Source organism: Canis lupus, chromosome 21 (genome assembly GCF_048164855.1).
Source record: "Canis lupus baileyi chromosome 21, mCanLup2.hap1, whole genome shotgun sequence".
NCBI classification, from domain to species: domain Eukaryota; kingdom Metazoa; phylum Chordata; class Mammalia; order Carnivora; family Canidae; genus Canis; species Canis lupus.
Window position 1 is genome coordinate 51,942,318 of NC_132858.1, and position 144,179 is coordinate 52,086,496.

Consider the following 144,179-nt stretch of genomic DNA (forward strand, 5'->3'; position numbering starts at 1 on the left):
TACTTTAAACTTCCTCTTTTCTGGGAAGGGAGAAGAAATGTGTGGGAAATATCAGAAAAGGAGACAGAACATAAAGACTCCTAACTCTGGGAAACGAACTAGGGGTGGTGGAAGGGGAGGAGGGTGGGGGGTGGGGGTGAATGGGTGACGGGCACTGAGGGGGGCACTTGACGGGATGAGCACTGGGTGTTATTCTGTATGTTGGCAAATTGAGCACCAATAAAAAATAAATTTATTATAAAAAATAAAAAAATAAACTTCCTCTTTTCTTCCATTTTTAGAACCTCTGTTCCAAGGTTTCCCTCCACTGCTCACCTTTGTTCTTCTTGGAGAGCTCCTTTACTTCCTCCAAGTTACATATTTATATTTCCAAGACTTAGGTCTTAACCCATTTTTTTCTTCAATTATTTGTAATATCTTATGTCATTTATTCTCATGACTTCACTTTCCTCATACAATGAGGATGTTTTACAGATGAAATTTCTCTTCATAGCTTCAGGCCTTATCACCTTCCCAATAAACATCTCAAAAAAACAAAATACTGTACTTTTTCTGCTAATCTTAGCCCTTGTCACAGGTTGGCTTTTCTGGGAAGCACACGCCATGGCAGTTTAGTGTACAAGATGTTTACGTGGGGGTGCCTTTGGAATTAGTACTTCAGAAAGAATGAAAGGAGCCAATTAGCCAGGATGAGGGCAGGTGTTGATCTGTGACACAGGCCTGAAGCAGTGCTGGTCAATCTAGGGACAATGGCAAGTTCAGGAGCTCAATGACTTATCAGAGTTGTCCAGAGTTGGGTCAAGATGGTCAGGTCTTTATTTTTTTTTTTATTTTTATTTTTTTTAATTTTTTTTTATTTATTTATGATAGTCACACAGAGAAAGAGAGAGAGAGAGAGAGAGAGAGGCAGAGACATAGGCAGAGGGAGAAGCAGGCTCCATGCACCGGGAACCTGACATGGGATTTGATCCCAGGTCTCCAGGATCGCGCCCTGGGCCAAAGGCAGGCGCCAAACCGCTGCGCCACCCAGGGATCCCAAGATGGTCAGGTCTTTAAAATCCAAATCAGTCATTGCATTGACTTGAAGGGGCAGTTGTATAAATAGGAAAATTATAAATCGATCACATATTGCTTATATCCAGCTTTGCAAGAAATCTCCTGTCTTCTCAAAGTGGCTGTGCATATTGCATTTCAACAGTAATGAAGGAGTTTCTATCACTCTGCATTTTGTTTGTGAATAGTATTGTTAGGGTTTGGATTTTAGCTATTTTGAAACCTAATGATATTTCATGATTTATTTTTAGAATACCCTAATGACAAGTTTAATATTATTCCATATGCTTATGTGTGATATATATCTTCAGTGAGATCTGTTCAGTATTTGTCCCTGTTTCTAAATGCCTTGCTGTCCTATTGTTGACTTTGAAAAGTTCTACCGTATATTTTAGATTTAATTCCTTGATCACTAATGTGTTTTGCAAATACTTGCTCTCAGTCTGTGGCATATCTCTTACCAGTATCTTTTGCACTGCAAAAGTTTTCAATTGTAACCAATACAACTTTAAAAAATATATTTTATGAATGTTTTTCATAAAACTCATTACTAAATGCAAAGTCTCACATATGCTTCCTATGTTTTCTTTAAGTTGTATATTTTTTATTTTTTTTAATTTGTTTTGGTGATCTAGTTTTAGTTAATTTTTCTGAGTGTGCAATTGTCCTAGTACCCTTTCCTGAAAATGCTATTCTTTTTCTAGTCGATACTGCACATTTGTCACAAATCATCTGACTCAATTTGTGTAGTTCTATTTCCAGGCTCTCTATTTTGTTCCATAGATCTATTTGTCGGTTTTGTCAGTAAGACCGTTCTGTGTTTAGTAATATAGCTTTATAGCAAGTCTTAAAATAGGGAAGAAATCCAGCTTTTTTTTTTTTTTTCACTATGGTGTTGGCTAATCTAGGACATTTGCTGCTCCATAACATTTTAGAATTAGTTTGTTAATATGCATAAAATAGCTATCCACAAATAGCTTTTGTTTTAAATTTCCTTGAATTTATAGATCAAGTTGCAAGAAATAGCATCTTAATACTGAATCTTTGAATTCATGATCATATATTACATCCCTGTTTATTTAGATCTCTTTTGATGTCATCATCAGAATTTGTAATTTTCTGCATCTAGATGCTATAAACAAAATATTACATTTGTATCCACTTATATAATTTCTAATTTGGTGATAGAGTGATTAATACTGTATTTTAGTTTGAAATTTCAGTTGTTAATTGTTAGTATATATGACAGCAATTTTGTGTGTCTGTGCACGTATGTGTGTGCGCACTAATCTTATGTCATTAAACCCTGATGAAATTGCTCATTAGTTTTATGAATTTTTTTGGATGATTATTTGGTATTTTCTCACTTTCATGGCAACTGCAAAAAATATGATTTAGTCTTTCCTCCCCAATATATATATATATATAGCTTTGATTTCCTTTTCTTGTCTTAATGCACTTAGGATATTTAATAGACACAAGAGGGGGCATCATTACAGGAAAGGTTGGAACAAGCTCTTCTTTTGTTACATCCCCTAAATTTTTATATGTCATGCTTTTGTTTTAAATTATACCTAAATATTTTAAATAAGCTCTTGTGATTTTCAGCTTGAACCAATGGATATTTAGTAATGTGTGTGTTAGTTTCCACTATTTTTTAATTTCCCAAATTTTATTTTGTTGACCTTTTATGCTATCTCATTCTATTGTGGCAAGATACATATTTTGCAAAATTATAATCCTGTTCAATTTATAGAAACATATTTTATGGCCTAATATATGGTTTGTCCAGCCATGGTCTATGTGTGCTTATGAAGAATATATATCCTGCTGTCCTTGAGTAAGTGTTTCCTGGAAATCTCAGGTCTAGTTGGTCTGGTGTTATTAGTCAAGTCTTCTATTACTTTACTGATAATTTTACCTAGTTTTTTTTTTTTAAGATTTTATTTATTTGAGAGAGAGTGAGCACAAGCAGGGGGAGGGCAGAAGCAGAGACCCCTTGAGGAAGGACCCCAACATGGGGCTTAATACCTGGACCTCTGGATCATATCCTGAGCTGAAGGCAGATGCTTAACTGACTGAACCAATCAGGTGGCCCTTACCTAGTTTTTCTAGCCATTATTGAAAGTTAGCTATTTATTTATTCAATATTATTGTTTTACTGTATATTTCTCCCTTAACTTGTCAATTTTTGCTACATGTATTTTAAAACTCTGTTAGGTACCTTTTGCTTACACTTACTATTTTTCCTTGATGGGTTATTTTTCATTATTATAAAATGTTTTTTTTTTCTTGCTAATAACATTTGTCTTAAACTTTATTTTGTCCAATATTTAGTATAGACATGTGGCTACTTTTAGTTACTGTTAGGATAGTATACATTTCTTGTTTTTTTAAAATTTCAACCAATTTTTCTTTGAATTTAACAGCATACTATTGTATCATATTGTTTAATCCACTCTGATAATCTCTGTCTTTTGGTTGGAGTGTTTAATCCATATACATTATTTTTATTGTTATAAAATACATATAAAATTCACCATTTTGATTGTTTTGAAGTATACATCTCAAGGGTATTTATAAGATTAATAGCTACTTAGTTCCATAATGTTGTTATCACCAAAGAAAGGAAATTCATGCCCATTAAGTAGTTACTCACCATTCATTCCTCCATAGGTGCTGCCAACCATTATTTGCTTTCTATCTTCCTTGATTTGACTATTCTTAGTATTTCATGTAAATGGAGTCTTACAATACATGATTTTTTTTCCACTTAACAGATGTTTTCAATTTTCATCTATGCTATTTTTTAAAAGCTAGCACATAGCAATGGATCATTCTTATTTTTGGGTTGAATACATTGTACATCCATTGTGTGGATGTACCACATTTATTTATTCATTCATCTGGTGATGGACATTTGGTTATTTCCACTTTAAATTATTGTTAATAGTGCTACTGTGAACACTCACGCATTAGTTTATGTTAGGATATATGATTTTAATTCTCCTGAGTTTAATTGGAAGTATAATTGGTTGATCACGTGGAAATTCTATTTAAGTTTTTCAGGAACCTATAAATTGTTTCCCACAGTGGCTATATTACTTTACATTCCCATCAATAATGAATGTGGATTCTAAATTCCCTGCATCCTTACCAACACATGTTGTTTTCCTTTTTTTTTTTCTTTTTCAATTATAGCCTTAGTGGTAGATATAAAGTGGCATCTCATTGCGGTTGAATTTATTTTCATTTAATTTAATTACTGACAAGGGAGGACTTATATCTGCCACTTGCAATTTATTTTTATTATGTCATCTCTTTCTATATACTTCGTACTCTACTACTCCCTGTTTTTGTGTTAAATAGGTATTTTCTACTGTACATTTTAATTCCTTTTTTGCTTCTTTTTCTATACTTTTAACATATTTTTTTAGTGTGACCATTGGGATTATAATCAACATTTTAAACTAAACCAGTATAATTCAGATTAATACCAATTTAATTTCAAAAGTATAAGAGAATATTTCTTCAGTATAATAGCTTTCTTCCTACCCCTTTTCTTTCTGACAATATCCTCACACTCTCACTTCTTTATATATCATAAGCTCACAAACACAAAGCCATTATTGTATTATACAGCTTTTAAAATTTAGATAGAAGAAAACAATCACAAATAAGTACACACTATGTCTTTTATATTTAACTATGTACTTATGATTACCAGTGATTTTTATTTTGTCCATGTGGATTTGAGTTTTTGTACAGAATGGATTAAATACAATGTACTTTCATTGAGAACTGAAGGACTCTTCCATATTTCTTATAAGGTATGTCTACTAGCAATTGATTTTTTTTAGTTAACATCTTAATTCACCTTCATTTTTGAAGGATATTTTACTGGATATACAATTCCTTGACAGTCTTTAATTTTAGCCATTTGAATATATCTTCCCACAAATTTTGGGAATAATTACTGATTACATAACTCAGCTAATATTCTTACTGAGTATCCTTCACTCTTTTTGCTTAAATATTCTTAGTCTTTGGCTCTAAGTAGTTTTATTATGTTTCTAGGCATGAATCTCGGGATTCCCCTATTTAGAGTATGTTGAGTTTCAAGGATAGATTGCTATTTTTCATTAACTTAGAAAATTATTTATTTAAATATTATTTCTGTCCTCTTTCTTTATCCTCTCTGGGACACCAATTTTAAGCAAGTTATTATGCCTTATCATTTCTCATGAGTTTTTAAGGGTCTATTAATATTTCTTGATTTTTTCCTCATTTTCAGACTACATAATTTCAACTCACCCATCTTCAAGTTTGTCGATTCTTCTATTATTTCAAATCTATTTATCTCGTATAGTGATCTAAAAAAGTTTTGTTCTTCCCAACTCAAGAATATTCTTTGATGATTTTTATAATTTTTGAATCATTATCCATACTTTATTTAGAGATATTTCATTTTCAAACTTTCCTTTAGTTCTTTAGACATGGTTTCCTTTAGTTTTGAGCATACTTATTCTAATATATGATTAATATATGATTAAAAACCTTTGGTTGGCAATTCTGATCTTTGGGTTTCTTCATGAACAGTTTTTATTAACTGTTTTTCCCTCTTTTTATGGGTCATAATTTTCCTGTTTTTTCACAAATTCTCATATTTTTGTTGTTCATACATTGAAAACTGGACAATAAAACAGTACAAAATGGCAATTTTGGAACAAGATCCCTGCCATCCCCACAGCATTCATTGTTGTCGCTGTTCTTTCTCTTAATGCTTTGGAGTTTTATGTTGTAGTAGTTGTTTTATAGTGAGTTTGCTGATATAATTCTGTAAATTTTGTACTCTTTTTAAATATACTGTCACCACCTCCTCTTCTTGCTTAGCATACTGGTCAGTTAATGATTGGATAGAGTTTTCCTAAATGTCTGAAACCAGTAAGTCTCCCAGTGTGTGCCAAGGAGCTGGGCATGTCTGGGACACATCTTTAATGCTTCTGTAGGCATTTCTTACTCTACCTGAACTTTACTTCCTGTTTGTAGTGAGCCCCAGCATCAGTCAAATGTCCAGGCCAAGTCTTCTCTGTTCATGCACAAATCCTTGTATGTGTTAGAAGTCTTCTATAGTCCCACAATATTTCAGAGGTTCTCAAAATCTAATCATTCTTGTTCTTTGTTCTTTCTATGTTCTTTGAATCAAAGACTCTAACTTTAGCTTTTATTTATTTTTGTTTGTTTGTTTAAACTAGCATCATGTTTACCCCAACTTCTATCATCTCCTGAGATAGCTGTCATGTTGGACAATTGCAACTGAGTTTTTGAACAAATACCCCGAGATAAAGGTAGTTCACTTTCAAGGACCTGAGGGTCAAGTTGAGTAAAGGTAATGTCTGAGAAAAGAGTTTTTGGGCAACCGTCAGGTGAAATGGTGAAAATTATTTGCAAATAGGCTTTTCAGTGCCTCCAAATCCATTCCATCCATCCAGTGGTTGCTAAGTGGTTGGCTTTTTTACTACCGTGTTGGTTCTCAAAGCTACAACACAACTGGGAAAGATAGGAGGCAATAAGATAACATCACAAAACTCATCTTTCTTGCCAAGAGAGCCATTTTTTTCTTGAATACACACTTCTTGGACTGATACAAGCTTTTGGTTAATTTCAAGAGTTTTAAAATTTTGATTCTGACAGTGCTTGCCAGTGTTTTCATTGCCTTTATGGAGGAATGGATTTTGAATGTCCTTATTAAATGGCTCTAGAAATGGCTCCTGTGAGGGTATTTTTTGTAGTCCCTTTGCTTCTGTCAATTGCATTTTTTATTTCTTAAATATATTAAAATATATTTTGTATGATATCAAATAGGTAAAGTATGATTTGACTCATTCCATTATTTTATGCTATATAAGCTACATATTAATTTTTGCTTTGTTGGCATTCTTTTTATTTAATTTCTAGGTGTGATATATATTTTATTTTTAATATCTTTGAGAAATTATATATACCTATATTCATCTAAGAATATATATTATGCTTAAGGTAACATCTTTTTTTCTTTTCATGTAGTATATTGTACATAAATTCTATATTATGCAATGTTTTGTTAAATATTCAGTTCTAATAATAAAGTATTATCTATAGATTCTCTTACTTTATGTTAACCAATTTAAGATTTTCTTTTATTATCCTCTAATCAATTATATTGTAGGCTCTGCATCTATGTATACCTCATTTTTTTTGTAATCATTCACAGAAAAAGCCACTTGGATAAGACTAAAATTATTGGTTAACAATTTAATTCACTTTAATGAATTCAGCTGATAATTAGTAGTCTAGTGTATAACTGATTTTGTTTTTAGCATTGACAACCTAAATATTATGAAATGTAATAGAAATAATACTAGTTATCATTTACTGAGTTCTTACTTTACAAAACTAGACATTGTGTTGTTATTTATTGATAGACATTAGTCCTTACTGTGTTCACTAGAAGTAAGGGTCATCCTAGAGGACATGAGACAATGAAGGCTGACAAGAGATTACAAATTTTTGTGATTTAGTGCAGATAGCAAGTGTGGAAGTTAGGATTTACTCTTCAAAGTTTATGTTTTAATAGTGCCCCATACCTCCAGTGTTAATGACTTCTACTTCCCAAAAAAGAAAAGCTTGTGACATGAAAGAATATTGATTTTTGCTCTTTTGATTGTACTTGCGTGTTAGCATGACACCATGTAAAGAAATTTGAAGAATAGGGAAACCTCTAGTTCAATTTCACATCAACGTTGAATGATAGGAGTGAGATGAACAATGGAATAATTAAAACAAAATGCAATTTTAGTTTAGTCAGAAAAATAATTTTCTCCTGAATATATATCAGTAAAAATCAATGTTCAAATTATCCAGAATTGTCACATTTTCAAGGTGTTTACAGGTTCTTTTTTTTTTTTTTTTAATTTTCTTTTTATCCGAAGAACCATATTACTGGGTGGAACTTATAAAGGAATCAGCAGGCATCAGTGAGGATTTTGCTGATTAATTTTAGATAAGCTGCAATAACATTACTGGCTAATTAAGGGTTAGACTCCACATGAAGCATTTTAAAGATTTCTTAACTCTGTTGGTGTCTTACAAATCCCAGGAGTTATAATATGCATCTATCTCTGTCTCTTTCTCCATCTGTATATGACTGTATTGTGAAATTCAGTGATTGCCGTATTCAAAATTTTCAGTAAACCCAAATATAAATATATCATTTTATACTTCAATTCAGTAAACATATTACAGATGACCATCTTGGCATTACACTTAAAGCATAGTTTGAAATATGTTTTCTCCATTAGGTTTAAAAAAATGGTTTATCTTATTTATTCAAAATGTTTATAACATATAGTTTGAATCACAAATATATACATCATACTACCATCTTTCCTGTGCATATTTGCTGAGAAAGGGAAGAGAAAATCTACTATACTATGAACTAGCTATGTAATTCACAGCATGCCCTTCAATCTCATCAGTATCATCTGTGGTATTCAACTAATAATATTGCAATATTTTATTATGCTACTTGCATTTGGATAATACTTTATACTTTTTAAACACATTTTCAATAATAACCTCATAAGCACAGAAAAAAATATAAGGCAGATGCAACTATGTTCATCTCAAAAACTAAGAAATTAAAACTTAGATATTAATATATGTAAATAGATGTCAATGTTAGTACTAGAATTTAAGTCATAAGTTTTTCATATAATTTTTAAACAAGAATATAATATACATACACATATGTGTTTATGCACATGATTATCGTATACTTAATATAACAAAATATACACTCACCTATAAAATTAATATATACTCTCGCTTACTTTTAGCGTTGTTATTATTTAATAGATAATATAATATTTAAATTAATAATGCTACTTAGAATACATAGGATTAGGATATAAGAACCACGGAGGAATGAAATGAATACTAGAATAGATGTAGGTATGTTTGCAACCCACATATTGTATTACATTTTAGAAAGCTGCACCATTATAAGCTGAAGCTTTGTAATCAGATCCACTAAATTTATATTGGGAGAAAGGCACTTGATATAATCAGAGATTTAAAAGAACCAAATTAGAATCTTCAAGTAGGTTTTGTTATGCTAAAACAGGTAATTGTCATAACAACAACTGAGTCTATATAAGCCTCTGATTTGAAGACAATTTCACATGGAACCTTCATTATTAGCCCTATAGCCCTGGTTATGTACACCTATAGGCAAACTGTTCTAACATCTAGGTCATTTTTGTTTGTTTGTTTGATTAACTGGAACATCTACCTGATGGAAAATAGTGAAAGGAAGGACTTCCACAAGGCTGAACACTATGTATTCAACTAAAAATAGTATAATTTTGAATTGCCTTAATAATTTACTATAATTTAGTATTTTGGACTGTTATTCAAATAAAACTAACTCAGCATAAATAATCTCTTTGAAATTAACTGTAATGAGTTACAAGTCAACACATATTATACAGACATGCACACACACACACACACACACACACACAGAGATAAGACATAATTCCAGCTTCAAAGTAAAATTTTCCTATAGAGAAAAGGTGAATGGACTATTATCCAGGCCATCTGTACTATGAGATGGATACAATGAAAAGCCATTAAATATTTGGGACATCCAAGTATCTTGGCTTTGAAACGATTTTCAAAACACATTTTTCCGATGGGAGTGATTTTATAACCAGTTCTTACAGAAAATAATACAAACATAACACTGACTTCACATATATAGATTCCTAAGTCAGATTTTGATTGTTGTAAATCAACAAGTCTGTCATACTGATGTCAATCCCAGCTTCAGATGCATGCTAAAGAGTCATGTTAATAGCTTTGAAGACTCTGACTCTGATAATCTAGCATAAGCAAGAAGACGTGTTTGTTCAGAGCTAATATCCACAATCAGGGTTTCCCTTAGAGAACACCACCATCACCTCCATCTCTCTCCTTATATAGTTCCAAATCATTGCTTTTATCCTTTTTATTAAAGAAGTAATCATATTAAAAATAAAATCTTACACGTGACATAACACACTATCACTTAAATGAGATAGAAGAGGATGATGATAAAAGCTCATACTAAAACTTAGCATAAAATATATTTTGTTTTGCCAAAATATATAACTTGAATCTTATTTTGTTATGTATGACTAATGACAAATTTTATCGTTAAATTATATTGTACGAAAATTTATCATGATTATTTCTTTTGGAGAACTGCTATAGAAAAATCAAAATAAGTAATTTTAGAAATAAACCAGACATGAAGCAAATGAAGTAGCAAAATGGTATGGACAAAGATTTTATAATATTAGAATACATAAAATAAAAATAAAACTCTGATATAGACTTTAAAGTCATAGTTCTTTCTTTTTCTTTTCATTTTCTTTTTTTTTTTTTCTGTCATTGTTCTTAACAGCATTAGGGACTATTAGTATTTTGTTTAGAAAAAAATAATCTGAAATAATGACCTTACATGTTTACATGTTATAATTTAATCCTAGGCTCTGGTTCACTGTTTTCTTACTTTTCATTTATAGGGAAAAATAGGGACACCTGGGTGGCTCAGTGGTTGAGTGTCTTCCATTGGCTCAGATCATGATCCTAGGAATGATCTATGGATCATTGATCTAGGGATTCAGTCCTACATCAAGCTCCCTACAGGAAGCCTACTTTTCCCCCTGCCTATGTCTCTGCCTCTCTCTGTCTGTCATAAATAAATAAGCAAAAATCTTAAAAAAAAAATAAAATAAAGGGAAAATAAATTTTATGGATAGAAAAAATATATATCAATAGTGAAAGTCAATGATAATATGTCTGGAAAATAAATGCTAGCCCAGGAGATAACCAGAAGGGAGTTGTCTGATGCCCCCACTGAAATACAGTAATTAAGATTTTAGCAACTGGATGTAATGACTTAGGATCTGGGTGGAGGCCCATCAAGTGGGGTCTGTCTTAGAATCATAAATCTGTAGCTTCTGGACCTCTCTATGATAAGAAGCATATTTGGAGTGTGTTCATGATACAGAGTCTATCCTAGGAAGCAGATGATTAGTGATCATGGATTGGCCTCCAAGACGAACCCTAGACAATCAACTCAGAGAACCCATTACTAATATATTCATAATTTTTTTGAATGTGAATTTGGTAATTCACATTACCAAAATAGGTGAACAGGGGAAGTTTCTAATGTGATCATTATGAAATCATTCAGTGAATATGAATCCTGTCAGGCTCCTCATTCTCGGAATTTACCTTTTATTCAAGTCTTGATACGAGGATATGGGATTAACAACAAATACGGGAATAACTATTTAACAGGTAATGCAAGGGGTGCTTGAGCAGTTCAGTTGGTTAAGTGTCCAACTATTTCAGCTCAGGTCATGATCTCAGGGTCATGAGATCAAGCTTTGCATAGGGCTCCACGCTGGATATGGAGCATTTTAAGATTCTCTCTCCCTTTCCTCTGCCCCTTCCTGCTCCCACTCATGTGCTTGTGGTCTCTAAGAAATAATTTTTTTTTTAAAGTAGTAAGATATGTATCTCTAAGAGAACACATAATGATTATATTATTTTGCTACCAGTGACTCAATGACTTAAGCCAGAGAAATAGATTTTCTCAGGCTAGAAGCTCAAGATTATTCTCTGCTGAGACCTCTCTCCTTGGCTTGCAGATGGCCACCTTCATCTATTTTCTCGCACGGCTTTTCTTCTGTGTGGGCACATCACTGGTGTCTCTTCTTCCTCATATAAGGACACCAGTTACTCTGAATTTGTGTTCCACTCAAACCATTTTAACTTAATAACCTCATTAAAGGCTTTATATCTAAATATAGTCACATTCTGATGTAACAAATTTGCAAATTTCAACATATGAATTTAATTGGGACATAATTCAGCCTGTATCAATGATGTTAGAAATTATAAATGATCAATAGTCATGAGACATTTTTAAAGTTTCTAAAAATTTATCTCATGATTTCATTAGAATTGGAAGATACAGATAAGTTTTATGAAAATATTTAAGAGCTGAAAAAATAAAATATATTATAACTGATTTAGTGAAACAAGCTTGCTCTGAAACTAGAATATAATATATTAAAACAAAAACAAATAATGCAGTGATCCTTTTTCAGATACCCATTTTAAAAAATAACAAGCCTTTATTGAATCAGGGTTCCTATCAAAGGAATACCCATTTTTATTCTGTGGATTTGTCTAGTGTTATCCTTTTATAATCTCTAAGTGATTATTTTAAGTAGCAATAAAACATGTAAAAAGCTTTTATAGTTTAGGGCCAAATGAAAAGTTAATATACAAAAGCCAATAGCTTATCTATAACTGGCAAGATTAAGTAGAAATAGTAAGAAAATAAAAGAAAAAATACTTTTTATCACAGAGTGGAAAATTATCAGAAAGAAATTTAATAAGAAATGTGAAAGGCTTCTATATATAAATTTGGGGGGGTATCTGGGTGGCTCAGTGGTTGAGCATCTGCCTTTGGTTCAGGTGGTGATTCCAGGGTCCTGGGATGGAGTCTCACATCAGGCTCTGCCTATGTCTCTATGTGTCTCATGAATAAATAAATAAAATATTTACAGATTGGTTATTTTGTTTGATAATGCTATTCTGATAATGCAAGACTATTTGACATATCTTTATCTTTAAAATTATATACATATATATATGTGTGTGTGTGTATAATTGCTTTTTCGTTTTTTTTTTCTCTACTGTCTCTATGCATGGAGGTATAAAAAACATCTCTGTTGGAGCCTTTTTTTAAACAAAACAAAACAAAATATATATATATGTATATAATATATATATATTTATTTATTTATTCATGAGAGATACAGGAGAGAGAGGCAGAGACACAGGCAGAGGGAGAAGTAGGCTCACTGCAGGGAGCATGATGCGGGACTCCATCCCTCCCGGGATCACCAAAGGCAGACGCTCAACCCCTGAGCAGAGTCTTAATTCAAATATGTTTGAAGGTCTTTGTTTTACTTCGTTAGCAATGCTTTTATCTTTCTTTATACTGACAGTTGAATGTCCCTTCTCTTTTTGATGTTGCTCTTCCTTTACAGGGAATAAAAAGAAGCAAGTGTCTTGTGGAGGAGTAGATCAATCCCTCCCCTTGATAATGATACAGTTAACTGCTTTAATCTTTATAACAATGATAGAAGGCAGGTACTGTTAGTGTCCTAATTTTCAAAATGACATTGCTAGGTGTCCTGTTTTTACACAGTTGTCTAATCTAGAGAAGCAAATATGAATGTTTCTTGTGAATGTTCCCAGTGTGCCATTTTATGTCATTATACGTATAGTGAACCTGTACTGTGTACTCTTATGGAGTTAACATGTGATCTAAGATGCTCTGAATTAATTTTATCACAAAGAATAATACTTTCTTTCTGTAGGTGCAAGGAAAGTGAAAATATTACTACTACCTTTTTTTTTTTTTCTGTGATTCCAATTTAGAGGCAGCCCTTTGTGATCACTCCAAGTGGTGGCACAGAAAAACAATTAAAGACTGGTATAATAGCTCAAATGTTATAATTAGGGGAATGAAGAGGACAAAATATATTTTTAAATAAATGGTATATGAAGCATGAAATGTTCTTTATGTATGTTGCTAATGTTCTAAGGTTTCAGCAAAGCTAATCTCATCCTTCCCTCTCTCCCAAAAAAGGCCTGCATCTGTAAAAATACACTTTTTTTTTTTTTTTTTTTTTCTGGCCAATGGAATACCATGGTAGGTGTGAGCTATGAGTTTGGTAGCAAAAGATGGGTAGAAATGTTTCCCTGACTTCATTTATTAATATCTAATATTTATGTCCACTTCTTATATACAAAAAGTGTTTTGTTCAGGCTTCAAAGAAGCCCACTTTGTTTTCTGAGTAAAAGTCTCAAAATATAGAGTATTTTTGTGACCTTGTTATCTATGTTGATTATATCTTAGGAAATAAGGGAGAAGTAACAGCACAGAATTAGTAGATGATCAGAGCACACAATGGATTCTAATCCGTAGACACAGCAAAATATTTTTCTCTATATATTTAGGCAGGACTTCATATGAGTCTACATTTCTATAAGTTATCTCTTAAGACTCATCTTGCCTGTAACTGTTCTTTGTCATATTTCTAAAGTAATTTATATTTTTATAAATAATTTTAATTATTTGTTTTCTTGTTAATTAAAATTTACATTTGGTTAATTTCTTATTTATTGATTCATTTACATAAGCAGACAATATACTGAATTCCATAATACTATAATATAAATAAATCTGTGATTATAATTATATATATAATTAATACAGTATGTTTATACATACATAATTAATATGATACTTTATCAGTTCTTTTGTTTTTTCAGTAAGAATTTCAATGTGAGAAATTGATACTAACTCATAATATCTGATTTTTATTTCTCACCTTTTTTCTCAACTTATTCTATTTGAAGAATATCTGAATAAAGTTAATTAGTGTAGTGATAAAGAGCAGTCATGCCTGGATTTTAATGAGAATATATCAGATTTCTATCAATTAATATATTGCTTACCCAAATGCTTGTGAATTTGTCAAATGTCTGCTTTGTGTCAAACATTATATCAGATTCTGAGAATCATTAATTGGATCTTTCTTAGAAATTGTTATTTTTTATGGGATTGATGAAGGGCACTTCTATTTCTTATCTATCATGGATTTTTTTAATTAAAAATAGTGATTATTATGTTTGGGCATCAATAAGGATGATTCATGATGGATTATTTCCTTCAACTTAATTATGTAATTATACCAAATTAATATTAAATGTTGAAATATCCTCATGTTATTATTATTTGTCATATTACTGGAGTCTCTCTGCTTGATTTAAAATTAAATGACATATAGATATGTGAGGTTGTTTAGGTGTCCCATATTTGTATATACATTAGTTATATTAAATATGTATAATATGATATAAATATTGTGTAATGTTATATATGTGGATGTATATATGTATGGGTGTATTAATTCAAAGCCTACTAGAAATGATGGTTACTCTGAGGAGTAAAATTGTGGTTTACTTACTTAAAAATGCCTATATTTACTAAGATTATGCTTTATATGTTTGCTTTATATATTTGAATTTATATTTGTTTTCACAATTTTTTTTTGCTCTCTAAAAAGTCCAATGGCTGTAGCTACTATACACAGTATAATATAAATTAGAAATATAAATATATGGTAATATCTAACTTCATTGTTAACTCAGGAAATAAAAATGGATTAAAATGTAGTTTCGTGTTTCTAACTAGAGATTAAAATAATATTAAATGTAAGCAAGCATTTGGAGAAATTAAAAGCAGCATTGCCTTTGGCTTAGGAACACAGCAAGGAGACTCTCATTAATTATTTTCAATATCATGCTGGAAGTCCTAGTTAATGCAATAAGACAAGAAAAGGAAGTAAGAGGTACAAAGATGGGGTAGGATAAAAATAAAACTTTCTTTATAGATGATGTGAGAGTCTATACAAAAAATTCAAAAGAATTGACAATTTCCAGAACTAATAAGCAATTATAGCAAGGTTGCAGGATATGAAGTTAGTATTAAAAAACTCACTTTCCCATACTATAATGTACATAGAAAATCCTATATCCTATACGCATATATCCTATAACAAATGGAATTTGATATTGATATACCAATATCATTTACACTAGCATCCCCTAAATGAAAGACAGTTATAAATCTAGCAAAATATGTACAAGATCCTTTTGGGTAAAACTTTAAAACGCTAATGAAAGAACCAAATTAAAACTAAAATGAAGAATTATTCCATGTTCTTAAATAAGAAGACTCAATACAATGGAATATTACCGAACACAAAAAAAAGAATGAATTCTTGCCACTTGTAACAACATACATGGAGCTAGAGAGTATCCTGGTAAGCAACATAAGTCAATCAGAAGAAGATAAATATATGATTACACTCATATGTGAAATTTAAGAAAGAAAGCAAATGAGCAAAGAGAAAAAGAGAAAAGAGAAAGATCAAACCAAAAAGACTTAACTATAGATAATAAGCTGATGTTTAGTAGAAAGGAGGTGAGTAAGAGAACGGATTAAATAGGTAATGTGGATTAAGGGATGCATGTCTTGTGATGAGCACTGTATGTTGCATGGAAGTATTGAATCACTATATCATACACCTGAAACTAATATTACACTGTAGGCTAACTAACTGGAATTTAAATAAAGATATAGGGGCACCGAGGTGGCTCAGAGATTCAGCTTCTGATTCTTGGTTTTGTCTCAGGTCATGATCTCAGAGTTGTGAGACTGAGCTCCATGCTGGGCTCCATGCTCAACATGGAGTCTGCTTAATGTTCTCTCTCTTTTCCTCTCCCTCTCCCACCTTTTCTGTCCCTCCCTTTGCTTGTTATCACTCTTAAATAAGTAAATAAATTTTAAAAATAAATAAAAACATAAAAAAGAAGATTAAATATTGTCAAGATGTCAGTTTTTCCCAAATAGATCTATATATTTAATGCAATCCCAACCAAGGTCCATTATTGGGTGAATATACACAAACTTGTTCTCAAGTTTATATGGATAGGCAAAAACAAACAAACAAACAAACAAACAACAACAACAAAAAAACAGGGTATCCAACACAATAGTTGAAAACTGATACTATATTATTTCAAGATTTATTTTAAAGCTTTGGATATCAAAATAGTGTGGTATTGGTGAAAAAATGACAAATAGATCAATGGAACAGAATAGTGTCTAGGATAGTCCCATACAAATAGCCAACTGATCACTGACTAAAAAAGGTAATTTGGTGGACAACTGATAGCCTTTTCAACAAATGGTGGTGGAACAACTGGATATCCACATAGAAGTAAATGAATCCAGATACAGACTTTACACCCTTCACCAAAATTATTCAAATTTAACTCAAAATACAGTCATAAATGTAAAAGCAAACTATAAAAATCCAAGAATATCACATAAGAGAATATCTAAATAACCTTAGATTTGGTGATAATTTTTTAGGTATGATATCAAAAATACAATTCACAAAAATAAATAATTGATGTTTCAGTTCATTAAAATTAATACCTCCTGAAAAAGATACTTTCAAGAGCACAGAGAAATTATAGAGAAATTAGACTATTTTGAATAATATTATAATGATGGATACATGAGATTATACATTTGTCATGACCCACAGAATGAATATACAGCACCAAGAATAAACTCTAGTGTACATTTTGAACTTTGGGTGATATTTAAGTGTCAATATTGGCTCTTTAATTTTAACAAAAGTACCCCAATAGTGCAGGATGCTGACAGTGAGGAGAGTGTCAGGAACATGTATGGAGGCAGGAACATATTATAACTCTATAGTGTCTGGCTGAATTTTGCTGTGAACCTAAAACTGTTCTTCATATTAGAGTCTATATTAAAATAATTATTTAAAAACTACCATATCTGATTATATAAAAATTTGCAGAAAGATTTATATTATTAGCGTAACAATTTGATTCCTATGAATGCAGTTTTGAAGAGTGATCATCATATCTTTATTTATGATAGGGAAAACGAAAAAGTATGTGAGTGCTTTAAATAGAGCATTGGTTATTTCAATTACAATTATACACATAGAGCAAAATAATATTGACATTATAATTTAAAAACAGTTAAACTAGAAAATATTTGTTATATAATATATAAGGATGCCTAGGTGCCTCATGGTTGAACATCTGCCTTCGGCTCAGGTCATGATCCCAGGATCCTGGGATTGAGTCCCACATCGGGCTCCCTGCAGGGAACCTGCTTCTCCCTCTGCCTGGGTCTCTGCCTCTCTCTGTGTCTCTCATGAATAAACAAATAATATCTTTTAAAAAATAATAAAGTAACATATATTACCACGATTGATCAATTTATGGTTCTTATATATACTATTTACTTATTATTCATTGATGATAAATGCAGGAATGCTATTTTTCTTCTTTATATTTCTATGTTTCTTGAATTATTTATAATTAATCCATGCATTTTTTTCTTACTAGAACAGTTTCCTTTATAATTTTATCTTTCTGAGTTTTATCTCAATTCAGAATTGTCAGTCTTGTCAGTCTTTTTTTTTTTTCCTGCTAGTCTTATGCACATTTTGGAGTTCTTTTGGGTTTGCTATCTGTCTTCCCACTTTTATACATGATCAAATAAGATGGTGAGAGAATGTATGTGGGAGCAGGTGGTAAACTAAAGGCCATCATAATTTTAGCAGAATGACCTTTCAGTTCTGAATCATCCAAGTGCTTTTATGAAGTTAAATTGATTTTATTCAATGTTTCCTGCTTTCTTCTATCCTGGAATGATTCATGTTTGATGTCATAACTCCATTACTATTATTATTATTATTATTATTATTATTATTATTGAAATAATTCTGTGTAGATATATTTTAATAGTGTGTAATTAATATATAAAATACATATTTAAATATTTATTAATATAGAGTTTTTTAATAGAATAGATTCATGGAATCATAGATGAAATAATAGAATTCTATAGCTGAATGGATAGCCTTATGTATCCTAATGAGTAAACTACTGATCCTAAGAAAAATCATTTTTCAGGCTACTTATCTATAAGAATTATAACCTGGTATACATAGTTCTTTTAGATTTTTAATTAATTTTTAATATCATATGATTCAAAAGTATAAAAAGTATAAAGACAACGCATCTGTCATTCATCATTTTCCTTTTGCACAAATAAGCAGTTACAATTTATGTATTTATTTTTGCAGATCTATATCCTGCAAGTAATACCAAATTCACAGAGATAGCATTTTTTTTCTCCTTCTTACAAGTGATAGCATGCTATACACAATACTTTGCACTTTGCCTTTTTTTGTCAATGATTAACATTTTGGCTGTATTTTTATCAGTAATGAGATTCCTTATTTTGACTTAAACATAAAATATCATATATACTAATATTACTGAACTCCTGTTCAAAGACATTTGAGACCATAATTTTGTTATTATAAACAATGCTATAATGAATTACTTTTACAATAAATCATTTTACAAATGTGTATTATGTGTGCATGAAATAAATTTTAAAAATATAATTACTGCTATTTTTGTACCTTTTAACAAATAGTTCTCCACAGAAATTTTACCAAAGTATATTCCTACCAGGAACAGATAATGTTTACTCCACATCCTTTTTCCTGCACATCTCAATATAGTCTATTGCTAAGCTTTAGGGTCTCTGTCTACCTAATTGAAAAAAAAAAATACTATATCAGGATAACTTATTTTCCTAAATACCCATTTTTCAGATGGCCATTTTTAAAATTAATTTGAAGAAAAAAATTAATTTGCTGAAGCACACTGTGAACTAGAGAAGGCCATTCCTTCTCTGTAATAGGAATTGCCTATTTTTTCTGGATTAGCTTTTTATTTTTCTGCTTGCTTCATGATACTTTTCTTCATACAGATTTAATATTATAATGCAAGTTATTCAATCTTTCAATTATAGGTTTTTAGATATAATTGTAAAACTATTGCTCAATCTGAAGTTATAAAATAGTATTTTTATGGTTTTATTTTTATTTTAAAATATTCATTTTTTATTTTTTAAAACAAATATAGCTGAGTTTCATCAAGGTTTCTTGTCCTCAATTATTATTTCTTGTCCTCAATGATCCTCAATTATTCAAACATATTTGTATTAAAATTCATTATTTTTTGCATTGATTCAGATGCTACCTTTATTGAATTCTGTTTATATTTATTTCTGTTTATTTATGATCTTTTATCTTTGCCCATATGCAAGTACTATAATGACCTTCTTTAGTGTCTTCCTGAGCATGTTAAACTTTTCACAGCTCATTAAGTTTATATGTTGACATTTCATAATTATTTTATTTATATTATTATATAAATTTTCTTATGTAAATATTTCTCTTGTTAAAGATTTCACATGTTAGTGGTATATATAAATGGTATTAATTTTCATTAAGTTTTTAAATTGTTTTCTCATTTATTCATTCCTTAAAAAAATTCTTCAGGTTTCTTTCTCTTAGTTCTCCCAATAAACCATCATATCTTGTGTAAATAATCACACATTAACTTCTTTTTTCCTTTGTATATATTAATTTTATTGTTGTGTCCACTTGTTTGAGTAATACCTCTAGACAATGTTTGATAAGGATAATGAAAATGATTTAGTGTTTTTAACTATCACACAAAAGGACAGCTATTATGTCATTATACCTAATAATGGATTTTTGGCTGAGTATTATATTTTATCATGTTAAAATAACAAATAATTAGGGATGCTGGGTAGCTCAGCAGTTGAGCATCTGCTTTTGGCTCAGGGCATGATCCCGAGGTCCACATCGGGGTCCCTGCATGGAGCCTGCTTCTCCCTCTGCCTATGCTTCTGCCTCTGCCTCTCTCTCTCTGTGTCTCTCATGAATAAATAAATAAAATCTTTAAAAAATAATAATAATTACAATTATTTAATTTGATGCAGGGGAAGATTTCTTGTATTTACAAATAGTAGTGTTAAAGTAAAACACAACTCAATGGAAAAAATTAAGCTAGACACTTGATCTGACGCGTCAGGAAAGAGCATATCCACATGGCCAGAAAATATATGAAAATTAACCTAATCTCAACCATCAGGAAAATACAAGTCAAAACAACATAAAACTAATAGAATGGTTAAAATTTTATTGCACTATTGATGGTACCACACATTTGTACACTCCTGGAATAAATGGAACTCTCATAAAGTGTGATTGATTCAAAACACTTTGGAAAAATAGGTGAATATAAAGTGCTGGATGTATCTTTAAATAGACACACATCATTACTCAGCAATTGCATTTTTAATTAAATCTTTAAATAAATGGTATTTGTTCAACGGGAGATATGTACAGGAATGTTCAGACCTATTATGTTCACTTATAGTAGCATGTAATAAAAACTAACCAAATACTGCCAATGTTAAGGAGTGGATAAATAAATTACTATAGATTTATTGATATTGATATATTAATATTGTACAGTAATAAAAATTAATTTGAACACCTTATAACAATTAGTATGAGTCTCACTGTCATATTATTCAGATGAGGATGCCAGACTCACTATAATACATATATGCCATGTGAATCCATTTATATACTTTTTTTAAATAGGCAGAACTAAACTCAGGTATTACAATTAAAGTAAATGTTTTATTGGAGAGACAGAAAGGAGTTCAGGATTGGAAAGAGATCGAAGATACTGGCTGTATTTTGTTTCTCAGTCAGGGGATGATTTTGTAAGTGAAAACTCTTTGATAATTCATGAATCTGTATATTCATGTCTTTGGAAATTTTCTGTATCTGTTATACTTTTTTCAGGTAAGAATCTCAGCGTGCCCTAATCTAGGGCAGTTTTCACCACATATGTTGTGTCTTTCAATATATAAATTTGAATCTTTAATTTTTTAAAAAATCATGAATTATCTAAATATTTGTTCCATTTTTTCTTTTTTTTACAAATTCCAAAACGCCCCCTATGTTGTCTAATTTACTTGTCTTCCCTTTCTCCATGGACATTTTAGATTCCTAATTTAAAAAAAAAAAATGTTTTTCTCATGTCCATTCCTTACTATCTTTATTATTTCATAATGATTATTTTCATATATATTTTTCCTGAGTTCATTAAGTGATCAATTTCCCTATTCTTTTCTTAGTTCTACCACCTTATATTGTATATATACCTGTATTTTTACGATTGGTTTCCTAATAGCTTATCTGCTCTGCTTCTTATTTACGGATAAGATTGGTTCACCATTATGATACTTGAGACTCATTGTTTTAAATTTTCATCCATTGTAAAATCTTTCTTGACTATATTCTTAGTAGGTTTTCCTATATCTCTTTCCTGTCTCTTTTTTTTTTTGTGGTTTTGCTATATGCATGCTTTTCAAGAAATTTCTTTAAATAATAACCTATTTTTAAGGCACATGGATTTTTCCTGGTCCAGCTTTTTGGAGGATATCTATGAGGATGAGGACAAGGTCAGATTAGTACTGCAGATTGCCCATTTTTCACAAAGCAAACTCTCCCATTCTTTATTTTGTTTTGTGAAAATGTCATTTGACTCCCTTCAGTTGGAATAAAATGAATCCTGGTGCTAGTGTTCTATCAAGCCATGGACTTTTATTATTATTTACTTCTATTTTCATCCATGAACTTTGACAAATCATTTTGTAAGCAGACATTTCATCTTATTGGGTCTTGTAGCATCAAAGAATGTGTTTCTGCTGGTGCTGTTTCTTGGTATTCTCACCACCTATTTCTGACATGCATCCTCTCACCTCCTCAGGTACAGGGCATCACCTGTACACAGTTATGCCTCCTCTGATATGTAAGGAGTTTTAATTTCTCACATTTTCTAGAAGTAGAGCTGTTTCTTTTCTGCTTTGTTCTGAAAGAACTATCAGGACTTGGAAGAGGAAATGCTGAATCTAAGACACCATGTTCAAACCACAAATCTAAAGTATCTGTTTTATATTAGATAGGAGTTGCTTGTGAATTTTATATTATGAGCAAGTAATAACTATCACAAATGCTTACTTCAATTGTTTATCATATAAATAAATTACAGACATTAGAGATAATATGAGTACAGATATGTCTACGTCTGTATCTGCATCTATATCTGCATCTATATCTGTGCCTGTGTCTATGTACAGCTACATTATACCTATGTGCTATAGCATTTGTAAAAGATATCTCAGAGGGTGCCTAGATGGCACAGTCTTTTGAATTTCAGACTCTTGGTTTCAGCTCAGGTTGGGGTCATGAGATGGAGCTCCAAGTAGGGTTCTGTGCTCAGCTCCATCTGCTTGAAATTCTATCTCCCTCTCCATCTGTTCCTCCTACTTTTGCTCTCTCTCTCTCTCTCAGAATAAATAAATACATCTTTAAAAAAAGATATCTCATTGTATACCATTAATATCCTCATGTGTTTGTTGGAAAATTGTATTTCTCTCAAGAAGAGGATATTAAATAGGGGAGTGCATACCTTTAATTGATATTATTTTCTCTATTCTTATGTATTTACATTACATAATTGCGATGGGAATATCCAGCTGATATAACATGCTTATAACCAATGCAATAGAAGATTGAGATTATCAAATTTTTAAAGCATCACCCAGAGGACTCAGGGAACTTTGAATATCAGTGATATGCATTAATCTTATGAAAAAAGGAGAAGTAGATACAGTATATGATTTTATCTATAATGAGTTTTCTCTATTTTCCAGGCATATAGTCTGAAATCCATAAATTGATTTTCTTTGAAAATCAAGGATTGTAATATGAAAATACATTGGAGTAAGGTTATTAAGATAATGCCTTAGAGAAAAGAAAAAAAAAAAAAAAAACAAAACTTCTCCAGTCTCCAATGTATGTATATTAACTTTTGCAGACACCTTTGTCTGTGCCACTTTGTGTACTGATCCAATTTAATTAAGAGTGCTGTGTGTATGTGTGTGTGCACATGTTTTGAAAACATATCTGAATATAGCCCTCACATATTCCTGCTTCTTACATTGCTCCTCTTGGATGTAAAGATCATGTTACATGCTATTTATTGTTCTGTTGCTTATCTAGAATACTCCCTTGATACTGAGATTTTTCTTAAAACAAAACTATATTTTCCTTTTGGCTATTACATGCTTATTAGTTTTTATTTTTTATTTTTTTTTAATTTTTAAATTAAAAGACTGTTTTGTGTTATGGATTGAACTGTGCCTCCCTCTATCACATTTATACATTGAGGTCTTAACCTCAGGATCTTGGAATGTGACAGTATTTCAATATATAGTCTTTACAGAGGTAATTAAATTAAGATGAGGATACTAGAGTGATCCCCAGTCTGACTGGTGGCCCTATAAGAAGAGATTATATCACAGAAGGAAGACCACATGAAGACCTGGGGAAAAAAAGACAGCCTGAGAGGGGCTTCAGAAGAGTTGAAATTTGCCTACATCTTAACTCCAACTTCATGGTCTGAAACTGTGAGAAAATGAATTTCTGTGGTTTAGGTCACTCATAGTGCTGCTCTCTTATGCCAGCCTTAGCAAGCTAATATAGTTTGTAGGATATCTGGGAATATTGTTGTAGATCAAGAAAACTAGGGAATATATAGAGATGGTCAATTCAACTAAAGGAAAACAAACAAATGAATAAATAAATCTCTCCAGGAGTCTTAGTAGGAAGAGATAATATTCCTTTTTTCTAAGATATCACCATTAATCTGACATAATCTTTAACCTATTGTAACCAACATTCAACACCCCACGCCTGCCTCTGGTGTCTCCAAGTCCCTCTGGTGTCTGCAAGTCCATCTATGCCATCTGGAAGAGACATCTGAAGTCTGTTTTAGTTAAGGTTCTCACTGTGGAGGTGTTTACTAATGAGACTGTGTGCACATAAATATAATTTTAATTGACTTGGCCCAGCCATGGCCTTGGTGGAGTGGCTGCAAGCTTAACAACTACCCAAATCTCATCTACTCTGATAAAGTTTATAACCACTTCTTATAACTCTACTTCTTCACATAATGTGATAAAATATGTTTTCCACGTTTTTAAATTATTTCTTGCTCAGTCTGCTTAAAGTTAGAATATTATCTCATCTAATACACAGACTGCAATATTAAACCATTCTTTTATTGTTGGACATTTGGGCATTTTAAGGAATGCTATACCAGTTATTATTGCAATGAACAGATGGAGGGTCTTTTTATTGGTTTCAGGATGTGCCTGTTAATAATCCATAAGGCTTGCCACCCTGTGAGGCTGAGACCATTTCTCTTGCCTGTTTAACCATAATGCTATCAGCATGGCCACTCAACAGGAAATAGGGTCTTGATAAACCCTTTACCATATGTCCATTGGAAAGTGATCTCTAATCCTGCAGAATTAATTTAAATTTTTATGTGATATAATATATTTCTATTCTTACCAGAATAATAAGCATAAACAAGTAATTTCTACTCTTTAAAACAATAGCAAATACTCGTATATAAAATATGTTAGGCAACATGTAGCATACACTTCTATCTTTATCAGGAGAGTAAGAATAGAAAGTAATTTTTGGTTGCAAAAGTAAAACCAATATAAACTCATATTTTTGGTAGCTTCCTAGATCCTATAATAAATATATAAGAGATGTAAGAAAGGCAAAATATGTCTTATTTTTAAATGAGAATAAAAAATATCTTTACAGTCAAACAAAGTTTGGGTAGATATAAACTCAGACTTACTTCCTTGCTTCCAATTCTGAATAAATTCACCATTACTACACTTGTATTTTGATTAATCTAAATCTCCTCTTTGCCTTTATTGTTAGATTCCAGGTGTCAAGTCTTCTTGCTTATTTACACAAAATCTATCCATTACAATTGTTAAGTTAAAGACTTCTTACAACATAAATGTTTCTTGTCCATACATATATAAGGCAACTTTTTAAAAAATGTCCTCAAAAAATAGGTATAGAAGGAACTTACTTCAACATAATAAAGACCATGGATGAAGAGTCCACAGATAATACCATAATCAGTGAAGAAAAATTGAGAAGCTTCCTTTAACATCTAGCACAAGTCAAGGATACCCACTCTGACTAATTCTATTCACATAGTGTTAAAAATCCAGCAGAAGTAATCAGTCAACAAAAAGAAACAAAAGTCATCCAATTAGGAAAGGAAAAAATAAAATCTGTTTGCAGAAGACATTATTCTACATGTAGAAAAACTTAAATAGTCCACTAAAAATCTATTAGAATTAATAAATTAGTGAAGCTGTAGGATACAAAGTCAAAATTCAACATACAAAAATCAGTAGCATTTCTTTACACAAGCAATAATCTATCTGAAAAGGAAATCAAGAAAATGATCCCATTTAAAATATTATCAGGTAAAATAAGATACTTAGGAATAAAGTTAGCCAAGGAGCTGAAACATCTGCCCTGAAATGCAGTGCACTGAAAACTATAAAACAGTGATGAAAGAAATTGAAGAAGTCAAAAATAAGAAAAACAAAGAAGGGAAAGAAATAAGTGCAAATACACTAAAAACATTGCAGATTTTCTTGAATAAATGCTTAGCACTAACCCAAATTATGCATCTGATTTCTATAATAAATGATTATTTTATAATCATTTCTTAAGTTCTGATTTTATGATAAATAGTGGTTAGGTTTGGAAATATAGAAATATCATAATCAATATTCTTTTAGTGAAAATACAGTAGAGGATAAATATTTTTAGATAAATTATCATAATAGTGTGTAATTTTAATAATTGAATTATGTCCAAGATGATTCATTTGTCAGCATTCACTTTTAAAGATGGAAAGATTCATATCCATTATTTAGTTCCAGAAACATGTTTAGTCTCTGGGAAATTGATCTTTTTCACAATGAAATTTTGTCAAAAAATAAAAAAATTTTTGTCTTAGGAATGTTTATTTTATCATCTTAAATGATCAAGTAAAAAAGTTATTTCAGTAGTTAACAAACTACTTCTCTTGCTCACTATTTTCTGGTAATTAAAGTTGAAATACATTTTTTTTCCTTTCAGAAAATGTTTTGAAATCTTATGTTTTAAATCATATTCAATTATGTTTGAAAGTCGTATATATGTGTGTGCATGTGTGTCTTTGTGTGTATGGCCTGAATTATAAACTATAAGTTAAAGAAGTACATAAAATAAAAAGTTACAGAAGGTCAATTTTAAGCAAGTAAAATGTGAAGTGAGAATGATTTCCTTCACTGCCATAGCAGGCAGTATATACTATTTTACAGATAGCAAAGTAGAGAAGATATAGTTAAAATGGGTATTTTTTTTCCCCAAAATCCTTTTTGTGTTTTATCTGGAATACTTGAGCAGCCCAGGTGGCTCAGCGGTTTAGCGCCGCCTTCAGCCCAGGGCCTGATGCTGGAGCCCAGGGATCAAGTCCCACATCAGGCTCCCTGTGTGGAGCCTGCCTCTCCCTCTGCCTGTGTCTCTGCCTCTTTCTGTGTCTCTCATGAATAAATAAATAAAATCTTAAAAAAAAAATACTGTATTATTGCTTCTCCTTTTATTTTCCAAATGGTGCTATTTGCACTTCCTAGATAATCTTTTTGCAGTTCACCTTTATTTCACAGTCTACTGATAGACACCTTAGACTGATAGAGATTACATTTTAAGGTAATAGTGAAGTCCTTAACCCAAGAAACTAACTCAGGGTCTGTGTGATGAGTTAACTCAAAAGTAAAGTTCAGGAAGAAATCTCTGAATAAGAATTGGATGGTTCATGGGCCAGACTCTTACTTGTATTGCGTATCATATAAACATTCTTTTTGTAGTAGCACAAGCAAATTTTGAAATATGCACAGTTGAAATGATCAGGGCGCTAATATTTCCATATAAGTGTCTTTGAATTCATTATTTATAGAAACATAATTTTTTCATAATTGCTAAAAATGTGTTTATCTCCCAAAATTTCCATTATAAGATTGCTTTTAATTATTAGTGTCATTTAATGACTCGGTATTCCATTTTCTAAGAGTAAGTTAAAAATTATTTTTCTTATCTAACATAGCTAATTTAAAATAAAATAAGAAATAGCATTAGCTTCCATTCTAGCATATTGCTTCGATAATCAATTAATGTTTTTTATTTATCTCACCACTGTTTAAAATAACAATTATTTCAAGCTATACCTGAAATTGACACTAGAAGAATACTTATTTGAACAATTGCTCAAGGGAAGGGAGTTGCCCCTACAGCATCTCTTATAGTTTGTGCAGCCATTCTGCTTCTGTTCAAATGTCTTTGGAGATGGACAGTTTACCAATTTGCTTTACTGTTTGGCATTAGTAATTCTTAGATGGAGTTGCTTAAATGAAAGCTAAGTCTGACTAAGCTAAGGTAAATACTTTCTTGTATGGCGTGAAACATGTTCCAGAACCTTTCAATTCCTCCCTCTGTCGATGCTTCAAATTGGCTGAAGTCAAATGCAGTTGTTTTCCAGATGTTAGCTATAAGCTGTTAAGCAGCATCAAATATCATGAAAATAAAATAATAATGTTAGAGCATTGTGCACAGATGGTCAAAACAGTGTCCAAAGAAAAGCTTTGGATAAACACAAGTCAGTGGAACTACCCAGATGTTTTCCATGTAAAAAGGAAGCTTATGAAAATACTAAGTTATTGAGTATCTCTGATCAGATTAATTACAAAACCAAGAGTTTCCTAGAATAAATGTTTTCTATACAGTTTATTCCTTCAACTGTCGATTTCTTTGTTATCAGTCATATAAATCTAAATTTTGGATTTTGAGAGATAAATTAATAATTTTATACATATTATGGAAAAATGCCAGTGATGCTATCTATCTTATTTGTTGCATCTCTCAACAGAACCACTCTGACAGTTTCAGGATATCATAGCTATAAATTCTATCCCATGGAGATAAGAGAAGCCCCTCATCTTCCTAGCTGCCTTTAGGATAATCAGCACTGTGTTGAATCATTTATAAAGGGCATGTAGACATATTAGATCAATGACATTTTTTAGGCCGAATATTTTATGTCTATATATAAAGATTTTTTTAATTAATACATTTTAAAGAAAAGATATTGAGCAAAAAGATCTCTGTATATAGAATTTGTTATTATTGCTTTCCCCAAATTACGAAGCCAATCTCCATGCTGGTGACAAGTTTTGACACACTTAACTTCAATTCCTCGTGTATTATCATTTGTCATTTCTGCTTTTTCATTAAAATAGATGGGAAGCAATAAGAATGAGTTGCCAGACACATTACCATAATGCCCAGTAAAGTTTGTGATTGAGGTTAATATATATTCTGAAGAAAGTTTACATAGCCAAGTCACTTACACATGACATGTTTATAATATGAGCACAGAAGAACAAAGAAAATAGTTTTTACAAATTCTTAAGAAATAAAACATGGCAAGAAGAGGTTGATGGGCTTGCGGCATTCAGTATAGGTGCCCACATCCCATTTACTGATTTTCTTCCAGTGGTAACAATCATGCTAGAGCATTCACTGTCCTATAAAATGTCCTTTCTCCTTGAGATAAACTAACATGAGGGGAGCTTACAGAATATAAGTTGTGGTATCTTTTTGAGACAATATATCTCTTTATTTCACTTTCTTTTGGTTAAAACACTATTAGGCAAGCTAGTTATTATGGATTATTAATCAGGTGCATATAATCATTTAAAAGTCGAAAGGGGTTATGTAGCAGCGACATGCCAATATGTAAACAAAGACAGGAATTGAAATCCAAGCATTCTTCATTTTGAGAAGTTAATAAACCTCTAATACATTCAGTGTAGTGTTCAGATGGAGAGGAAGGTTATACAGAGAAGAAGCTCCACTATGGTTCATTGTCTACCTGTGAAGGCGACGGAGAACAGCATTCTTTCTCCTACTTTCTTTCTAGTACTTAGTAGCCCCCTTTCTTTCTAGTACTTAGAAAAGTGGGACTTGTTTCTTCCTTTTCCTTCCATACATTTAATTTTATTCAACATAGCTGCTAATTTTATTTTTACATACCTTTCTGATACAGTCTCCTCTTTTGGAATGACAGACAGCAAGGTCCACATCCACTCTCACTGGAATTACAACAGACTAATGAGCCTCAAAGTCTTTCTCTGCTCCATTCCAGTTTCACTTTGAAAACTAGAAGAGTTTCCAAAAACCACACTGGTGATCAAGGGCAGACTGCAGCTGAAAACCTTTCAGTGATATCTTATTTTCTGGTTGCATTCCTAACTCCTCTAATGACTCCATGAGGTTCTCCATGGTGTTTTGCTTTCTTAACTATCTAAGCTACATCTAACAACTCTGACCTTCAAAGCATATTTTTAATTAGGCGTTGGTTTTCAGTTCCTCTTTCTCTCCATGCTTTACTTTGTGTGAAACTTTATATATGGTGATTCATTTACTGGAACATTCCTATTTTACCTTATTCTTTCCCACTCTTCATTACTCCTTAACCTGGCTTACATATGACTTCTCAAGGAGAGCTATTGCTGTCCTCTTAAAGAGCTCAGCCTCCCTTAATGTATCTTTTCATAGTTTCCCTTTATATTCATTCCATCTACTTCTATTACTTCTCTTTTTAAGGACTTGTTTAATTTTTGTTGTTATTCTCCCATCAGATGTTAGCCTTGTAAGGGCAAATCTTTATCCACCATGTTCACCATAGTCGTCATCAAGCCTAGGTCAGTTAATACCAAGAAGCTATTGTATAATAATTAATAATTTAAAAAATGATATTCATCCTGAGTTTTTTGGAGGGAGATTAAGCTCTTACATTGCCAAAGTTGTAGGAGTGTCTTTGTTGTTAATGGTAGGTGAAATACACCTGAATTTATGCTTAGGCAATGACTCAAGATGGGGGCTGATCATGCCAGAAAGACTAATTGTGTGCTTATAGGTTTGAAACTCTGAATCACACAATATTGGCCTAACCTCCTGAGAAGAGAAGGGTCTAAGATTGAGTTCACTCATGGGGCTAAAGATTCAATCTATCATGCCTACAAAATGAAACTCAAATTTAAAACATCAAGGCTTATGTGAACTTCCTGGTTGATGACACATACATATGCTAGGAGAATGATGTGCCTTGATCCCAATGGAAAGAGGACTCAAGAACTCCAGGGTGAGATCTTCCCAGACCTTGCCCTATGTATCTCATTGTTTGGTCCTGATTGGTATCCTTTATAATAAAATTGTGATAATAAATATAGTGTTTTCCCATGTTCTGTCATTCTAACAATTTTTCAAACCTAATGTAGTCATGAACTCCCAGAATTTGTAGCCTGTTGTCAGGAAAGAAGGTGGCCTAGAGATCCCCAAAATGTGGCTAGTGTTTATAGTGAGTGCAGCCTTGTTGGTGACTGTGCTGTTAATCTGTGGAGTCTGTGCTAATTCTAGGTAGTTAATGTCAGAATTGCACTGTAGTATTGCAGAGACACTTTAAAGTTGTTGCTGAAGAAATGAATGGATTGAAAAGCAGAGCCTCTATGGGGAATGAAAATCTTTAAAGAAACTCCCTCCCTCTTTATATATATTTAATTTTATTTTGGGAATATATTTTTAAATTATTTTTATTGGAGTTCAATTTGCCAATATATAGCATATCACCCAGTGCTCATCCTGACAAGTGCTCCCCTCAGTGCCCATCACCCAGTCACCCCCACCCCCCACCCACCTCCCTTTCCACCATCCCTTGTTCGTTTCCCAGAGTTATGGGTCTCTCATGTGCTATCACCCTCACTGATATTTCCCACTCATTTTCTCTCCTTCCCCCTTTATTCCCTTTCACTATTTTTTATATTCCCCAAATAAATGAGACCATATAATGTTTGTCCTTCTCCGATTGACTTAGTTCACTTAGCATAATACCCTCCAGTTCCATCCACGTTGAAGCAAACGGTGGGTATTTGTCATTTCTAATGGCTCAGTTAGTTTAGCATCTTTTTTTTTTAATTTTATTTCATTTTAATTTATTTATGATAGACAGAGAGAGAGAGAGAGAGGCAGAGACACAGGCAGAGGGAGAAGCAGGCTCCATGCACCAGGAGCCTGATGTGGGACTCGATCCCAGGACTCCAGGATGGCACCCTGAGCCAAAGGCAGGCGCTAAACCGCTGAGCCACCCAGGGATCCACTAGTTTAGCATCTGACTTGATTTTGGGTCAGGTCATGCATGATCTCAGGGTCATGAGATCAACCCCTGTGTCAGGCTCCATGCTTAGTGCCAATTCTGCTTGAAATTCTCTCTCCTTCTCCTGCTGCCCCTCCCCTCTCTCTTTCTCACAAATAAATAAATAAAACCTTTAAATTATTTTATTTTATATGTATTTAATTTTAATATGCACTTATATTTTATGTAATTTTTATTCATTTTACTTTTATTTTAGCATACATATATTAAATATATTATTTTTGTTTTCTTGTGGTAGGCAGATTTCTAAGGTGGTCACCAAGATTTCAGTCCACTAGTGTATGTGTCATCCACTTTGAGTGTGGTAAGACTGCATGTAGGACAAGATAGCTCCTTTGATTAGAAAAGGTGATGGGATAGTTACTCCCATTATATAGCATAAGACTGCATTTAGCAGAATAGAGTGGGGCATTCCTGTTGACTTTCAAGAAGTAAGCTGACCTGAGGGGAGCCTCTAGGAGGTAGTTTAGGCAGCAAGAAAACAAAAATCTCATTTCTACAACTTCAAGGAACTGAGTTTTTCCCACAACTTGACTGAACCAAGAAATGGCCATCATGCTCCCAATGAGAACACAGGCTGGCAGACACCTTGCTTTCAAACTTTTGAAATCCTAACCACACTATGCCTGGCTTCAGACCTACAGAAACTATTAGATAATAAATGGGTGTTTTACCAATCAACTTTGTAGTAATTTGTTACACAACAATAGAAAACTAGCATGCTTCTCCTCTTCCATTTATCCTGAAAGAAAAACACAAGTGTTAGCAACTTTGATATTCCCTTTTATAAAAAAGATTAGAAAGCAATTATTTTATGTTACCAGTTAAAGGGAGTTCTGTATTTTGATATTCAGCCAAGCATTGGAAAAGTTAGGTAACTTCTTAGGAAAATTAAAAATGTTATTTTCACTGTGACATCTTAAAATAGGTGGCTCAAAACTGAACACTCATGTAGGGAGAAATTTAAATACGGAGAGGAATATATAGGAAAATAAGGAGCCCTAGAGGCAGACTTTATTTCAAGGGTCTACTGTTAGAAATGCTTATCTACAAAACAACCAAACTTAACAAGAGAACAGTTGCATTTACTTAAAAATCATGCTCTCAGGGCACTGAATTAGAAGATTCATCATCTCAATACTATAAACAATGCAAACATAGAAACAAATATTTACTAAGAGTGAGGAGTTTGAAGAATAATAATCAATGAGAAGGTTTCAGTGATTGAACTCACACGTGTTTGTCTGTTTGTGGTCTTAAACATATGATTTAACAGCATGAATTGTCTTCTACCTTTTCATTTACAAGTGTTGTAATAAATAATATTTTTTTTAAAAATCTACAGTGCAATTAATGCCATGTAAGATCAAAGAGTTATGATTTTGTTCCACTCAGATCTTATCAATATCTCTATTTTCTGTCTGTAAGACTTGGATGACATTTAGAATTGTATAGTTATTTTTGGAGGAAGGAAGGAATATTCTGCTAAAAATTAAGAGCTTGTTCATTTAAAGCACCACTGCACAGTGTTTAGGTATGTTAAGCTGTACCTTCTAGTAGGGCCTCCTATAATTGGATAAGCATGTCATTTCTGCCATCTGTAATTTGATAAACATGGTGAACAGAATAAAACTAAAGACAATAACATAAATCATTCCTTAGAGAATTCCATTAGTTAGATGTTTACTTTGTTCCCTGCTCATCACTGTGATTGCTCAACCCATTCTTTATTATCATCAGTATCAGTATGACCACAGTAAATCCCTAGGGATCTTGAAAATTTATCTCGTTAAAATTCAAATAAACTACATATCACAATAGTTTGTGGATGAAATTGTGGACTTATTGCACATTTCTTGGAATAGAGATACAAAACTAACCACAGGGTTCAGGCTGCAGCTTTCTTTTGCAAGATTTAGATAAGACCTGTGCAGTCATCCAATTCCATGGCTTGCATATGAAGGCCACTGCCTTCATATAATCACTTCTGCATAATTGTCTAAATCCATCTATGTGTCCTTTTCCAAGTTTTCTTACTCTGCAGCTATATATATTTTTTGCCTTCTCCTCCTAATCCCTAAACACCAAGGGAGAAAAAAAATGTATCATATCAACATCCCACTTAAAAAGTTTGCCTACTTTCCATCCAGTGTCATTTTGATGCATTAATTGAAAATGTTAAAGTACACATTTTCGATATTTTGTAATCAATTTAAATATAATGCTGTAGCTGATGTTATAACAAAATTTGCACTGACTTACTTAGTTTTTCCCTGATAAAATTTGGTCAGCTTCTATTATATATAGCTTCAGAGTTTCACATATTTTAAAGGGGTGAAATGAAATCTCTAGGACAATGGTGTTATTTATTATGGTACGTTATCCAATTGCACTGCACCTGTCTGGATCATAGGTTTGCAATAATGCAATGAAAATGATTTGAATGGGTCATAGGTCTAATGTGTTAAGCACATAAACAAAGACTGCCCAGGGAGAGTGTTAATCCATGCTCATTAATTTTTGAATTCACATTCTGCAAGTTCATCCAAAAATTTATGAACCACATCAGAGTTTGGCTTCAACAGCAATAGAGACATACTGAAACATATGGCTGGGGGGCAAATAGAGTCCTTGGCAGTGCTCCTGCAGAGAGCCAGGTGAAGTGAAACACATCAGAACCTCCAGCATGGCCATGAGAGTTACAGCCCACAGAAGAGGAACACTTCCCAATATCTCTGAAACTGAAAGGCAAAGCAGATTCATTTTCAATTCTCCCAAAGAGAATATCCCTGCCATAGTTTAGTGGGTTCGGTTTCTCGGAGTATATCTGTAAGCATGATAACAGAAATTATGTAAAATCTACTGACTTCATTTTTCCATGTTCCATGGAAATATCACACTGTTCTCATTTAATAAATTATTCTAAAACATGCAAAACCTATTTCAAACAAAAGTATATTTCAATTTATTTAATTTAATTTATTTTTTTAATTTAATAATGGTATAAACACTTTGACACTAAGATATTACTTTAATTATTTTTAATGGAAATAAGAGGATTTGATAAGGCAATTTTTAAAAAATCTTGGTTTAGCATGTGGTGATATATACGAGTCTGATTATTTTAATGTGATTTTTTTTTCCCAAGGACTATTTCCATGGAATGATAATTCACAAAGCTATGAGAATCCAAACCCAGCAGAGAGTCTGCTTGAGATTTTCTCTCTCTCCCTCTATCTCTTCCCCTCCCTATCTCTAAAATAAATATATAAATCTTTTAAAGAATAAAATAAAATAAAACTTCTGAGGGACAGAAGTCCAAATGCAGTTTCAAAGTATATGCAAAGCTGGTTCTTCTGGAGATTCCAGGGAAGATTCTGTTCCATTTCTTCTCCTTGCCTCCAGAAATCACTTGAATTTCTTTTGGTTCATGGCTTTTCTTCTATATTCAAAAGTAGAAATTGTATCACCCAGCCCTCTGTTTCCATTGTCACATCTCTGTCTCTCATTTCCCTGCCTTCTCTTCCCTCATTCCCTTATGTGATTACATAAGAACCAGCCTGATCATCTTCCAATGTCAAGATCTTTAATTTAATCACATCTGTGAACTTTATCTTTTGCCAGGTAAGGGAATTGGTTAACTGGATTCCCCCTTTGGGAGAAACATTACTCTTACTGTCAGAGGGATTATTGAACATTATCAGGTAAGAATCATGCCTTTTTGAAAGACTACAAATAATTTTTTTTCTTTTTTTTCTTTCTTCTTTCTTTCTTTCTTTCTTCTTTCTTTCTTTCTTTCTTTCTTTCTTTCTTTCTTTCTTTCTTCTTTCCTCTTTCTTTTCTTTTTCTTTATTGTATGCCTTTTAAGGAAAGACGTAAAACACCAAGTGTCACAAAGCAGTTGACACATTTTTGACAAAGTTCATTTATTTTTATTTAAAATTGCATTAAAACATAATTAGATAAACTCATACTATTTTGTGACTACTTACTGCTAAGTTCTTCCTCAACTATTTTCAAAGTCCAAGTAGAACTGAGAGAACCACCTCCTCCAAGAGAAGAGAAGTCAAGAAAAGTTGGTTACTTGTCAGTCTGTATATGATCAGGTCTTTGCTTCCCTCCTTGGGGTAGACCACTATGTTGGTGACCCCCAATGAACCATACTTTCCTATATATGTGCCCCTGGCACCTTGACTGTGGGCTTGGGTATGAGTCTTATTTTGGCAAATTTGATATTAGCAAGAATGATGTAAGTAAGCACAAAATTGATGGGTGTTTGTGAACTGAGGTTTGTTCTCTTAGGAGATTCCTTCCTGTGTCTTGTAAAGAAACTTGAACTCAGTTACTACATAATGAGACTATGTATAGACAAATCTTGGATTTTAAATATTTTCTTAAAAGTTCTACCCTCCACTGGGCACCTCGCTGAATATGAATGCATTTGGCCATTCCACATGGAGTGGAAGCACTGTTCACCTGATCACAGTCAACACCCTAGATTTCAAGAAATGATAGATCATTGCTATCATGTGCCACTAAGTTTTGAAATGTTATGGAATGCAGCAGAAGATAACAGAGATTCCTTGGAAGTATAATATTCAGTAGAAACTCTTAGTTTTCATTCAGTGCAAGGTGAGGCAAACCTAAGTGAGATATTAGAACATGACACACAAGACAAAAGATTTCTTAATAGTTAATATAAGACAGACTATAGAAGAACTCATATTTTAGCTTCCTTCCTTTCTTAAATGTGCATAAATTATCCCATGTGATTAGGACTTAAGCAAGTCCCACTGTCTGTTACCATTTCCATATGTCAAATAGATGAGGATTTGTTCTTCTATTGGAGAGTTGTTCACAGGTGGAAAATTTCACTCTTTAATTTTTTCCTCCCAATTGGGAACAAATGTTATGGAAACACTTCTCTTTAGGGGTTATAGAGATTTTCTTTTTCTTTTTCAGATTTTGTTTATTTGACAGAGAGTATCAGAGAGCACAAGTGAAGGGAACAGTAGAGGGAGCAGGAAAAGGAGGCTCTCAGTGAGCAGGAAGCCCAATGTGGGGCTCAGTCCCAGGACCCAGGAATCATGACCTGAGCTGAAGGTAGATGCTTAACTGACTGAGCCACCCAGGCACCCCTGAGATTTTCTTTAAGTTATAGAAACCATTCTGTCATTTCATTATAAAAGATAAAATGAAAGTAGATGTTTCCTCCAGGTTCAGCAACCACATATTTCAGGAAACTACTGACACTGATTCTGAGTATGAAGGACTATGTTTCTGGGAATGGGTGTTTTTTTGTTTACAACTCAGAGCCTGATATTCACATTATTAAATTTGTTGTTATTTGGTATTTACATTGTTGGTAGGTTCATAGAATATCCAATTCTATGGTCTCCCCTTATATTTGCATATCCTAGAGCACAAAATAAGAGATGCCATGTCAGGTGGTTTCAGAGTAATGTGATCTGGATACTAAACTCATCATTCTCATTCAGCCACAGGTCCACACTCTCACCTTTATGAAAGACTATTTTATTAAACAAATAAATAAAGACGGTTATAGAATCTCTATAACTTTGTAGGCCACAGTCCTTTCAGAAAAATTAATAGTTAAGTATAGTGGGTTTAATTAAAATGACAAAACACATTTGACCCAGTGTTAGAATTGTTCATTATTTACTCACATCAGTGTAGGGAGCCAACATGACGTTCATTATTTCGTAAGGCAAAGCCAGATAATTTTGTAGGACCTGCTATATACAGAAGTCTAAGGCTCCTGGGTTAAGCAATGAAAGTGAACCCACTATATATATCTTATGTACTGACACACAGAGCAGCGTCATTACAGAGTAAAATTTAATGGTTGAAAATCTGGGTCTGGAGTTATCATACTTGGAACAATTCCCAGGTCTGCTGCTTTATCAATGAGGTTGGACAACTTATCAAAACTTCCTGTGCCTCAGTTTCTTAATTTCAAAAATGGTGTAATAGACCATGCCTCATAATACCATCATAAGTTGTAAGTGTATTCAAGCAAGTCACATAAAGCATTCTAAAAGTGACTGGCTATTAGGAACCCATTATATGTTATATATAATTATTTCTTCAATATTATTATTACTAACTTAATTGAATTATTTGGAGGAATAAAAGTGAACATGAGCTGTCTCCTAATCAAGTTTCTCCTGTCCTGAGAGACACCCATTGTTCCAGACAGATACAACTTTATTTGATACCCAGCAAGTTGTGTTTTTACCATAACTTATGAATTTCAAATCACACACATTCATTGGTTAGAGTCAGTCAGGAAAAAAGTTAAATTCATGCCACTAGAAGCATTAGTAGCCACCATCAGAAAGGATAGGATTAGAGGACCATATTAGAAAATAAAACTAAGTAAAATTTCTCAAATTCGAGCAACTGAGTGGTCTTATTCTTTTCACAGCCAGTCTTTTCTGAGCCTGTCTGGCTTCTAACATGCACTGTCAGGGTCTTTTATGAATTTTGTTGAAACTAAATTACAATAATTAGGAAAAAAAATATTAACGTTCCTTTTAAGTTTCCTTGGATTTACCACAGCAAAGTATGAGTGGCTTAAAACAGCAGCAAAAATAAGAAGTCAAGGTTTAAACAGTTTCAGACTCTCTTGAATCTCTGGGCAAGAATTGGATTCATGACTTTCTCTTAGTTTCTGGTGTTTAATCTTTCTATTTCTTCACTTGCAGCTGCATGATCCTCTCCCTATCTCTGTCATCACATAGCATTCCCCATTGTTGCCATGTCATTACAGAATGCCTTTCTTTCTTTTTTTTAAGGATTTTTATTTACTTATTTATTCATGAGAGACACAGAGAGAGAGGGGCAGAGACATAGGCAGAGGGAGAAGCAGGCTCCCCGCAAGGAGCGCAATGCGGGACTCAACCCCAGCCTATATTTATAAAGCTATGTTTTATAGAATTTTATATGTTTATAAAATTTTCTATGTTTATATAGAATTTACAGAACTTATAAAACTATGTTCAAATAACCTGAGCCAAAGGCAGATGCTCAACAACTGAGCCACCCTGGTGTCCCTCAGAATGCCTTTCTAGAAGGATCCTAGTCATGGTGGATCAGTGGCCAATACTATTCTAGTTATTAATCACACACACAATGCTCCTCATTCTCAATAAAATTACATTTTGAGGTGTAAGGATTAGGATTTAAACACGTCTTTTTTAGAGGACACAATTCAACCCATTATAGTCTTCTCTTTGTCCTTTCCCATGTGCATAATGCATCCACCTCATTCTCTTATTCCAAGATTCATGTAACCATCCCTGGCTCAACTCCACATCCAAGATCCTATCTAAATATAATCACTTTGAAAAATGCCACATTTTGTTTTCTAAGTCATCTAAATCAGACTTGTCTGGCTTATCCTGAGCAACAATTCCTTTCTATCCATAAATCTGTGAGACTTAAAAAACAAGTTATCTGCTTCCAAGATAAAATGGTAGGGGAGGCATGGAATGGGCATGCTCCCATTCCAAAAAAGGAGAATTTGAAATGACAAAAAAGGGTCACTTGTCCAATGCAAGTTCACAACTCAGCAGAGCAAATCCCATATGTTTCAAAACCTGAGAATGGTTCTCTGTAGCTTGATCGTCTATCTCTGGCCTGAAGAGGCAGCCCTGCCTCCTCAGCTCTGGGCAGTGGGTAGGCTCTGGAATAAAGCACATCACCACAACCTCTGGAGCCAAGGATTTCCTGTCAGTCTGGACCTTGGCATCTGTGGCTCTCTGCCCAGAGAGTCTTCCTTCTTCAGTAAGACTTATCTCAGTTCTTTATGCAGGGTAGCAACATTTCTAGCTTCTCCAGCCACACCTTGAGCCTATTTCCAGAGGAAGTATTCTGGACGGCTGAGAATTTTCCAAATCATTAAGTGCTAGTTTCCTCTTACTCTGTAATTCCTTCTTCAATTTCTCTCTTTCTTCTCACAGTATACTATAAGCAGAAAGGAGAAACCAGGCAACACTTTCCACATTTTTCTTGAGAATTTCCTCAGCTAAATATCCATGTTGATCATTTAAAAGTCCCACTTTCCACCACTGAATAGCAGAACATAATCTAGCCAAGTTCTTTGTCACTTTATAATAAGTATCATCTTTAATTCAGGTTCCAATAACATAGTCCTTATTTCTCCTTGAGACCTCAACAGAAGCAGCTTTAACATTCATTTCTAGCAACATTCTGTTCATGATGATATATCCACTGTCTATGACAAGAGAAGCATTCTGTGCAGCTCTCTTCTTTTCTTCTTGACTCTTCTCCAGGATTGACTGTAATATCCATATTTCTACCAATATACTTTTCAATGCAGTGTAGACTCTATCACGCACTTCAAAATTCTTCCAACCTCTACTCATTACCCAATTCCAAACTACTTCCATATTTTCAGCTACTTGTTACAGCATCACCATGCTCCCTGCATGACAATTTGTATTAATTTCTTAGGGCTCTGTAGCAAAGGACCATAAACTAAGGGGTTAGAACAATTGAAACTTATTGTCTCATATTGCTGGAGGCTAGAAATTCAAATTCCAGGTGCTGACAGGTCTATGATTTCTCAAAGGCTTTAAGGAGGGAATCTGTTTCATGTTTTCCCTCAGCTTCTGATGTTACCAGTAGCATTTGATGTTCTTTGACTAGCAGCTGCTTAACTCCCATATCAGCTTCCTCTTCACATGCCAACTTCCACACACATGTCTGTGTCTTCATATGGCCTCATCACTTCATCTTAATTTAACTAATTACCTATGCAACAACCTTATCTATAAACAGAGTCACATTCTGAGATAAGTGGGGGAGGATTTCAACATATCTTTTCAGGGGGACACAATACAATTGATATCATGTCTCTAGCAGAAGAGTGAAGGGAAAATTTTGGGTCCCAACAGGGAAAACAATCCCCGACTACCACACATCTATACATTGCAGAATTTATAAAACTATGTTAGACCGGTTGAAGAGCATCCATGTCTTATCTACCATATAGACTGGCTAATATGACTGGGAAAAGATATTTCATAAAATATGAAACAGAGCACCCTCATTCACTCCTACCCAATACCCTTCTATGATTTTGTGGATTTCTGGAATCTAATAATGTTTCACATTCTTGTGTGATACAGTAGAAGAGCCCTACTGTTTGCCATTTGGCAAAGTCCATTCCTTAAGTGCTTCACAAAATGTGACTCTACTCATTCAAATAGCATCACTATCCTGAACATTTGCTGAACACAGAGAGTGGTTTTTAAGTCTTTATTTTCCTATTAGCCATCAAAATAGCATTCTCTTTTAGAAAATAAGTTAATTTAAGGGAGAAGTATCAAGAAATAATTTCAGTGTAAAGTTGGAGCACTGTTGTGACCTGGAAATAAGTGCATGAAATCATTTGTTCTAACTTCCCTAATCTCATCTTTATGGTTTTCCATGATGAGAGTTTTCTTCCTTACTCAATTTGGAACCAACTTCCATGCTTCTTACTCATAAAAATAGTGTTAATTAATCTCTTGGGCAATGTTCTCATTAAGTTTTCTTGCTACCATTTCAGTCTAAGTTGTCTTCTTCCTTTCACTCATGTCTCTTTGTACAATCAAGTTTTTCAATCATATTTAATTTTACTTTGAAACCAGAATGGGTATTCTTCAATAAGGTTCAATTTTTTTTTCTGTTATTTATGGGTTATCTGTGGTAGCCTTTCTTCTAAGTTTCTCATCCATCATGGCATACATATTTGGACAGTATAATGTGATTCTTTTTATGTGATTCTTAAAGAAAGTTTAAATACATCTGTCCAAAGACCTAAAAGGAAAGAAGGAGCAGAACCTGACCTCTCTGTCTTACCCGACATCAACTCTAATTCCCAGGGAGGAAAGACCTCTAAATGTGTGTTCCAGTTCTCACGTACATCATCCATCATCTGTTGGGATTCACTCACATGATAAAAGCATAGCCTAGATTTTTTTATCTTCTTCCCTTCAAAGATACAAAAATTGCTTACATATTATTTTGCATTCTCAACTCTCTTTTTATGTTTAAATATGACTGGTTCTGTAATGACAAGGCAATTAGACAGTTTTTTTCATGGCCACATTTTACAGATCTTTTCAAGTGTTGCCAAGTTCTTTCACGTAGCTCAGCTTCCTTGGAACCTGTGTGATGCTGCATGTGTATGTTGTGATCTCAACCCCAAGCCCCAGCATGTGAAATATTGAGCTTTTTATTTACAACATTTTTAAAAGTTCTGAGTGTGACTCCATAGTTGACTAATAGAAAGTTAAGTACATTTTTTTTTAATTTTTATTTATTTATGATAGTCACAGAGAGAGAAAGAGAGAGAGGCAGAGACATAGGCAGAGGGAGAAGCAGGCTCCATGCACCGGGAGCCCGACATGGGATTCGATCCCGGGTCTCCAGGATCGTGCCCTGGGCCAAAGGCAGGTGCCAAACCGCTGCGCCACCCAGGGATCCCAAGTTAAGTACATTTTATTTAAATATTTCTCTTTGAAGTTTTCTTCTATAAGGGAAAATTGAACAATTTCTTTGGATTTTTGGAATTCAAAAGAACTTTTGGAACACAGTACATTTTAAAAACAATAAAACAACACACAGAGAAAAGGAGAAAAAAAGTGAGAACTAAGTTATTATCAATTACCTTCGAAAGAAACACTTTTTATTCATAAGAAGGCAATTCACATTTTGGCAAAAGCCTATTAGGATCCTGGATTCTCTCACTATCCTATTGTATTAATTATCATTGCTGCAGAACAAATTTCCCCAAATTTGGTGGTTTAAAAACAACACATATTTTTTATCTCACAGCACTGTGTCAGAAGTCTGGTCATAGCTTGGCTGGATCTTCCATGTAGGGCATCAGAAAGCAGCAACCAAGGTGTCAGCCAGGCTGCATCTTATCTCAAGGCTCCACTGGGGAAACCCCCCTTCCACATTCTCTAGCCTGTGGGTGGAATTTGCTTCCTGACAGTGGTAGTTCACCAAAAGCACCAGTTCCCTGCTGGTTGTTGTCACTGGCTGGACCCCCAGACCTGAACTTTACTGCTCACCTGCTTGTACTCACTGACCTTCGTACCACATTTTTCTTTAAGCTCCTCTTTCTGGCTTTTCTCTTAACTCAGGCACAAGATATGAAGGGCATAGCATCCCATGATGGAAACAGAAACTATCCCTCAAGCAATAACTGCCTGGACAAAGAGCTCTGGCAGCCCAGACCACCCAGACCAATTAGAGATTAACTCGGACTCTGGCTTGCACAGATGTGAAGTGATCTCTCAAATGGCCGACAATTAACTTTACCTCACTGTATTGCTAAAATCTGCACCCAAGGAGGAGCACAAGTTCATTTACATAAAATGCAATGTATGTATAAGCATGTTTTCCTAAAGCACCTGCACAACTTTATTCTCACCTCTACATACAATGATAAGGCTCCAAAAGGAACCCATTCACCCTTGCTTGAGGTGTCATGCACGACTTTGGATATTATTCCCCATGATCTCCTATTTGCTACAAAAAAAAAAAAAAAAAAATTCCCTTTATGGAACAACTCCACCTGGTATAGTTTCTATCTGTGACTCACCCAGGGGCAAACTCACATTAGTTTGGTTACAATGTCAGCTGGAGATGGCCTCCAGTTCGTAGTTGCCTGCCTCAGCTGTTTGTCGTGTAGGTCTTCCAGTGTAGTCAAAGTTTTCCAAAATCAGTGAGGGAAAGGTTCCGTAGAGTGTGTCAGCTTTCTGACAGGCCTATGATGTAACATAATCATGGAAGTGAAATCTCATTTCTTTGCCATATTTTATTCATTAGAAGCAAGTTAGAGATCCCTCGAACACTCAAGAGGAGGGAAGAATATAGAAGCATAAACACCCAGGGATGGAGATCAAAGGAGTAGGTGAGGGCATGCATACCATGTAGGGGAATGGACCAGAATACTTGAATCTTTTGGACATCTTTGGCTAAATATCAAAAATTTGATATTTGTGAAGCCCATAAGCTAAGACTGAATAGATTAATATATTAATCTTAATAATTTAAAAACAATAGATTCTTCTTATTTAAAACAAGTGAGCAAACATTTCAGAATTCTATGAGACAAACATTTGTCAAAGGATTTTCTATGACAAACCCTTTATCTTATATTCAAGCTCTATTTAATGATATACTGCCACTAACTGGATTTCTAGTACTGAGATCTGAGATCTTTCTCTTTCAAGTGCCTGAAACATTTGAGCAGAACTAGAAAATTCATTTTACCCCATCCTCTTATCCCAGGCACCCTGCCATCATCCTGCTTTTTTATTGCATGTGTAAACACATTGTCTCCAATCCAGCTCTGTGAGGACAATCTTCATTGTTTTTGCCACAAACTGCTGGGATGATAGGCAGGAGGGGCATGTAGTGTACTTTGTATTTTAACATTGAGAATAGTGAAAAGCAGGTTTCCCCTGTCCTTTAAAAAAAGATAGTACGAGAGAGAACACATGTGATATTTTCATGAGGCAGCACGAAGTCTAAGATCTTTGAAGTATCTCATACTTTCATGTATTCCTTTTTGTAGGCATCATGTAAATTCTGTAAGAGAACTAGAACAAACTCTTTGCCACTGCATGGCCTTGTATGGTTGGCAGTGGATCGAGTTTTAGGTTCACACATGGACTTTTCTAAGCATCCCCTGATTTATCAATTTAATGAGTTTTAATTTAAATGACAACTTTTTGGGGCCACCTGGCTGGCTGTCAATTAAGCATCTGCCTTCTGCTCAGGTCATGACCCCAGGGGCCTGGGATCAAGCCCCATGTTATTTTCCCTGCTCAGCAAGGAGCATGCTTCTTCCTCCTACTCATGCCCTCTCTCTCTCTCTCTCTCTCTCTCTCTTTCTCTCAAATAAATAAAATCTTTGAAAACATAATAAATGAAAACACTTTCAATTTCCTGTATGCCTTTTTGCTTTTCTGTTTAAATTCTTCAGTTGTTCATTTATATCCCCCTGTATTTGGTTTTATGATTTTTTTTTTTTTTTTTTTTTTTTTTTTTTTTTTTTTTTTTGCCATTGCTCTGTCTTTGAGGACTCTTCCCAGCCAACTCCTGGAAAACCGTTGAGGTTGCTTGGGCACAGGAATTAGGTCACTTCTTGATATGCAAATAAAGCAGATGTAAAGAGGGTCCTTACTTATTTCATGAGTGTTTCTTTTGGGGGGGGTATGGGAATGTTAGTTTGAAGACCCATCTTTTGATAGCATTTGGGGGTGGGTATGAGTACAGAGGTGTGTGACGTTGGGGCAAATCACCTGTCACCAACGTGTGTCTAGGCAAAATGGCAGGAGAGAGGGCTTTCTGAAAAGGATCGTTTGATGTGACACTAAATACAGGGCCGACTCTCTCTGGAAGCTGTAGACTGTAAGAGTGGTGCCAAGCCTCCACCTGTAGCAAGAGTTAGGGCTCCCTGGAAAAGAGAAAGATAGGATGTAGCTCTCTGGCCCAAGAGAAGTCCTTTCAGGTCCCCAGCTATTTTCTGTGATCTTTGTTGGACTTTCAGAGCACACTTCTAGCAGAACTCCCTAGGGGGTGTCAGAATGACAAAGAAATGCAAAAACCTCAGGAGTTAAGGATTTTAAGAGAACAAAGGGAATGCAGCAGCTAACAAGTCTCTAGCCTAAGAATATCAGAGACAAAAAAATCAGTGATAAAACTCTTGTTGCAGAACTCCCGGTGCTGTTTCAAAAGTGAGGAGGGCCCTTAGCTGAGATGAGGAGGCCAGGACCCCTCCAGTTCGTACTGGAGCATGCCCATATCCTCTCCTGGTTGGGCAGTTACCTCTCTTTCAATATAATATTAAAGTTGCCCTGGGAGGAACACAAGTATCATTGCCATAACAAGATGCACGTACAGACATATTTTCTAAGTATCTGTGCAACTTTATGCCTCTGTTTACCTGTGATGACAAAGCTTCTCTTTCTGAATATTTATCATAATCCTAAATAAAAGTAAGTCATTCATTCCTGCTCCAGGAAGTCAGGGCTTTGGAAGTGATCCTATGATCTCCTTATTTACGGCAAATAAGGTTTCCTTTGTGTGAGGACATCACCTGGTGTAGTCTCTACCTGTAATTCACCAAGGGGAGAAGTCAGTCACAAAACTGTTGGCTGACAAAAGCCCATGTCTGGTCTGTAGAGGTCTCTTCATTGTGTTGGATAACTGCGGCCACAGTGCGGAATATGGATTATATCATTCCACTCTAGAATCCTTCTAGAATCCTCAGGAAGGTCTGTGAGCTTGAAAGGTTGCATCTGCTACTGGACCACTGGACAGAGGGAAAAAAAGGTTGGCGGACATATCTGAGCATTTTAAATATATGTGCTTTAAAGTATTTTTCTTAAATTCCTTCAGCATAACATGTATTCTTTGTTGAATTTACTTACTTTTCACAATGTAACTTCCTAACATTTTGAAATTTTAGTTTACAATTTTAAAAATATATATTTTATTTATTTATTCATGAGAGACACAGAGAGAGGCAGAGGCAGGAGAAGGGGGAGAAGCAGGTGCCTTGCGGGCAGCATGATGTGGGACTGGATTCCAGGACCCCAGGACCCCAGGATCAATCACAACCCGAGCCAAAAGCAGATGCTCAACCACTGAGCCACTCAGGTGTCCCTTAGTTTATAATTTCCTCTTGCTTAGGATCTTCCTTTCTGTGTGTGTGTGTGTGTGTGTGTGTGTGTGTGTGTGTGTGATGGATTTTTCACACTTTTTCTATCTAGGCTCAGACTTCCCTGACCTTCTCTATGCCAACATTCCTAATTCTACCCCTGGCCTACCCTGAAGCATAAAACCCAGATGATGGAGGTACAAATAGTTCTGCTCCTAAGTCACTGAGTAACTTGGCACAGATTCTAATTGTGTGATTATTTTTTCCCTCAGATTTTAACTCAGGTAATAGCTGGATATGTTGGTTTCTAGTTCTTGCAGCAGAAAGTGACAATAATTTTGTTCCCCCTGTGTTTAAATTTGAGGGGAGTTGGAATATAAGCAGTTGTCACCTATAAGCCTCTTCCTATTCACTGTGATTTACTGGATTTTTTAGTCTAGTCATCCTTGAAGTTCCAAAATAGTATCATATTGTGCTTTTGATGTGCAGATTATTAATGATTAATGATTTGGGGCATCTTTTCATGTTTTTCAGTCATTTTTTTTCTCTTTTTGGAGACACGAGCATTCAGATTCGTTGCCCATATTTGAATCAGGTGTCTTTTTATTTGAGTTGTGTTAGCTCTTTTTAAATTGTAGGTAAAAAAAAAATAATAATTATAATAATAAAATAAATTGTAGGTAAGTCCTTTATCAGGTATATGATTAGCAATTATTTTCTCTGATTCTGTGAACTTTTACTTTTTTAGTAGTGCCCTTTAAAGCAGAAAGTTTTGTTTTTTTTTTTAATTTTGATGAGTCAAATTCAGCAATTTTTTCTTTTGTTGATCTTGGATTGTTGCCATACCCAATCAGTTGCTAAAGTCCAAAGTCATAAGGATTTATCTATTTATTTTTTAAATAGTTTTATTGTTTTACCTTTCACATTTAAGTTTTTGATAAATTTCAAGTTAATTTTTTTGTATGCTATTAGAAAGGGATCCACCTTTTTCTTTTGAATGTGTTAATCCACTTGACCCAGTACAATATGTTGAAAAGACTATTTGTCCGTTCAAAGATCCTGGCACCACTGTTAAAAAATAAGTTAATCATAGATGCACAGTTTTATTTCCAGACCTTCAATTCAATTACATTAATATATAGGTCTATCCTAGTATCTGTACCACTCTGTCTTGATTCCCATTATTGGTTTGGAAATCAAGAAATTTGAGTCCTCCTTTATGTTGTTCTTTCCCAGGATTGTTTTAACTCTCCTGAGTCCCTTGCAATTCCATATGGACTTTTATAATATTGAGCAATTTTTTACAAAAAGTCAGAATTCTAATAGAGATTGAGTTAAGTCTATAGATCAGCTTGAGAGTATTGCTGTCTTAATATCAATTCTTCTGATGCATGGGATGTTTTTCCATTTATTTAGATCATCTTTACTTTCAATGACATTTTATAGTTTCCCCTATGCTTTGTACTTTTTTGTTTCATTTATTCCTAAGTATTTTATTCTTTTTCAAAGTAATTGCAAATAAGATTGTTTTCTTACTTCCGTTTCATATTGTTCATTATTATTATATAGAGACTGCATAGATTTTTTTTATTGACATTGTATTCTGCAACCTTGATGGACATGTTGCTTAGTTGTAACAGCTTTTTAGTTGGTTTCTTAAGATTTCTATATATAAGGACATGTCGTCTGTAAATTGAGATTCTTTGACTTTCTTTTCCAAACTGAAGCCTTTTTATTTATTTTTCTTCCCTATAACTTTGTCTAGAACTTCCAGTACAGGTGAATAAAAATAGCAAGAACAACATTTTTGTCTTGTTCTTCGTTTGAAAGCAAACAACCTTTCACCATTACATGTGATGTTAGGTTTGTCATAGATACTCTATTAGGTTAAATTTCTTCTATTTGTAGTAGGTATGTATATTGCATGCTTTTATCATGAAAGGATATAATGGCATTTCAAATGCTCTTTCTGCATAAGTTAGATTATTATTTTATTTTTGGTTTTTTATTCTAATGACATGGTATGTTGAATTAATTTATATTTGGATGTTAAGCCAACCTTGCATCCTGGTATAAATCACACCTAACCAAGGCGTATAATTATTTTTACATCTTGACTAATTTGGTTTGCAAATACTTTGCTAAACATTTTTGCATTCAAATTCATAAGAAGTTATTCTGTAGTATTATTATCTTATGATGTATTTGTTTTTATATATGATTAATACTGACCTTTTAGATGAGTAACATGAGTACTTTTGGTGGTTTTTAAGGCAAGGACATTTTTGAGAAAAATCTAAAAATTAAATCCATTACATTGTCAGCTTTATTTCTATCAATAAGTTTTCAAGTTTAATACCTACCTTACATGCCTGAGCTTCCTTCCATCTTTGGGTCTTAATTCAATGCATGGTGATTTTATCAGTTAGTCAGCATTCTCCAGAGAAACAGAAACAATAGGGTACATTGATACCTACATCCATGTCTTTGATACTATTTCTACCTTTACCTATTTGTATACCTACATCTATCCATCCATTCATATCTATCATCTATTTATCTATCCAACAAGAGATTTATTTATTTATCATTAATTAATTAATTAATTAATTAATTAATTTGAGACAGTGTGGGATAGAGAAAGCGAGAGGCTAGCGACAAGCAGACTCCGTGCTGAGTATGGAGACTGATATGGAGCTTGATCCCATGACCCTGAGATCACGACCTGAAACAAAATCAGTAGTCAGAGACTTAATTGCCTGAGCACTCAGGTGCCCCTCGAGAGATTTATTTTTAAGGAAATGGATCATGGAATTTATGTAGCATCTGGCAAATCTGAAATTCAGGGCAAGCTGGCAGACTGAGATGTCAAAGGAGTTCTCGAATCCAGATTTGAAAGGATATGAATCTCATAGGATTTCGATACTGTAGTCTTGAGGCTAAATTTCTTGTCCTTTGGAAAATCTCTGTCTTTCTTTTAAGACCTTCAACTGATTGGATGAGGCTTCCCCGTATTATGGAGGATAATCTGCTTTCACTCAGAATCTGCTGGTTTAAATGTTAATAACATCTAAAAAATAACTTCACAGCAACATCCAGACTAGTGTTTGATCAACTGGGCACCATAGTCTGGCCAAGTAGACAAATAATATTAATCATCACAGCAGTTTTTCTCTTTTCTGAACACCTATAACACTCATTGTATTGTCAACAACTGTTAATTACACCAAATTACATCCTGTCTTAGTGTGATTAAACTAATTTATGCACACACTTCTGTGTGAAACAAGGTAAAATAGCATCGAACTACGTGTCTGTATTCCTAATCTTAAGGATTACTGACTACATGCATCTTTAATGTGTATTATGTTCCTGATCACAAATGTTCAAAAGATCCTTAATGCCTAATGAATCAGTTTTCTTTTTTTGGTGCTATACATCAAGATTTATCAAATTATGACCCATAAGTCAAATTCATATTGCAGTTTTTGTAAATAATATTTTATTAGAGCACAGAATTCTCATTAATTTCATACTCTCAACTGTAATATTCATGATGTAACTACAGAGTTGAATCATTGGAATAGAGAAAGTTTATTCTATTGGAATAGAGAGAGTTTATCCAAAATATTCTGTCTTAACTGAAAAAGTTTGCCAACCTCTATTGTTCACTAAAGCACTGACCCATTATTTCAGAACTCTACTGTCCATATTTTGCAATAATTGTAGTTAATCACATTTTTGCCTTTCACCCACAATTTCCTCTGCAGGGACATTCTAACTCTGTCTCATTGACTTACAGACCAAAATTATACTTTTTAGCATGCTCGTCTCAGGTAATATCTCAATTCCCAGTGCCTTTTCTTATATCTCTGGAGAGAAATTAGTCTTTTTTTCCTCTCATCTTCTTACCAGTGGTTACTAAAATATGTCTATTTTATGAACTTTGTTGTACCTTTTATTTTACTACTTCATTTTATTTCTTTTTAAAAAAGTATTTTTAAATTAAATTCAATTAGTTAACATACAGTGTATTATAAGTTTCAGAAGTACAGGTCAGTGATTCACCAGTCTTATATAACACCCACTGTTCATTACATGATATGTCCTCCTTAATTTCCATCACCCAGTTACCCCATTCCCTAACCCATTCCCCTCCAGCAATCCTCACTTTGCTTCCTATGATTAACAGTCTCTTATGGTTTGTCTTTCTCTTATTTCATCTCGTTTTATTCCCCCCCTTTCCCCTATGATCCTCTTTTTTTATTTCTTGAATTCCCCATGTGAGTCATATCATATGATAATTGTCTTTCTCTGATTGACTTATTTCAGTTATCATAGTATTCTCTAGTTACATCCAAGTCTTTGCAAATGGGAAGGTTTCATTTTTTTTGATGGCTGAGCAGTATTCCATTGTATATTTATACCATATTTCTTTATCCATTCACCTGTCAATGGATATCTGGGCTCTTTCTATATTTTGGCTATTGTGGACATTGCTGCTAAAAATATTGGGGTGCAGGTGCCCCTCGAGATCACCGTATTTGTATCTTTAGGGTAAATACCTAGTAGTGCAATTGCTGGTTCATAGAGTGTCTCTATTTTTAACTTTTTGAGGAACCTCCGTACTGTTTTCCAGAATGACTACAGCATCTTGCATTCCCACCAACAGTTACAGGTTTTTCCTTTCTCTGCATCCTGATCAACATCTATCATTTCCTGACTTGTTAATTTTAGCCATTCTGACTGGTGTGAGGTATTATATCATTGTTGTTTTGATTTGTATTTTCCTGATGTCAAGTGATGTTGAGCATTTTTTCAGGTGTCTGTTGACTATTTGTAGGTTTTCTTTGGAGAAATATTTCTTCATGTCTTCTGCCTATTTCTTCATTGGAAGATTTGTTCATTGGATGTTGAATTTGGTAAGTTCCTTACAGAATTGGATACTAGCCTTTAGCCTTTTATATGATATAACATCTGCAAATATCTTCTCCCATTCTGTCAGTTGTTTTTGGTTTTGTTGACTGTTTCCTTTGCCTTACAAAAGCTTTTTATTTTGATGTCTCAGTAGTTCATTTTTGCTTTTGTTTCCCTTGTCTTTGGAGATGTGTCTATCAAGACGTTGCTGTGGCCAAAGTCACAGAGGTTACTGCCTCAGTTCTCTTCTAGGGTTTAATGAATTTCTGTCTGACATTTAGGTCTTCCATCCATTTTGAGTCCATTTTTGTGTATGATGTAAGAGAATGATCCAGCTTAATGCTTCTGCATGTGACTGTCCAATTTTCCCAACACCATTTGTTTAGAACACTGCCTTTTTTCCATTGGATCTTCTTTCCTGCTTTGTTGAAGATTAGTTGACCATAGACTCGAGGATCTATTTTAGGGTTCTCTCTTCTGTTCCATTGATCTGTGGGGTCTGTTTTTGTGCCCGTATCATACTGTCTTGATTATCAAAGCTTTGCAATAGAGCTTAAAGTCCAGAATTGTGATGTCCCTAGCTTTGGTTTTCTTTTTCAACATTCCTTTGGCTATTTGGGGTCTTTTCTGGTTCCATACAAATTTTAGGATTATTTGTTGCAGCTCAGCTAAAAAAAGTTGGTGATATTTTGATAGGGATTACACTGAGTGTATATATTGCTCTAGGTAACATAGACATTTTAGCAATATTTGTGAGCATGGGAAATTTTTCCATTTCTTTGTGTTTGCCTCAATCTATTTCATGAGTGTTCTATATTTTTCTGAGTACAGATCCTTTGCCTATTTTATTAGGTTTATTCCTATGTATCTTATAGTTTTTGTGCAATTGTAAATGAGATTGACTCCTTAATTTCTCTTTCTTCTATCTCATTGGTAGTATACAGGGATGCAAATGATTTCTGTGTATTGATTTTATAACCTGCCACTTTGATGAATTCCCGTATGAACTCTAGTAATTTTGGAGTAAAGTCTTTTGGATTTTCCACATACAGTATCATGTCATCTGTGAAGAGTGAAAGTTTGACTTATTTTTTGCCTATTCAGATATCTTTTATTTATTTTTGCTGTATGACCGCTGAGACTAGAACCTCTACTACCATGTGTTTGTTTGTTTTTTTAAGATTTTATTTATTTATGAGAAAGAGAGAGACAGACACAAAGACACAGGCAGAGGGAGAAGCAGGCTCCATGCAGGAAGCTTGATGTGACACTCAATCCCAGGACTCTGGGATCACTGCCAGAGCCAGAGGCAGATGTTCAACTACTGAGCCACCCAGGCCCCCCTCTACTACCATGTTGAACAACAGTGGTGGTAGAGGACATCCCTGCTATGTTCCTTACATTAGGGGAAAATCTCTAAGAAAATGATATTTGCTGTGGGCTTTTTGTTTATGGCTTCTATGATATTGAAGCATGGTCCCTCTATCCCTACACTATGAAGAGTTTTAATCTAGAAATGATGCTATAATTTGTCAAATGCTTTTTCTGCATACATTGAGAAGATCATATGGTTCTTATCCTTCCTTATAGTAATGTACTCTATCACATTGATTAGTGGATGTTAAACCAACTTTGCAGCCCAGGAATAAATTCCTCTTGGTCATGATGAATAACTCTTTTCATGTACTGTTGAATAGTATTGGCTGGAATTTGGGGAAAATTTTGGCGTCCATATTCATCCGGGTTATTGGTTTGTAATTCTTCTTTTTGATGGGGTCTTTGTCTGGTTTTGGGATTAAGGTAATGCTGGCCTCAAAGAAAGAGTTGGTAAGTTTTTCTTTCATTTCTATTTTTTAAACCACTTCAAATGAATAAATATTATTCCTTTATTTTATTTTTTTAAAGATTTATTTATTTATTTATTTATTTGAGACACAGAGAGAGGCAGAGACACAGGCAGAGGGAGAATCAGGCTCCTCACAGGGAGCCCAGTGTGGAACTCCATCCTGGATCCTGGGATCATGCCCTGAACCAAAGGCAGACACTCAACCACTGAGCCATCCAAGTGTCCCTGTATCATTTCTTTAAATGTTTAGTAGAATTCCCCTGGGAAGCCATCAGCCTTGGATTCTTATTTGTTGGGAGATTTTTGATTACTAATTTAATTTCTTTGCTGGTTTTGGGTCTGTTCAGGTTTAATATTTCTTCCTGTTTCATTTTTGGTAGTTTATACACCTCTAGAAATGCATCTATTTTTTCCAGATTGCCTTATCTGTTGGATTATAGTTGTTCATAATATGTTCTCATAATTGTATTTCTTTGATGTTGGTTGTAATCTCTCCTCTTTCATTAATGATTTTATTGATTTGAGTCCTTTCTCTTTTCTTTTTGAAAAGTCTGGCTATGGTTTTATCATCTTATTAATTCTTCCAAAGAACCAGGTCCTAGTTTTGTTGATCTGTTCTACTGTTCTTTTCATCCTATTTCATTGAGTTCTGCTCTAATATTTATTAATTTTAATCTCCTGCTTGGTTTAGGCTTTATTTGCTATTCTTTTCCCAGCTCCTTTAGGTAGATGTTTAGGTTGTGTATTTGAGACTTTTCTTATTCTTGTGAGAGGCTTGTACTTCCCTCTTAGGACTGCCTTTGCTGTATCACAAGGGTTTTGAACAGTTGTATACTCATTTTATTTATTTCCATGAATTTTTAAAATTCTTTAATTTCCTGGTTGACCCACTCATTATTTAGTAGAATGTACTTTAACCTCCAAGTATTTGAGTTCCTTCCAAATCTCCTTATTGTGATTGAGTTCAAGTTTCAAAGCACTGTGCTCTGAAAATATGCAGGGAACGACCCTAGTCCTTTGGTGCCAGTTCAAACATGATTTATGACCTCATATGTGATCTTTTCTGGAGAATGTTTCATATGACCTCAAGAAGAATGTGTAGTCTGTTGCTTTAGGATGAAATGCTCTGATTATATCTGTGAAGTCCATCTGGTCCAGTGTGTCATCAAAAGTCCTTGTTTCCTTGTTGATCTTCTGCTTAGATGTCTGTCCATTGTTGTGAGGGGGGTGTTAAAGTACCCTACTATTATTGTATTATTATCAATGTGTTTCTTTAATTTTGTTATTAATTGGTTTATACAATTGCTGCCCCATGTTATGGGTATAAATATTTACAGTTGTTAGATCTTGTTGGATAGACCCTTTAATTATGATATAATGTCCTTCTTCTTTTATTATAGTGTTTGGTTTAAAATCTAGATTGTCTGATATAAAGATTGCTACCCCAGCTTTGTTTTGATGTCCATTAGTATGATAAGTGGTTTCTGCCCCTTCAGTTTCCATCTGGAGGTGTCTGGGTCTCCAGTGAGTCTCTTGGAGGAAGCATATGGATGGGTCATGATTTTAATCTGATCTGATACCCTGTGTCTTTTGATTGGGGCCTTTAGTCCATTTTCATTCAGAGTAACTATTGAAAAATCTGAATTTAGTGCCATTGTATTACCTGTGAAATCATTGTTTCTGTAGATTGTCTCTGTTCCTTTCTGGTTTCTGGTTACTTTTCGGCTCTCTTTGTTTAAAAAAAAAAAAAAAAAAATTCCTTTAGTATTTTTTGCAGGGCTGCTTTAGTGATTACAAATTCTTTCAGTTTCTGTTTGTCTTGTAAGCTTTTTATCTCTCTTCCTATTTTGAATGACATTTTTGCTGATTAAAGTATTCTTGGCTGTTATTTTTCTCATTCAGTACCCTTTCTGGCCTGCCAGGTCTCTGCTGATAGGTCTACTGTCAGTCTAATGTTTATACCTTTGTAGGTTAAAGACCCCTTGTCTTGTCTCATGCTGCTTTCAGGATTTTCTCTTTGTCTCTGAGATTTGCAAGCTTCAATATTATATGCCAAGGTGTTGACCTGTATTGATTTTGAAGGGGGTTCCCTGTGCCTCCTGGACTCAAATGCCTGTTTTCTTCTCCAGATTAGGGAAGTTCACTGCTATCATTTGCTCCAATATGCCTTCTGTCTCTCTCCCTCTCTCTGTTTCCTCTTCTTTGGGGATCCCAATTATTCTAATGTTGTTTCTCTCTCTCTTTTTAATGTTGTTTCTCTTTATGGTATCAGTTATCTCTCAAATTCTCCTTTCATGATCCAGTAGTTGTTTATCTCTCATTTTCCTAAGCTTCTTTATTCTTCATTTTGTCTTCCTTATTACTACTTCTCTCTTCTGCCTCATTTTTTTCCCAGCAGTTAGAGCCTCTATTTCTTATTGCATCTCACTAACAAGCTTTTTGATTTCTACTTGATTAGATGCTAGTTCTCTTATTTATCCAGAAAGGGATTCTCTAGTGTCTCCTATACTTTTTTTTTTTCAAGTTCACATATTATCTTTATAATCATTAGTTTGAACTCTAGTTCTGACATCTTACTTATATCCATATGGCTTAGGTCCCTGCAGTCATTAGTGCCTTTTGTTCTCTCTTTTTTTAGGTGAGTTTATCCATTCTGTCATCCTGTCCAGGAAAGAATAGATGAAAAAGAGAACAAAATACTAAAATAGCAATAATGACCTCTGAGAAATATACACTAAACCAATCAGAAGAGACCAAAAAAAGGAAAAAATCAATTTAAAAAATACCAAGAAAAAAAGAGAATATAGTCCAACAGATGAACAGAACAGAGCAATACACTGGACCCTGTGTGCATTTTGCTGTGTATTAAAAAACTAGATCTAAAATCATAAAGAAAGAAAAACATATATATGTGCAAAAAATTAAGCACATTGATAGGACAGGTTGTAACTGTAAAAATGAAAAGGAACAGACCAAATTAAGAAGAAGAAGAAGAAGAAGAAGAAGAAGAAGAAGAAGAAGAAGAAATCTAAACAAAAAGGGGAATAGAGCAATATACTACATCCTGACTGCATTTTGGTCTGTTAGAAGAACCTACATCCCAAAATCATAAAGAAAGAAAATCTTATATATATATATATATGATATATAAATCTTATATAAGATAAGATATATAAATCTTATATATATACATCTTATATATATCTATATACAAAAATAAAATTAAATACATTGAAAAGATAGAATATAACTGTAGAAATGAAAATGTAAAAAAAGTTTTTAACAAAATAATAGAAAAAGACAAAAAAGAGAGAGATTATCATACATGTGAAGAAAATAGAGCAATACACTAGTTTCTGGATGTATTTTGGTGGTTTATTAGAAGAAACTGCATCTTAAAATTGTCAAAAAGAAAAAAAACATGTTTACAAAAATAGAATTAAATACAATGAAAGAATAGAATGTAAGTGTACAAAAAAGAAAATTATAGAAGATCTTTTAAAAAGAGTTGATAAAATTAAAAATTGGTTGAAAAAAGAATGAGAAAAAAATGAAAACTGAAAGACTGAAGAATCGTGGGGGAAAAAATATGAATTCTAGATCACTATTTTCTCCTAGTGCTGGAGTTTGCAGTTATGTGTGATCAGTAAACTTGGTCTTGGTTGGATGTTCTTGTTGATCTTCTGAGAGAGGGACCTGTTGTGCTGATTCTAGAGTATCTTTGCCCCAGGTGGAATTGCACCACACTTATCAGGAGGCCAGGTTAAGTAAGATGCTCCAGAGTACTCTATGTGGCTTTCGATCCCTGAAGGCTTTCTTCACCTTCAGGACAAAAGAGTGAGAATGAGAATGGCCGCCTCCCAATCTCCAGTGCCACAGCTGAAAGCTCAGGGCCCCATTACTCAGTGTACCCTCAGGAAAAAAGAATCTATCTTTCTTGTCTCCCTGTTCTCTGGCCGCAGTCTGTGCTCACCTGTGATCCAGCATTTCTATTTCTGGCATGTGTCCCCTTTTCGGGTTTCCAAACCCTGCAAATTCTTGTGGCATGCACCCACACCTCTCCTCCTGGGGGTAGGAAGGGGGTTCTTGAGGTGGTTCTCCCACTTGTTGGTCCCTGGCTTGGAGATCAGTCACCTGACTATGCCACAGTTTGCAGTATATGGCAGCCCTAAGCTGAGAGCCCACTCCTGAGCTCACTGATTGGCCCTGGGTTCCAACTGATGCCTGGGAACTCTGCCACATGAGGCACCTTCAGCCTTCCCCAGACCACACTGTCCCACCTAGGATTTCACCTCATTTCACTACTTGAGTAGGGGCATCCATCACTGGAGCAGATTTTTAAAAGTTCTGATTTTGCACCCTACTACTATATCACTCTCTGGGGCTGGCTGACACTTTTCTATTTGTAGATTTGCAGCTTTTCTTTTCTTAGACCTCCACTTGAGTTCTCAAATGTTCAGAATGATATGATAGCTATTTAGCTGAATTCCTGGGACCAGATGAAACTCCTACTCCTCCACCATCTTGGACTACCCACCCTCCATTTTATTTGTCTTATTTCTCTTTTCTAAAGGGTATGATCTGTAAATGTAGTCTATTCATTTTGGTATTTACTGTAGTTTCTAGTTTTCCCAGGTGCCTTGTAAATAGTCAGTAACTGAGGGCTTCCCTATGGGAAGTCTGCTTCTCCCTCTCCCTCCACTGCTCCCCTTGCTTGTGCTCTCTTGCTCTCTTTCTCTCAAATAAATTAATTAGTTAAAAAAAAAAAAAAAAGAAACACTACTATAGAGAGTTTGGCCCAGGATCAATGAACACAATGTCATCACTGGAAGATGGTATAAATGTAGAAATGGTCTTTGCATTCATATTGTACCTTAGACTGTATTCATGTAGACTTCTAGTCATGTAAAAATGCCTCTTTCTTTATATTACCACATATAAAATTATTGGTGTGATATAGTAGGGAATAAGCACACACAATTATTTACAAACCATTAATGTAGATTTGTACTTTTTTGAGCACTATAATTTGTTGGGCATTCTTATTAGGATTCTAAGTAATATACCTTTATATTGCATTTTGAAAGCAGTGCATATTTCAATGTAAGAAGTGGGTTCCTATTGATACATGGTTTGCATAGAGGATAGTGTTTTTCAAATATGACAGTAGGTTAAGTTCTACTTAAAGACAGCTCAATTGTCCCTAAAATGTAAAAATTTTCTCCAAAATTTACAGCTGTGGCAGTTTTTTAAAAATTATTTTTTATGCTGTCTTCATGCAAGGGATAGTTTAGTGCATTTTACTGGAGATTTTCTGAGAACCATTTGTGAATGAGTGATTAAAACCTCTTTTGTATTTTTCCCTCAGGTATTAACTAAAGTTCTTAAATTACTTGTTAATATTTGTTTCATATCAAGGCAGGTTGATTTGTTTTACTAGTCATCAAACATTAATTTTCAGATTATCAGCACACAAAGTCTTAGAAAAAATGACTACATCAAAGAAAATGTTAAAAAGTAAAGATGTAGAAGTGATAGAAATAGTGATCATGTACACACATAAAACTGAGAAATCAGGTTTCTTAGCAATATTGCATTCTTTATATCTTTCTGTTATAAAGATTCCACATATCTTTATTCTTTCTTCAACATCCTCACTATATCTTTATCATGGATAATTATTTGGCTGATATACAACTTATTTATTTAGCAAACATCAAATTTGGAGCTGTGCAAAGTATTCATCATTATGAGTTTTGCTTTTTCCCATAGTCAATAGTTTTGAGAAAAGTACATTGTGAAGATGTGGAAGCAGTTGTGGGCTGTAATATTCAGAGTTACACAATGGGTCATAAACATGTAAAGGCATACAGAATATCATCCAATATTATCTTAATATTTTTAAAAAAAGTATTAGTATGTCCAGAGCAATAGAATAAACATTGTATTCACTCTACAGAGTGTATAAAAATGAATCTATTCATATGCTAACAGCATGTTGAGTTTAATAACCTAATTAAAAGTTTTATTGTATCTATTAGAGAAAAAAATCAAGAGTCATGTTTAACAAAATAAATAAGTGAGAAAGAAAAAAACAAAGCAATTAAACAAAAACAAAGAAAACAAAATGAAAACCCAGCCACAGTTTACTGAATCTTTATCATCAGCTTTGATTATTACTAGAATATAATTCTAGTAATTTGGGGCTGATTTCATGCCTTTTTAAAGGTCCTATGCAATGAACAGCTTATTTGCAGTAACATAAGCTTTATTAAGGAAGGAAGGGTTTTATTTTGTTTTATTAACTGCTGTATCTCCAGAACCAACAAATGTGCCTTCAATAGAAGATTCTTAATTAAAACTGAGAGCATGTTATCTTTTCTCTAAATTCCTAACATCCTTAGTATTTGTTTAAGTTAACTGACATGTACACAGTGTTTTTATGTACCTGATACATATAAATGTATGTGCACACACATACATACCCATTTACTTTTGTATTTAATAAACATATACATTTACATATGGAGATTTTACTTTTGGAAAAAAATTGTGTATTGTTATGTTGCAGGGACAATCAGGGTCCACCAAACAGTCTTTTACTTTCTTATTTCCCATTCTCCCTTGCAGAACTTTGAGTAGCTGTGTAGTGTATAGTTTTTTTTTCAACCAAGGCCACTGAAAGACTGTGTATCTACTCCCTCCCTCTTTTCCCCTAGTGTAGCAATTTCTTAATTATTCTGACAGAGGGGAATTTCCCAGGCTATATTTGCTTTTCATATTAAACACTTGAAAGTCTGAACTGACGTGTTATAACAGAGCCTAGCCTATTATTACTAATACAGTGGTTTGGTATGACCGTCTTGCTGATGTGTTATTATTTAATCTTTTGATATATTATGACCCTTCTAGATAAATTCTGATAAATCTATGATCTGCGGGAAGCTTAAGTTTATGTAACTTAATGTTCCTTGATAAGATCTATACACTAAATAGGTATTAATGGTATATTATTTAAGTAGATTAATGCTTAATTCTATCCCTTCTAAATGTCTACTATTTTCCCTTCTCACCTGATAATATATCTAGACTTGAAACTCCAAGTCTGTAATCTCAATTAATTTTTTTCACTTTCTTTGAGACTCATCTTCATAATCCAACAAAAAATATCTTCAATGTTTATTACTTCTAACTTTTCTTACTCTAAAACGAGGTGATTCTTTGAAAAAAATATACTAAATTTTCTTCTCATGCCTATAGACCTCTACATATGAATTCCTCTATTTTTTGGAAGCAGTGACTGACAGTCATTACATTTTCGGACTCACTAGTCATTCCTTCAATTACCTGTGCAATTTGGCTTTCCTACTACACACCATTCTCTTGAAAATATTCTTAATGTTTCGGATTTCTATATCCTTCTCTATTTTCTCTATCAACTTATGACTTGAAATTTCAGCAGAACTTGAATAAGTAGATCACATCTTGGAACACAGTCCTTCATTTCAATTTTAAAATATCAACTAAAGTATGTTTATTTTTCTTTGTGAACAAAATTTTGTCTGTAGTCTACATAAACATGAACTATTACAAAAGCCAATGGTTTTGCACCTATAAGTTTTTATTCTTCTTCCCTTCATTTATTTTTATCCACCTGACAGAAGAGAAGAATGGAAGAGTATGAAAAGCATACATTCTCCTTGTTGGAATTTGATTCTTCTAATTTTAAAGAATGGATAAAGAGTATATTATCAGTGAGAGTTCTGAACAATGCAAACCTTTGAGCAACCACACAGATACATGGACAAGAAAGGTACCATTATGGAATTTTGAAGTTAAAGTACACTACAAATTTATTATTTTATGAAGTGCCTTTTTCACATCCTTTCCCCACATATTTGAGTATTTTTTGTGTGACATGAATTTATGGCTAAATATTCTGTTCTCTGTTTAGTTATAAATTTCTCCAACCTTGTGTAAAGTCTTAACCATCCTATTTCTGTATAGATCATTCATCTATCTTGTCTTGTTATGAGTTAGCATTATTGCTTTTATGGAGGCAGTAATTTACTCCCCATCTTTTGCATAAGCCTTCATTCAAACTTTGGGGATGGAATTGGGATGACAGTATTAAGAACCTAGGCTCACTTTTGCTCATGAGAAGAACTAGACAACAGTCAAATCAGCTTGAATACCCAGAAACCAACCTGAGACTGACAGAACAAGCTCCACATCTAAAGGTAGAGAAGAGGCCACACTGAGGAAGGTAGGAAGTGTGGAGATACAGCTTGGGAGAGAAACAAATCATAGCGGGGGAGAGACCTACAGTTCACGTAGAAAGGTTAGAGATGGACTAGCACACAGGGGAACCCTCACAAGGAAGATAAATCCTCATAGCAGTTGGCATGGAAAGCGAAAAGGGTCAAGTTGTGTGAGTTTTCACAACCACAGGGGCTTAAAGACAGGAGATTTATTTATTTATTTATTTATTTATTTATTTATTTATTTATTTATTATTTTTTAGATTTTATCTATTTATTCATGAGAGACACACACAGAGAGAGAGAGAGAGAGAGAGAGAGAGGCAGAGACATAGACAGAGGGAGAAGCAGGCTCCATGTAGGGAGCTGGATGTGGGACTTGATCCCAGGGCTCCAGGATCATACCCTGGGCTGAAGGCAGGTGCTAAACTGCTGAGCCGCCCAGGGATCCCCAAGAATGGAGTATTAAAGGACAAGGCACTTGGCTCAGGGAGCGCACAGAGTCATTGCAGCTGCTGTTGGAGAGAAGGCAGGGAGAACAGTCCATGGACATACAGTGTGGAAACAGTGATCTGAAGAGTGCACACAGTGGGGAGGTCATTTTCTCATCTCAGCTCAGAGTATGTCCTAGAGAAATAGCATTTATGGAGAGATCCTTCTGGGAACGAAGAAACTAGCAGAAGCCATTTCCCTCCCTCACACTTCTGCAGAAGCACACAGCAGCTGTGAGAACCAGTATAGAACCAACACTTGTTACCAGCTTGCTTAATCTAAGCCCCATTCATATGCTCTGGTGAAACTACCCTTCCCAGTCACATTTGTCTCAGCGTCACACCAAATCTGTTCTCCTCCCCTGCTCACACCCTCTCTCCTGACTCAGGAGTCTTGCAGGACCTCAATTCCAGTGGCAGTGGTAACAGGTCTCATTGCATAAAGTAGACCAGAGTGTACCTAGTAAAACACAGAACACTTAGGCAAGGGAACAAACATGGCCCACAACATACAAAGAAAGCCTCTGCACATGATTTCCCTGAAGGATAAAGTGGCCAGGAAAAATACAGCAGAGCACACACAGTGCCCATTGGAGACACCTCCAAAAGCACCAGGCCCTAAGGAACAGGGGACACTGTATTTCTGGGCACTATTAGAACTCTTCTTCATAAGTTCATTCCCTCAAGAACAGGAGACATAGCTGAATTTCCTAACAGAGAGAAACAGGCACAAAGGCTCAGACAAAATGAGAAGACAGAGAAATTTGTCCCAAATGAAAGAACAGGACAAGGCCATGGCCAGAAATATAAGTGAAACATATATAACTAACATGCCTGATGGAGTATTTAAGGCAATGAATAAGGATACTCATTGGACTTGAGAAAAGAGTGGAAAACATGAATAAGACCTTTAACACAGAGATAAGGAATGACATTACAGAGATAAAGGACTCAATAAATGAAATGAGGAACATACTTGATGGAAAGAACAGCAGGCTAGAAGAAGCAGAGGAACAAATTAATAACCTAGAAGGTAGAGTAATGGAAAGTAATCAAGCTGAACAAAAGAGATAAAAAAGAATTATGCAAAATGAGAATAGGCTTAGAGAAGTCAGTGACTCCATCAAGCATAATAACGTTCATATTATAGCAGTCTCAAAAGAAGAAGAGAAAAGGTGGTAGACAATTTATTTGAAGAAATAATAGCTAAAAACTTCACTAATCTGGGAAAGGGAATCAGAATCCAAATCCAGGAGGCATAGAGAACTTCCAACAAAATCAACAAAAGCAGATCCATACCAAAACATATTAATAACTAAGCTGGCAAAATATGGTAATACAAAAATCAAAAGCAGCAGGACAAAAGAAGACAGTAACATACTAGGGAAGCCCCATAAGTCCTTGTGGGTTTTTGTCTGTTTGTTTGTGTTTGTTTTTTTGCAGAAACTTTTCAAGCCAGAAGAAAATGACATGGTATATTCAAAGTGATGAGAGGGAAAAATTTGCAGTCAAGAATACTCTATTCAGCAAGGCTATCATTCAAAATATAAGGAGAGATAGTTTCCTAGGCAAACAAAATCTAACAGGGCTCATGACCTCTAAACTATCTCTGCAGGAAATATTAAAGGAAATTCTGAATGGAAAGGAGAGAACAGAAATGACAGTATAAAGGTAGGAAACACAAAAGCAGTGACAATGATTATTTCTGTAAAAAAAATAAATAAATCAAAGAACTCACATAATAGAAGGATATAAAATTTGACAACATATACCTAAAACACAGGGAGGAAAGGATTAAAGAATGAGTTTAAATGTAAACAACTATCAACTTAATATAGAGTGCTATATGCCAAAGATGTTATATACAATTGTAACAGTAACTATATATCAAAAACCACTCCTTAAACATGCAAAAAATAAAGAGGAAAAAATCCAAATACATCACTAAAGAAAATTGGTAAACCATTGAAGAGAGAAAGACAAAGGATCTGAGAAAATCTTCAGAAACAATCACAAAAAAGTAATAAAATGGCAATAAATACATATCAATAATTACTTTGAATATAAATTGACTAAATATTCCAATCAAAAGACCTAAGTGATATAATGGATTTAAAAAAAAAAAAAAAAGACTCATCTATATGCAACCTACAAGGCATTCACTTTAGACCTAAAGACACCTGCATATTGAAATTGAAGCAATGGAGCAAAACATGTATTATGCTAATGGATGCCAAAAGAAAGCCAGGGCAGCAATACTTGTATCAGACAAAATAGGCTTTAAAACAAAGACTGTAGTAAAAGAGACAAAGAAGGACACTATATAATAATGAAGGGGCCAATGCAACAAGAAGATACAGCAATTATAAATACATCTCCAACTTAGCACTCAAATACATAAAACAGTAATAAACATAAAGGAAAACATAAAAGGGAATTTTAACACCCTACTTATATCAATGGTGAGTTAGGGACAAAGAGGGCTAGGTAGGGAAAGATAGGTAAGGGGCCACAGAATCAGGCTCACAAAAATCCCAAAAATGCTGAGGTGTAAGGAAACCAGCTAAAGGAACAAGCCAGACCACCCTGCCCTAGGTGTGAGCAGGGGGGGTATCTTTTTTATGATAGTTATCTACGACCAACAAAGAACACCTTGACCCCAAAGAAGTAAGCCATTAAAGATGTTATCACTAGTCCTTACTCAATGCTGATATCAATAGATGCCTTAAAAGGATTTAGGTTCCCTGGTTGGCTTTCAATAAAAGCCCCCAGTGGCAGCCCTGTCAGGGCCCCTCTCATTTCTGAGAGTTTTTTCTGTATCCTCACTTAATAAACTTCTATCACTTTACTCACTCTGCTTTGCTGGTGAGATTCATTCTTCAGCTCCATGAGACAAGAACCAAACTCCCATATCAACGGGTATATCATCTAAACCAAAAATCAACAAGGTACAATAGCTTTGAATGACATGCTGAAACAGATGGATTTAACAGATATATTCAGAACATTCTATCTTAAAACAGCAGAATACATCTTCTTTTTAAGTGCACAGGGAACATTCCTCAGAATAAATCATATATTAGGCCACAAAACAAGCTTCAATGAATTCAAGAAGATTGAAATCATACCATGCATCATCTTTTTCTGATCACAATGCTATGAAACTACAGGTCAACCACAAGAAAATACCTAGAAAGGCCACAAATATACACAGGTTAAACAGCACACTACTAAACAGTGAATGGGTTGACTGGGAAATAAAGGAAGAAATAAAAAATTGCACAGAAACAAACAAAAATGAGGACACAACAGTCCAAAATCTCTGAGATGCAGCAAAAGCAGTATTAAGAGGAAAGTTTATAGCAATACAAGCCTTTCTCAAGAAGAAAGAAAAATCTCAAATAAACAAAAAGCTAGGAAAAGAGTAACAAACAAAACAAAACCAGCAGAAAAAGAGGAAATAATAAAGATTAAAGCAGAAATGCATGATATATAATTTTAAAAAATAAAGTAATAGGACAGATCAAGGAAACCAGGGACTAGTTCTTTAAAAACTCAATATAATTGAAAATTGTCTCACCAGATTTATCAAGAAAAAAATTGACTAAAATAAATAAAATCACAAATGAGGAGGAGAAATAACTATCAACACCAGAGTATTACAAAACAATTAGAATATTATGAAAAAATATATGCCAACCAATTGTACAACCTAGAAGAAATGGATACATTCCTAAGAAAATGTAAGTTACCAAAACTGAAGTAAGAAGAAATAGAATATTTGCACAGATTGTTAGCCAGCAAAAAAATTGAATCAGTAATCAAAAACTCACAAAAATCAAGTCCAGGAACAGATGGCTTCACAGGCAAATTCTGCCAAACACTTAAAGAAGAGTCAACACTCATTCTTCTCAAACTATTCTAAAAAATAGAAAAGGAAGGAAAACTTCAAAATGAGGCCAGCATTATTCTGATCCTGAAAACAGATAAAGACACCCCTAAGAAAAAGAAGTACAAGCTAATTTCGTTGATGAACATAGATGCAAATCTCAACAAAATACGAGTAAACTGAATTCAACAATACATTAAAAAAATTCATTCACCATGATCAAGTGGGATTTATTCCTGGGTTACCAGGGTGATTCAATATTCCTAAATCAATCAACGTGATGCAACACATCAAAAAGAAAAAGGTTTAGAATATGATCCTCTCAACAGATGCAGAAGAAAACATCTGACAAAGTACAACACCCATTCATGATCAAAACCCTCAACATGATAAAGTCCATATACGAAAAACTCATAACTACATCACGCTTAATGGGGAAAAACTGAGACCTTTTTCCCTAGGGTCAGGAACAAGACACGGATGTCCACTCTCACCACTTTTATTCAACATAGTATTGGAAGTGCTGGTCCCAGAAATCAGACAACAAAAAGAAATAAAAGGCATACAAATTAATAAGGAAGAAGTAAAACTCTCACTATTGCAGATAATGTGATATGTATAGAAAACACAAAAGACTCCACCAAAAACTACTAAAACTGATGAAGGAATTCAGTAAAGCCTCAGGATACAAAATCAATGTGCAGAAATCTACTGCGTTTCTATACACCAATAATAAAGCAGAAGAAAAATAAATTAAGGTAATAATCTCATTGGGGCACTTGGGTGGCTCAGTCAGTTAAACCTCCAAGTCTTGATTTCAGTTCAGGTAATGACCTCAGGGTTGTGAGATTGAGCCCTGTGCTGGGCTCTGCACTTAGCATGGAGCCTGTTTATGATTGTCTGTCTCTCCATCTGCCCTAACCCCCCTCTTCTCATGCAAATGCTCTCTCTTTCTTTCTCTCTCTGGAAAAATAAAATAAAAATAAAAATAAAAGGGAAATTAAAAAAAAAAAGAAAACAAAAAGGAATGAAAAGAGTCCCATTTACAATCACACCAAAAATAAGATATCTAGTAATAAATAACACAGAAAACGAATAATCCAATTAAAAATAGGCAGAAGATATGAACATATTTTTCTAAAGACACATGGAAAGTTGCCCAACATCACTCATCATCAGGGCAATGCAAATCAAAACTACCATTAGATACCACCTCACACTTGTCAGAATGGTTAAAATCAAGAACACAAGAAACAAGGGATGTTGGTAAGGATGTGGAGAAAAAGAAACCCTCATACACTGTTAGTGGGAATGCAAACTAGCTCATCCCCTGTGGAAAACAGTATGAAGTTCCTCAAAAACTTAAAAATAGAACTGCTTTATGAACCTGCAATCACATTACTGAGTATTTACTCAAAGAATGCAAGAGCATTAATTCAAAGGGATACATGCGTCCCTATGTTTATAATAGTGAAGATATGTCATGTCCATTGATTGATGTGATCTTTATATATATATTTATATATGTGATATACTATTACATATATAGTGGAGTATATCTATATCTATCTATCTATCTATCTATATATATATATACATACACACCATATATATATATATATATATATATATAGCCTCACTTCAGCTCTGAAATAGAGCAAGAGATTTTTTGTTCTATAGATTATATATATATATATATATATATATATATATATATATATATATATGATGGAATATTATTCAGCCATAAAATAGAAGGAAATTTTGCCATTTTCAATGACATGGATGGAGTTACACAGTATTATGCTAAGCAAAATAAGTCAGCCATAGAAAGACAGATATCATATGACTTCACTATATGTGGAGTTTAATAAACAACAACAACAAAAAATGAACAAAGGGGTAATAGGGCAGGAGAGAGAGGGAAATAAGAAATAGGCTCAATTACAGAGAACAAACTGATGGTTACCAGAGGGGAGGGGGTGCAGTAATGGGCAAAATAGGTGATGGGGATTAAGGAGGGCACTCGTCATTATAAGCGTTGGGTATTGCTCGTTATGCCCTGATGGTGACGTATGGAATTACTGAATCACTATATTGTACACCTGAAACACTGTGTCTTAAAAACAAAACAAAAAATCTCTTGTTCTATTTCAGAGCTGAAGTGAGGCTATCCTGCTCCTTCAAAACATGGGGTTCCCATTTTCTTGTCCTTCTTGTGAGTTTCTTCTCTAAATTTCCTGATTTACTCATTCCACTCATTCCTATGCTTAATTATGTTTTTCATGTGAATGACTTCTACAGCAATATATCCAACCATATAATGTCTCCAGAAATCCTGTTCTGTGATTTTTAATATTTTTGGATATTGCAGACATTTTATTTAGGAGACAGAAGTTAATATGATGCTATATATAGCCTGTTATACAGGGCACATGTAGTTCATTTACAGAGTGGTAAATTGTTGCCTATGGTAATAGTCTGTAGGCTTCCTAGAGGAATTTTTTTATGAGTTCTGCTGATTTATTAGTAATATAAATGTCTCTATCAGATAATGGCCATTTTGTAAATGGTAAGAGTGATATTTTAAGTTTAGGAGAAAGGCTGATGATCTAAAATGACCTCAAGAACCCACAAAAAATAACTTTATAGGAAAAATGTAAAATGTAAGTATTCTGTGTATTGTTTATACTATTTGGGATATTACTTTAGTGACAATTAGTCTTTTATTCTCATACACACTTAAATGAATATTTCATTAGTGAGAAAGGCATTAAAATAATGGACACTGTTCTCTGTTTCATCCTGATACGTTAACCAATCTGTTTTATAAGAAATTCAAACTTATAAACTTTATGTGTTCATTCTTATATAATCATATGAAAGCATTTATGATTTCTTCCAGAACTAATTCATTCTCCTACATATTCTTTCATGAAAAGAGAAGGATATGAGTCATGAATTTAATATTTGACCGAAACATAACATCCTCACATTGTACACAGACCCCTGATACAATCACTTATTCTTAAGTGAGATGTATTTGCTCAAGCATTGATACATTCATTTAACAGATACTCATCTGATGCTTTCTATGTGACAGATATTACCTTTAGCACCGGAAATCCATGAAAACAGGGGGAATATTCATTATAATATGCATTCTAAATGATATCCTTAAATTGTAAAGCCAAGAACATTCTGGCAGAGAGCATATCAATTTCTAAGTTTCTAAATTTCTAAGTAACCTTGATTTATGCAGGAACAAGAAAAGGAAACCACTGTGACTGGTGCATCCTTACCAACTAGAAGTGTCTTGATGTCAATGCAGAAAAGACAGAATCCAGAAGGGTCTTATGGAAAGTAGGAAAGATGGAAAGGCTTTCCTAAATAAATTTTGTAACAGATTGGAACAGGACTTTATTAATAGATTACTTTGGTTCCTAGGGAAAGAAAAGCAATTTGTAGGAAGAAAGAATAGGAGCAGAGTGAACAATTAGCATATCTCCTGATAAGAGAGGAGGAACATGTATCTTTCTCATGAGTACTTGAAATTGGGTTTATATCACAATATGGATATCCTACTGAGGTGTGTCTATAAAGTTTCTTTTATTCTAGATTAGAGGCATAGAATAAGATATGGTGTAAAAATAGGCTGCGTAGCCCACTTCCTACTCTAATGATGAAAAGAAACAAAGGGATTAAACAAGAAAAAACATTCCAAAGGAGAGAAGCTACATTTACAATCATATTTTCATTCCTTTTATTAAGATTTTATCTGTTGTAACCGTGTGATATATTTTTATTCCCATTCTTGAGGTACTAAATCCTGTTTCTAAGGCATGGTGGAAGAACTTTTATAGGAAATTGTCTGAGGTTCCCAAGAGATCACAATACATTTTTAAACTGGTAGTTCATAAACTTTCACATGTATTGGGATCACCTGCAGAGCTTTATATATCTTGTTGGAGGCATAATTCAGGAGGCACGTAATAGGGCGCAATAACTCCATTTCTAACAAGTCCCCAGGTGAGGCTGACCTCACTGGTCAGGAGACCACATTTTAGAGCACTGTTTTAAAATTATAAAAATGTCTCTGAAATTTTAGTGAGAGAAGCATCATTTGTTTTGTTGTTATTATTGGAGTGAATATTCAAAGAAAATGGTGACTTTGGATCCAGAGATCATGGTTGACCATCGTTCTAGCTTTACCTGCTTCTGTTGTTCTCCTAATTATTAATACAAGAGGGGGTGTTAAAAATGAATATATTCACATACTGTCTGAAATCCAGACAGAAAGAAGATGAACGGAAGAGGAAAATGGAGGAATAAAAACAAGGAATAAAAACAAGAAGGAAAAGAAGAGGAAGAGGACAAGATGAAGCACACATTTGCTTTGACTAATTGACTGGAGGCAAATGAGTATTTTAAAAGATTCTTTTTCAGTTAGGTATGTCTTCATGTTGAGGGCTCATCTCTATAAGATTTTTTATTGATAACTTAATATATTTTTTAAAAAAGATTGTATTTATGTATTTGAGAGAGACAGAAAAAGAGAGAGAGAAAGAGTATAAGTGGAGGCAGGGGAAAGCTGAGCTTCTCCCTTTCCCTCCACTGAGTAGGGAGCCTGATGTGGGGCTCTATCCCAGGATCCTGAGATCATGAAAGATGTTTAACCAACTGTTATTTAGCCACCTAGGTGACACAATAACAACACAATTTTTTAAAGAACTTTACTGATATTTCAGACTCAACCAACTGTTAGGAAAACAGGATTTACAGTTTGGCACCTCTTCATTATTTTATGCTTTCCTTGGTCCTATATCTATAAGATCTTTAGCTTCCGTTTTTAATCTGGAACAAAGAGGGGCATGACCTCTTTGAATTCTGAAGTGAGGACAAAACTGTATATGATATGCAAAATGTTTAATATATTCTCCAAACTTCAGCATTGCTTGTCCTTCTTATATTCAATATCGTAGGGGATTTTTGAACAACATAAAACAAAATAAATACACTCTGATGAGGATCCCCCCAAATTCATGTACACATGGAACCTTGAAATGTGACTTCATTTGGAAAGAAGAACTTTGCAGATGTAATTAGTTAAGGATCTTCAGATTACATGACCTAACTCTAATGAGTGGCATCCTTATGAGAAGAGGGGAAGATGCAGTGATACACAGGGAAGAAGGAATGTGAAGAGGAGATAGAGGTTAGAATAATTTACTACAAGCCAAGAATGTCCTGGAGCCAGCAGAAGCTGCAAGAGGCAAGATTTCTTCCCTACAGCCTTTAGGGAGAGCATGACCCTGCTGATACTTTGATTGCCAACTTCTAGCCTCTGAAACTGTGCAAGAGTAAATTTCTGATGTTTTTAAGTCACTAAGTTTGTGGCAATACATCATGGCAGCCCCAGGATATATAATATACCATCTAGGTATGATATATACATCAACCACCTCTGTTTATCATGACATTTACGTTTTATAGTTTGTAGATTATTCCTCTTCTGTGTTAATTTTTTGACCCAAAGTTGGTTGTCCTAGGTTTCTGTGACTACTTTAACAAATTAGCACAAACTGAGTGGCTGAAAACAACACATATTAATTCTTTTAATTAGCTTAAGGAGGCCAAAAGTCTGAACTCAGTTTTATCAGACTAAATGCAAGGTGTTGCCAAGGCTTCATTCCTTCTTGAAGCTCTAGGAGATGGTCTGGAGGCTGCCCATATTTCTTGGTTTATATCCTTTCTCTGCATCTCTCCAACCTCTTAGTTTGTCCTCATACCTCCTACTTCTCTGGCAATTGTACTTTCTCCGTGCTATGAAGACACTTGTGATTCTGTCTCTAGGGGATAATGCAGTATAATCTCCCAACCCAGAGATCCCTAATGTATTAACATCTGCAAAGTTCTTTTTTGCCATACGTTACACTTACAGGCTCCAGGCTTTGGAACTTGGACATGTTTGGAAGACATTTTTCAGTTTACCACATGAGCTAAATTTAAAAAAAAAATTATTATGCATTTCTCTTTTTGATCCTGCTATGCATTCATATGTCCTCCTAGTTATATGGAATCCCAATATTCTAGCCTGTTGACCTGCAGAAACTGGTAGAGACTGTAAAACAATAGCAATAGAGATGGCAAATAAGGTATTTAAACACATACAGAAGTCATTGTGCTCTGTCCTCTTTACCTGCCTCACTGCAGGTAAAACACAGTGAGTTCATGGGATGTGAGCAAAGGTGGCTCCCCAAGGAATGAAAGTAAAGAGACCAAGATAAAGATTTGCTAAACATTTGTCACATCGATATTATATGCACTATCAGGTAATCCAAGAGCTATTTTGGAACATTGTGAGTGCTAGTGTAGAGGCCAAAGGAAGGTAGTCCCAAGACAGGGCATTTTTGCCTGAATATTATTTTGAGTTCAAAGAAATCAAAACTGAATAGTTTCAGGCAAAGCTCTTTATCTCTCCCTCAACAATCCGATTCTACAAGGAAGATAGCTATTAACAAATACTCATCTTTACCTAAAAAATCTTATCAACCTAAATAGGGCAATGTTTTTCTTCCAAACATTTCCTTTCATCTTCTTGCTAACAGCCTTTTCTTCTTCTGTATCTTCAGGCCCCTGATGCTCTCCTTAGCCTGAGTGTGTCACATTGCCCCACTGCTTTCAGAATGTTACTCTATGTGCATTCCCCATACATCCACTATTAAATTTAATTTTCTCCTGTTAATCTATCTCATGTCAATTTGATTCTTAGCTCAGCCAGAAGGACCTTGAAGGGCAGAGAAAATTCTTTCTCACTAACACTAACATCAAGAAATTCAATTAAATTGATCTGGGAATAAAATGAGAAAGATGAACTAGAATGCATTTGAAATTAGGAGCCACAAGTTTAATCAAGTATGCCAAATTGTTTGAGAAAGTGTAGGTATAGAGAAGGGAGATAAGCCTAGACTTTTGAAATTCAAATGCAAAGATTCTATTTTTGTTTGGGTGTTGAAAATGGGAAAAGCAGCCTTGCCAGGCCAGTGAGTTCCAGTTGTGTTGATTGTGATTTCCCTTTTTTGAAGATGAACAAAGAGGGTTAGTTATCAAAGCCCAGTGTCATCGTGCTTACAAACTACATAATAAACTACCTAAGTTTAGATTCAACACCAGCAAGTTACTCTTTGACACCGTGACTTCTGCTTACTTTGTGTATTGGAGATAAGGTCCTGACTAGTCTGATATTGTTCTAGCTTTTGCCCTGCTCACAAAAATTAAATGAACTATTTATGTGGATATATGTATGTGAACCCAAAGTGACAGCTGAGGAGTTTGTACTTTTTTGTTGATTTTCAAACTTCAATGTGTTGTATGAATAGCATGCAATATTTAAATGATCAAATAACTATAAACAATTATGTATTTCATGTATAAAAAGTCATAAAATACAACAAAGGCTTGGGTGAAAAATGATATATGTTTTCTAATAATAACATCAATATCCTAATATACAAAAGGCACAGTTTTGATTTTGCTGCATTTTTTTTGTTGTTGTTGTTGTTGTTCTTTCTTAGATTGCTTCTCTGTGTCAGGCTTTTTTCTGCACGTACTTAAGTACTGCGTATTTGTTTGTATATCTACAGAAAGAAATAAACACACTTTTTAAATTCAAGGTTATTGTAAAGTTACTGAGCTGTATCTCCTTTATGAACTAGTTGTTCTTATAGTTTCAGTCATTTTTTTTTCCTTTATTATTATTCCCTAAGGTGCAAAGCAATGATAATATTGTAAATATTTTAGTGATAGGATTTTTGGAAGATCATTTCCATGGTTAATAACTGAGTAATAATTGTTCACTCAAGGTCATCATTGAAAAACAGTTCTCCGGCCTAAATGAAGAGAATGGAATGTTTTAGGCAATTGGGTCCATCTCACTAAGATGTCAGGGTGGGGGGAGGGGAGTTCACTGGGGCCTTATTAGGCACTTGAGCATTTATTGATCACTGCTGTCTGCTCAACAGAGATGCTAATGTGAACCTGGACCACTTTTTCCATGTGTAGAAGCTAATAACATAAATAAATCATGAAGTAGAAGGAAATCACATTTTACCTATTCTATTATGAATAGATCTCCAATGACCCTTGATAGAACGGTTCAGCCTTAACACATTGGTAAGAAATATACTTACAATGCAGAAGTACAAAGTGATGCCTTATGATTACCTATAAAATTGTGATGCTTTGTAATGAAAAAAAGTTTGTAGCATTGTATGCACAATTTTAGATTAGTCATGTAAAGATATGGAGAAACATATTAAAAATATAAATCAAATTATATCAGCTGTGCCTTTTGTTGGTATGAATATGTAATATTTTGTTTCTCTCTGTATCTACATTTTCCAAAATTTCACTTAAATAAAAATATGTGTGAGATTATTTAAATGAAAGAAAATAGCAGGTGAATTGAAAAGCCTGGAGTATTTTAACATTGATAGTGCTCATAAAACTAGTAACACTCACCTTATAAGACTCAATCTTGACTCTAGGATAGCTGAATATTTGCCTTGCCCCTTGATGAATTTATGTTTTTTTCAAGTATTTGATGAGCCATTAGGAGAGAGTTGCTGGAGTTATGTCATTAGATGGCATGCCCCTGATTTCACATACTAAACTTCAACTCTCAACCCACAAGTCTCCACAACCAGTCACACCATCTCATTAAATGGTACCAATCTGTATAGACATATTTGATGCCTCTCTCTCAGATTCCTTTTTTCAATAAATCTTCTCTTGAATCAATTCTAACTATAAAATATGACAAGTGTTATGTTTTCTCCCCATATATGTTGCCACTTTATTAGTACACATGCAGTTTTTGAGGCTGCTGATCTTCTGATTCCTACTCCTTCGCTCCTCTCCATGCAGTCACAAGAATGGTCTCTAAAAGTGAATGTGTCATGTCATATCCATTCAAGATATTTCAAAAACTGTTTTTCTCTACACCAGAATGAAATTGTAACATTTTAAGAAAAACTTAGAATCCCTGCATATGGGCAACTTCTACCTTTCCAATCCCGTTGGATATTGGTATCTTCCTAGCTCATGACCTTCCACCCATGTGGGAGTTTAAGGAAAAATAGTACAAGATACATCAAGTAGAAGAGCATCTATCATAGAGAAGACAAACTGAAGCTGGCTGAACAGAGGTACATTCAGAGATGCATTTTCTTTACCAGCAGCGAATGATTCTTGCAGGCAGGTTCCCCTCCACAACACACAAAAAGAGGTCATCTATTTGCATATGGTTGACAGCAAACAGGCTATCCTAACTTACCTTAGTTTGGTTGTTGAGCTAACAAAGACCGAGGTTTGTCAGCTTCTGCTGTAACTATAGAGAGATAGGACCTGTCCTGGGAGTAAGGTGCTATCTCCAAATTGCTGGCACTTGGAGTCAAGCCAACTAGCAATGGCAGCTACACCCCTGTCTCTCCTCCCCGGTCAGATATACAGATATAGTGACATATACTCATGTCACACTGTATAACAAAACCAAACCTCAGATTTTGCTTTCCTGTGTAGGAAAAACCCCAGTTCTTCCATACTGTGTGTTCCTTCCCCATGAGTAGTCTCCTTTACTGCTCACAAAGAACTCTTCTAGTCATGAAATGCATGGAGTTTTTTTCCCCCACAACATGCAATTCTCTGCAATATCAAGTGGGATCCTACAATTTAATTTTCACACTATCTATCCAGAGATGTGATTATATTTCACATATTAAGGGCTCAGTCTCATGAAACTACAACACCATACACACATTTCAGACACAAGGAACCAACCCAGATTGCACCTGCGCTTCCTACCAATCAGCTATACCTCAGAGGTTCCAAAGATCCCCTCCCTGAGTTTGATTAATTTGCTAGAGTGGCTCACAGAACTCTGGGAAACATTTACTCATATTTACCAGTTTATTAAAGGATATAATAAAGAATACAGATGAATGGCCAGATGAGATACATAGGGAGAAATCTGGGAGGGGCCTGTGTACAGGAGTTTCTATTCCCTGTGGATTTGGAGAAAGAGAAGAAGAAAAAAGAGGAAGAAGTCGGAGGAAGAGGAGTGGGAAGGAGGAGGGGGAGAGAGGAGGAAGTAAACCTGGAGAAAATAACAAGTAAGTTTGGAGAATTAACACCACAGATGAAACTGCTTCTGTAGGGTCCTTAAATCTATGAATTTATTAGCAGTGTATTAGACTTTTTTATGTGGGATATCTGGAGAGAATGAGACAATTTTATTACCATCATTTTTGTTAATAGCAATTATGTTTTTTAAAAAGATTTTATTTATTTGAGAGACAGCAAGCATGAATGGAGAAGGAAGGGGAGAGGAGAGGAAGAAGCACGCTCCCTATGGACTAGAGAGCCCTACAAGGGGCCCAATCCCAGGACCCTGGGATCATGATGTGAGCCAAAGACAGATGCCCAACTGACTGAACCACCCAAGTGCCCCAAAAATTATATTTTAAGGTAACTGTCAACACAATTCTTAGGAATCTAGGGTGTATGTGTGGATAAAATAGAAGGATATTATATTTATAAAATAATTACTTAATAAAAGCAGATTTTCTGAACAGAATTAAGCTATAAACTGCAATTTTTGAAATTTCTATAGACGACAGGCATGGTCTTCTGAGTGTGAATACGTCCATTAGCTTTTATTTGTAGCACAATAGTACAGATATGAATGGAACTTATGAATAAATAGACTTGATTGACAATATTTTGGGTGTACATATTCCCAGTTGTATTAACCCATGTCCTCCAGTGTTTAACCAAATAGCCACGAAAAAGATTACATAAATTTAGAGCACTCTAATTTTTCTAGAGCCTTAGATTCTTTTCTTTATGAATTTACATTTTTTATATTCCTAGTCTTATCTTTAACAACAAATTAGCAAAGCATTTTTTCTACTTATCCTTATTTTATTTCCATTTGTCCAAAATGCATTCATAGATTTTAAGTACTATAGTAAGTTCTGTGTCCCTTTGTAGGGTTTTAAACTGGATTATGTGATGACGACCATCTGCTCAGGATCTCACTTCCTTTTTCCATTGAAGCAGCTTGAAATTAAAGTTGACAAGAATGGTTTTCTATAGGCACTTATCCAGAAAGCAAAGTGGTATATACATCCATGCTGGTCAAAAATATCTCAATACATATGTAAATTTCATATTTAATTATAATATTATACAGTGTGTTCTATAAAAATAAAGTGATTTAGGAAAAAAAAACATAGAACTAATCAAAGGAACAGTACGGGTACTTCAGGAAACCTCAACTCCATATTAAACAAGTAATGTGGATATTTAGATTTTTTGAACCAATATAGAAGCTGATGGGATTATAATGATCGACACTCAAAATAACTCAGATAATTAATTACTTTTCTTAATAACAGAATTTAAATAAATGACTTCCTCCAACAGTTCTAAAGGTTGTATGAAAAGAGCAATACTATATTTAGATTTAGACTAACTGGGTTTCAAAGTCTATCCTGTGGCCTCTTAGTCTGGTATATTTGAGCAAATATATCTTTCTCCTTGTATCTATCTGGTCCTCTGTCAATGTGGATTATTTATAAAATTCAATAATACAGTATATTAAAATCTGTTTAGCATATTTAGTAGCAAATAATGCATTAAGCGAAGTGTTAAGAATATTTTCAGGGCATAAAAAAAAAATGCAGAGCTGCATTGTTGAAACAAGGCTGAGGACATAGAACCTTACCTCTTGGACCTTTCTTACACCCTCCATAGTGGGCTCAGGGGCATCTTTGAGGGAACTTAATACTGGTACAACTGGTAAGAAAGTCACTGCAATGTGATAGGGAAAAAGATCTTGACAAATATGAATCATTATACAATTGTCATATGTTGTTAAAATAGGGTGGCATGACTAATTAATTTGAGTTTGCAAAGTGCAGTTTCAGAATAAGAGCACATTCTCTTGATAGTAATTAGTAAATGGATACTGGGTCATGCCACCCAATGCCATTTGAAAGACCCAAGTTCTTTGTCCTGTTCTTCCCAGGAGGGCTGACTCCAAGCTTGCAGTTGCTCTCTGGGAATTGGCCAGAGAGGTTGACTTGCTCCAGGGTCAATTCCTCTTAAGTGAATAGTCAATATGAAGTACAAGTTCTGGTCCTTTCACCTCAATTCAGAACATAGTCAAACTTTGATGCCACTCTGGAATTCCCCATAATAGCAGGTCTTGGGATGCCTGGGTGGCTCAATGGTTGAGAATCTGCCTTTGGTTCAGGGCCTGATCCCAGAGTATGGGGATTGAGTCCAACACTGGGCTCCCTGCATAGAGCCTGCTTCTCCCTCTGCCTGTGTCTCTGCCTTTCTCTCTCCATGTCTCTCATGAATAAATAAATAAAATAATAATAATAAATAAATAATAAATAAAATCTTAAACAAAATAGCAGTTCTTGTCCATCTTTGAACTCCATGACAGTTCTATGTATCTTTATATGCAATCCTGCTTCCCCCATTCTGTACAGGTGTTGCTTCCCCAGTAAATCCCTTAAAAATCATTCTCAGTCAAAATCTACTTCCAGGCAGTTGTTCTAAAACTTTCTTTTTTTTTTCCTTGCAAGTAGCCATAGGAAAAAACTCCAAAATAGGATTTCAATGTTGAATCACCTACTGACTAATTGGCTCCCACTGCTGGTGGTAGATAAAATACAAATAGCCCTTGGGATGATGCCATAGAGCAATTGATAAAATTTTTACTAATGAAAAATGCGGTAGGATGTCTATAGCTGGTAATATGTCAGGTTTGAAATATGAGGAAGTAATTCTTATAAATATTATGGAATTAAATATTTGTTCTTGGGTGCCCTTGATATTTTGTTAAAAAATAATAAAAATAATTACCAATTTATGGCTTAAAAAGGAATAATTATTTTCCATAGCATGAGTGAAGAATACAGAGTATCAGGACCAGGACTTAATTATGGGGTAGGTGAGTTCCAAAAGAGTTATGAATCCCAGTAAGTCCCTAATTCCAGTTCAAGGATCTAATTTTTTGGAAGAATTGGGACCTGAAGACTACAACCATAATATCTAGATTGAAGCACTTGAGAACCTTGAGATTCCAGATGTGCTCTCAATCATTAGACCATTGAAATAGCTCACTCTTTTCTGTTTAAAGGGAATGCTTGATGTTTCCTTGTAGACAATGAAAAGAACTCTGCCTTTCAAGACATCAAGCTCCCCAGACAGGAGCAAAGGCTACTGGGCTTCTGCCCAAAAGACCAATAACTAATTCAGCCAGAGATGTGCTGTATCTACTGGGAATAAAAAAGGACCACACACAACTGGAGACACAAGACCTAGCTAGCTAACATGCACTGACAGTCATCAGCTAAGCATGCAACTGGATTATGCAATGAGAATGGGAATACTAATCTAGATAAGAAAGATTTTACCAAAGTAGAAGGAGGACAAAGATGAGTATATCTTTAAAAAGAACCTTAGAAGATATGGCTATAAAACCTGTTACAGAATATTCTTGGAGTCTTGTAGAAAATTATTAAATGAAATGAGAATATAAGTGCTTCCAGGAAGGATATAGAGCAGAGGAAAATAATCAAAACACTTAGGGAAGTTGCCATGCCAGCAGAGTTTTATTACATATGACTGACAAGCCCACCAGTTGGCTACCCTTCCATGGCAGACCACAGAGCATGCACTGTTTACTAAAAAATGAAGACCACTCTCGTGGCGTAATAGCATAATCATTGAGAGGTTTCATGGTTGCTGACCTCTTCAGGTTGGGATGACCGAGGAAGATGAGCAGTCTGTAGCATGAGGTATGAGGGAATGCCGTAATGATATGTGTGCAGAGCTTAACTGTAGGAAGCAAATGGACACAATTATCCTAATGAGCATCAAATTCTGAGTGACAGCCAGAGGTTTCTGACTTGGAGAAACGTACAGAGATGGTTAATTAAACATGGTGTACATAAGGCCAAGAGAGATGGGCAGCCAAGAATAGTAATACTTTGTGTATACAATGAAGATGAAATCAAAGAGAAGCACTTTTTAGTTTTGGCATATAAAGAGTTTGAAAGTTGTTATCCATCCTTACAAGAAAAAAAAAAACTGAAAAAAACTGAAAATCAACAATTTAGCTCCATCGGAGAATGAAATCACTGGGCAAATCACCAGCCCCAAAACTCAAGATATAGGCAAATATGGAGACTCACAGTTGAGATAAGCTAACCAAGAGCAGAAGTGGCTGCAGCCAACAACTGGGAAGAACTCTGAAATGATAATTTTGATGAATTGCTGAAGGATGAGTATGGCTTACCTTGAAAACTCCTGAGGATATAGTGTTGAAGAGGTGCCCACATACATAGGTTTTGTCTCCAGGATATCCATATGGATTTCATGGTAAAGATCAGAGGAAAAATCTGCTCCTTTTCTGGGCAGAGGGAGGGAAAAAGTAACCATTTGGAATGTTGTAGAGCTTTCTCTGTAACAAAGTTCCATCCTCTCCACAAACTACTCTGAGTCTTACTGGGAGTACTTAAGAAAAATCCAAAGACAGAAATGGAAAAAAATATGAAAACAAGGAAACTAGGGGAAACTGAAGACTCTGACACCAAGAGCTAAAACAAATACTAAACATAGGACAATTCTTAGCCAGATTAGCATAAAACCTGACACTGAAAGCCTAAATACCATTGATCCTATTTCTTGATACCTCATATCTAGTTTTTAGCAAAAATTATAAGGGATGCCAGAGACAAGAGAAAAAGTCTGAAAAAACAAACAAACATCATAACCAGATGCAATATAATATATATTTTGAATTATTAAGATATGAAATTTAACATAATTAAATTAATATGTTAATGACTCTAATAGAAAAAAATAGACAACATGCAAGAACAAATGGATAATATAAGCAGTGATTAAGGTACATGGAGCACACTAAGCACGATAAAAAAAAATCCACCTAGTTATATTTTTCTTTCAAACTGCAGAAAGCCAAAGACGATGAATGAGAAAGTCTTGAAGGAAGCCAGAAAACAAAACAAAACTCTTACCTATGAAGTAATAAGGATAAGAATAATTACTTTGGATTCTACACTGGTCTTTAAGAACCATGGAAAATGGATGAAAGTGGAAAGTATTTAAAGTGTTGAAAGAAAGCAAAGAGAAAAAAAAAGGAAAACAGATATGTGTACAGTGAAATTATCTTTCAAAGGTAGACATAAACATTCCTCAAACAAGCAAAAACTGAGGAAATTTGTTGTCAGTAGACCCCCATTTCAAGAAATGTTAAAATAAGCTCTTCACAGAGAAGGACGATGATAATAGGACATAAATTGGACCCACATTAAAAAAAAAAAAAAGAAGACCATCAGAGTATTATAAATAAACATAAAATAAAATATCATAGTTCATGAAATAGATGAAAATAAATAATTATAGCAATGTATTGGGTGATTACATACAGCTAAGTGAAATGAATGACAGCAATATCATAAGGAATAGGAGGAAGGATTGGGGATATTCTGTGACATGGTATTTTTTTTTTTAAGATTTTATTTATTCATTCATGAGAGACAGAGAGAGAGGGGCAGAGACACAGGCAGAGGAAGAAGCAGGCTCCATGCAGGAGCCCAATGCAGAACTCAAACCCGGGTCTCCAGTAGCACACCCTGGGCCAAAGGCAGGCACTAAACCACTGAGCCATCCAGGGATCCCCTGTGACATGGTATTTGTAATAAACAAGAAGTGGTATGATTTTTTTGAAAGTGGATTTATATTAGTTGTAAATGTGACTTGACAAGTCTTAGCAACCACTGTTTCTGTTAAGAAAAACAGTGTATAGGGAGAGAAAACTGGATCTTATAAAATGCTCAATTAAAACCAGATAAAAAAAATAAATAAAATAAAATAAAACCAGATAAAGCATATATACATAAAATGAATATTATTCAACCTGAAAAAGGAAAGAAATTTTACACATACTATGATATGGATTGATCTTGGAGACATTATGCTAAATGAAAGGAGCCAGTCACAAACAGACAAGTGCTGCATGATTCCACTTATATGACATATGTGGAGTTATCAAATCTATAGTCAGAAAGTAGAATGCTGCGGGCCAGGAGCTAACGGGGAATGGGGAGCGTGGAGTTGTCATTTAATAGGTTCAAAGTTTCATCACTGCAAGATGAAAGAGTTTTAAAGATGGATAGTGCTGATGGCTACACAACAGTGTGAATGTGCTTAATACCCCTGAACTGTACCCTCAGGAATGGTCAAGATGGGGGGTGCCTGGGTGGCTCAGTTAGGTGAGCAGCCGACTCATGCTTCATCTCAGGGTTGTGAGATTGAGCCCTGAGTTGGGCTCCATGCTCAGTGCAGAGTCTGCTTGAGATTCTATGCCTCTGTCCCTCCTCCCTGCTTGCACATTCTCTCTCTCTCTCTCTCTTAAATAAATACATACATACATACTTAATAAATAAAATCTTTTAAAAAATAGAAAAAAATTTAAAAGGAATGGTCAAGACGGCAAATTATATGTTAACATATAACACAATTAAAAATAAGCAAGTAAGGAGAGTAAGAGAGAAATTCTTAAAAAGAACCAAAAACAGCTTCAGCAAACAGATAACAGATATAAACTTGGTAAATATCAATCCAACTTAGTAATAATTTGAATGTGAATGTTGAAATACACCAATTAAAAGATTTACAGTATATAAAACTACAAGACAACTTTACACTGCCTCCAAGAAATCCACATTGAATGTAAATACCTAGATATGAAAAGTAAAGGGATATAGACCTTATTAATTTTAACAAAAATAAAGCTGGAGTTATCGATGTTATCAAATTTGTGGGCATGGAGTTGTACATAACAGTCTTTTATTATCTTTTTGCTACCCATGGTCTGAGTAGTAATGACTTCACATACTAATAGTTCATTCTTTCTAGTTTTGACAAGGGAGTGCTCTGCTTCTATGGATCTATAGCAGATCCTGCCATAATGCACTATATGTTTCCGTAAAATTTACCATGTTATGAAAAATTGTGCGATCCAATCTACATTGTTAATGAAATGAATGGTGTTAGTTTCTCTCAACTCAAAAAAAAAAAAAAAAAAAGACAGAGATGAATCATGGACACATTAAAACAATATGTAATTAGTACAATTTAAAGAGATGTTTATGCATGTTAAATACACAGTTTTGTGCATGTTAAGTGTTTAATACATAAATACTATAACAAAATATACTCTTTTCCATGAAAAAATAGCTAAGGTTTGCTGGTGAAAATGGGCATCAAAACTATTGCAGGTTGTGAGTTATTATTATTGGAATAGAATTAGAATAGATAAAATAAATAGGATACAATAATTAGAATAATAATTTCTAATTAAACCAAAATGTTTAGTTATTGTGGCTGATGGAGGGTTATTTGACATCAGATGGAAAGTTTTAAAACCAAACAAGGAAGAGTGTAGGTCATGACACACATAGAGAACTTAGCAATCCTGACCTTTCGCACCCATCTTAATTTTCCTTCATTGTTTCTCCTTATTTTGGATTTAGTGGTTTTATTTTTTTTCTAAAATATTTGTTTTTAGGTAAAATCTGAGTTGACTTGAGCTGTCTTCCTTTGAATTACATATCCAATGCTATTCTTTTTCCCAAATGCTACTTTAACAGCATTCCACATGTTATGGTAATATTTTATGGTAATTTTTAAAACATTTTGGTTTAATTAGAAATTATTATTCTAATTATTGTATCCTATTTATTTTATCTATTCTAATTCTATTCCAATTATTTAATTATTTCTAATCTATTATTCTTCTTTAACCCAACATTATTTAGGAGTGTGCTATTTAGTTTTAAACATTTAGGGATTTTACAGATATCTTTCTATTACTAAGTTAAATTACTAAATTTAAGTTAGTTAAATTTCTATTACTAAATTAAATTAATTGTGGTCAGAGAATTAATAGTGGTCAACAAATACATTTTATTTACCTAAATGTATTTAAATTTATTAATATTTGATTTATAGCAGAGGATTTGATGTATCTTGGTAAATAACTCATATTCATCCTCATTGAAAAATTATGTTAGAGTGGGATGATTTATGTCAATTACATAAAATATTTCTTGTGTCTCTGTAACCTATTGATTATTGAGAAATTGTTGTTGAAATCGCAGTTACACTTGCAGATTTTTCTAGTTATTTTTAATTTTTTTTTAATTTATTTATGATAGTCACAGATAGAGAGAGAGAGAGAGAGGCAGAGACACAGGCAGAGGGAGAAGCAGGCTCCAAGCACCGGGAGCCCGATGTGGGATTCGATCCCAGGTCTCCAGGATCGCACCCTGGGCCAAAGGCAAGCGCCAAACCGCTGCACCACCCAGGGATCCCCAGATTTTTCTAGTTATTTTTTCAGTTTTTGTCTCATAAATATTGACATTTTGGTGCAAGGTATCCAAACTACATCTTCTTGATGAATTGATTTATTACCTTCATGGAATGTCCTTCTTTATTCTTGATAATTTTCTGTGCTCCTGAATGTACTTTGTTCAATATTATCATAGCCACCCTGATTTATTTTTTATTGTGTGAAAATATACATATGATATAATTTACCATTTTAACCATTCTTAAGTGTATGGTTAAGTGGCATTAATCACATCCACATTGTTGTGCAACCATCACCTCCATTCATCTTCAGAAATTTATTAATCTTTCCCTACTAGAACTCTGGCCCCTTTAGCAATAATTTCCCATTCCTCCTCCTCCAGCCCCTGGCAAACACAGTTCTACTTTCTCTCTCTAGGTTTGGGACTACTCTAGGAAAATCATAGGTAGAATGATACAGTGTTTGTTTTTTTGTTATTGGCTTATTTCACTTAACAGAATGTCCTCAAGTTTCATCTCTTTTGTAGCATGTGTCAAAATTACCCTTCTTCTATAAGGTTGAATAACTTTCTATTTTTTTTATAACTTTCTATTTTATGTGTGTTACACATTTTGTTTATCCATTATTCTGTGGATGACACATGTATTCCTTCTACAATTTTGGTTATTTTGAATAATATTGTTAAGAACATGAATGTACAAATATCTGTTAAAGTCCCTGCTTTTAATTCTTTGGACATCTACCCAGAAGTGGAGAATTGCTGGATCATATGGTAATTCTATGCTTATTTATTTGAGAAATAAACTGTATCCCATAGTGGCTGCAGTATTTTACATTCCTAACCAGCAATGTACAAGGTTCCTGTTTTTCCACAACCTTGTTAACATTATCATCTGTTTTTGTTTGTTTTATTTTTCGGTGATGGTCACCCTAATATATATGTCCCACTACCTTTTAATTAGTGTTACCAATGAATATTTTCTAAGCTGCTACTTTTTGTATTTATTATCAAATTATAGTTGACATACAAGGTGACATTAGTTTCAGGTGTACAACAGAGTAATAGCTCTTACTTTTAACCTGTTTATGTCTTTAAATTTAACATGTGTCTCTTATAAGCAGAGTATATTTGAACATTGCTATTTATTCCATCTATCTTCTAATTGGAGAAATATTGTTCTTTGTATTTAAGGTGAGTAATTAAATGATTAAGTGTGTCTATTATTGTTTTACTAGTTTTCTTTTTCCTATCTGTTCTTTGTCCCCAGTTCTTTCTTTTTTTAATTAATGAGCCTATTTGATTTTTTCATTTTATTTCTCTTATTGGATAATTACCTTTAGCTCTTTTTTTTTAAGATTTTATTTATTTATTCATGAGACACATAGAGAGAGAGGCAGAGGCACAAGCAAAGGCAGATGCAGGCTCCCTTCGGGGAGCCTGATGTGGGACTGGATCCCCCAGGATCACGCCTTGAGTCAAAGGCAGACGCTCAACCACTGAGCCACCCACGCATCTGTCTTTAGTTCTTTTAATAAAAGGTTTATCCTGTCCACCTCTATGTGTGTTTCACATATAGTATAAAAACCTTTAAAACTGTACTTCCATCTCTCTCCTTTCACACTTTGTGCTGCTATTTCCATGTGATTTACTTATTTATATGTTACAAACCTCCTACACATTGTTATGTTTTTAATTAGTCAATTATATTTTAAAATATTTAAATTCCAGAGGAAATATTTTTTATATATATATCTATTCCTTAATATAGTTCTTGATTTTCACGTGGTATAATTTTCTTTTCCCTGAAATAATTTTTTAGAACATTCCTTATGGAGCATTTGTACTGGTAATATATATTCTCTTGGGCTAGTAAGTCTGAAAAATTATTTTATCATCATTTTTGAGAGATATTATCTTTGTATATCAAGTACTAGATTTACAGTTTGTTTTTGTTTTTTTCTCAATATTTTTAGGATTCTACTCACTTTCTCACTAACATTGCCTCCAGTAAGACATTTCTTTTCTCATCCACATCTTTGTTCCTCTCTGTGTGATGGCCCCTCCACAATTTTGAGATTATTATCTTATTATTTTGAGCATATGTGCCTTTAGTGCAGTTCTATTCATATTTCTTGTGCTTGGGCTCTGTGGAACTTCTTGAATCTGAGGTTAATTTTTTTTAACAAATTTGGAAGGTTTGCCCAAACATTTCTTTATATTTTCTGTCCCAACTCCCATTCTTGAGATTCAAATTATTCATTTATAAGGCCCTTTAATCATTTTTACAGCTCATGGAAAATCTTTTCACTTGTTTGAATTTGATTTCCTCTCTCTGCTTTATGTTGGATAGTTTCTGTTGATATATCTTTAAGTTTATGATTATTCTCTTCTACAGCTGCCATTAATCTGACATTAATCTTGTGCACTATAATTTTCACCTCTCAGACATTGTAGTTTTCTTGTCTAGAAGTACTATCAGGCTCATCTTTAAAATATTTTTTCTGTTTCTTTGTAATATTTGAACACAAGCAATAGATTTATAACAACCATTTTAATGTTTCTTTCTGCTAAATCTCACATTTGTGTCAGTTTTGGATCAGCTCAGATTGATTGGCTTTCCTCTCTTAATGTGTGATATGATTTTCCTTCTATGCATGTCTGGTAATGTTTGATTTGATGGCAGGCATTGTGCATTTTACTTTTTTGATGCTGTACAATTTGTCTTCTTGTAATATTCTTGCGTTTTTTTCATACAGACAGTTAAATTTGTTGGAAGCAGTTTGATCCCTTAGGGTTGGCTTTTGATATTTGACAGGTGGGTTTGTTTAGGCATTTATTTTAGGGCCAATGATTACCCACTACTGAGCGAAGAAACTTCTGAGTGCCTGAATGCCCAAGGAACCATCAAGCCTGATGAGGTTGAAACAAATAGGTGGTCATATTTATAATGTGCTATTTTATAATGGAGAAGAAAATTTTTGCTTTTCTGGTAGAGCTGGGTGTGCCCTCCAAGGAAAGTTAAAAAGCTGCTTCCAAAGTGACCACACGTAGAAATGCTCATTATGTTTTCAAAACTTTGAACTTCAGGCTTGAAAGAACAAGGAACTTCATTTGTCAGCAATTTGAGTTTGGATCACTAAAAAGCTGTCTGACCCACTGTTCTGACATTAATTCATAATGAATAATTTATCTGTCAAAGAGCCAGAATACTCACATTATCAAGATCAGTTCATTCTCTTGCTATAGCCAACATATAGGGCAAGTTGCATAACAACTTTTTAATTTCCAATGAGAAATGGCTGCCAAACTTGAGTGGCCAGTGAATTCTCTCCTCTTATGAGAAGCTGAAATAGTTATAATTAGAAAAATATCCTGATGCATATATATGATAGATAATATTTTATATGACCATATAATTATATATTAATATAATTTATATTTTATGTAATATGCATATTTGTTGAGGACAATGAAATATAGTTATGAAATAATTTGAATTTGATTGTGTAAAGACATCCAGTTCTGGGGTACCGGGTGGGTCAGTCACTTAAGCATCTGCTCAGGTCATGATCTCAGGGTCCTTGGGATAGAGTCCTGCGTTGAGCTCCTGCTCATCAGGGAGTCTGCTTCTCCTTCTCCCTCTACTGCTGCCCCTGCTTGTGCTTTCTCTCTCTGTCAAATAAGTAAAGAAAATCTTTAAAAATAAATAAATACATCCAGTTCTAACAATGCAAATAAATATATTTCTTTTCTTTCTCTTTTCTTTCAAGAGGTAAATATTTGAACTTCACTAAAATTTATTTCTCTTGGACATAATTTTTTCAAAAATTTTGTTTGTTCATAGCTCTAAAGATTACAAATCTCCCATATTTCTGATGCATATATTCTTACCTTAGATATGTACATGAGTACATTATTAATGTACTCAATTTGTAGTATCTTCTGAATTATTTAATCTTTCACGGTGTTTTTGGTGTTTTTTTTCTTTCATTTTTGTCCACTAATTTACATTGTTTTAAATTTGCATTTTAATACAGGAGGGTAATCATCTTTTCCTCCTTTTTAAGTTCCTGAAAAAAAAATGTATCCCTTTAACTTAGAATTAGTGAGAGTAAGGGCACGTTTTATGTTTGACACTTTTTCAGTTATTATACCATTTAAATTGAATTGCTATTCAAAATACCTTTGAATATATTCAGGTGATTGAGCAAGACAAACAGATTAAAGCTGCCATTTTGAAATATAATTCCAGCAGCAGTTGGAGGAAGAGTGTTGATATTTGAAATGCTACTTGGAATGGCAGGGACACTTCTAAATCAGAAGGGATGCAGGACCTGAATGTAGAAGCAAGTCTTTGGAGGCTCCTGGCTGAGAAACACACCATGTGAATCTTTGAATTACTGCATTTTTGGAAGATTCAGGGTGGTCCTAGCAAAATATCTGAGGAAAATTTCAATGAACCGTTGTTTAGTAAGGGATTATTTAAATATTGTAACTGCTTTGAGGGCCTTGGTGATGGGTGTTTGGTAGAGAGAAACCCAGTGGAGTAGTGAATGAGAAAAAGTACATTAATTGAACTTGGAGGAAAAAAAAAAAAAACATAAATTTTTGAATCCTGGAAAAAAAAAATTTTATTTTAATCTACATCATCATTAGAGTCCATATATATCACACACAACAGGATCGTTTTCTATCTTCACATTCACATAGTACTTATGGCTTTCATGTTGTTGATGGATTTTTAAAAATACAGAACCATTAGTTGTAATGCAGGGCTTAAAAAAAAGCTTGAAACATATTTTGTGTCCTATATGCGTGCAGAGAGCTTTGACTTCCTGTGTTTTAAAGAAAGTAACTGCTAGCATCTTGTACAGCTGATCATTTCAGTCACATTTCTGCCTAACTTTAATTAAAATTTTATTCAAAGATATGGATTATTTCATGAAGATTCATTTTAGTGAAAGGGTGTTTTAGGAGTTCAGGACATTCAAAATGTTAGAATTTCATCCAGAAATGGTCAGCAAAATTTACATCATATTTGGCAATCTTGATGGTAAATCCCTGGTGCACTATAAGGTTTGCTCTTTCCTAGAATCTGTGAAGTAGAACCAGAAGCATTTTTATTACTCTAAACAAGTCTGTAGGGCATGTGACAAATATTTCTACAATGATTATGGGCCAACTATCAAAACCCCTTTGTATTACCTCTGAGGATTTCCCTCTAAGGGAATTGACAACTACATAAACATAAGAAAAATCACCTATAGAACCATTTGGTATCAAATATCCGCTCTACTTCATCAGCTATGTCATCTTGTAACCAAAGAGGAAAAGGCAATTACTTCCATAGTCATGAAAACTACTGAAGTAGAGATGTCTGGGCTGTTTAAAACACCTCACAAGTCCCAGTGCATATTCTGAGTAGATGGCTATGTGTATAACCTGCTCTGTTCATGGGTTGTGCTATGAGTTACAGAGATTCTATGAAAGGATGAATTGTGCTTTCTCCTAATTTCTGTTTTACTCTCTCTGGTTCTATTTAGTGTCTTAATTTTTAGATTATAAATGTTTTATACAGTTGTGGACTATAAAATGAGGGTTGTGTATAAAATAATGAAAAAGTATTACAAATTTTTGTGAATATCTGCTCGTGATAACCTATTAATATACATTTTATAAAATAATTTAAAAATTATGTTGAGAAAATATTTCTAACAACTAAAAAAGTAGCAAAATCAATATGACTCCTGGGAATTTGGAGATGACTGTGATCTATGTAGGTTAGGGGTGGGTAGAGATGTGTGGGAGTTTAAGGAAAAAAAAATACCTTGAAAAAGGTAGTACTGAAGCTGTTCTCTTAAAATTCAGCCTTTCTGTTGATGGAGAGGAATAAGAAATACACTAAAGCCAGAGACTTGGTGTTGGAAAACAGAAAGGAGGTAATATGAATTGCGTCAAGACCTGAGAGGGAGCATTAGGCAGTGCTCAATATTATTGGAATTCAGCCAGTACCAGGTTGTACAGGGCTTTCACTGACAGTGTAAAGGGTTATGATTTTATATCACAGGCTTTGCAGAACAGATGGCATTTTTGAGCAGTGAAGCATCAAGCTGAAAATATAGTTTATTCATATTTTTAATGTACCCAGAAAGATTTCTTGTGCCTATTTCCTCAAGTTATTGGTTTGTTAGCTTCACTGGTTGCCATGAGGCTAGGATTTGGGGAATTATCTCTGCACACAGCTTTTCATTTTGGCAATGTAATATTGTTTAGTCTTAAACCCAATTAGCATGCTTGAAAAAATATATGTGCATGTATATGTATATATACACATACATTCAACTTTATGCACATGACACCGAAATTTGTATCTCCAGCAAAGTTTTCTGTGTTACCAATACATATCAGTGATTGTTTATTCAACAATATGAAAGTGAATATGTCTAAAAAGAAAGTCATGATTTTTGACATCTCAGTGAAAGGTACCATCATCTATCCGTTGGGTTAAGCAAGTCTCTGGGAGTTATCTCTCTCCTTCACTTGGTATCCCCATATTTAAGTGAGTTCTCCAGATTTTATCTACTACATTTTCCTAGTTATATTTGCTTCCTTCCATATATAATGATGCCATCTTTGTCCAATCTACTTTTATCTCCAGCCTGGAATACTGCAATGACCTTTCAATTGTTTTTCAGCTGTGTCCCTTTTTATTCTTTTAATTTATTTAAAGTGAGAGAGAGCTTGAAGCAAGACACATATCCCCATCTTTCTTAGGACCTCTTGGTGGTTTATCATTTGATTAAGTATAAGGTCAAAGTAGTTTATAGAAGGCTTCAGGTTCTGTACACTTAGCCATGACTATATCTTTAACTAAACTCCATAAATATATCTATGTCTCTTTTTTTGTTCTTTAAAAGTAACATGTGCACTCTGCCAGTTGCTTTCTCTGTCCATAGCAAATGTTATTTATACTTCCTCCTCTTTTCTAACAATACCATTTTATCCTCTAATAAATCTTTTTATATCTTAGTTCCTATCACTTAATTAAACCACCCCTGAAACATCCATTAAACTGATTAGAATTCTGTTTATACTTTATAGATCTTATCTCAATATATAGCTATCCACTTACAATATAGTAAACCCAATATCTTGTGGATTTGTTTACTGTCTTCTTTTTTGTTCATAAACTTTTTTATTTTCTTTATCAGATAGAGCAATTATCACAGGGACAGCCATCTAGAAGATATTTAGTAAATATGGTTGGAGGTATAAACAATGGTAAGATGAATCAAAAGCACAGAAATGATAAAATGTCTGAAGAAATATTGATTCTTTTGGGAGCCAGGGAAGTCAAATCCATTTTGATTTCTGGCCTAACATATTCAAGAGTATGATTTACCTGCACATGAAACAAATTATAGTCATGCATGAAGGACTGCTCAGTCCTTATTAATAACGTCCAATGACATTGAAACAGCTTGAAAAATCTTAAAAAATCCATGGAGTATCCAAACCCTGAATTTCATATGCTTACACTCCATGGAGACATATATCAGGTAATAAAATATTTCCATATATAAATCAAGTTTTGATTCAATAGATTGTTAAACTGTATTCTGGAGCCAACATGAAAAGCATAAGCCCTAATGTAGGTAAAGCAATCCCACAGTACAGGAATAACTTTCTTTTTTTTTTTTTTTTTCAGGAATAACTTTCTAACATACCTTTTTAAGCACTCATAGAACATTACTGCAGGCATAATTCTTAAATTAATATATATTTATTAATGGAATCATCGATACTTAGTTGCTGTTTCTAAAATATCTATGGAGATCTTAGAGCTTATACTTATATTAATCATATATATTGCTAATATTGTATATATCACTTTTGAATTTCATTTTTATGTAAGTACCATTTTTATGTAAGAGCAGGGATCGTTGTCTATTTTGTCCATTACTGCTTTGCCAGTACCTAAAAAAACTGACAGATACATAATAGTTGTTAGTTGTTGAATAAAATTATTTAAATTACGTAATTGTGTTTGCGTGTGCATGAGCATTTATTCATATTGCACTAACTGATTGTGACTACGATGTGCAAGAAAGTATGTCCAGCACTAATGATGAGACAGATACCCATGCCTTATCTACCCTCAGGGAATTCCAAATTAAGTGGGGAGATTATAATGCATTAATATTGGAGAAAATGATATGCTCAATTTTGTGAGAGGTGCTGGGAAGTATTATTTGGGGAGGAAACAACTGAAATGCACATTGAGGGAAAGAAAAGAAGACAAGGATAAATTATGTTGGGGTACCTAGGTGGCTCAGCAATTGGCCCAGGGCATGAACCTAGAGCTTTGGGATCGAGTCCCACATCAGGCTCCCTGCATGGAGCCTGCTTCTCTCTCTGCCTATGTCTCTGTCTCTGTCTGTCTGTCTCTCTCTCTCTCTGTTTCATTAATAAATAAATAAAATCTTTAAAAAAATGGATAAATTATGTCTTGAGAGGAGGAACAGTGAAGATGAATGGTTCATTCAAGCAAGAATTGATTGTTTAAGGAACCACATGAGATCTGCTCTTGAGGTTCCTGACACTGAAGAGGCATGGCCAGATTGGGGTTGTATAAAACTCATGAGAATGCTGGTGATGGTTCAGACCTTGACCTTGTGGAGCAGAATATGGAGGCAGATATAACAGTGAAGATACTATTGAAATGACTCAGGCAAGAAAGGATGCTGGTCTGGGTGGAAGCAATCAGTCTTGGGACAAAAAATGAATAGATTAGATTCAAGATAAATGAAGGGAAAAGACTGATCAAGTTTAGGGATGATTTATATGTAGGTTTCAGGTAGGAAAAGGGAGAGTTACAAAAGTTTTATTATAATTACAGAAATAGTTCCAACAACCAAAATTAAGCATATGAGTGGGGATTATTTCCTAGATTACTTCTAATTCTCTAAAATGAAAAGTACCCCAGGTCTCATCTTTATAATGACTGAGCTATTGAAAATGAAGCTGACCTTGAAGAAATAGCCATTTTCATGGTGTTTTTTATAACAAAAAGTCCCAAATAATTTTTCAAGGCACAGTGTGAAATTTACAGACACACAGTAAAAGATATTATCACTTGTTTTGTTTGTTTGCTTACTTTGAGGTAGAGGGAGATTTTTGTGTAATTATGTACTTTTCATATTATATAATAATTTTACCTCAGTACTCAGCTGCCTTAGTCGTCCCCAAAAAATTCTAAGATTTTATTTATTTTTATTTATTTTTTAGATATTTTATTTATTTATTCACGAGAGACACAGAGAGAGAGAGAGAGAGAGAGGCAGAGGGAGAAGCAGGCTCCATGCAAGGAGCTTGACGTGGAACTTCGGGCCTCCAGGATCAGGGCTGAAGGTGGCGCTAAACCACTAAGCCACCCGGGCTGCCCCAAAATTCTAAGTTTTTAAATGTCAACCTTTAACTTAGTATTTAATAACTTATTATAGTTTAATAATCTTAACTGAATATAGCCTAATTTATTCATTCACTGAAATGTATTAAGTTATATGCCTAAAAGCAGTAGGTGCCACAGTACAAAGAAAACATATATTCTTGGAATTCAAGGGTTTTACAACTAGTGGAAGACATAATAATAATAATAATAATAATAATAATAATAGTAGTAGTAGTAGTAATAATAATAATTGAATTAAAATTCTACAGGTAAAATTACCAAAATTAAGTAAAAAACTTAATTTTGTCTGAAGGAAGGAATGATTAACATTGTTAAGGGGGAGAAAATATTCTTTATAGAGGAGATTCTTTTAGAGCTATATGTAGTAAAGATAACTTTCAGTAGGTATTTACCTGGCTCATAATAGGGAAGTAGTGGGGCATTCCATGACTCCAAATGGGCCACAGCAGGTAGAGAAATGCAACACTGTAAAGTGTTAGAGCAGTTAAAAGAATATGGAAGATGTCCTAATAAAATGAACTTAATTTATACATAAATTTTATTACTTTTTTCTAAGAATCCACAAAATACTTAATCAGAACATTATTATTCCATCCTCACTAAATACTTTGCTATTACCATTCGACATATGTGATACCCGATACGTTAAATACAACTTTACATTTTTATTTAATTTGATTAAGAAAAATAAGCAACTCTTATCTTTTCTATCGTGTTCATTTTACTCAGATATTTTCCTTTTGATGAAATTCATATTTGCCTTATAATTATATTAACAAAATGAGGGACTTATATTATGTGCCTTACTTTACTATTAGTGATAAATCTCTTTGTGTATCATAGGAAAATTGCAGTGCAAATATAAGCCTTCAGGAGTGATAACCCCTAATTAAAATATTATCTAGAAGAAGTGGCACAGTACAGGACCTTAGGCTTGCCCCATCTCATAAATACAACTAAATAACTATCAATTCATTCTAAATACCTTAGAAAACAACCTGAAGAGTGAAGGGAAACTCCACAACCTGAAGAGTGAAGGGAAACTCCACAACTGTAGAGAAGAAGCTACATCAAAGAGAGTAGAAAGGGCAGAGATGTGGCTTGGGAGAGAAAGAGAGCATGGCTTCTGAAAGAGATCACTGGGACCTGTGGTACATGGAAAAGAGTAAGAGACAGACTAGCACAGGGCCCACACAGAGAAGATGAATCCCCATAGCAATAGGTATTGAAAATGAGAGGGGCCGAATTTCATGATTTCTTGCAACCAACAGGACTTAAAGCCTGGAGTTTTAAAGGACGGGGCGCTTGACTCAGGGAGAACCCAGAGGTATTGCAGCTACTTTTGGAGAGAAGTCAGGGAAAACAGCCCGTGGACATACTCTGTGTCAACAGTGATCTGAAGAATGCCTGATGAGCACAGTTAGGAGGCTATTTGCTCATCTCATAGGATATCCCAGATAAGCAGCATTCAAGGAGATACCTCCCTGGAAACAAAGGACCTGGGAGGTGTTATTTCATTCCCTCAACCCTCAGCACAAACACAGACCTACCTGCAGGAACCAGAACAGTGCCAACATTCACTATCTAACTTGCTTACACCAAACCCTGATCCCCCCACATTTTGGTGAACTGCCCTTCCCAGTCACACTTGTCCCAGTCCCAGCATAGCGGGCCCTCTTTCATAGACGACTGGTCAAAACCCTTACCAATAGTGCATCTCCTGACTCAGGAGTTTTGCAGAGCCTCAGTTCTGGCATCAGAGGTGAAGTTCTTATTGCACAAGCAGACCAGAGCACACATAGTTAACATGTACCACATGCAAGCCAAGAACCAAAAACTTTCCAGAGCAGACAAAAAGAGCTTCTGCAGATGACTGGGCTGAAGGATAAAGTGGCTAGGATGCAAAAGCAGAGTTCACAGAGCAAACATTGGAGACACTCGTTGAAGCACCAGACCCTGAGAAAAAGGAGTCACTACATGCAGGGTGCTACAGGTTCATTACCCTCAAAAACAGGAAAAATAGCTTGGCTTCACAGACACGAGAACAAAGACTTACACAAAATGAGAAGACAGAAAAAATTGTCCCAAATTAAAGAATAGGACAAGGCATGGCCAGAGATGTAAGTGAAACAGATATAAATAATATGCCTGATTGATTATTTAAGGTAATGATCATAAGGATACTTGCTGGACCTTAGAAGAGTGAGACCTTTAACACAGATATAGATAAAGGACTCAATAAATGAAATGAAAGACACAATTAACGGGATGAACAGCAGGTTGGAAATGCAGAGGAAGAAATTAAGGATCCAGAAGACAGAGTAATGGAAAGTAAACAAGCTGAATAATAGAGATAAAAAAAATTATGCAAAATGAGATTAGATTTAGGGAACTCAGTGACTTCATCAAGGGAAATAACATTTGTATTACTGGAGTTCCAAAGAAGAGAGAAAAGGGGTTGAGAATTTATATGAAGAAATAATAGCTGAAAACTCCCTTAATCTAGGGAATGTAGCAGATATCCAAATCCAGAAGGCACAGATAACTTTTAACAAAATCAAGAAAAGTAGATCTATGCCAAGACGTTGAAATTACATTGACAAAATATATTAATAAAGAAAAAAATTTAAAGCAGCAAGAGAAAAAGATCATAGTAACATACAAGGGAGATCTCATTAGGTCTTGCAAGGAATTTTTCAGCAGAAACTTTCCATTCAGAAAAGAGTAGTATGGTATATCCAAAGTGCTGAATGGGAAAATCTGCAGCTAAGAATAATCTACACTCAAATAGAAGAGAAAAAGATAGATAGATAGATAGATAGATAGATAGATAGATAGATAGATAAAGATGGGGTGGCGGGGAGGTGATAATTTCCCAGACCAAAAAGAAAAAAAAAATAATAAAGATGAAGTCAAGCAGTTCATGATCATTAAGCCAACTAGTTTCTTTTCTTTTTTTTTTTTTTTAAGATTTTATTTATTTATTCATGAGAGACACAGAAAGAGAGAGGCAGAGACACAGGCAGAGGGGGAAGCAGGCTCCATTCAGGGAGCCTGTTGGGGACTCAATCCCGGGTCTCCAGGATCAGGCCCTGGGCTGAGCCACCCGGGCTGCCCCCAACCATAGTCTTTAGCAAGTAAATGGGACTTTTTGAGTGGAAAGACCAAAAAGTGACAGCATCAAAGTAGAAAACACAAAACTATAAAAATGAGTATTTCTATTAAAAAAAAAGACTTCACAAATAACAGGATGTAAGATATGACAACATATATCTAAAACATGGGTAGGAGAGGAGTAAGGAATGGGTTGAAACTGAAATGCCCATCAATATAGACCCCTATATGCAAATGATGTTATTATATAAACTTAATTATAACCACAAAACATGAACCACTAATAAATATACCAGGAATAAAGAAAAAAAATTGAAATATATCACTAAAGAAGATCAGCAAACCATGAAAGAAAGACAAGAAGGTATCAGAGAAAACCTTCAGGAACAACCACAAAACAAATAATAAAATCACAATAAATATGCATCCATCAAAAATTGCTTTGAATGTAAATTGATCAAATGGTCCAATCAATAGACCTAGAATGGGTTGGTGACATAATGGATTAAAAAAATAAATAATTAATAATAATAATAATAATAATAATAAAAGCATCCCTATGCTTCTTACAGGAGACTCATTTTAGACCTGAGACAATTACGGATTGAAAGTAAGGCAATAGAGAAACATCTATCGTGTAAATGGATGACAAAAGAAAGCTACACTAACAGTTCTTATATTAGATATGGTAGACTTTAATACAAAATAGACTTTAAACAGACTCTAATAAGAGAAAAGGAGACTATCTAATCATAAAGGGGACAATTCAACAAGGTGATATAATAATTATAAATATTTGTGTATCCAATATGAAAACACTCAAATATGTAAAACAACAAACATAAAGGAACTAATTGATAATAATGCAATAATAGTAGAGAACTTTAACAATCCACTTACATCAATGGACAGATTACCTAAACAGAAAATCAATAAGGAGGCAATGGCTTTGAATAACACACATAAACAGATGGATTTAAATATATATTCAGAATATCCCATCTTAAAACAGCAGAACACACCTTCCTTTTGAGTGCATTGAAACATTCACCAGAATAGATCATGTATTAGGCCACAAAACAAGTCTCAATACATTCATGAAGACTGATGCCATACTATGAAACTTTCCTGATCAGAATGCTATGAAATTAGAAGTACCCCATGAGAATAAATTTGGAAAGATCACAAATACGTGGAGATTAAATAACATGCTACTAAGCAATGAATGGATCAACCAGGAAATAAAAGAATAAATTAAAAAAAAAACTACATAGAAACAAATGAAAATGAAAACAACAGCTCAAAATCTTTGAGATGCAGCAGAAGTGGTTCTAAGAGAGAAGTTTATACCATTACAAACTTACCTCAAGAAGCAAGAAAAATCTGAAATAAACAAATCAAAGTTATACCTTAGGAAGCTTGAAGAAGCATAACAAACAAAACCTAAAACCACCAGATGGAAGGAAATAATAAAGATTGGAATAGAAATAAGTGATACAGAAACAAACAAAAAATAGAACATACTAATGAATTGAGAACAGATCAACAAATTTGATCTAGCTAAACCTCTAGCTAGACATAACAATAACAAAGAGAAAAGATATAAATAATAAAAAAAACACACAGAGAGAAGAAATAATAGCCAGAACCACAGAAATACAAATAATTATAAGAGAATATTATGAAAAACTATATGCCAGTGTTTGCTTCAGCAGCACATATATTAAATAACTACATGCCAACCAATTAGAAAAGCTAGAAGAAACGGATAAATTCCTAGAGACATAAAATATATAAACTACCAAAACTGAAACAGGAAGAAATAGAAAACTTGAACAGACTAATTACCAGCAAATAAATTGAATCAGTAATTAAAGAACTCCCAGCAAACAAAATCCAGACCAGATGGCTTCACAAGAAAACTCCACCATTTAATGAAGTAGCAATACCTATTCTTCTAAAATTATTCCCTAAAAATAGAAATAGAAAGAAAACTTTCAAACTTATCTATGAGGCCACCATTACCCTGATGCCCAAGCCAGATAAGATACCACTATAAAAGGCTAATATCCCTGGTGACATAGACTCAAAAATTCTCAATAAAATATTTGCAAATGAAATTCAATAATAAAAATCACTCACCAGACTCCAGTGGGATTTATTCCTTGACTGCAAGGTGATTCACTATTGACAAATCAATCACATGATTTATCATGTCAATAAGAGAGAGGATAAAACCGTACGGGCACTTCAATAGATGCAGAAAAACCATTCAACGAAGTACAGCATCCATTCATGGAAAAACTCTCAACAAAGGTTTAGAGGGAACATATCACCACATAATAAAGACCACGTATAAAAATCTACAGCTAACATTATCCTTAATGGGGAAAAACTGAGTTTTTCTCCTAAGACCAGGAACGAGATAAGGATGTCCACCCTCACCACTTCTATTCATCATAGTACTAGAAGTCCTACCCAGGGAATTCAGACAACAAAATGAAATAAAAGGAAACCAAATCAGCAAGAAAGAAGTAAAACTTTCACTATGCACAGATGAAATGATACTATATAAAAAAATCTAAAAGATTCCACCAAGAAACTGCTAGAACTGATAAATTCAGTAAAGTAACAAGATACAAAATCAATGTACAGAAATCTATTGCATTTCTATACAATAATGAAGCAGCAGAAAGAGAAAATAAGAAAACAATCTCATTTATAATTGCACCAGAAAACAGTAACATACCTAGAAGAAACTTCAAGAAAGAGCTGAAAGATTATAATCTAAAAACTGTAGAACTTTGTTGAAAATTTGAAGATGAGAAAAAGAAGTGGGAAGACATCCTGTGCTCATGGAATGGAAGAACAGATATTATTAAAATGTCTAGACTACCTAAAGGGATCTACACATTGGTGAAATCCCTATCAAAATACCAATGGCATTTTTCACAGAACTAGAATAAACAATCCTAAAATTTATATGGAACCACAAAAGGCCTCCAATAGCCAAGCAACCTTGAAAAGAAAAGCAAAGCTGAAAAAAAAAAAAAAAAAAAAAAAAAGAAAAGCAAAGCTGGAGTTAAAACAATTCTGGACTTCAAGTTATATTATGAAGTTGTATTAATCAAGAGAGTATGGTACTGGCACAAAAATAGACACATAGATCAATAGAATAGAATAGAGAGTCCAGAAATAAACCCACAAGTACATGGCCAATTAATTTTTAACAAAGCCGGAAAGAATATCCAATGGGAAAAAGACAGTGCCTTCAACAAACGGTATTGAAAAAACTGGACAGCAGCATGCAAAAGAATGAAACTGGACCACTCTCTTACACCATACAGAAAAATAAAGCCAAAATTGGTGAAAGACCTAAAAGTGAGACCGGAAACCATAAAAATCCTAGAGGAGGGCACAGGTAGTAACTTCTCTGACATTTCCCATAACATTTTTTGTGGACAGTTCTCCTTATACATGGGAAACAAAGGCAAAAATAAACCATTGGGACTACATCAAAATAAAAAAAGCTTCCGCTCAGTTCAGGGAGCAATCAACAAAACTAAAAGGGAACCTACTGAATGTGAGATATTTTATTTGCAAATGAAATATCTAATAAAGGGATAGTATCTAAGATGTATAAAAACATGTAAAATTCAACACACAAAAAGCAAGTAATTCAATTAAAACTGGGCAGAAGATATGAACAGAGATTTTCCCAAAGAAGACATGCAGATGATCAATACATGGAAAGTCTTTCAACATCACTCACCGTCAGGGCAATGCAAATCAAAACAACCATGAAATATCATCTCACTCCTGTCAGAGTGACTAAAATCAATAACACAAGAAGCAAAAGATGTTGAAGAGGATGCAGAGAAAGGGGAACCCTCTTGCACTGTTGGTGGGAATGCAAACTGGTGCAACCAGTCTGGAACCAGTCTGGAAAATAGTATGGAGGTTCCTTGAGAAATTAAAAATACAACTACTCTGTCATCCAGCAATTGTACTATTGGGTATTTATGCAATGATACAAAAACAGTAATTCACAGGATACATGCTCCCGTATGTTTATAGCAGCATAATCTACAATAGTCAAATTATGGAAGCACACTGATTGTTGAATGAAAAAAGAACATGCGGTGTATATCTGTATCTATGCCTACATCTACATATATGTAATAAAATATATATATATATATATAGACTATTATTCAGACAAAAAAGAATGAAATCTTGCCATTTGCAATGACTTGGATGGAGCTAGAAAGTATTATGCTAAGTGAAATAAGTCAGTCAGAGGTAGACACGTACCATACAATTTCATTCATATGTGGAATTTAAGAAACAAAACAAAGCAAGCAAAGTGGAAAAAAAAAAGAGAAAGAGACAATCAAGAAACAGATTCTTAATTATACAACAACACACTGAAGGTTACCAGAGGGGTGATGGGTGGGGGGATGGATGAAGAGTGATGGGGATTAAACATACACTCCTCTTGATGAGCACTAAGTAATATATGGGATTGCTGAAATCACTGCATTGTACATCTGAGACAAACATAACACTGTATGTTAACTACACTAGAATTAAAATAAAAACTGAAAAAAAATGTTATGTAAGGATATTTCATATTTCAGTTGAACTAAGTGTTTTCCTGGTTTCCAGGGAACTTGGCATGGCACCTAAGCAGTGAAGCAGTCCTCGTGCCTGGATTTGCACATCAGCAATTTTTCCAAACTTGATTTTGGTACTTATCATTACTAAATTGAATTAGACATTTCTTAAACTATGTCTAACAGGAATGCAAGAAAGAAAGCTAGTTTGAACTCTGCTTCTGGTGCCAACAGCATTATATAATGAGGTAAACACTGGTAATTGTGTTTAGTTCAATAACACTTTTAATTATGGTTGAGCTCTCCTTCAGAGTCTATGGATTTTACTGATGCAAAATAAACAGCTGAAAGTCAAATGAAGGCAGCCTCATGGATTTCTATTGCCTAATTAAAGTACAGACACATTGCTTTTCCCATTGTGGCCCTAAGCAAAATAAGCTTGTTGCTCATAGTTTCATAGCCAAAATCCTTTTTGTTTAAGTATGAGACTAACAAAATTATAACTTGAGTTTCTGTATATCCTGCATACTTATCTTTGGGTCTAGAACGTAACAGGTACTTGATTCATTTCTGTTGAATGAAGAAAATGATGCTAAAATTAACCTAAAAAGCCAAGTTAGTATGATGTGTTGGTTTGTGCTGATTTTGACTATTTCTAGAAACAGACAGTAAAGGGTTAATGACTTCTATTTTCAGAACTAATTTTCTTCATGTCTTTCCATTTTTAACTCATTAAATTTCCCCACAACCTCCTCCATGTGCATTCTAAAAATGATAAATGGGGAAGAATATTAATGCTCCTGGGCCTGCTAATCTCCTGCCTTCTGGCAACATTTATTTCCTTTAGAGAGTTTCATCCATATTTGCTAAATACATAGTGACAAAATAAATCAATGACAAAATTAATTGGAATCAATCGTAGGCTTTTTTGTTCATCCCCCAGTGGTCCCCCCGCTTCCTGTGAGAAGGGCCATTTCAAAGGAAAGACAACATTGATCATGTACGTTTATACTTTCGCTCCAATATTTCTGAATGCAACATGACAAAGGAAATGATGTAAAACCAATGAAAAGATGATATTCACACTTTTGTGTGTTTGTTTTTATGCTTCAGGTTTGGGTCTTAAGCATCTGGGACCAAGAGAAATAGCTAATTTCTAGAATACTGATGAAGGAAGTCAATTAATGGAATAAGGGTCTATAGAAACTATATAGAAAAGAATCAAGTGCCTGCATTTTCTGAAGTACTGAGAAATGTAAAACATTTAATCTTTTGCTGCCTAAAGAATCTTCCTTAAATTCCTTCCATTTTTAACACAAATGGACATATATGTTGCCAGAATTTCTCCCTGGAAGATAACATTTCCTGCATCTGCAGCATCTGTAAGGAGGAGTTTACACAATAGGAAATTACCATTAAAACGTATAGCACTGTGACAAAATAAGCAAACAAGCCACTCAGAGATTACCAGATGATACAAAGAGAAATGAAGTTAGGATCAATAACACCTTTTTTCTTTTTTTTTTTTTTTTTAATTTTTCAAACTCAGAAGCTGCATGATCCCATCAGCTGCTGGGTATCTCCCCTTTCAACACAGTCACTGAGGAGAAAAATCTGTTCCAGTTTAGGAAGTTCTCTATCCCTATTTCCTCTGTTCATTCAGATATATTTTCTCTGAATCAACCTGTAGACCGTGTGTACTCAAGCAGATGTCATTCTTTAATGAATCAGAGCATATCCCATTTTATACTTAAAATATTTCAACATCAAAATTCAGAGTTTTGTCTACATGAGAAGGGGATTAAGCAAAATATTGACTGTAGATTTATATATGTAATTATATTATCCCAGTGGCTGTTAAATGTTAAGAGGTTTTCCACTTGTATAACAGATTAACATTTTCAGGATTTGTAACTGAATAACAACAATAAAAATTGCAAATGAATATATAGCTTTTATATTCTAATATGATGAATTCAAGAAATGTATCATTTTGATGGTGTTTGCTTTTGTGCAAAATAAGCTTTAGTTAAAAAATATCATTTTTATTCTAGTGTTTCAGTGAATTATATATACTCTTTTCCTCACTGAAATCCAGTAAGGTTTCTCAGTGTTCCAATGTAATAAATATAGTACTCAACATGTGGCTCAATACAATCTGTTAAGCAGTCTGCAGGATGAAAAAACTGTGAAATGAAAAGAATACACACCAGAAATTTTAAAAAGGCTTAAACATTTTTTTTCTATCTCAATACAATTATATCACAGCACAGATGATTTTGTTTTGGCCTGAGTAAATCAGCTTCCATGAAGAAGATTGAGCCAGGTCCAGTCCTGTGATTTGCACATCTATCTCCTGATTTCTACAATCTCTACATCAGCAGAAGGATAGTCAAGAATAAAATTATGTGGTCGTTGCCTTACTGAATTAGTCTGAAACAAGTGTTTCTATGCCAACCCTATTTAGGGTCACAAGGTAATGAATTCCTATGAAATGGCTGAGAAGAAAGGATGAGGGAAATTAAATCTTTACAAAGCTGGGTTGCCATTACAGGTGTTTATGGGGGCAATGGGAGAGCATCTTTCACACAATGTACATGATATCAAAAGATCAAATATTCTGAAGGTAGTAGCTGGACCAGGAGCCAGGGAGATAGGAGGAATTATGTGCTGATACCTGGAAGGCAACTAGCAGGTTTCCAGAGCAATCCTTTAATCTTGACCCACCACAGCCCAAATCTCTATAAAACTTCAGGAACTCATCAAGTGTGAAGTGTTAGCACTAAATCATAGTACCATCTGATAAATATGTTGACTTTCCTTCTGGGCAATGATTAAATAAAGAGTAAAATGTGAGAAATACTTAGTGGAAAGGTTAAAAGGAGAGAGAAAGGGGTGTGCGTGTGTGTGTGTGTGTGTGTGTGTGTTAGGGAGAGAGCGAGACAGAAAAATAGGGAAGAGAAAGATGGCTCAGATAAATGACCAAAAAAAAAAAAAATAGAAGAAAAAACATAAGGAATATAGATGGATACCTCGAGAGATATAAAATATTGGTACAAACAATGTCTAGAGAGCTAGAACCCAGAATCATGGCTCATGCATGTTTGAGTAGAAAAATAACAGAATATAAAAAGGATCTATTCAAGGAGCTACCATAATGCATGTCAAACATACACAAAGGCTATAGGAAGATTCCATTCATTTTTTTTTCAAAAAAAGAAAAAAGAATGCACTAATAAAAAATTATTTTCTCCCTAGAAGGTACTTAAATCCAGAATGGAAGAAACATTTGAAGCAACCTAAATGTTTCTTAATATGTGTCGTACCTAAGAAGGCCAGGTTCACAGTTAAACTAAGGCTGTGAGTGAATCTAACACCTGGCTTCAATGCAGTATACATCTCAAATAAGTCCATTTATGTAGGAGTGAGAACAGTAATTTTCATCATTTTTTTCTTTTCCTTACTGAAACTTCTGTTAATAAGGCAGACAGTAATTTTAAAATACCTACTGGCATTCTCGAGAGAAAAATAGCTTTCAAGACTTTTGACTTATCTTAAATGCGCCAGCAATTGTTTACAACTCTACCATATAACTGTGTTTGCTTTAATATAATAATTTTCCATGGAGTGCAGTGGGCACTTCAGGAGGATATTTAGTATGTTTGAAAGTAAGGCCCAACATTACACATACCTAGGAATATTCCATCCAGCCTGAGACAAAAGATGTTAGTCTGTACATAATGAAATAATAAATTACCACTTTATCATTGAAAGGATTTTGATTGGTAGGCCAACATCTTAATCTGCCCTCATTTGCCTAATTCACAGTTAATTAATCTTTTGAGACTTTGGTTACTTTGTCTAAAGCATAATAAGGAAAATGTTGGACGCTTTTCTGATATGCACTTTGTACTTTTTCCCATTGTAGCTGCTCTCGGTGCTGTCACTTTCCATGCAGCACCTTCCACATTCTTTTTTTTTTTTTTTATGATAGTCACACACAAAGAGATAGAGAGAGAGGCAGAGACACAGGAAGAGGGAGAAGCAGGCTCCATGCACCAGGAGCCCGACGTGGGATTCGATCCTGGGTCTCCAGGATCGCGCCCTGGGCCAAAGGCAGGCGCTAAACCGCTGAACCACCCAGGGATCCCCCACCTTCCACATTCTACTCTCTACTCCGACACAACAACCAACAAGGCTTCCACAGAAAAATCCAAGACCATCTCCCCATGTTCAGGTCCTATTTTTTTACCCCCATTTCACAGAGGAGCACACCCCATAGCAAGTCATGGAACGTGAAGGGTGGCTTCATCCCAGGGAGGCAAATTCCAGAACTCAAACATGTGCTCCATTGTGATATGCAAGTAAAAAAACAAAAAATGTCTATCCAGTAAGTGTCCATTCTCTGAATTGAACTAACATCCCTCAAAATCTAAAGTTGCTCTTCTTTCTACTGTGTGTGAGTGCTTGAAGTCATTTCAATGTACAAAAGTGTTAATGAAATCAATGGCTCTGCTTGGACAAGTTTGGATTGCTAGACTCTGAGCATGAGGTCACATTCAGCTGATTTCATATCACTACTAGCCTGGTGGTGATTTCAGGCCTACATCACTTTCTTTCTCACTTACAGTTTTGAAAATTAATAAAAAGAAACCTCATTTAGAATAAAGTTGGGAAGACAGCAGGGAGAAGGCAATAGGGAGAGACCCACCTTGCAAATCCGTATTTTTCTATCCCAGCAGGATGAAGAAAGGCCTTCTCTTCTCGCTGGCAACAGCCCTGCCAATGAGAGATAGTCACAGCTTAGCCAAGGAGAAGCTGCTAGAACTCAACTCCCAGTTTATTCCGAAGGGCTTTTAGTTTACACACCGCCCCTCACAGCTCCCCCTTCCCTGTATAACAGGGGGTTTCTTTCTTTTGTTCTGTGGACTTGCCCATGGTTTTGCTGTAATTCGCGTGTCCCAGATCAGAATTGCCTGGTAGTCTTGAATAAATCCATTTTACTGATAAAATGACCTGGTGCCTTTAAGGTTAACATGGTCCACTTGGCCTGTTTAATAGATTTCAAAACGTCTCATTTTACCAGTTAGAAGCTAGGAGAATTTGAATTCAAGATGAAATTCAGGGATGTTAGGTTTCAGAAAATAAAGAAAAGAAAAACAAAGTAAATCATGAAGCCAAGGAAAAGTTAAAGTATGGCTTTGGAACTACAGATGTGTTTTCAGGTGTTTTGTGATCTCAGCCTGAGAAGGCAGGAATTAGGACTTTTTTTTTTTGTCATCGTTCTTGGCAGGCCTTCGCTATTGAAAATCATGAGGGGTTGATTTCTTTGAGACCATAGATGTTTAATACCCTAGTGTATTAGTCCAGGCTAAATATTATTTAATATTTGCTTTATTCAATTAAATGCTTGTAAATAAAGTAGTAATGAAGAAATCCAAAATGACTGCAAAATTAGGCAATTTATGTAAACTAACACTTGAAAACTCCTATGGTGTTTTCTAGAGGATAATGATTTCAGCCTCAAAACAATGAGGATCTGTGATATTTACTTGAATTTCTCTTTTTTTTTTTTCCTCCCAGGACAGTTGAATTACTTTTAGAGTGATCTTGTGGAAGCAAACAAACACACACAGAAATTTTAAAAGCTCCATTGATGATGGAATTAGAAATGGTATCTTTCCATTCTAGCTGTAATTCACATCATGACCTGGGTCAAGGCAATTAGCCAGACAGACACGGGTGCCATCTGAGGGAATCACATCTGGTCATGCTCACTAGTGCTAAGCTCTGCAGATTTTCCATGCCTCTTAGATTTGACTGTGGCACAGGGCAGAGACCACAGGCATTGCCTTCCTTGCCCTCTTCCAATTTCCTTGCTCACTTTCTCTTGCAATTTGCTGCCACAGATGGTATCTGATGAATGAAACTACCCAGTTACCAGTCCCCATATCCATTAATGCTACAATTAGCTCTCTGAGGCTAATGCTATGGAAAAACAATAAATACTGATTAATTCAGTTAGGTAACACAAAATGAGTTGGGACATTTTTCCAGATTAAATGATGGAACCAAGCTAAAGGATTTTATTTTCTTCTTTCCTAGTTTTGCTGCCTCCCTTTCATTATGTTCCTTATTAAATGGTAAGAAACATATCAGCTTACTCTGATTTGTCTGCTCATTATGTTAATGCCACTAAGAATTTCAAAACCATCACCTATATAGTACAATGAATAAGCATTTAAACTAACCTACTTCATAACTAGAATAGGCCAACATAGACAAGGCAAAACTAAGAGAAGGAGCAGAGAAATAATCAGACTTGAACGAAAGCAAAAAGGTTCATTGGGAAGATAGCTGCAGTAATATTCACATGTTTTTAGGATATGTATTGTACATATATCTCATTCATATAGGTAACTATTTCAATAGAAAATATGTGTCTTATGAGCATGAAATTAACTCAGGAATTAGTAAATAATTTGCATCAAACCATGTTCAAATATACTCTTTTTTTATTTTTATAAATTTATTTTTTATTGGTGTTCAATTTGCCAACATATAGAATAATACTCTTAATCTTAAAAGTGCATATACGATAATTATCTGCTTTCCTTGTAAATTAATTTTAACAGAAAAAAGTGATGTGCTCTTGCACTGTCTTCATTTATAGAAATAAGAGCTGGTAGACTGGGCTTCCAGTCTTTTCAAAGGCTTGGGGAACAGTAAACTAGCTATCTCCTTGAGAAGTAACTAAGCAAGTGTGTTTGTTTCTACTACAAAGAATCTGTATTGAGAAGGTCCCTCTGTGAGATTTTCTTTGAGAACTGCAAGGTGGAATAAAGCCTTACATTTAAAGAAAGAGGAGTTTAAATAGATGTGATACTGCTCAAAATGTATTTCACTACATTTTTATGAGATTTTGAAAGAATAAGACTTTGTAGTTTATGTAACAAGAAGTAAGACCAGGGAAGGGTGAAGGAAATGTTGGGGCAAAGCTGTAAGTGCTTGATGGAGCATGTAAAATCCTGCTCTGTGTGGGCAAAGTAGATATGTAAAAATAGACATCATAGTTGAGTGGGTATTAGAGGCATCTTGAATGCACTAGAATTGTTTCTAGTTTATGGCTGTTACCGTGATGCTATTTTGATTTCTCTACATGTTTTCTGGTGAATATGCATATGCATTTTCTTAGGGTTTGTGTCCAGGAGTGTGATTTCTGGGCTAAAGAGCATTTATGCATATTCAACATTAGTAGATGCTATACACAGTTTTTCAAGGGAGTTGTATCAGTTTAAACTCCTGCCAGCAATGAATAAAGTCTCTTTGTCCATATGACACTCAATTTGTAACTATAATTTTTTAGACTTCTAGTATGGATATATAGTCTAATGACTGCTAAGTTTAATTTGCATTTCCTTGCAGGACGTGTGCCATTGAGCATGTTTGCATGTTTATCAGATGCACGAATCTCTCTTCTTTTCCTGTTAGATTTTCTGCTTTTTTCTTTGTCACGTGGAAAGGGTGTTATACATTCTGAATATGGTTCTTTGAAAATTTTATACATTACGAATATCTTCAATTCTATGCCTTGAAACTTTTACATTTAGTTCTGTGATCCAGCCATCTTAAATTGATTTATTTATTTTATTTTATATTTTTCACTAAATTGATTTTTTAAAAAATATTTTACTTATTTATTTCATAGAGACAGAGCATGAGCAGGGGGGATAGCCAGAGGGAGAAGCAGACTTCCTGCTGAGCAGAGAGCCCAACACAGGGATGGATTCCAGGACCATGGGACCATGACCTGAGCTGAGGGCAGACACTTAACTAACTGAGCCCGCCCAGGTGATTTCACTTACGGTGGGAAGTAAGGGTCAGTATTCATTGGTCCAGCGTATTTACTAAGAAGACCACCTTTCTTATTGTATTGCAGTGATACTCTCTATATTTTTGTAGTTGTTATTTGATAGACTAGGTATAGGTGTTAGAGTATGCAATTAGGCTTTAACAGGATGCCTGGAGACCAGCAGAGGGGAAGAGTAGGCCTGCTATTAGGAAAGTTAGTAACCAGCCTGGAAGCATTTCACAAACAAAGCCACAAGAAACCAAACAGGTTTGGTTGTTTGGTTTGATCAAACCAAACAGGCCCAAGATAAGGCTGGGGACCCTGATCAAGTAAGGAAGAAGAAGTGTGAGAGCCTGCTCCCAAAGAAATCCCCTCCTCAAACAATATTTCACCCCTTAGTTAACAACTGTCAATAAAAGATAGAGACCCAAACTCAAGGTAGAGCTCTCCCTTAAGCTCACCCACTCTCACATCTCAAGAGTGTCCTCTTTCTCTTTGATAAACACCTTACCTGCACCACCCAACTAGTGTATTGTCCGTCCTCTAATTCTTTCTTTCTTTCTTTTTTTTTTTTTTTTTTTTTTAATATGTGAGAGGAGTTTTTAGCCTCTCGACTTTTTTTTTTTTTAATTTTTTTTTTTATTTATTTATGATAGTCACACAGGGAGAGAGAGAGAGAGGCAGAGACATAGGCAGAGGGAGAAGCAGGCTCCATGCACCGAGAGCCCGATGTGGGATTCGATCCCGGGTCTCCAGGATCGCGCCCTGGGCCAAAGGCAGGCGCCAAACCGCTGCGCCACCCTTCTTTCTTGAGATGAGACTAAAAGCCTCCAGTGACATATGAGCATGGGCTGGGCAGGGGCCTTTGGGCCCAGAGGTCTCCCCAGTCCATCAGTAACAAAGGTGTATGTGAAAGATTATTTCTAAAATTTATATCTTATTCCATATTTCCACTTATCTGTTCTGTACCTATACTTCACTGTCTTAACTACTTTCAATTTCAATTAAGTATCAATAAGTAGTGTGTAATTCCTTTATATTTCTTCTTTTTTAACACTGACTATTTTTATTCCATATCAACTTTAGTAATAGTTTTTCAATATCCACAAAATTAGGGACCTTGCCTTTTAAATTTGTTTATAGTTTAGAAAGATAAAATTTTATTTTTTATTATTAAAATCTGTAAGTCATAGTCCTAATGTCCGCTCCCTTTCATGACAAGAGATAGACTCTATATGTCTTAAGTAAAACATTTAATAACTTAGAGTTTCTCTGTTTTCTTTATTTACAAATCCAACCCAGTTATTTATTTCCAGTTTATTTTGGCTTAAAATGGAAAAGAAAGTAACAACTTCATGGTTTTCATAATTTCTATTCAGTTCTCCAAAGAATGTATCTAATAAGTCCATATATTACGCATATTACCTGTCTTGTAATACTGTAAGTTTAAGAATTTGGAGAAGAAATGAGAATTTTAAAAGAAATTAGAGATAAAATATCTAGATATCTGTACAGTCATTACTAACTCAAATATTCTATGCTTATAAATGTAAACATACTGCATAGTTAAGAAAGTAAGAAACATTTGTCTTGATCAAGGTCGTAGAGCTTGTGAATGACCAAGTAAAAGAGCAAACTGCGCACACACACAAACACACAATTCCATGTGACTGTCACTGAGAAATTGTTTGCACTGATAAGATATATTGTGATATTAAAAATCAAGTTCAGTAAAAATGGCATATTTCTCCATTACAACTATAAACAGTGACCCTAGAATGGGTTAAAAAAGAGTTTTGAATTATATCAGTATTTAAACATTTTGAAATGAATAATTTCAGGTAGTACATTTAAAGAAATGGAAATTTTTCCTCATGAAATTTGAATATCAGAGTTTTTCTGCCTGAATTTGAGTGATTGATTTTTTCTAGCAACCATTCATGATCCTGGTTTTTATTAAATAGTCACATTATAGGATATCTTTGAAATTCTTTTGTTTATTTTAAAATTCTGGAGTCCCTGCTATAACTGAACAGCAATAAGGGGGCTATTTGTTACTAAAATATGATATTCTAATTCAGAGTCAGGATTTTTAAAATATTCTTAGTGGGCTTCTGCTCAATAGAGGGCTAAAATGAGAACCTTATAAAGAATTACTTCAACTGGTGGGGAGATGAGAAAATATATTTTCAGAAACAAGTATTAAACTTGTTTGGGGAGTGTTGAATAAGCTTTGTGGAACCTAAAATTTTTGTGTGTATATATAAAAGTTAAATTCAGTTTACTGCAAAAATGTAGCAGACAAATATCAGTGAGGCCTTTGGCTCTAAGGAGTGACTTCTGGGCTCAGCCTGGTCTTCTGCAGCCACACTAATGGATTAGGACTTGCCCCTTGAGGGAAGTGTTCACTTCAGGACAACCTTTGATTAACCTGCTCAGGTCAAAAATATCAAAAGAATAAACAGCGGCAGAGAAAATCAAATGTTCCTGTGGGAAAATACAGGAGCAAAGATCAAATTGACAGGGCTTTAGATTCTCAGATTCATCAGGCTTATGAAAGTTGAAAGTCACGAACCTTTTTAAAGTTGTGTTGCTGCAAGCTGTAGGGAGCATTTTCACAGAAAAAGTGGAGACTTCTTCCACTTGTGTTTGCCACTCGGGTCCACGGTGAGCACATCAATTCTCCATAATCCACGACTGGGTGATATCATGTCTCTTATCAATTTGTAAAGTGCTGACATGTTTTATTAATATGTTTCTAACTCTTCAGCCAATATATTAATGAAAAATGAGAAAATCAGACATGGCGGTGATCTCTGTTGCACCCTACTTGATGAACCAATGCTGTAAATGTTCTCCTAGGCCACACTTTTAAAGTCTCTTTGCTAAGCCTCATTTCTGGGACGACTTGTGCATTTCTTAAAATCTTAATCCCCCTCCCGAAGAGTTACATTGCAATATGTGTGCTTTGTTTTCAAAATGTGCTCATTATTACTCAGAACTGAAAATGATGGATGAGAACACCAGCTAGTCGACTTGATAATGTTGACATGCTATTCTACGTTTTAGACACCCTCTGTAAACAAAGATAAAAGTAGATTTAATAAAAATCACTGCTCTCCTTTTAGAAATATTGCATTACAAAATAAATTAAGAGTAATTGGGGAACATTACCTGATCTTAATCTTAATGTAAGCATTTATTATGGTAATATGCATTAATTTCAAATTATTTTGATTGATCATTATGTGACAGGTTAACTATTTAATGTGAAAAATATATTTACAGCTCAATAAACATTCATATATACTCTACAAAAATCATCTATAAATTGGAAAACCCAGTGATATAAAAATGCATTAATGCATTGGTTCTTTCACTAGAAAGAGATTATAAAATACAATTAATTATGATATCACATCTATCTCCATTGAAACATATACTATGTAATTAAATTTCATTTATATTTTTTAATATATTTCATATATCTAGATTTGTATGTATGGCATATCAAATTCTGTTTAGAGGTCATATATATATTTTTTTTTCAAATTTAATGGCAAGATAGCTTATTTTGCAATTTGGAGTTTGAATATAATAATGTACGGCATTAGTTACCATTAGTCTTCTTGGAGATAAAGTAAATTATTTTTCATATGTAAAATTAAAATAATGCTTTTGAAATCAATAACAATTCCCTTTAGTCACTTATAATGATACAATAGTGGTTTTTAAATTATATCTATCATGCCTATCCACTTGTTTGCTTGTTGATTCTTCTTTCTTGACAGACAAGGTCATTTTCGCTCTTATCTATGTGCCAAGCCCCCGAGCTGCCTTTATGTCATGTCATGTCCTGGCTTTATGAGTGGATAAAGATTTTCAGTTTATAAAAGTATGAACATCCAAGTATTTCAGATTTAAGATAGTTTGTCCTTTACCTGTCATCAAAGTTTTGACTTGAACAGAAACTCTAATAAATGTATTATTTATTGTTTTCATCCATAAGGTCATTGGCTTGATCATTTTCCAAGATTCTAGTGCTTTTTACTTCATTTATTGGCTTTGCTATTATCTTGAAAGAACCAACCTATTTTTTGAAAACCTTAGGCTTATGGCTAGACAATGGTATCCAATGCCTTTCTTTCAAAAACTTTTTGCCTGATCATTTCTTGGATTGTTTTTCATCTTTTCTTTTTTTTTTCTTCTACCCGTAGAGTGACAATAGTGAAATGAGGTATAGTCTACATAATGCTAGCCTTCTTCTAACATCTTCTCCTACCTGAAGCAAAGCAGTCTTGTTTATGTAAGTAGAACTTTCAGTTAGAGCTGCCAATAAAATATCAGCCATTTAACACTCAACCGCATCCTTCACTAATTTTCTTCACTTGAAACCGACTTCAGTCATATAGTAGCTGCTTCTTGCTTACTTGTTCCATTTCCAAACTAAAAATAATAAAAATGGTGTTATTATTTGATGTTATCCTTATGCAACTGATAAGCAAATAGTATTGTCTCCCAGTAAATCAGAATCCAAAAAAAAAGTTCACATCTTGAATCTGAAAAATAGAATATAATCTTTATATGGGCATATCATGTGCATACTGAAACATTTAGAAATATCACTAGCTGCCCAACTATCTTTTATGAGTTTGTGTTGATGCCAGGAATATTAAGTCTATGTTCATGTGTGAGAAAAGAGAAGAAAAGTAAAACCATGTCTCCAGTTCAGCCAAACTTTGAAACTGGGATGATATGCTGATATTTTTCTCTTAGTGCTGTCAGTTTTCAAGACACTGCACTGGGAATTCATATTGGAAATATTACTTGCTGGATTTTTTTGTATGGACTCTAATGAAATCATTACAAGGCACCTGCACAAGGGGCTCAGCCTAATTAACTTTATTTCCATGCAACCTTTCAACATTATCATGCCAGGATAATAAGAAATTACTTTTTTCCATCTATAGATGGTGGTAGCTGGCAAAACGCAGCTGCTCAATGAGGTTTGCAAGTGCATCGTCTCTAAGAGGAAGCAGAGAGACTAAAAACATAGCAATAAAAAGACTTGAAATATCAAAAACTGTAACTTTCTCTTATATTCTTATTTCCTCAAGCTCATTCGTTCACAAAATCCAAAAAGGAGGGGGCCACCTGGGTGGCTCAGTTGGTTTAAGCATTGGATTCTTGATTTTGGTTCTGGTTATAATCTCAGAGTTGTGGGATTGAGCCCCATGTAGAGCCTTCATGGGATTCTCTTACCCTCTCCTTCTGCCCCTCCCCACCAAAAGAAGAAAAAAAAAAAGCAAAAAGTGAAGGTTCTGTCAGATTCCTCCCTTTCCTAAACTGGATTTCCTTAACCTCTTCTACACATTGTACTGGCTGTTTCAGTAATCAGGAAGGAACCCTTGAGAGAAGCATGGAAACTCCTTCTAAACACACAAATGATGGTGTCACTTCTTTCAGACCTCTTTGGTTTCCACTGAATATTCCAGTTTTCCGACACACCATATGGCATTGATTTAATGCATAATTACAGATACTACATCTCCTTCAGCTCTCATGACATTTTGGATACATTCAGTTAGAAGGTAGCTTCTCTGTTCTCTACTCCAATATCCTACTCAGTTCTTCCATAACTTGACCATGGCACTGTTAATGGTTCATTCGCTAGAAAAATCTGCATCTGGTTTTAGAATATTGTATGTGGGCCTACCTTAAATATTTATATTAGTCTTAACACAGGTGAATAAGGGAATGCTGGTATAGATCATCAAATGTCTATGGCTTCAGGCTTGAGAAGATATGTTGAAAATATAGAAATAAGTTTCTTTTGCACCAAGAGGTCTTAGGAAATATAAGTTTCCCAAAATAAATTGCAAAAATCCAATGATGAAAAAAAAAAAAGAAATCCAATAATGAGAAATCCTAAAGAATTTACCTTCTATTCTGTATATTATATAATTCTGTACTAATGAATTCTTAATTGCAACCACCTAAAAAGAAGGAACGAAGACAGAATAAAAAAGAAAGAGCAAGTTATAGCTCATTTATAGAGTGATACTCAGAAATAAATTTAATAGAGATCATCCTCTTAGAATTTATCAAGGCAAATAAACATTGTCCAAATAAATGTGCTTTAAGAGGTTGACCTCCAGTCAAGTTTTATTTCTCACTATCTTTGAATCGTTAACATCTATCCCTTTTATTATGTATGTGGCAACAAAAGCACTTAATATGAATTATTTTGTAAATCCTACAAAATAAGGACAATTGCAGCCATCATGTGCTTTTGACAGTATTAAATGACATGAAGAAGACGAAATACTTAGTACATAAGAACAATCTTACTATTATACATAATAAATCTAAAGCTGATATCATATAAATCACCAAATGTCATTAGAAGATAGAAGAATCGAGAATAAAATACAGAATTCCATAATATCAAATTCTAATGAAGGTAGATGACCAAGCTGTATTTTGTGGGTAAGCACTTTATTTCCTTCTACCTGCACTGTTTCACCTCATGTGGACCCAGCTTGGGTCATGGAACCCTGGGTCACCATTTACCTCACAATAGGAAATAACAGAATGTGCCCAGGAAACAAAGGCAATGCATGTGAATATTTGAGGCTTAAATCTTTGGCTATATTAGTGTAATAAAATAACTTAAGGACTAGTTGTGATACCATATGATAAAAGATAATTACTGTCTTTCAAAAATTTTAAACTAAATGAGTGTATCTGCTAGGGAAGAGACCAAGGAGAGCATGTAAAAGCAGCTAAAAGTACATACAAAGTGAAATCTTGGGCATTTGTCCTTCCTAGGGAAATACATGCCATAGAGCTCACTCTGTGTTTGGGTTTGGGAATGTGTGAGAAGGTTTTACTTATTGGTTTGGCCCAGGAGATGGAAATTCAAAAAGAGATGTCCCTCCTATTCACAACAGTGTAGACACATTGCAGAAATGGTGATCTAGATCTTCCAAAGTGTCTACATTTTGCTTTCCTACCAGCAGTGAAGTAGAGTTCCTATTGTTCCACATCCTTGGCAGCATTGAGTGTTATCAGTGCTTGGGATTTTGACAATCTTGATACATGTGTAGTGGTAAACAAGGTATCTCCTTGTTTTAACTTGCAGTTCCCCCAAAGGGCTTATCCTATGAGGCATTCATTACTTGTGGTCATGAGTTCATACAAGAAGGTACTGGAAGATCCCCTCCCTTGACTTCAGCTCAGAGATTAGCAGAGGCAGAACTGTTTACATGGTCTGTTGTCCTGGACAAAGGGACATTGAACCAGGAGGGATATTATGCATTATTCCAATGCCTGAAGTATCTCTCAATAGATACGGGTGATACATGTAAGGACCATACAGGATAGCTTCCATACAGAGAAGTAAGGTAGCAGAGGATTAAAACCTCTTAAATAGGCAGTGATGAGACTTCCCAAAAGTAGTCAAGTGATGTGTGGCTAAACACCAGAGAGATGAAAGATGGGAAGAATACCCTCAGATGATTAGAAGAGCTGAGCATTCTCAGAATTTGAGTGACTATCCTTAGAGAAGACCAAGCACAATTTTGATACTCAGAAAGAATAGAAAAAGAAAAGTAAGAAAGAAAAGAAGCTTATGACACCCAATCTAGTTATAAGGAAGAAAAGGCACATTGTTGCATAGAGGAGTTTCTAACTATGAAATCTATATCCATCCTTCCACTATTATTATTTCTTTTTCTTTCATTTATTTTCTTGAAACTCTGGCTAAAGTTGGGTCATAATGGGAAATATCAATAATAATGGATAAAAAATCACAATATCTAAGTTTTACTTTAAAATTCCTTCTTTATCTTTAGGCAAGAAAGAAGAAAGTGACTCTACAATTTGTTTTTGAATATTTTTGATATGGTAATTTACAGCTACCAGCTTGGAATATCTCACCCTTTCAAAGCTTTGAAGCATGGAGAATCTTTGAATATTTCAATATTTTTTCTCTTGCAATGCAGAAGAGGAAAATCTGATTTCTGGAAGCCAAGGAAAAGAATCCCTTCAACTCTTAGCCAATATTTGATTTCACAGAAGCTGAAGGAAATATATACAGCCCTTGGAAAAGTAACATTACCATTATAAAACTGAACCTCATGATCAGCTAAACAAAATGTCGTTTTTTTTCTTTTAATATAAGAGTTGAGGAAAGACAACTTCTTCATTGATGAAAATCCTAAGATTAACTTTAAACTTACAATAATTAAAATTTTAAAACGTTAAATATTTTGAACTAATTTTTAAGGTCAAATATTTGGGAAGCATTCCATTTTCTATATGTATGTTTATTATTGCTTTTATTATTAGCTCTCCTATGAAATACCACACTGACATAAATAAAAGTCTGTATTTGAAGACAAAGAGAGAAAGAAGGAAATGAAAGTCCTGTATGGTTGAGAGATGAAACTCATTTTCAGTTTGCTTTTGATTTTCCAGAGCACTGGTAGACAATGTGTACATAATAACTGTAAGTATATTTCAAATAAATAAATAAAGCATCTAAGTAGTGGTGTTTTGCAGGAAAGCACTCTGCTCACACAGTTTTAAGCAGGAAATGCTAAACAACGCAGAGGCCTTTACTGGAGAATGCTTGGAATTAACAGCAACATTTCACAAACTTCTGAAAACAGACTTTTTTTTAGAGCTATTTACTTAGTTCTTGGAATATCATTTTGAGCAACACTTGCTTTGGGAATTTGTAAAACTGGACTCTGAGAAAGCAACTATCAAAAAATTTTCTTTTTTTTTTCCATTTTTTACAAACATTGTCTAGTCTATGGAAAAAAGCGATAATGCTTTATCCTTGGAATATATATATTGTTCATATATAAAATTGTTCATATATAAAAGCTAATCTGAACAAAAGACAGCCACAAAATGAAATTTTCGCTGACAGCCCGAGTTCTCATAGTCTATCTTCCAAACTCTTAGGATAATTCTTAATATTTACAAATGAGGAAAAACTCTACAAAAGTATTTTAAAATGTGCCACATTTTTGAGACACACACTAATCACAAAAAATATTTTTAAATGAATCTGCAGTGAAAATAGCAAGAGAATAGAGCACAATTCTCATAATCAGGAAGACATTTACATTTTCATAGAATTGGCAAGGTTGAATAGGTCAATAAACATATCCGAGCCCAGAGTAATTCCATTTCAAATGAATGAGGGTAAACACATTTTAAAGAGTAAATGAACAATGGATGCATATATAAACAATCTGAGAAAGCTATAGTAATAACTGATGTTGACTTATTACTATAAAATCTAATAAGGATATTTTCTAATGTGTGATTAGATTATTTTAATAAAGGAACAGAGATTTGTAACTTCCAATTGAACTCAACCCAAAAGTGTTCATATGAGTCAGGAAGGTGTTTACATTTTAAGTTAGAATTAAGAAGATATAGTAATATCTAGTGTCTATTTTGTATTCTAGCTCTTTAGTTATGATAAACCAAGTTACATTGGAGATGATTAAAATTAAGTTTTTAGTCATAAGGCCAGACTCCTACTTTAGAAGGGGGGTAGAAACTTCTGCTGGAAAGTGACACAGAACATGGGAGACTTCTCAGTGGTGTCACATGGGGACTCAGGGATGAGCAAAAGAATCAGGGATTCTTAGGATACTATTCAACTGTGAGACAAAGTTTATTTGTAACACCAAATATTTGAAAATAAGCCAAAGGCCAACCAGAAGGGACTATTGAATGAAGCATGCATATCTCTACAATGGAGTACTTTGCAGTCTTCAAAAGCATGACAAATATTTCTATGCAAAATATATCACTAAATGGATTATACAAAAAGCATAATGTAATAAGGGTAGATAATATTTTACAATTATATTAGACAACAATGGGAAACCAGGATGCCTGGTTGGCTTAGTAGGTTAAGCAACTAACTCTGATTTTGACTCAGGTCATTATATCAGGATCCTGGGATCAAGCCCTGTGGCAGGCTCCTCACTCAAAGGGGAGTCTGCTTCTCCCTCTCAGTCTGCTCCTCCCCACTGCTTGCTCTCTCACCTTCTCCCTCAATCTCTAAAATAAATAAATATATTTTTTTAAATAAAGGAAACAATGGGAAATTAAAATAGTCATATCTTTCTTACTTTTGTCAAAGATGTTGGAAGTTTTATAAAAAACTGAGGGATATGATTACATACTTGGGATAGAATTGAGGTAAAAGATACATAAGCACAACTCTGAATATAGCAATTAATTTAGAATTATAAAGACCAGTTATATAGATTTTTGCCTTTTAAACTTGTAAATTAAATAAATGACACATTCAAAAATATGAAAGAGCAAATCCTAAAATAAAACAGAAACAAGTGAGTCTAATGGTATATCAAATAGGCAACATACCTATCCAAAGAAAAGAATAACCCCAAGGAAATGGAATGCCTATTCTTAGAAGATATGCTTCAAGTATAAAAAGAGCTGCAAAAGAACCTTAAATTTCACTCAGAAGGTCTATTGGTAAGAGTTATATTAGTATTACAAATTATGTACTTCAAAGGATAAAGCACATAAGTAAATGTATTACTGATGTTAGAAATCAAGGTCTCACTATAAGAGAAAAATCTAGAAAATGTAAAATCACAAGTTTTAGAAAAGTTGTATGATTAAATTTGAATTTCAAAATCAATACCAAATTATGATTTTAAAAAATATATTTTCCTGCACTGCTAATCTAAAGGACCTATAAGATCAGATATCATAGTATTCAACATGCCTAAGGCCTCTATTTCTTAATTTCTAAATCTTATTATCCACTAAAAGGAAGCTTTTGCTATTGAATCAACTGGGTTCTTTCATATTCTTTGTCTATCTGTGAAATTATCCTATGTGTTTCCTTTCTTTCTTGGTATAAGAAAACATAGATTTAGCATTTCAAATTGACTAAGTCATTTTCAGACAGCGTTAGGCAAAAATATGAGGCCTGTGTTTTAAACCATGCATGAACAGAGTTTTCTGAAGCCAGAGACAGGGTGGAAGAGAAATAGAATTAGTGGCAATTTTAAATTTATGTTAGAAGTAAGAAATTATGAATAAATTTTAAAGATTAGAAGAAAGTATTTCAGTAGAAAAAAAAAAACACATGGGAACTATTACCATCCATAATATTTTAAAAGGCCCTAGAAATTAGTAATAATAATTAAAAAAAACAACCTCAGGGAGAAGAAAATTGGACAAGGGTCATTCGATTCACATGAAAAAACCACAATGGACAAAGTGAGATAAATTGCATCACCTCTCCACTGATCAAGGCAATACAAGTTAAAGACAAATCAGGGTCTTCTTTGCTTATTTAATCAGAACATTTTTTAAAAGATTAATTACAGATAGTAATGGGGAGGATGCGGAGAATCAGTCTTTCATAAACTACTGGTAAAACTTTATATTGGAACTGCAATTTTCCAAGATTGGCAACATTTAAAAAACTATATAAAAGGATGTGTTTTTTTTTTTTTTTTGAACTGCAAAACCATCTAATTAAGTGTTTATTATCTTGTAAATGATCACAAATGTGGACAACAAAGTTTAAATAAATTGGAATATAACCCCTGAAAAAAATCAATTTGGCACAATTTTGTAAATCTGAAATTATACATTCCCTATTTAATATCAGGGACAATTACAAGTCTAATTCTAAAGGACTTGTTTTCATTCTGTGGTTTATGTACCCTAAGACTTTTTTATGGCGTTAGTGATTTCAGAGCTATTTCCACACTAGTACTAAGATATTTAATTTTACTTTTTTTTTTTTTTTTCTGTGCTGACATTTGCTTTGATGGTGCAAAAGCAATATAATTAACACAGCTGGTACCTTAGCAAAAATGAAGGGAATGTCACCAATCTATACTAGTAGTTATATTATTCACCACCACACAGTAGTTGGAAAAAAATCCATTTCACTTAGAATTTCCAAGATAAAAAGAAAAAAAAAAAAAGTTAATTCTATTAAATCTCAGCTTTTAACTATGTTCCTTTAATGTCCTGTGTGTAAAATGGGATTATTTGAGTTGCAAGCTGAACTAGCCATGTTTTTATGGAACATTACTTTTACTTTCAAGAATGACTGACAGGAAAATTAATGCCCTAGCAGATATTTCATAAAACTTAATACAGTTAGCCAATCATTTCAAGGAAAGGATTTAATGGTATTTGTTGCCATGATAAAATGAGAGCTTTCAAGTAATACTTAGAATTTTTAAATTCATGGATCTCTCATCATGAGTTTAATGACTTCCCTATGTTTAAAAACTTTTGTTATGAGATAGTAGGAGTATTAAAATTTTTTATTTTTAAAAATATTTTTCAATAAAGGATGACACTTGGGAGATCTGCATAACTTGGTGAACCAATATTTTCCAAATGACCAATGTATGAAATTATAAGACCATAAATGGGTAATAAGTCCATTCGGGTTCAAGATAGATCGATGGACTTTGATGTGACAAAGACTGAAATATTCACTAATTCTACATTGCAACCAAATTTCAGTAAGTTACCACTTGCTGAGTTTAGTGTAATATCAAAGAATAGTATCCATAATTGTATGTAAAAAAGTTCTCCATTTGCCAGCTACAGATCTGTGAGAAATGTTTTCTTTCCCTTTGACCAATTAGCATAATATAACAAATTTAATCTAAAAGTAGACAGCAGAATATAGCTATCTTTTATTATGTCAAATATTAAAGAGGGAAGCCTGGGTGGTTCAGTGGTCAAGCATCTGTCTTCTGCTCAGGGTGTGATCCTGGGGTCCTGGAACCAAGTCCTGCAATGGACTCCCTGCAAGGAGCCTACTTCTCCCTCTGCCTGTGTCTCTGCCTCTCTCTCTCTCATGAATAAAAAAAAAAAAATCTTAAAAAATTATATTAAAGAGATTTTCAAAAATGTAAAACAATTTCAATTTTTCAATAATTAGATTGTTCCTCTGCAAAATATAATCATAGTATATCAACATATAATGAATTCATTATTATTATTTTAAGTGAGTTTATAAATATTTCAAATTATCATTTTTAATTTATAATATTCAAATGTTGATTATACAACTTATGTAAACAGAAACTATTCAAGGTCTTTAATAATTTTTAAATCATAAAAGGGTACAAAGACCAAAATGTTTGAAAACTGCCATCTTAGATAAACTCATGTAGCTGTGCAACAAGATACATATTCATAGCAAAACATTAACATACATATTTATAGCAATATTCTTTGTAATACTGGAAATGTTATACAATTCAATGTCCATCAACACAGCAGGAGAATAAGTTGCAGTCTATTCATAAAAATAGAATAGAACAATGTCAACGAAAAATGCTATATTTTGGGCAGCCCCAGTGGCTCAGCAGTTCAGCCCAGTGTGTGATCCTGGAGACCTGGGATCGAGTGCCACGTTGGGCTCCCTGCATGGAGCCTGCTTCTCCCTCTTCCTATGTCTCTGCTTCTCTCTGTGTTTCTTATGAATAAATAAATAAAATCTTTTTAAAAATGCTATATTTCAAGTGAAAAAAGCAAGATATAAACACATTTAATATAGTTTTATAGATGATGAAATTATAAAGATAAATAATATGATCATGAAAAAGGCAGGTAGAGTAGCCATTAATCTGAGGAAAGCTTAACAAGGGTCAGGCATGTACAAAGCTTTTTGGCTATGGCAATATTCTATTTCTTGATCTCTCCATGGTAGTTACATGGATAATCACTTTACAATGAATTATTCAACAAACCCTGTATGTTCTGTACTAATACAAAACAATATTTGTTTAGCTACTATTAGAGAGATATTTACTCATTGATTAGTTGGTTTCATTTCTGAATATAATCACAGCTTTGCATAATGGAAAGAAGACAAATTTGGGAGTGAATCAGAACTAGATGCAAATTCTAATTTCACCACTTACCAGGATAGAAAATTTAGTTCAGTTATTTCATCTTTCAGAGCTTCATAATTTATTTTGTCTCAAACTAGGGATCAAAAACAACAACAACAACAGTAACAATACCCAAGATTTAGAAGTGTTCTGAGATTTCAACAAGACTCTGTAACATAGCAATCTGTGGTAGCAAGTAAGAGTGTACTTCTTCTATTCCTGTATTTGACATTGAAGACATCTCTGAAATCCCCGTACATTGTGAAAGCCAAGAGTACTTTTTAGCAGGTATGAGGTAAGGCATCATCTGAGCTTATTGCTTTTCCTGTGACAACAGCTGCTTTCTGCTATTGTGAGGTTGGACAGAAGTTGGATGGAAACTTGATATCAAGGTGCAGAGGATTTCTTAAAAGGAATTACAGGTAATCGTAAATCAAGGAACTGAGTCAGATATCCAACAAGAAATTTGTGTGTAAGAAATAGCAGATGGGAGATGTCTCTGCAAGCATCATTCAAAGTTCCAGATGAGTAACAGGTTCTCATTTACCTGTTTAGGAAGTAATACATCCTTCTGATTAACCCTTTGAGATGCAACTGTCTAGATTCTCAATGTCAGCGAATGTTAGAAATGGGATAATAGCCTACTATTATCTGTCAGAATGGCTAAAATAAAAAATACAAGTTATAGTAAGTATGGGCAAGGATGTGGTGGAGACAAGGGAACCCCTGTTGGAGGGGAGGCAAACTGGTGCAGCCACTGTGGAAGAGTATAAAATTTACTCAAAAAATTAAAACTACAATTACCAAGTAATTCCACTATAGGCATTTACCCAAAGAAAATGAAAACACTAATTTGAAAAGATATGAATAACTCTATGTTTTTTGCAGCATTATTTATAATATCCAAGATATTTATAATAATCCAAGTGTCCATCCATAGATGAATGAATAAAGATGTGAGATACACACACACACACACACACACAGACACACACACACACACGCACAATGGAATTTTAGTCAGCCGTAAAAAGAATGAGATTTTGTCATTTCCAACAACACAGAGAGACCTAAAGGGTATAATGCTAAGTGAAATATGTCAGTCAGAGAAGAACAAATACTAATATTTCACTCATGTGAAAATTAAGAAAGAAAAAATAGACAAGCAAACAAACCAGACTTAAATACACAGAACGAACTGGCGGTTGCCAGAGGGCACATGAGGCGGGGATGAGTGAAATACATAAAGGTGATTAAGAGCATACTTAACTTGATGATCACTGAGTAATATGTAGAATTGTTGAAATACTGTACACCTGAAACTAATATAACTATGTTAATTATACTTCAATAAAAAAGAGGAAAAATAATAATGAAAATTTGAAGTTAAATCATAAGCCATAGATGTCAGTTTTACTTAAACATTTTGGTGTCAAAAAACCTTTGCTCTCAAAAAAGATGGATAAAGCCATCAGTGTCAACCACATCAGAAATTAAAATGAGAAATTTCAACAGTATCCCTGAAATGATTCATTTTAAAATAATAATAAAGTCAGTAAAGGATAGCAAAAATAACAAAACTATGAAAATTAACTATATGTCCATAGTAAAAAATATATATATATTGAGAAGAATAGCATTGCTTTATACTTTGCAAATCTGGCTTCCTCAACAATAATTTGATTCTCTCATTTGTCAGAAGTGAATCTGTTTCAGTGTCATTTATTTTAACCGCTGGTAAATTCCACTGCCCACTTATAAGGGAGTGAGAGAAAGAAAAAAATAAAATCTTATTATTCTGAAAATAGTTTTGCCTTAGCAGACTTCTGGTGAATTTCCCGGAGGCCTCAGCTTCCCCCAAGAACTCCTAAAGCTGGTCAGGTAGAGGCACAAACAGGGTCCACAGGTAGTCTGCTGGCTCTGTTCTGAATGCTGCACACTTGCACTTGCACACTTGCACTTGCAGCCTTGCCAAACTGTAATCTCCTTCCAGATAGAATCCATGTGAGATAGACAGGAGTAAGAAAAGGAAGAATAAAAGGACATTAGAAGTAGAAATGGGATTCCAGACTGCTCAGATATTTTCTGGCGTGACATGCTGTGAGGCCACCCACACAGCATTTCTCCCATCTGGCTTATCATCTTTGCACTGCTCAGAATGTGTCAGGGTGCGGAACTTCAGATTAGTCTCAAACTTCCTTCCTGTCAATGATCTGTCTGGATGACTAAGTAGCTTTGTTTTCAGAATGAACATAACAATTTCCTTGGTTTCTTTCCTCTGATACATTCACCTGGCTATGGAAGGCAATGTGAGTTTATTTCATAGATGATCAGCAACACATAGAGTGAAATAATAGCCGAAGAAGAAGAAGAAGAAGAAGAAGAAGAAGAAGAAGAAGAAGAAGAAGAAGAAGAAGAAGAAGAAGAAGAAGAAGAAGAAGAAGAAGAAGAAGAAGAAGAAGAAGAAGAAGGAGGAGGAGGAGGAGGAGGAGGAGGAGGAGGAGGAGGAGGAGGAGGAGGAGAGAGAAGGAGAAGAAGAAGAAGCGTTTGCAACTCACTTCTTTGTCAGGACACCATAACCAGAGTTAAATATCACAAAGGTCAAAAGACCATTCACCCCGCACATCCCCATTCTTGCCATAGTGCTGAATATTTAACTTAAGATTTCACACAGATGAACTATACATGGTTCCTTTTGTGACTTGAGGAGGAATAAACAGGATTTGGGTTCTGTTATGGGTGGTAAGAAGAAGGGGCAGTAAACCAAATGCCACTGGGGCCACTCTCATGGAAGGGAGTCAAAAGAATATAATAGGTGTGTCTTCTGTGTTATCTGGGAGGACAGCGAGGTGACCAGACTGACTGTGGGTGCTGCTCACACTCTTGACTTTTGTTTTTTTCTTTTTTTCTCTGGGTGCTGCTCACACTCTTGACTTTTGTTTTCTCTTTTTTTTTCTCTCTCTTTCAATATGGAAAGACACTTGAAAATTGTTTGGAGGGAAACCTTTTAGTTCATTTCCTCTCTAAATGTTTGGTTACAAAGATGCTGGGAAAGTGGGTGATTTAGAATATTCTGCGAAAATGTTACCCTCATTTTACTGATTTTTACATAGACTTCATGAAATATAAGATAAGCATAGAGAACACTGATAGCTCCTATCCTCACACTTTATCTGACCTTTAGCAACCTGAAAGTGCCAGTTTCTAAACAGAATAGTCTCCTAAAGAATATTATCATTTACAAAAAAAACCAAAAAACAAACAGAAAAATCCCTCTTTAGAAATTAAGTCAATAACCAGAGTTGCGTATGTGCAGACTAACCTCTCTAAACTAAATTTATTTTTCCTCCAAATAAAATAGTATTTATTAGACAATGTGTCTCCCACATTTTGTGGTTAAAATAGCTAAGTGCAAAGCTCCTGGCATGCAGAAACTATTCTTTTTTTTTTTTAAGATTTTTTTGAAGATTTTATTTATTCATTCATGAGAGACACAGAGAGAGAGACAGAGACACAGGCAGAGGGAGGAGCAGGCTCCATGCTGGGAGCCCCACATGGGACTCGATCCTGGGTCTCCAGGATCACGCCCTGGGCTGCAGGCAGCACTAACCGCTGAGCCACCAGGGGGATCCCCCAGTAACTATTCTTAAATAGTTAATAAGTTATATTGACAGTATTAGTTCTACGGTGCCCCTGAGCAGTAAGAAGTGCAGTCACAGTAGCAGGAGCAACCAGACCCAGCACTTTGAAACGCATGCTAATTCCACGGTGGACACAGGAAATGCCACTTCACAAGGAGACACCCTGAGTAGTATCTGCCATTCCCAGGCCTAGACTTGAGTCCCCAAACTTCAGATTAAGGAATTTATAGTAATTGCTAATATAATGCCTAATATATAACTTTTATGATTGTTTAAAGAAAGGACTTTCCTTTAAATATGCATCTGGGTAGCCTCACCAAGATTAGTGGAGCTGTACCATTTCAGACTTAACTTCTACTCTAGGGTTAGTCATTGAAGGATCTATCTATCAAAAGTGACATGTGGGTCTCTATCAAGAGCAATAAGCCATCCACCTTCTTCACAAGGGTTTGATTAAACCAGTGGTTCTCAAAGGGTGGTCCCTGGACACTACCTAAGCGTTTAATAGAAATGCACATTTTCAGTCCCACTCAAGACCGAATTGGAAAATTTGGGCTTGAGGTCCAGGAATCTGTATTTCAATAAGCCCTCTTGCTGATGTGGATACAATCTAAAATTTGTAAAACTCAGGCCTAAACTTCATGCCCTACTGCTGCAAGACATGGAAGAAGAACAAATGGATGGCTCCACAGGAACTCTGGGGCTTGGCACAGGTAAATGCTCTATGCACGTGACATACCAGGATGCATGTCCTCGGCAGAGCCCAATCAGTGCAGGCTCACAGGATCTGTGAAATACTGGAGAAATTAGGGCTCTGAAGGGGGAATCGAGGAGCATGAATATTCTGACTTTGGCAGTAGGCTGCAGAAAAACTATGCAGGGCAAAGTGAGGTTTGGTCACAGGCCAGGCCAGGCATGAAATGAAGCCATAAAACTGAGATAACCCTAACCTCATTCTGGGGAAGGCCATCGAGGGGAGGTGACTGCCTGCTGACCCTCCAGTCTGACTGCAACTATGAGGGGCTCCTCAGCCGTTCCCTTATCCTTACAATATGTATCCCACTGCTTTTCCTGAGTCCATGGAAATGGACTGGGGATCCCCCAGTCTCTTGAACTAGTGGCATGGTGCTGAGACCATCTGGATGGCTCATGTGACTGAACCCCATTAAGGTTTCTATAGAAACTTTAAGATTTAGGGATGGGGACTGAGATCTGCTCACCTTGCAGTGCCTACAACAATACTCTATGTAACATAATACTATATGTATTATATTGTTTATTATACCTGTCACCTGCCTGTCTGAAGAGCTCTGTCCTTTCCTCCTGTCTCTCCCTGCCTTCTGCTTAGGGACCAGTTTCATATCTTACCCGGGAAGCTCCCAAGGTTGAGAACCAATTCTTGATGAGTCAGTCAGGGGACCAAAGAAATGGGCTTTGGAAAGGAGTTGTCTTCAGGGAAGTCTCAAGTGGGGCTGTTGACCTCTGGGTGGGGAGAGGTGGCCTGGCCCATGTGGTAGATGCTTGGAGAGCCTTGTGTGAGTATGGAGACATACTGAAAATGCTGGGTGTTCTGGTGCCCTTGTTTAAAGGATGACCTGAGTGCACGGTAAGAAAGAAGCCCTGTGGAAGTGAGGAGAGCTAAGAAGAGGGCACATAGTGACTAAGAAAGAGTAAAACAGGCAGATCCCTGGGCCCCTGCCCCCTACTGCAAAGGAAAGCAAAAGCACAACCACAGCAACCTCAGCCAGTGGGGCAACACCAGTTCTAGAAATACTCATGATACAGCTGCCGAGTTCCAGCAAAAGCATCCAGGTGTGGTTATTATGATGAAGGCACATGGGGGTGGGTGTGTGTGAATTTTCTCTGTCCCTATAGGAGGCAGAGAAAATAAGCTGCATCACCACCCACCTTCCCGCCAGCAGGCCTGCATGGCATTACTCCCTTATAGATTATTATTATATCCAGCAGGGAGATGTCACCTAATGAGGGGCACCTCCTCATGTTTGGGACCCTGGAAATCCATAAAGGAAGAACAATAAATTCTTAGGGAGCTGGGAAAGAGACAGACTCCTGTTTTTAAAGGCCCTGATTGGAGCCATATTCACTACAAGAATGAAAGTTAAGATTCCCCAGTTCTTCCCCCAGAACCTGGTATGAGATGCTGGTACTCATGCTGACACAGGTGTGACACAACACATTTATGATGTTGGGCAAACCATTCCTGAGCTGGAGAAAACTCATTCCAGGAATGAGTATAGGCTGTGGGAAAGACTCAAGACACAAAGGGGGCTGGGAAAGCCAAAAGACTGTTCCATTCAACTGTAAGAATAACCCTGAAATGAATGTGGTTTGACCTTACTGCTGTAGGGACTCACTTAAACAAAGATACTGACAACCGCATGCTGTGTTGATCTTGGGCAGCCCGTGGAAACCCATACAGCCTGAACAACAGTTCAGACCTGTTGCATCTGTCCCTACCATGCCTGAAGCCTGCCAGTTCCAGCAGAGGCCTCTTGGACGCAGTCCTATTTGGGGAGTATGCCTCTCATGCCCTGGGGGTAGGATGAAGGCCAAAGCTGCCTCCAGGTGAGCACCATTGGAGCTGACTAGAAGTCTCAGGCTGTGCTCACTATTCACTGGTCCTCCAGAAGTAGACAAAAGGTGATTACTCTGATGGATACTGGAACAGAATGTACTTCTAATACATGGTATCCCTTAGAAATTTTCTGGTTCTATCAGCACCATTGATGATTATGGGGGCAAACAGTTATAGTCAGGAAGGTCCTTGGACACTGAAGATTAGGTATCCTTCCTCCCAGAAGAGTGCCAAGTGTCAAACAACATTAAATTGCCTGGGGTTGGGAGTGGTGGGTGCATAAGGAATTAGGGGAAACCATCTGAGAACTGTGTTGAATGGGCATTGTAAGTCCTGCCCATTGTGCTTTCACCATCCTGGAATGGCACACCTCAAAATATTACAAGACCAGGCTTATAGTGAGTCAGACAAAGGTCGCATCTGGAGCAGTGGTTTTCAACCAGAAGCAATTTTGCATCTTCCCTTTAGGGACATTTGACAGTCTGTCAAATTGGCATGACATATTTGACAATATGTCAGTTGACGTCTCAAAAATATCTGGAGATGTTTCGGACCATCACAACTTGGGTGGGGCGGGGGGGGGATGCTCTCGATATCTGGTGGGTAGACACCAGAAGTGGGTCTACACCTCTATGATGAGCAGGACGGCCCCCTACAATGGGGAATTTTCAGACCCAAAGTGTCCCCAGTAGTAATTTTCAATTATCCCAATATATTGCCATTTCAATTCACAACTTGTTGTGAATTTGATAGATGAATTTCTATAATGTTAATAAATAAATTGATCAGGTCAGGAGATTTGAATCATTGGGTAAACATTAATATCAGTAAAATGCCACTTACTTGTCTGAGGAACTTGGCGTGAACTTTGAGGCTTTCTATCTCTTTATTTCATTTACTCTCAGAAGTAGAGATGCCACCTCAGAAGCACTCCTCACTGTCCTATTTATTAGTTTCTGCAAAATAAGAGAATGGCATGGAGAGTACAGTTTGCATGTATTTGACTTTTATCTCTTGCTCATTTAGCTTCAGCAATGATAGAAAAAAGTGAGAAAGGATTTACTAAAAGCACTTGGGACTGCCTAGCTTCCTCTTTATCACAGAAATTGACTTTTAGCCAATGTTTTACTCCTATTGGCTTCAATTACATAAGAATTAATTTTGCCTGGCAAGGTTAGTCAGCACATACTTAAGGTATAATATTCTAAGATTTGGGTAGTAATTCATTTATATTGTGTCTATTAAATAGACTTAAAGCTATCTTGAATTTAATTGGTAGGCCAATTTTTTATACTACTGACTGGTGAATCGCCATATCCTTTTTAAAAATAAGTTGAAACATATCATATCGATGTTACAACTACAGATGATGCTTTGCATGCTGACTCTAAACACGGAATAACTATCACAGAGAGCCTCAGAATAGGCTTTCTCTAAATATCTAACTGAACATAGCAATGCATTTTTAGTGAGGGCTTTATTTAAAAACATAGTAAATACGAGACGTTGGTGAGGTATTTGTTGTATAGACCATATACTTCCCAAGGTATGAGTTAAATCACATGTCTACGTGTCAGATGTTCCTTCCCCTTTTGGAACTAAAATTCTATGAAATTCTATGACCCTTTGGCTCTCTTGAATTATGTATACACACACATAGGTATTTATATGCATGCATGTGTTTATATGTCAAGTATGGGTATTTTATATAACAAACATACTATATTTTACTATAATTAATAGTGAGACTCATTGTGAAACTCAATTCAAGCATACAAATAAACACAAATAATCTTCTAAAATGTTTAGATATTTCTTCATTTGTATACCTAATTTCAAGGTCCATTACATTTCCATAAATATGCACGTTGTTTCACCTACTGCTGTTTCGGGTGATTCCATGATTTCATCTGGTGTGGGTGAAATAAATAGCCGGGTGTCATTCATGTGCCCTTAAACACACACCCAAGCATATATATTTGTATATTGTATACAAGACTATCATTGGGATCCCTGGGTGGCGCAGCGGTTTGGCGCCTGCCTTTGGCCCAGGGCGCGATCCTGGAGACCCGGAATCGAATCCCACGTCGGGCTCCCGGTGCATGGAGCCTGCTTCTCCCTCTGCCTGTGTCTCTGCCTCTCTCTCTCTCTCTGTCTCTCTGTTACTATCATAAATAAATAAAAATTAAAAAAAAAAAAAACTATCATTTTCCAGAAACCATTTTGGCCGGAACAGAAACAAGGATTCTAAACATTGAGAAACAGAAATTAAGAGGACAAAAATCTGGGTACAATAAGTTTTTTTTTTCTCTTTATTTAATATTAATTTTAAGTTTGAATGGAACCTTTCTCCTGACTATACAAAAAGTAATAATGTGCCCTTTTGCTTTGATGCAAATCTTTTCCGGCCACTGTATCTACTCATTCTCAAGTCTTTTAGCAAAAGCAAGTATGTAGTGCACTTTATTTTGGTTCTGAGATTGGACAAGCAGCACTTTGAAAATCATCCTGTGAGTTATTTTAAAATATAAATATATTGAATAGTATTGAAATGTTCTAGGATTGTCTAGTTACCCTGATTATTGATTTCTAGCTTAATCCCTCTCTGGTCAAATAAAATACAATGAATTAATTCCATTCTTTGAAGTTTGTAGAGACTTGGCTTTATATGAGACATATTTGGGGTCAATTTAATAGTGTCTCCTTCACACTTAAAATAATATGCATTCTGTCAATGCTGGCCAAAAAAATCAGAGTTAGGTACTAGATAAAGAGATGGATTTTATACTTTATATACAAATAATATAATCATACCTATAAATATGACACTCATTCTTTGACCTCCGTTTGTGTGATGCCTTTTCCCCTTGTCGAAGTAATTAAACAAGGAGGCCAACAGGCTGTGGTGGTTCTGATGCCTTCTCAGCCTCTGGAGGCCAACTCAAACCTAAACCAGGGTCCACTCTTGTCATACCTGAAGGTTAGAGCACCTGGATGGCTCAGTTGGTTAAACATCTGCTTTCCACTCAGTTCATGGGTCCTGGGATCAAGCCCCCATCAAGGTCCCTGCTCATCGGGAGTCTGCATCTCTCTCTCTCTCTCTCTCTCCTTTTGCCCTTTCCCCTGCTCGTGTTTATATCAAATAAATAAATAAAATCTTTTTTAAAAGATGTCTGGAAGTTAGGAAGAAATACCTATCACAAACTAGGCTAACTAAGTAACTTTTTTAGGCTACAGCCAATCAAACTATTTCCGAACCTTGCTTGGGTGGTTTCTCTATAATCTCCTCTCCCTGAGCCCCTGTTGTTGGAGCAGTCCTAACTGCCTGCTAGTTGGCACTTCCTGATTTGAATCAGTGAACACCCAAGTAAACCTTTGAAAAATTTAGCATGCCTCATTTTATCTTTTAACAGCTTCTTTAAAAATGGTTAACCTTTACTTTCAGATTATAATACTCAGTAATCTGAGAAACAACATGTTCTTATAAGATAACAGATTAACAAAATACCGTCCAAAAGGATTATATAAACCCTTACAAGTGAAGAACAATTTCAGTGTTAACTTTTTACTGTTTTCCTCTTTTGTAAGCATTCACACATACGCAATTTGGTAAAATGAGACTGTACTAGACATCTCTTTTGAGACACCTTTTTTTTTTTCTTTTGAGACATTATTATCACAAATACAATTCCATGAATATATTTCTACAATAAACTAGACTCATGTTATTGTTGGTAATGGGCACATGCTAGTTCTTCATGGGACTTTAACAGCCTATTCTTTTTTTTTTTTTTAAGATTTTATTTATTTATTTATTTGAGAGATAGCAAGAGAGAGATAAAGAGAGCACCTATAGGGGGCAGGGATAGGGAGAAGCAGACTCCCCACTGAATGGGAACACCGCCCCCCTTTGTTTCCCTAACACGAGGTTGGATCCCTGGACCCTGAGATCATGACTTGAGTTCAAGGCAGATTCTGAACCAACTGAGCCACCCAGGTGCCCCAACAGACTATTCTTTCACAGAGATGTGTAATAAACCAGAAACTAGGGAAAATGATCATTAAATCTAAAGTCAGGCTATTTTTTTGCACATATATGTGTAGCATCTTATGACCAAGTCAAGTTAACATATATGTTAACATATAACATATATAAAGTTAATCCAGTTAAAGAATATAGTAAGATCATAAGCCTATCCTGAGTAGAACCAGAACACACTAACCCCTTACCCAGAAGAGAAGGTAAAGTCCGTGTGTGCTGCCTACGGGTACGTGTATACATATTTCTGTAGTGTTGACCAAAAAACCCCAACACTTAAAAAAAGTATATAAGTCGATATGCCTGTGTTGTGATTTCCCTTAAGAAAAGTTACATTCTTAAAAAATTCATGTTCGCATGGGATACTGCATTTGCCCATTCACAGTCACATTATACCTCCTTCTATACTAAAAAAAAAAAAAAAAAATCATATTTTCTTCAGACACTTTAAGTTGCTGTAACTCCCTCACTTTACTTTTGGGTCTAAGGTGAGGCCAGCTCATTTCAGAGTTAATACCACAGGGAAAACAGTTGAGGAAAAGATGCACTGAGAGGAGCATTGGTGGAAATTTATTAGTTTTTGATTCTCTACAGCTGAATGGTAATTCTGCTGTGCCGTTCCCTCCACCTCCTCCTGGGCTGGGAGAAGACGTGAGTGTCTCTGGAAGAAATTGAGTACAACTGATTGATGGGAACACAGATGACTCTCTCTTATATGCCATGAAACAAATTTGCCTTTTTCTTTTCTCCTAGTTAAAAAGGAACTGAATGCCTGAATTACCATAAGAACACTAGAGAGTGTAGAGTGACTTGGGGAAACATTCTCTCTTCTGTTTTATGAGAAATTGTGAATGTTCCTTAAAGATGGTAAACATATTTTAAATTCTAATAAATAGATGCTGATTGTTGCTATTGTTAAAATACTAGTACTTCATTTGGTCTACTTATTATAATTTTATATAATTTTCTTCACTGTTGAAAAACAAGCACCACGGCATTAATGAATTAAAATTTAAAATACGAAAAAAAAAATTTAAAATACGAAGTTAGCGACTATTGAAAAAGACTCCACTGTTGAGTAATGGTAGGAGCAATCCAGAAGAAAAAAAAAATATATATATATATATATGCTTAATAGGTGCATGTACACATATGCATGTATATAGACATAAATATATATATATATATTACAGAATTCAGAATTAGTACTACAGAAAGGTTTATATATTTTGAATCATGAAAGACTTCATTCTGATTAAAACTTGTAGCCTAATTAAAGTTATTTCAAACTATGGTTGCTCATTTAGCTATGAATTAACTATCTTGAATAGCACTTGTTCTAGTTTTGTGAGAACTTTAATGTAGAGTAAAATTATATTTATTCTCTAGAAAATGTCAGATAATTTAGGTTATGAATAGATTATCAGACACATATTTCCACGCATTTACAAATGCAATGCCCATCTCAGTTCTATATGGACACTGAAAAATAATTATGTTTCTTACTTAAATGAGAAGTTCCTATAAATTTTTATATTTAAAAAATATATTTTTCAATGATTTTGAACATGGATATGTAATTAAATATGAGCTGAAAATGAAGACATTAAATTATCAATATAATTTTTAAATCATAGGTCCCTAAGTCCAAATACAATACCTACAACTCACTTCACAGCATAGTTTTGTGCCAAACTTAAAAGCAGCATTCACATAAAATAATCCAAATTATAAAGACAAGTTTTCAAATAGGAAAAATTATGCAGAGAGGCAGCTGGAGATGGGAGAAGACTGTGTACAAACTCATTTTCTCCTGCTCTATCTTGTATTCATTCTCTGGCTTGCTCTTTTAAGTCACATCTTTGGTCAATCCTGGTGATGATCAAGTGTTTTTTACAATATATTTTCTGGTGAGTACAGTTTTTACTATTCCAAGGTGATATGTCTGATGCAAAATGTTAATTCATATGGAAAAATGTAGGAGATTTCTTAAAAGTGTAAGTGTAGGGCTGCTTGTGCAATGCCCAAGCTTTTTGAATGTATGTCTTGTCAGGTAAGCCAGTGGCGAGATACACAATATGATATGAGAAGTAGTAGAAGGAAAGAAGAGAAACTTTGTGCTTTGTAGGTGAAGACTCAGAGCAAAACATGGGAACCTCGATTTTAGGAGGAAGTTAATTCTGCAGGCCAGGGTTGCTCGAATGCTGAACATTTATGAGAAAGGTCTGTTTTCAGAACTGGCTGTTGGCTGAGCTCTTTGGCTAAGGGTTGAGTGCCTGACAGTTTGAGCCATACCAAATGAGAGTGTCCAAATAGTTTGTCATGAATATCTGGTTTTAATCTGGAAGTATCGAGACTGAATAACTGAGGTCACAGAGGTGCTATAATCCTGCCTAGTAAAAACCTTACACATCAAGGTTCAAGAAAGTTCCCCTGATTGGCAACATCTTGTCTGTGTTGTCATACCATGAACCTTTTCCCTTTGCTAACTTCACTCTGCGTCCCTTTGCTGTAATAAACCGTGACCATTAGTATCACAATTTCTGAGTCCTGTGAGTCCTTCTAGTGAATCATTCACCCTGAGGTTGTTGGGGATACAACACAGAGCATCTGTAGATATTCTCTACCCACCTAGACTGAGGCTCGCTGTGACTCCAATGCCAACATGTTTTTACCGTTAAAAGTCTTCTTATATTGAACTATTTTGTCTCTTGCCAAAATTCTTATCATCACTACAAGGTATCTCATAATTAAAAAGTATTACCCAGTGCCAGAGATAATACACTGAAAATACAACTGCCATAACCTCTAAATCATTTTTTTCGGACCTTTCTATTAGTTACTCATTCACCTTGAATATTTTAAAGGGGATACATATACTTGAGTGTGTCAACAGAAACACAATAAAATAAGATGCAGCACTAAATTGTTCAACCTCATTGTGCAAACATCTGAACAAGTGTATTTCAAGCATGAATTTTTATTTAGACAATGTTATTTTTAACGATATGGAACAGTATATGGACACTTCCAAGATATAACTTTAACATATAGTCAATTCTTGTTTTTATGTTCTATAAAGTCATACTAAACAATGAATTAGTGAGTACCACATCATTGCTCCTAGACAAAATACAAAGTTAGATTCCTAAAAGCCTCTAATCACAACATTTTTGTCAATAGATCAGCATATAACTGTGTGCTGTGTGTAACCATGTTTTATGTGTATCTGTTTAAAGATACCCTATATATATATATATATATACATATATGCATATGCATAAACTATTTGGACACACTCATAGTTGATTCAATAACATGGAACTCATGGCCTATAACACTATAACTCTTGCATAAATAGAGCTTTTCTAACAGACATATTTTCTCTGAAAAGTACCCATTAGCCTTATCATACTTAGGAATACTGGACAGCACTTCAGCACAATGCTTAGGTGGGGAACGAGGACATTTTAAACAATGAAATATGCAATGAAAAGCAAAAATATGCAAAAAAATATAACACTAAATAAACCATTTGTTTGCAGTATAGAAGCTGAGATGAGAAGCAGAGTGTCAAAGGGCACCTGGGTGGCCCAGTTGATGGTCTAAATTTCCACTCCCTGCCATGATCCTGGGATGGAGCCAATGTTGGGCTTCATGATCAGCAGGGAGTCTGCTTGAGGATTTCTCTCCCTCTCCCTCTGCCCTTCCCCCTGCTTGTGCTCATTCTCTCTCTCTCTCTCTCTCTCTCTCTCATCTCTTTCAAATAAATAAATAAATCTAAAAAGAAGAAGAAGAAGAAGAAGGCAGAGAATCACAAGGTTCAACCTCAGCTGGAAATGTGTGCGTCTGGAGACAAATTTTTCACCACTCAGAGTGTTTCCAAGAGTATTGATTTTGGGATTACAGATAAATATTATTAGCAGGTAGGCAAATTTATGAATACGAAGCCCATGAAAGGGGCACGTGAGCAGCTCAGTTGGTTAAGCATCTGACACTTGATTTCAGCTCAGGTCATGATTTTAGAGTTGTGAGCTCTAGCTCTGCATTGGCTCTGTGCTGGGCATGGAGCTTGCTTAAGATTCTTTCCCTCTCCCTCTCCCTCTACCTCTTCCCCCTACTTTTCCTCTCTATCTCTAAACTATATAAGAAATACATTTTTTAAATAAATAAAAATTTAAAATTTGAGTTAAGATTGGTTAAAGTAAAATGAAATATTGATTATGATCTGTTCCAGCCAGTTGAATTGTGAATGATTTACATTTTCTTCTCTGTCTTTTTATCTTCTAGTTCTTTTATAATGAGCATATATTTTCTTAATGTCAACGGATTGTTTCTTTATTGTGAATATTATGCATGTCCATAGAAAAAAACTATAAAACATAAAACATTTCAAAAGTACTTCCTACTTTTTTGAACTATAATACACTATTAAAATGTACATTTATTCTTCCAGAAGTTTGTCATTTATACTAATATAGAGAGTATATGTCATTTAAATTTCATACACAGAAATTGTACAACTTGTACAAATTGATTGTGGTATAAGAATAATGTATAACATTGAATAGTACCTGTAATCTGGCATGAATTGTGTATTATCTTCAAAGTAAAAATAATAAATCTGATACAAAAACTTTACCTATCTGGTATATGAAAAGTAATTTCTCTTTACTAATACAACATGTTTTATTCAATTTAGAGAGAAACTAAACACTTTTTCATATATTTGTAGAATTCAATGCTTTTCTTTAAGTCATTTTCCTATTCATATTAGTGTCTTATTTCTATTCCCTATTGCTCTGCTCTATTTCTTAATGGTTTGGAAAGTTCTTTAGATATAAGCAAATTATAATTTTGTTAAAGTGTCAAGAATTTATGTTATTTGCATTTCCATTAATATGTAATATACTTTCAACTTATAAAGTTGATATGAATTATATGACTTATACATATATACTAAAGTTTTCTATATTGACAATGGCTCAAATTTTCTGAGTCATTTCTGGTTTGAACCTAGTATATTAACAGTATAATTTTCTATTAAAAGTAAGGAATAAGATATTCTGATTATTTCCTTTCCTTTTATAAGCTCTTAGTAAGTAAATGAATTTTTTAAAGGCCCAAGTTACCAATATCACTTAAGAAATATTTATATAATTTAAATACTTCTATCTTTCTTAAATAACTTGAATTTGTAGTTAAATTACTTCCAACAAAGAAAGCACCATTACTGGATTTATTTTTTGGTAAATTCAATCAAATATTTAAAAAATGAAAGAATCCCAACTAAAAAAAAAAAATCTTTCAGAAGATTAAAGGAGAGGAGACATATCACAATTTGTTTTATAGGGATAACATTCCTATGCAACCAACACCAAAAAAGATTATTTTCAAAAAAGAAAATAAATCCAGACACAAATACCCCTCATGAATAAACACAAATGCTCCATAGCAATATATTAGCAAACTACTTCCAGCAGTATATAAAAAGGATAATACATATGACCAACTGGAATATATTCCAGGAATGCAAGTACAATTAGACTTTAAAAGTTCATCATTGCAATTGTCCATGAAAATAAAGAAATCCATAGTATCATCTCACTAGATACAGATAAAATATTTTACCAAATTCACTATCTTGTCTTGATAAAAACTATCAGGAAACTGGAACCAGAGGCAATGTCCTTAACTAGATATTTGTATGTTTGTTTGTTTGTTTGTTTGTTTTAGGGAAAGTGAGTACATGCACACAAGTGCAGGGAGGGCAGGGAAAAGTAGTTCGACACTGAACTAGGAGCCTGAACCAGGCCCCAACTCATGGCCCTGAGATCATGACCTGAAACAAAATCAAGAGTCGGATGTTTAACCTACCAAGGTACCCAGGAGCCCCGGGAATTCCCTCAACTAGAAAAGGGAAACTAGCAAAACCTACAATTAATGCCTCTAATGGTGAGAGACTGAATTAACTCTAGAGGAGAGACAAGTCAGGGGTGTGTGTGCACAATCACCATCCTTATTGAATTCAACATTCCAGCCAGTACAAAAAGGCAAAGAAGAAATATAAGGAATGTATAGATTAGAAAGGAAGAAATAGGGGATCCCTTGGTGGCGCAGCGGTTTGGCGCCTGCCTTTGGCCCAGGGTGCGATCCTGGAGACCCGGGATCGAATCCCACGTCAGGCTCCCGGTGCATGGAGCCTGCTTCTCCCTCTGCCTGTGTCTCTGCCCCTCTCTCTCTCTCTCTCTCTCTCTCTGTGATTATCATAAATAAATAAAAATTAAAAAAAAAAAAGAAAGGAAGAAATAAAGCTTTATTCACAGACGGGAATTCTCTGAGGAAGTCAGAACTATTGATATGAAAAACAGGTCAGTGGTGCCAGGAACTGGGAATGGGAAGAGGGTTTGATTGCACAAAGGATGATGGGTCTGGTCTGTGTCTTAATTGTGTTTGTGGTTACATGACAGTATCTATTCATTAAAACTCATGGAACTATACAATAAAAATAATAATTTTACTGTTTGAAAATTATATCAATTTAAAAAATAAATTTAGTTTCCTTAATGACATATTTGACACTGATGATTTTTTTATGGCACACTAAATTATTATATTTCTTATATCTATAATATTCCTAGGATCAGTTTCTCTAATAATATGCCAGTCATAATGTGTTGGTTGTTCTTTTAGTAATTTTTAATATATATCAATAATTGATGTTAGTATCCTGTCATCATTTTTTTCCAGAAAGTTCTTGGCCAGTATCAACCACTTAATTTTTCATATGACTTTTAGAAAAAAATTATCAAGATTAAAAGCATCTGCTGTCATTTTCCTGAAGCATAATCAATTTTTTAGATTTATTTGGAGAGATATGCCAGCTCTGCCATGTTAAGTCTTTGTACCAAAAAAAAATCTGTATTTACAATGACAATTTTGCATCCAATAAAATATATCTGAATTCATGATTATCTAAAAGTTATTTTGCTTAAAAGAATCTTTAGCATTTTTAAAAAAGTATGTACTTAAATTCAATCATTATGGACAATTACAACTTAGGTACTATGATTTGTTCCTATGTTATTTTTTTTACATTTTTATTTACATTCGAGTTTATTAACATACAGAGTGTAATATTACTTTAAAATGCACAATAGAGTGATACAACATTTCCATACATCACCCAATGCTCATCACAGAGTATTAATTCCCATCATCTATTTAAGCCATTTTTTGACCTTCCTCCTTTGCTGTGACCATCAAGTTTGTTCTCTATACTTGAGTTTATTTCTTGGTTTGCTTTTTTCTCCTTTTTTTTTTCTCTTTGATCATTTTTTTTTCTTAAATTCCATATCTGAGTGAACACATATGATATTTGTCTTTCTGTATTTCACTTAGCTAAATACTCTCTAGTTCCATCCATGTTATTGCAAATGACAAGATTTCATTCTGTTTTATGGCTAAGTTAAAATTCCATTTATAGTTATAGTTCCATTTATAGTTAAAAAATATAAAATTAAAATTAAAATTTTATAAAAATATAAAATATAAAAATATAAAATTAAAATTAAAAATATAAAATTCCATTTATAGTTATAGTTCCATTATCTTCTTTATCTATTCATTGGTCAAAGGACACTTGGGCTGTTTCCATAATTTGGCTATTGTAAATAATGCTGCTATAAACATCAAGATGTATGTACCCCTTTGAGTGAACCTTTTTGTATTCTTTGGGTAAATATCTAGCAGTGCAATTGCTGGATTGTAAGGTATTTCTATTTCCAATTTTTGAGGAATCTCCATACTAGTTTCCACAGTGCCTGCACCCAGTTTGCATTCCTACAAACAGTGCAAGAGGGTTCCCTTTTCTCCACATTTCCACCAATGCCTGTTGTTTCCTCTGTTGTTCACTTTAGCCATTCTGGCAGGTGTGAGGAATATTTCATCATCTCATTATAGCTTTGATTTGCATTTCCCTGATAGTAAGTGATGACTAGCATCTCTTTTCATGTGACTGTTGGCCATCTATAGTTTTCAGAGTACACGTCTTTAACCTCCTTGGTTATTTTATTCTTAGGTATTTAATTGTTTTTGGTGCAATTGTAAATGGGATTGATTCCTTAATTTATTTTTCTGCTGCTTCATTATCTGTGTGTAGAAATGCCACAGATTTCTGTATGTTGATTCTGTATCCAGTGACTTTACTGAAATCTATCAGTTATAGCAGTTTTTACATGGAGTCTTTTGGGTTTTCTACATAGAGTATCATGATATCTGCAAATAGTAAAAATTTTAGTTCTTCTTTACCTACTTGGATGCCTTCATTTCTTTTTGTGTTCTGAATGCTGTGGCTAAGACTCCCAGTACTAAGTTCAGTGAAAGTGGTGAGAATGGGCATCCTCGTCTTTTTCCTAACCATTGAGGAAAAGCCCTCAGTTTTTTCTCCTTGAAGATGATATTAGCTGTGAATTTTTTTTTTATATGTTGAAGTATACTCCTTCTAAACCTACTCTGTTGATGGTTTTTATCATGAATGGATGTTGTACTTTGTCAAATGCTTTTTTTTTTTTTGATCTAATGAAATGAGATGTGGTTCTTATCTTTTCTTTTATTAATTTGATGTATTATGAGGACTGATTTGCCCATACTGAACCATCCTTGAAGCCCAGTAATGAATCCCATTTTATCATTGTGGATGACTTTTTAAATTTATTGTTGGATTCAATTTGCTATTATTTTGTTGAGAATTTTTGCATCCATGTACATCAGGGATATTGGCCTATATTCGTCTTTTTTTTTTTTTTTCCCCATGTATTTATCTGGTTTTGGTATCAGGGTAATGCTGGTCTCATAGAATGAATTTAAAAGTTTCCCTTCTTTTTCTATTTTTTACAATAGTTTGAGAAGAGTAGATACTAATGATACTAATTCTTTTTTTTTTAATTTTATTTTATTTATGATAGTCACACACACAGAGAGAGAGAGAGAGAGAGAGAGAGAGAGGCAGAGACATAGGCAGAGAGAGAAGCAGGCTCCATGCACCGGGAGCCCGACATGGGATTCGATCCCAGGTCTCCAGGATCGCGCCCTGGGCCAAAGGCAGGCGCTAAACCGCTGCGCCACCCAGGGATCCCCGATACTAATTCTTTTTTAAGTGTTTGGTAGAATCTGTCTTTGAAGACATCTGGCCCTGGACTTTGGTTTTTTGGGAGTTTTTTTTTTTTTTTTTTCCTACTGATTCAATTTCTTTTTTTTTTCTTTTTTTTAAGATTTATTTATTTTTTATTTATTTATTTATTTATTTATTTATGATAGACATATATATATATATATATATATAGAGAGAGAGAGAGAGAGAGAGAAAGAGAGAGAGAGAGAGAGGCAGAGACACAGGAGGAGGGAGAAGCAGGCTCCACGCACTGGGAGCCCGACCTGGGACTCGATCCCGGGGCTCCAGGATCGCGCGCCCTGGGCCAAAGGCAGGCGCTAAACTGCTGCGCCACCCAGGGATCCCCTGTTTCAATTTCTTTGCTGGTTATAGGTCTGTTCAAATTTTTTATTTCTTCATGTTTCCATTTTAGTAATTGATGTTTCTAGGAATGTATTTCTTCTACATTGTCCAATTAATTGGAATATTATTTCTCATCATATCTTTCTATAATTGTTTGCTTTTTTTGTGGTGTTAGTTGCTATTCCTCCTCTCTAATTCGTGATTTTTATTTATTTCAGTCATTTCTCCATCTCTCTCTCTCTCTCTCTCCCCTTTTAAAAAAACTAAGATGGACTAGAGGTTTGTTTATCAGTTTGGTTGATTTTTTCAGAGTCAGGTCCTAGATTTACTGATCTGCTCTATTGTTTTTTGTTTGTTTGTTTTGTTTTCGCTTCTGTATCATTTTTTCTGCTTTAATATCTATTATTTTCTTCCTTCATTAGGCTTCATTTGTTTCCTTTTTCTAGCTTCTTTAGGTGTAACGTCAGGTTGTTTATTTGAAATTTCTCTTGCTTCTTGAGGTAGTCCTGTATTGCTATATGCTTCCTTCTTAGAACTGCTTTTGCTGAATCCCAAAGGATTTGGACAGTTGTGTTTCCATTTTCATTTGTTTCTAGGCACCTTTTTTTAATTTTTTATTCTTTTAATCTTTTTTTAAAAATATTTATTTATTTATTCATTCAGAGAGAGTGAAAGAGAGGCAGAGACACAGACAGAGAGAGAAGCAGGCTCCATGCAGGGAGCCTGAAGCGGGACTCAATCCCGGGTCTCCAAGATCACACCCCAGCCGCCAACCACTGTGCCCCCGGGGTTGCCCCACTTTTTTTTTTCTTTTAATTCTTCTTTTACTTCATGGTTAACCCATTC

The 144,179-nt window shown here is 34.5% G+C and overlaps 3 long non-coding RNA genes across 6 annotated transcripts; 1 reads left to right on the top strand and 2 right to left on the bottom strand.

The window, feature by feature from the left end:
* Positions 1-35,769: 35,769 nt before the first annotated feature.
* LOC140613192 (uncharacterized) lies at positions 35,770-46,262 on the bottom strand. Of its 3 annotated transcripts, none has more exons than XR_012014359.1 (3): positions 46,119-46,262; positions 43,614-43,763; positions 35,770-35,813 (listed from the first exon to the last, which is right to left on the bottom strand). It is a non-coding gene; the product is annotated as an uncharacterized lncRNA (long non-coding RNA). The 3 variants fall into 3 exon arrangements; XR_012014357.1 differs by having other exon boundaries at positions 45,950-46,249; XR_012014358.1 differs by lacking the exon at positions 35,770-35,813 and adding an exon at positions 35,945-36,002 and having other exon boundaries at positions 45,950-46,249.
* An 8-nt stretch (positions 46,263-46,270) lies between these two features.
* LOC140613191 (uncharacterized) lies at positions 46,271-118,337 on the top strand. The gene is made up of 3 exons (XR_012014356.1): positions 46,271-46,338; positions 61,091-61,242; positions 117,457-118,337. It is a non-coding gene; the product is annotated as an uncharacterized lncRNA (long non-coding RNA).
* LOC140613193 (uncharacterized) lies at positions 94,397-116,113 on the bottom strand. Of its 2 annotated transcripts, none has more exons than XR_012014360.1 (5): positions 115,994-116,113; positions 113,883-114,046; positions 112,176-112,676; positions 106,460-106,527; positions 94,397-94,483 (listed from the first exon to the last, which is right to left on the bottom strand). It is a non-coding gene; the product is annotated as an uncharacterized lncRNA (long non-coding RNA). The 2 variants fall into 2 exon arrangements; XR_012014361.1 differs by lacking the exon at positions 94,397-94,483 and adding an exon at positions 100,769-102,318.
* Positions 118,338-144,179: the final 25,842 nt, after the last annotated feature.